Raw genomic sequence first — 132,812 nt, forward strand, 5'->3', positions numbered from 1 at the left:
TCAGGTGTCAGGCGCTGTTCTTGGCACGAGCTGGATGCGGGAAGGAGGTACTTTAGGAAAGCACCTGAATTCTGCAGTAATTTAGCTCCCAGCTGACATGCTGTGAATAGACATTCAGCGTGACCTTTTCCTTGCTCCAACTATGAAATCTTCCTGGATGCCTCAAATATGTGGCAGAATCTCCAGCTCCTCACAGCATTAGAAACTCCCATTCTCCTGGGCAGTTGCTTAGGAGGACAGGACATGGAGGTCATTATGGAAAAGGGCAAGAGACCTCCATGAATTCCAAACATCCCCACCAGAGCTGATGCCCCTGGAGCAGAGCCAGCTGTGGTGTAGGCTGGCAGAGCTGGGGAGCAGTGTGGGATTTTCAAGGATAGGAAGGGGGCAAGGAGGGAGAAGGAGGTGGTGTGTAGGGGTGCAGTCACATCGTGCAGGGGATATGTTCAGGGAGAAAGCAGACATCTGGAGGACGAGTGGGCTACGGAAGGGAACCCTGTGTGCTGTCTAGCTGCTTTGCATTGCTCTGGAAAAGCAAAGCCACTCTAAACCCAGAATAGCTGCTCCATATGCTTTGGCTGTTTTCTCCCGCAGCCAGCAGAGCTTTGTGGTAAATCTGGCCATGAAAGATAACAGTCTCCTAAAAATGCTGAGCTGGTGGGACTACTTCTCCACCATGGATGGCCGCAGAACAGTCCTTCCAGTCTGATTCACTGTGATTCTGCAACTGCTGAAGGTAAAACTCTGAGTTATGAAGAAAATCAAGGGGCTGAAATTCAAGGGGGAAAACCACACAACCTCAAATCTCTACTCCCATGTAGCCTGAAACAAAAAAAAAACTCAGTGAGCTTCAGCTGTAAAAATGTAGATGTGTTTGGGACAGGGCAGAGTGTTTGAGGCCCCTCTGTGCACTTCTGCACCATATTATGTTGAATTTAAGGCATAAACTGAAGAATTCACTTTGACATAACTCTTCCCCAGAATAGAAGCCTGTGACACATGGTTGCCTGGCAAATCTTGCCCATCTCTGATTGTGAGAGAAGTGAGGTCAATGGCTGACAGATGTGATCCAGCCTTCCTGTTAGCAGGGCTGGTTCTGCTGCTGGTACAGACTGCAGCCACTATTCCCTAGGGCCTTGGAGGGCACGGAGCAAATAGCAGGATTCAGCCATGTTTTCAGAGGAGATGACAAAGAGAAAAGTCCTCATGTCCCACAGCTTGTTTTGAGACAACAGAGTTCAATCCCATTCTCTCACAAGGGCCTGCACTGTGGTGTGTGCTTCACTTCAATAAAGATTCTTCTACTCACTGTTTTTTCCTGTTCCCTCTCACTTTCCAAAGTTGTCCCTCTCTGCTCAAAAAACCCCGTGTTGAGTGAGGATATGTCCCAGCCTATGCATGGGGGACACGGACAGCCACAGCAGCTGGGGGCTCTCAGACTGTCCACATGCTGTGATGTAGCAGCAGAGGGTTTAAGTCCAACCCCAGGAAATACAGCTGCCACCTGAGGTGGCCATCACTTGCATGATAGCAGGTCTCCCACTGACTAATTGCTGAATAAACCCTCTTTAGAGCTGGCAGAGTCATCCCTGGGGACCTCCTTATGCAGCTATTAGCAGGAGGCAATGCCTCTGGAAATGAAGCTTTACCAGCCTGCTGAAGCCCCAGAAGAGAGGCAGGCAGCAGGGTTAGGAGGAAATTATCAGTGAGCAGCTGTGTGAGCACCACTGAGACCTTCCCCAGTTGTGCTCAGTCCCTTGCGGGCTCAGAGGAGCAGTGGTGGGCTGCATCCCTGTCTTTGGGATCCTGTAGTCTCCTGCAGACCCTTTAGCATCCCTCTGCGCTCCCCTGGGCGCTTGTGCTCGATTTGTGAGCAGCTGAGGGCACCCTGCACTTCATGGCTGCAGTGGGGAGTGGACCTCGCACCAGGGCAGCCTCCTGCTGCAACCCCATGCACGCAGACCTGCAAATTTCTCGATTTCTCCTTGTTTCCTCATTTCTGGTATCCAATCTCTGAGAAACTGACTATGAACATATTAAGGAAATTCAACTTGTCGAACAGGAACAGAAGGACTTTGCCCCCCAAACCCTTAAAAAAGTATTGAAATTCACTCGAATAAGCAAAAAAACCGACTGAGCTGTCACACATGAGGCACATGAATCATCTTCAGGGAGGGAAGCAGTTCTGGCCATGTCTGGGCCTGAAGTAACTGTAGTTAACATTATAATGACTCATACCACATATGCGTCATATCGCTTCTCATTAAGAGCAGCATTTTGATGTCCTGTGACTAACTGGAAGCTGGAATTGTGCTCCCAAAGCCTTGGGATGGGAACTTGTCTTGCTCATAAGTCTTGTCTTACTGTTAAAGGCATTATCAGCTTCCAAATATTAAAATAATAATAATAACAACAATAATTCTCAGATCAAACACTTCATTCAAGTGACAAATTGAGATGGGCTTTGTAGCTGTCATCCTCAAGAGTGCCGTGATTTTAGTAGGGAGAAAATGGATAAATTGAGGGCAGGCACCTCCAGAGAGGCCATTCTTCTGCTCTCAGCTCATTAATGTCAAACCAGGCTCTTCAGCCCATTTCTGATCTTCAGACAAGGTCAAAATTTCCATTTTTGTCTCTCCACAGAAAGACCTTGGATTCTTTCTCTATAACCTTATGACCCCCTCAGCATCCTCCCAACAAATTTTTTGATGAGCAAATCCCTGCTAGCCAGGCATGGACATCAGCTCTGGCAGCCCAAGCTGCTCAGCCAACACTCAGCCCGTGTGTCACCGAGCCTCTGTTTGTCTGCACTTGCCAGGACCAGGGCTGGCACTGACCCCTCACCCTGCAAAACTGGGCTCTGAGGCTGCTGGGGTTTGGGGGGAGTCAGAGGTGAAGGGGAAATATTGCACAAGAGATGAGATACAAGGATGGATGAGTTGGGGGCCAATAATGCAGGGGACTGGGGGAAAGAACTAGTGGCAACTCATTGAGGACAACCTCAATTTTTTGAGAGCAGAAGCTGCACTTTTTGTGGGCTCAGCTCATTAGACTTGTCCAGGGGAAGTGTCATGGCTCTGGGATGATGTTAGCTCATAGATCAGACCAGTCCTCTCCACTATTTCAGCCTTGCTGTTGCCCCATGAGGTCGATCAGGCTGTTTTGGGGGCTGTTTGTGCTCTGTTGGGATGGGTTTGGAGGACAGTAAGCACACTCAAGGCAATGCTAATGAACCATTACCTCTGTTCTAATGCCAAAATACTGAAATTATATCAAAATTTTATGAGTGGTGGGAGAAAATTACCAGGCAATAGGAGGTAAAGGTGAGGAGATCCCCAGGAACAACCTGTCACAGGGGAAAATGGGAGAGATGTAGCTCTGGAATATGAGCCAAGGATGCACTGAGCTGCCAGGGCAGCAGTTTTGGGTGCCTACACCACAGATATGTTTTGATGGTAGCATAACTCCACTTCCCAGAGGGCTGCCATGGGTTTGAAGCACAGCTGATGTCACTTGTTGGCCACGGTTGCCTTGTTTGTGTGCTGGTGGAGCTCCAGCACCCACTCAGGATGGAGCCCTCTGTGGGGGATTACAATGAGCAGCCCTAAAGTGGCTGCTGGAGCCTGCAGCAGGGCCCAGGCTGGACACCACAAGAGGCTGTTCAGAAACCTCTGTGTAGCTGAGACCTTCCTGCTTCCCCTGCCTGGGACAGGGCTTTGAAGAGATGGGTGAGAGGCCCTGGTGCAGAGCAGCAGCAGATGTGCTAGATGGAGTTCCCATGGCTGCCTTTGGGGTCAGCCTCATGCTCTCAGGGCAGTGGCTCCTCCAGGCTCTGGGCCCTACTAAATATTGTGCTGTCAGCTTAAAACCACTTCCCATAACCTCCAGCATAATGAAAACATCGAATCTGAGTGTGAGCAGAGTAGCTGAGGGCTATGCTGGAGTTACTGTATCAAACTGCAGGAAGAGAAAAAACACAATCTGGAAGATACCTGCAGTGCTAAACACACATTACCCTGCTATCTGAACAAACAGATCAGCCAAAAAAATTATTATCAAACTTTACAAAATATACCACCTGTGGGCTGAAGGAAGCAAGAGAAAGTGCATCTCAAAGGGAAATATTTATAGAAAAAGTGATGAACTACAAGCAAGGGTTGCTTGCATTTGAAGCTCCCTCTCGATCACTGCAGCAGGACAAGGACAGTACTGTCCCTGCTGAAGAGCAAATGCTGTCATGTGTGGCACTGATGCACCATCTGAAATCCATAGCAGGCCAATAGTCATTTGCATCAGCTGCTGAAATACCTTTGAGAGGCTAGATTGGCAGGAGGAAGACTCTTACAAACCTTGGGAAGTGAGATTGCCTGGAGATGGAGACAAAAATACAATAGCAGTGGGGTCCAGAGGGAAACAGCAGCCATATAAATTGCCCATTCAGCTTTCCCTCTCTAACCCCAGCGCATCCATCCCCAAGCTGGACCTGTGAGAAGGCTGCAGCGTCTGCAGACCAGCTCCAAAGCACCTTCACAAGCAGACAGGCTGTGCTGGGGAGCTGGACTCCAAGAAGTGGCCAATATATTTGTTTTCTTGTGGATGCTTGGTTGTAAAAGCAAACAGTGCATGAAGTCCATACAGCCATTTGTTTTTTTATTTGGGTCCCTTCTCAGGGTTATAGATTTAGCTATATCATTAATTGTCTCAACCTCAGACTAGAGATCATTTATAAACAGGAAAGTATTTCAAGTGTTGAATGTGCCAGGCTATGACATAAATGGGTATAGTTTGGAGGGACTGTGCTATAATCAATTGTCTCAGGGTACTGTTATCTGTGAGACACAGATAGAATCTCATAAAAACAGTTCTAAAAGCTGAGAATACAAATAAAAATATTTTACAAGCCTCTCTCTCATTGATGCATTTTTAATACAGCATTTCTAGTACAGCATGTCAAACCCATCAGCACAAATGGCATCATTGCTGCCCTTTTCCTTCACCTCCCTCCCCCAGCTGGTGAGACCCACTGTGCAGCCCTGTGGGCTTGGGTCTCAGCTCTGGGCCTGAGCAGGACAGCCTGAGCACCAAAATGACTGTGTGGCTTCTGGGTTCAGGTGTCCCAGCCAGGGTCATCTCACAGCAGCACGAGATGACCTATTGCAGCATCTCTCAGGGGTCATTCCCTATTGCAGCATCTCTCAGTGGTCCAAAGGTCCCATGTTTTTAAAAATAAGCTTCTGATCTAGACTGATGGGCCAACTTTGCAAAGTTGCTCTGTTTCAGCTCTTCACAACGGAGTATCATTGCCCTGCACTGCACCCCATACCAGGGTACTTTCAAAGCTTCAGGGTCCTGGCTCTGGAAATGGGGAAGGTGGGGGACCAAAGTGCATTCTTTGTTTTGAGCCAGTAGTGCAATTTGCACAGGCTGTGCTCTGATTTACTGCACCCCCTGATGACCATGCAAGAGCAGTAAACACCTACATGGCCATTTGGCTCAATTATCGTAATTCCCTCTCCACAGGGCTTCTCCTTTGTGCCTTGCAGGTTGTTCTGGAAGCAGCAGCACACCGGCTTGCTGGCTGGAGCTTCATTATCATATCATCTTCCCTTCTGCCACCTGTAAAGCAGAGGATTGATCGCCTTGGTCTCACTAGTCCCTAAAGCCTTCATCGATGTTTATTGTAGATGTCTTAAAATCCCATTCTCCATCCACACAGGAACTGCCTGTCAAATCCTGTCAAACCTCTGTCCTCACCTTATCCCCCTCTGCTCTTTCGGCAGCGCTGCTATGGAGCAGGAAGGGTGGGGCCCTGAAGACACGGCACGATTGGTATTATTCTTGTTTCTCACCCAGCTGCAGTGTAATTTGTAATGGTAATTGCTGAAGTAATTACCATTTCCTAACACCCAGAAATGTCAGTGACAGGCAGTGTGCTGGCAGCAGGTATTGCTTGGACATGAAAAAGGGAAATGTAGAGGGCATATCTGGGATGCTGCACATAATAGCACACAGCCAGAAGTACACTCAGAATAGCACTCAGCAGAAGTGCCTTTGAGAGAGCTCAGAGCTAGAGTGGTCAGTGGACCAGGAAGAATGATCAGAAGCTAAAAAGAAAATAGAGGAAGGATAGAGTTAGGGAGTTGAGGATGAAGAGTTCAAACCTGATTCAAGAAGAAGCCAGCAGAGAGAAAGAAAAACCAGAAGCAGGTGCTATAGGGCACGGAATGAAGAAGGCAGAGATAAAAGAGCATGGTTGGGAGCTGCAAAGCTGAGGCTATCAAAGCCTGATTTTGACCAGCACCTGGTTAGAGCTAGAGCTGTCCATGCACTGGGGCAAGGCAGATTCTAGAAAGGCCAAGCACAACGGATTGGCACAACTTGGGTGTGGGTTGGGTGTGCATGGAGAGGGATGGAGGATGGGTGAAGTGCTCACTCCATCTTCAAGCTTCAGTTGCAGTGTGGGGAGCATCACCAGGAGAATGTCACCCCGCTGCTATGGTAGCATTTTAGCATTCTCCTTGCCACCCTCTTTTCCCCTCCTGTTCTGCACCATTTTCCTTTAATTTGCTCATTAAAGGGAGCTGGGTTATTACAAAAAATTGTGGCATTTTCTCTTTAAACCTGTGGAATAGCCAGAGCCCTGAAATTGCCCTGAACTGTAATGGGTGCAATCCTGGCTCTAATAAATTATTGGCAAGCTTCTCACCGGCTCTCGCGGAGCCAAGATTTCACCTCAGATGGACTCTATATTTCAATTTAAGGTATTACTCTTAATATTCATTAAAATTCTGTCTAATCCTAGCTTTGCAAGGGGCAAACCCTGAAATTCATTAAGATTTGTATAAAAACCAGAAAGGACCAGTCAGGAAAAGGGCCCTATTTGAGAGGCTAAGGAATGCCACCTTAAATTGACCTTAAATTGGCCAGGTCTGCAAAGTGGGACAACTTGGTGGTGGAGCCCACTGGGAACATGACATCCCTGGGTGTGAGTGGCTACGGAGCTGGTGGGAACTCCTCCAGCTCCCCATGGTTTTGTTCCTGTAGCTCCTCCATTTTCCAAGGGGGCCAGCGCTGAGGCAGAAGAGGGCAGGTGAAGGAGGCAGCATGGAGCTAACGATGCTAGGAAGTGCCCAGCTCATGCCTTTGCTTCACCTTTTCTTCATCCTTCAACCTCCCTCAGGTACCCCCCCGCACAGACACGATCTTGCTCACGGGTTCTTCCCCCAGCTGCCATGCCCAGCAGCTCAGCCCACAGCCGTACTGTGGGCACAGGGCAGTCTGGTCTGTGATCCTGCAGGCCCCACCTTTGCTATCCTGCACTGTGTCCATCTGCCATCCTCCAAATCCTCTCACAGAAAAACCTTGAAACAATGCAGCCATCAGTGGGGAGCAGCTGCTGCCTGTTCTGCAGGGGGAAGGCAACAGTGCTGCTCACCCAGGGCTCTGGTGGCGATCATCCACCCTTCACCACTCTTTGGGGCCAGGGATGCAAAAGACACTCTGTGCTCATGAGGGGACAGCCCAGAGCCCAGTCCTTACCAGATGGAGGGGCTGTCACAGCTGACCCTTCCAAGGGCCTCAGCTGCACTCCTGACTCTGGGATATCACAGCATCTACCCAGGGAGCTGTGCTGGTTCTCAGCTTCCCAAGACTTCTCCAGGCTGGAAGCATGCCAGACACTAGCTCCAGCTCACAGGCTGCCAGTAGACTTCCATGCCTGTGTGAAAGAAGGATAAGGGTGACGAGCAAACATGGGAACCATCCTGGCTGGCTGCTGCCCACCCTCCTGCAGCACGCTGCCTGCTGCTGGCTAAGCAGCCATGTGCAACTCCTTCCTCTTCATGGCACTTTGGCCTCTGCCTGTGGATCAGGAGGCCACCCAAGAAGCCCCAAGAAATCCAGGGGCCACCATATTCCTGAAGAAAACCAGCCCTGGTTTTGCACTTCTCTCAATGAGACCCTTCATCCCCACCACAGCCTGCACTTCATTGCACACCTGGGCAAAGCTTGTGGCTTACTGCTGGCACCTGAAGCTGCTCTGGCCTTCTAATCCAACACTCACCAAGCCATTGAGAGAGCACCCTAATAAGCTGCTCCAGGATTTGCTGTTAGCTGCCTGGAGAGGCAGCCCCCTCTGGCAGAGAGAGCCAGGGCACAGCCCTGACATCAGCTCTGGGATAAAACACCTACTGAAAGGAAAAAATACCTTGGAGGCTGGAAGAGGGAGAAATGAAATGGAAGAAACTGGCCAGGTGAACTCTGCAACGGTCTTTCTTCAGACCAAGGCTGGGATCAAGTCCCAGGATTAGAGACATTTGGCCAAAAAGCTAATGAGCCACCTCAGTCAGGAGCTGAAGCCCAGATATCTTAGTATTTTATGCCCCTCAGATGTGAACCAAAGTGCCTTGGGTCTATCCTTTGGTCACTTTATTTCAGTGTAGGCATCCTAGATTCTCTGCTTTTGTTTGTAGATGCTGTAATTTTGTATGTATTCTCATGAGGCTCACATAAATAAAAAATATTTCTTCATCAAATAACTATCAGTACATTATTCACAGGCTGCAGCTGTAGGTGGTTACTTGACGTCTTTGAGAAGCCCTGGTTTGCTACATGTTAGACAAACAAATTTTCACTGTCCCTCGTGTTTCTCTGCACCTCTTAATTCCTTTATTTTTATTTCTAAAGCTGTCCCATCAGGCTTAATGACTCCTAAATCCCTGTTCACTCTCTCTCTTTCTCTCTACATTCTGAAATCCAGGTTTAACCCTAGGAGTGCTAATGTTGTCTAAAGCCAGAAGGAAGGCTGCCCGCAGTCCCCACTCCCTCTTCTCCCAAACATCACCTGCTTTTCCCAGCCATGAAATATGCTGGGTGAAACACATTGGGTTCCCTTGGTCGATAATCCATCAGTACTCCTGAGCACCAGGGAAGCAGCCATCTCCTGCTTCTTCCAGCTAATTCCCTGAGAACTGTTCTCCTGTCTCCCCTGCTGCCCTGCCAGATTCTGTTTCTCTCTATCACTCCCTTGTCCCTGTCTTGCTTCCAAAGTCTGACACTGTTCCTCCTTCTGCTCCTTTCCTTAAACTGTGTCCATAATTCTCTTATTTCTCACTCTCTACCTCTTCTTGCTTTCCTCTTCTAGCCTCTCCACTCTGCTTTCTCCTTACTTCTATCTCTTAATAAATTGCATACTGTCATTTACAACTGTAATGATGATGAAAGACCAGAGATGTGGAAACATCAGGCATCAGTTTCCTACCTGTCCCTTCCCTCCTCCCCTCACACCCCAGGCATATTTCATTTTTCCAGGTCTCCTACAGCCAGAGCAGCAGAGATCCAGCCTGGCTGGGGAGCATCCACGTCGTGCCAGCAGATGCAAAATTGATGAAGGGTGTCAGAAAGGGTCATCTCCCCTGGCTAAGCCCCTTTGGGAAGCTGTGATATTCCAGCTGGAGCAAGGTGAGGGCTGGCTTCAGAGTGTTTTGCACCCAGCCATCGCCAAGTGCTCTGCAGTGATAGGCAAATTGCTTTATCTCTGTGACACAGATGGAGAAGTTGAAACAAATCATTGGGTTCTGTAATGAATGAGAGGGACACAGGCAGAGTGCTTTCCCTTTATGCTCTGATGAAAAACATCACTCAAGGGCCCTGGCCCCAGGGACCAGCCATAGCTGAGCTTGACTCTCCCAGTGGGAGCAGTAGCAAACTTTTCACTGCAAATCTGGAATCTGCAATGTGAAATTCAGCCTAAACTTCAACACCCTTCTGCCTCCAGCTTGCTGCTGAGGTGGCAGAGGGCTGACTCACTGGGAGCCCATGCCAAGGCTGGACCTTGGCTGCAGCTCAGTGCCTGCTGAAGAAAGCTGAGGGCAGCAGCCCTTCAGCAGGGAATCTGACAGAGCAAATGAACACAGCAATGGATATGACCCTGCCATAGCAAATGCCATGAAAGGCAGACATAGCTCACATAGCCTCACAGAAACTCTCACCTTCTCATTACCCAGACCCCAGGGAAGAGACAGATTTATTGGAAGTTGATCCCAGCAGTCCCTGGACAAACCCAGCCCATCATCTCACCTTGGATGTAGCTACAGGCCAGGCTCACGGAGCCACCAGCTCTGCCCCTGTTCATCCTGTTTTCCTTCAAAGAGGGGATTTTAGTCACCTCTCTTCTTCAAGTGCTTTTTGGCTGTCCCTCCTCTTGAAATACCTGCACCTGTCTTATATTGCGTGTGTCATTCTTGATGATCTCTGTAAATCAAGCAGGTAACCAACTGTTGGCTGAACATTAGCCGTGCTGGAGATGTTTTTCCAGTGGTATAAGCTGTTACAATAAGATAATGAGAAATTAGTCAAGCATTCATGAACAGATGCTCTTCCTTCTGAAGAACACAGGGCTCACTTCATTGTTTGAACAAATCTTTCTGCTAAGCCACTGCTAGCTGCTATGGTGCTGATTTGATGTGACGTGTACCATTTGTCTTCATAACAGTTTCCAAGTTGAGTGCCACAAACTGAAGCCTGCAGACACCCATGGGCTGTTTTGGCTGAGTCAGACATGCTGCAGCAAGCGCCTTCAGTAGATGGAAAGAAAACTTCTTGACCTGGTCCAGGAGGCCACCACATTGAAAGTGGTGGCCTCCTTATTTCAATGTCTCCCCACCACTCCTCTTGCAGCGCCACTGGGCACTGGGCCACTATGTGTGAGATCCACAAAGCCAGTGGTTGTTCTTGTGTTGGTCCTGAGGAGCACAGAGACCAGTCCTCTGTTTGCTTTCCTCTGTGGAAAGCATGCCCAGCTCTCCACAAGGGCACAGTGTGACATGAGGATGGAGGGTTGTCGTAGACATCTCTCTGTGAAAATCCTTTCTTAGGATTTTTTTCCCTTCTGAGAAGCTGAGGCCTCAGAAAAAAAATGTAAACAATGGTTATCTGCTGCTGTGGAATGCATCAGGTGGATTTTTGATTGGCCCATCTTGGATGTTTATAATTAATGGCCAATCAAGGCCGAGCTATCTCGGACAGAGTCCGAGAGAGCTGCCTTTTGTTATCATTCCTTTCTATTCCATTCTTAGCTAGCCTTCTGAGATGAACCTTTTCTTTCTATTTCTTTTTAGTATAGTTATAATATAATATATATGTATCATAAAATAATAAATCTAGCCTTCTGATCATGGAGTCAACATTTTTGTCTCTTCCCTCATCCAAGAACCCCTGTGACCACTGTCACAGAGGGTTACCTTCACAGTGGGTCATCCTCATGGCAGTGGCCCAAGGGTGTGGGTACCCAGTCAGGGACAGACACCTACATCCAATATTTCTGCCCATTTGCAATAATGAGTGAGAAATGTAATGTCTTCTCAAGAGGGCCAATTCAAAAAAGCAGGTCAGTGCTGGCTCAACCATGTGACACAAAGCCATGATAGCTTCACCTGATATTTGTAGGGAGAAATTTAAAAAAAAAAACACTTTTTTTTTTTTTTTTTTGTGTATCAGGAATCCCTGTGGGGGAAAAAAAAAAAAAAAAAAGAATGTATCCAAATAACTTGCACTTGCATTTCTGGAAAAAAAGAAAACATTGGAGTTCGGAGGCTCAGTGGCTACATTCACATAGATCAAACTCTCTATAAAAAGTTGATAAATTGATACTTCTGCTTGTAAATCCAAAAGCTACAGCTCTTCACACAGGGATTGCATGAAGCCAGGCTCTCAGGACCCTTATTTAGTATCTGTCAGGCTCTAGCCATTTATTCTTGTCCAGCCTCTCAAAGCTTTAAACATCAAGCACAGACCCATGCTGCTCACTCCATGGGGTCCTGTTTCTAGGCTTAGCACAGCTCTGTGCTGCTGAAATCCTTGCCACTTGCACCAATACATAAAAAAGAGGTAATTCTCCTGAATGTATGGGTCTTTCCATTGTTCTTACAGCTCTGAGGCTATCTTGTATTGCAGTTCTTTTATTGGGTACAAGCTATATTTATATGGTATGAAGCTATAACCCAGCCCATTCTTTTTCTTCAAGGTTGCACACCCAGTGCTCTAGTTTTTTCGCCCCACTTCTCTCCCTGGGATGCTACATTTATTCCTTGTTGTCTGATGTGAACTCAGTCAGGGCATCATGGAGCACAGGAAACAATTATAAGGAGCAGAAATAGCCCCTACACACAGTGCGAGCAGCTCTCTAATTCTGGGCCCTTATTATAGATCAGAGCCCATAAAATTCAAAGTCTGTATAGACCATAAGAGACTGTGTGGTTTCTGGATTTCCTCTGAAGCATGCTATGGCAAGTAGAAAAAGACACATCTGTCATGTAAAAAAAAAAAATCATTTAACCCTTGCCAGCCTGGGGTGGACCAGTGTAGTAGAAAGAGGGTTGTCTGAAGCAGGGGATAGGTTAAGGTGGGACACATTAGCCCAGATAATTTTACATCTGGTTTCTGCAGCAGCAACAGATGACTTGATTAGGATTGGTGCTGAATCTCCAGGGCTGGTTGGGCTAATTGTCTCTCTTGCCCTGAAAACACACTCTCATCTCTCAGAAAACTGCTTTCTGTGTCCATGGGCATCTTCTCACTCACTGAGATACCTTGTACTCTAGTGGGACTCTTAACAGGCAAAGGGGTCCAGCTGGTAGGACACAACTTACTCTGAGAGATGTTTCTAATCAAAGTCATTGCCTCTCCAAATCAGGATTACCCTGAATCCTTGGGAAGTCCCCAGTTTTGTGAAGATGTACATGACCAGGTTGTATTTCATGGCGCTGCTTCCCCTGTGGCTCTGTGGTGCAGGTGGCAGAGCAGGGATTTCTTCACCTGCTTTCCTGTTTCTATCTCTACCCCCAGTGCTGGCACCTGACACCACTTCCCTGGGGTGTGCGGAACATTACCTGGATCTGCTTTGCCAAGCAGCCTGCACCACACTTGGTGCTTCCTGATCACCCATCATGGCAACTGAAGATGCAGCCCCTCCTCAGTGCTGCCAGCAGAGGACACTGGTATTTGTTGTTTCCCCTCTGGTTTCTGCTGTCAGAGGTTCACACACCTCACAGCCCCAGCCCAGCAGCTCATCAGCGCCAGGGATGTTTGTGAGGCCCATCAGAGCTGGGGATTAGGGCCTTCACAAGACACCAGCTCTCGGCTGAAGGCGCCCCCAACTCCACTGACAAATCTGCAGCAGCAATGACCCAATTTCGTCTCTCTCCACCGCTCAACCTGAGACAGGAGCATGGGATTTATTATGCTGGGATTTGTGTTCCTAAGTGTGAGAATGTTGCTATTATCAGCAGTTGACAGGCCATCAAGAAAGCATTGCTGTCAAAGTGACAAGTCAGTGGTTAGCATTTCCCAAAACTCCCATTTGTTGGCAAACAGGAGAAGGAGTGCAGCTCCTGCCTGTGGACACACGTTCCTGGAGACCTGGGGGGGATCATCCCCCTGACCAGGATAGGATGTGGGTCTCAGCTCTCCAGCATCGCTGCTGGAGGATGAACCATTTCTGATCTGACTGCTGTGCCCTGCTGCTGGCAGGAGGAAGCCCTGGCTGCCTTGCCAAAGACTTTTTTGGTTGGTGAGAGATAATGACAGTCAGTGCGCTGGGGCTGTCCACCATGTCAGCATCCCATTTTTTGGAAGAATGTGTGTTAGGCTTGAATAGCCTCTAAGCACGGCAGGAGAGGTCTCAGCTGGGCATTAGGCCCACAGGCTTCCTCATCTGAGAATTTCCTAGGAATGGCTACTAGCCACATTCTTTTTCCATTTTTTTAATTAAAAAATTTTCTTGTTAAGCCTTCTTTTCAAAATTTAGGACCACAGTTCTCAGCATGCCATTTTCCCTGGTGATGAAGACACTCTCATGCTGTGTCCTCAATTCTTTCGGAGGAGGATGCCCTGCCAGCAGCATCAAGGGGCCATCACACACACAGCACTGCCAGGCTGGCAAAGAGGAGGTCACCTGCACATGCATTATTTAAAGCAGAGCCCAGACTGACTTCTCCCTGGAGTGCTCTTGAGCTGGACTGCTCTAAAATGCAATTGTTTGAAATGTCATGTCAGAAGGACCTTTACCAGCAAGTGCTGAAAAAGAGACACTTTGGAAGGATGTATGTGTTTTAGATCTTTTTAGGGGTTGGTGTCGCAGGGGAATGGGCTGTTTCCATCACTTTGTGCCTGTTTTCTCTGGGTCAAGGCAGTTCATAGCTGGTTGATTACTTTTCATAACAAATATGGGGTTTCTGTCTGAAACAAAGCCAGTGCACAGGATGTAAAATGCTCTTCCACAAGGGAAACTAGCCTAAGGTTTCAAGGTATTGAATTGCTCCCTTGTGTACATGGGTTTTCTTGCTTTAAAAATGTGTCACAAAGTAATGGAGACAAAAAAAAAAAAAGAAAGAGAGGAAAAATGTGATGAAGTCCATTTGTGATTCAAACAGCCACATCCAAATATTAAAGACAGATTTTAGCACTTATATCCTCCTTTTTAAAAATCCTTCATCCCTGTGAGGTGCTTCAGTGTAGTGCCCAGAGGTATTAAAAGATTGGGGATGATGCACAACCCTGGCTCTGAATGAGCACCCTTGACTGAAGTTTCATCACAGAAAATCAGGAGCCACCTATTCCCTAAAATTAGATTTTCTGCAGCCTTTTTTCATCCAGGCAGTGTCTGCAGCATTAGGTGGGACACAGAGTAAAAGCTCAGCTCTGCTGTTGGTGGGCAGGGGGTGAGCTGGAGCTGTCCTGTTTAATGGGAAAGGAAACCAAATTAATCCTGTTCAGACTCAAAGCCTACCATCAGAGGAAGGCTGAGAGGTCAGTGGAGAACTGCTCTACATAGCCACATTTTTGTTGTATTAATTCCCCTGCTGCTCAGTCAGAGAGTTCAAGAGCAAATCTACTTTACAACTAACATGTAAATAGAGAAAACGTTTTAGAAAATTGTGGGAATCAGTACCACCATGGTAAAAGTCTGCACCCAGCTTTGCTTTTCTCAGGAACAAGGCTACCTTTCCAGGGTGATCTCCTGGTACTTGTTCTCATGGTCCTTGAAAGCAACAGATACTAAACAGGGGTTTCACTGATGGGGCTGACTCAAACTCAGTGTTGAGCATTACACTGGAGATACTCTTCTGGGCAGAGTTGTTACCCTCTTGCCTTATTTCAGAGAGCAAAGATGGCAGGCTTTTCTCCCAAAACCTTTCCCACAATCTCAGTTGGAAAGAAAAGACTCCTTCTTTCACTCCAAGTCAGAAATTCAGAAAATTAGAGAAAAAAATAGTCAATTGCTATTTTTATCATTTAGATAGAACTCAACTTTCTCTGCCTTGAATGAACTTCTCTTGCTAATGCAGAAGCTTGCAGAACAGTTTGCCAATTAAGTAGGGATGGTATGCATGTTAACTGCTGAACTGCATTAAATTATTATGACTCTATATTGTCATTATTGGAAAGTTGGGGTAAAATTTAGCTGTCATCTCATGAAGCTGAGACTTGAATTCTACTTCCCCAGTGTTTTGGCTGCTCATCTTCACAGGCAACTGCCTGGACCTGGTGAAGCAGCACAGTGTGATGGCTTGGGAAGGGCAGCATGACTATCAGGAACTGTTTCCCTTATTCCATGTGAACATCCTTTTTCTGCTGCTGATGTGGAGGTCTGTCTGTAAAGGTGCTTGCCATAGGAACTACTGCTGCAGGGGATTTCCAGCGTTTCCAGCCCCTTGCAGCCTCCATCATCACTCTGTTAGGAAATACAGAGCTCACCAGCAAAAGCTGAGGCTGGTGCCTGCTCCCCCCTCCCAAAAGAGGGACTTTCGTTACTGTTTGAATTATTTGGGTCCAGCAAGGTCCTGTGAGGGATCCATGAGACTGCAGAGAGAACTAGCACCCTGATCCCATAAGGGCTAGAGGGGCTGGGGACAGAGCCCAGGACTGGCTTTGGCGCAGCCGCTGGGATGGGGGAGCGCCGGCTGGGGAAGGGGGAGCAGCAATGCAGAGAACTTGGGGAACAGGGAGGTGCCAGATAAATGTTACAGTGAGGTGCAAGATGAAGGGAAGCCAACCTGTCCAGAGCTGCTCTGAGCACCCAAGTCCAGGCTGTGGCTGACAGCGCTGTCCCTGACCCTGTCTTTAGCCTCACTGCTGCAGAGCCCAAGATCTGGGTACCCCTCCTGAGGGCTTGCTCAGCCTGCAGAGGAGTGCCAAAGAAGGGAGGCCTTACTGCCACCCAGCTAGTGCCTTGAGATGCAGGGACAGCTACAAGGGAAATGGCAGGAGGCTGCAGTCATTGCCACATCGAGTAAAGTGATGTTAGACCTGCTTCTCAACGTGACTGCAAGCAGGACAATGCAGGGGGGACTCTTCTGTGACAATTCCATTTTTCTCATTTTTATTTCCCTTTTGCTACCTTGCCTGGTCTTCTCCTACAAGACCTCTTTCTCTGACTCATCTCCCTTTTCTTCTTACTGCAGGACTCCTGCATCCCTTCTCCCACCTTCTGGTTGGCCTCATTTTTTTTCCTCCTTTTCTGACTTTTCCCTTTTCTCCGTGCCCACATCCCTGTCTGGAGTTTCCAGACGCCCACACATCAATGCTACATGTGACAAGGTCAGCTTTTCTGATCCTCCTTCACACCTAACCACATTTGCTGACTTCCAAGAGGCAAGAAAGAAAAGTTGCCCTCCTGGGAATGGAGAAATGCTTGAGCTGGGTGACCCAGGCATTGGATGCTATTGGAAAGGGTTCGGCTCTGATCCAGGATGGGAAAGCTGCTTCATTGTCATTGACTTTGCTGTCTCTGTTGGGCTGGCCTCCGTGCTCTCAGCTGAGTGCTCACTAGAGGTGATCCTCAGGCTCTGGGGCTGAGCACAGGCATCCTCTTGGAGATAGATGGTCTTCAGTGACAGTTTTTCTGGCCTTGAAGACAGACTGATATTTGACAGAGAGCCTGTTACCTCTGCTTTACAAGTGCCAAGCAGAGTGCCCACAGCCTGCAGTGCCCACTCTCCAGGCCAAAGGCAGAGACACCACGCTGTGGCCATGTGGTGGGGGATTCCTGGAAATGACCTTGGTGGGCAACAAGCTTCAAAGGACGTGCTCACCAGCCTGCCCCCACAACACCCCACCCCAGGCCCCTCCCTGGGTCACAGGACCCAGGAGAACATGTGTTTTGGGATGTTTTTAGCTGATCCTGTGCGGGCTGCTCCAGTTGAAGTGCCTGCCAAGGCAGGGCCCCTTCACTGCCAGCACACTGCTGACAGTACAAGTTCCCACAACTGGCCCTGCCAGCCCCCTCACTCACACTTATTGGAAAAAATAATTGGATGGATTGAAGTGCAGCACCGTTTTACTTAACAGATAAGAAATTTCATATCTGCCCTGATTAAAGGCTAGCAGATATGAGCTTGCTCCAGAGCCAGCAGCAGAGGCAATTTCATTTCACTTCTGCTGACAGAGAAAGAAGTTTGAGGGGTTAAGCACTGCTGCAGTTTGCTGCATTAATGTCACCACAGGAGGGACCTGCCTGCTCGCAGTGGGCATGGGGACACTGAGGAGCTCAGGGATGCTGAGGAGCTCAGCCAGGAAGGCATCATGCCAGCTGGCTGTCATCTGGCAGTGAACACAACATGAGGGCTTGGGGCAGTGTGAGATGCTCATCCTCCTGCTCAGCACCTGGAGGGCAGAGGGTTCCCAGGTCCTTGCTGCCTGTGCTGGTGGTACCTGGCACCTCATAGCCTCTGCTCTTTCATCCTAAGTGCAAAACACCCAGACTGGTAAAGAAAATCAAAGTCAGGCTGCAGCCATCATAGCACATGGGTGTGCTTAAGCTTGGTGTCACCCTGTGTCGGATGTGTAACACTTTTGTGATGTCTTTCACACCTCAGCATGACAAAACGTCTTTACTAGATGTATTGCCTAATTCTCTTGGAACTGAGGTCCCTGCTGCTTTCTGGCTGCCTTGCTGCAACAGACCATGTGAAATGGGCTGTGTCACAGCACAGTGAGCTCTGCACATGGGTCAGAACACAAATCATGTCACGGCAGGGGCACATGTGCTTGAGCATCTGTGTCCTCAGCAGTGGTCCAAGGTATGCAGCAAGTCCATGGTAGGCTGGATGTTCTTCATGACCCAGAGGGGCCAGCTGGCCAGGACCAAATTGCTCTCAGCAGTGCTGGCATCCAACTGGCATCCATCCTGGCATCCAACAGGGCAAAGCTCAAGTGGGGAAAATTTGGGCAGCTCTCCAACTCTGCAACCAAAGCTGGAGTAGGTGAGAGTGCAAGTATGAACAGGAGGCATGAAGAGAAGGACCTTTGCCTGTACTTGGAGTGAAACCAGTGAAGTTATTGGTTGCCATCAGCATGATGAGCTAGAGCAGGATGCTACACTGAGCTGGGGGAAGTGGCATCCGAGATTGAGGCAGCAAAGTCAGGAGGACATATAAATGACAGCAGGTGTGAAGTTGCTCCTCAAACACAGGGTCCTCTGAGTGGGGACAGAGGAGGAGGAGACATGTGGAGCACTGAGGACCAGGCCACTTGTTTCCTGATAGCACAAACGCTTGTCATGCAGACAGTGCTGCCAGTCTTCACGACATCATTCCTCAGGTCATGGAGTTTGACACCCTTCCTTTGAGGCCAGTGTCTACAGGCATATTTCTGTGAGCTGTAAATAAAACTTTTCATAGATTGTAATATTGTTCATATATTAAAAAAAAAAAAAAATCTAGCCTGCCACAGTGTAAGCTGGACTATGCAACTAGAAAACATTGGCAGTGTTGCATCCTGCATCAGGGGTAATCCTTATGAAGGAAGTAGGAGTGGTTTGGCTAAGGTGGCCTGTCCTTGGGATCCAGGAGCATCCAAAATGCTCCCAACACCAGGCAGCCAAGAGCAGCATGTTCACATGGTGCTGTTTTTTGGCCTCAAAATACACCAGTCCCTAGCTGATCCACAAAATGGAAGAGACCAAGCACCCTTCATATACTGAGAGGCTTTTGGGGAGTTGAGTGCTCTGTCACAAAACCCTGCACAAGGCATAGGGCAGAGACGAAACAGGGACAGAGGGCAGTGTGATAAATGTACTCCTGCTCTCAGCCAGGGCCAGGCACTGGTGTTCACAGATGGAAACCAGGAAGGTTTCAACTCTCTTACAAAACTGATGTTGAGCTTTTAAATCAATAGCTTCACCTTCTAAAATGTTCCAGAAGAACCTGTAACGATTTTTAATCTATTCTAAATGTCAGAACAACTGAATTCTCTTCTGAAAAGCTTGCAGGCAGTGGTGCTGGGAGCAGGCAGGCAGGGAGTGCAGCTCCATCTGTCTACTCTGGACTACACAGCTGCCACAGGGGCTGTCTTGTACTTCTCCATGGTCCTTGGCTGCTGCAAGGAGCCTTCGCCTTGGCTGCAGGCAGGAAACTGCTTTATTTCTTGAGCTATTTTTTTATTAAAGCAGGAATATATACATAGAAGACCTGTGACCCAAGACAAAACTTTATCACCATCTGTTGCTGCTATGTGTGGCCTAATTTGAAGGAATCGGGCTCCAGGGAATGTTTTAAGCCCCCCTGAGGGGAAGAATGTTAACCCTGAAACCTGCTCTGGCTTAAGGTAAATGTCTCTGGCAGCTGTCAGGGCTGAGAGGTCCTCAGGGCTCTGGTCTGGGAGTGCTAGTGTCAAGCCTGTTGCAGTGACACAAGGCATTCTCAGGAGTGAGCTGCTTCAGTGGAGATGCTGTCAGCAGTCCTCCAGTCCCTCTAGGGATTTGCAGGCAGCTCAAGTCACAACTGCTGCTTGCTTTTTTCTCTCTTACCTTTGCAGATGTATTTTCCTCACACTTCCTCCAGCAAGCCCTTCTTTTCCTCCTCCAGGCTGCAGGAGAAGGAGCAGCGAAGACAGGAAAATGCTGAATTCATGGAAATAGGTCAGAGACTCTCACGGTGTGCCAGAACAGGTTATAGTGACAGGCAAGCTTTAAGCTCTGTAAGCCATGAAATGAGGCAGAGGGTTCTGCCTGGCACTAGCTTTTGCCACTCTCCCAACTCAAGGATGTGTCTTGTAAAGGTCTGTGTTATTGAGCTCAAAATAAGCCCCAGACAGCCCAGCCCTGTCTGGCATGGGCAATTGTGAAGTCCCCTGCCCGACCTGTGCCCTTAGCCTCTCTAACCTGCTGAGGCCTGGGGTGGGAATTGGTGAGAAGTGTGTGGGCAGTCAAAGCTGTACCGCAGCCAGTGCCCGGCCCAGAGGTGCTGTGTGAGAGCAGAGGTCTCAGTGTGCACTGGTACACTGTGTTGTAAATGGTAATCTCCTCTTGACATCTAATCTTGCTGCTGAAAAGCACATAAATCTCTCAATAGGCTGCACAGGACACAGCATTCAGTGCCTGTGCCTGCTCCCCTCTCTCCAATCTATAAATCTTGTATTCAAGCTCTCCAAGGGTCCCCTTGATTATGAACATGATTATGCCAGAAACCTCTGTGTTTCTTTCCCCCTGCTGCATGAACAATTGAAGGATGGTTCTAGCTTATTTATAGTTCCTTTCCCCACTATCATAAGCTAAAAATAATCAGGCCCCCAATTTCACCCCGACAGCAGAGTTGAGGCTTGGGCCCAAGGCAGGAGCAGGCACATCACCCTGTGAGTACCTGTGCCATGCTTCCTGCGGCAGGCACAGAAGTGCTGGTGGGAGTTGGGGCAGGGGGAAACCATCAGGCAGCCACATGGAGCTGCCCTGGGCACAAATGGAACCTGCCCAAATTGTGTCAAGCAGCTCTGCCCCCTGTGCAGCTCTCTGGGGTTTGCCTAGCACTGCTGTGCTTCAGATGCCTGGGTTGTGCCCAGGAACATGTGAAACGAAGCTTGCCTCAAAATGCAGTTTGCAGGATGCCCAAATTTTCAAACACGTTTGTGGCAAGATTTTTCTGAAAAAGTATAGAATATTTTTTTCCTGAAAATGTCAAAACATTATGTTTGGACATTTAACAAATGAAGTAGCTTGGCTTGCTTTCAACATGACAGTTGTATCTCAAAACCAACCTACCTTTTAATCATTTTTTAAAGCCAAATAAATATGAAATATTTGGGGTTCAAATTGACATTTTAGTTTTATTTTTTGCGAGTAACCCCTCAAGTTTTCCATTTGGTTTGAATGGACAGGTCTCCCCATTCCTCCTATCTGTGTATGGAGGAATAGGGATGGGTTAGCAGATGATGAAATTTAGTCTCCCCATGGAGCCAAGAGTACAGGGAGCTTACCCAAGATGCTCCTTGTCTTTGTGCTGAAGCACTGTCTTGAATACCTGTATTCCCCACCCTGTTCTCCCTTCCTGAGGTTTTACTCTCCTGCCCTGTTGCTCCATCCTGGAAATAAAAACAGCTGCTGTCAAGGCTGCCTGTGCCCACTCTCCCTGTCTCCCTCCAAAGTGTTTTCCATTAAAGCTAAAGATTAATTTCTGACCTCACTGATTGACAATGTGCCAAGGGTGAAAAAATGGTGCAGGCTGAGAAGTGAAAGACATGAAGGCTATGGAAGAAGACAAAAAATCAGGGGTGGCATCAGTTCCATGTCAGTAGCTTTCTAGCAAAGCAGGGTGTGTGGCGATTGCTCTGGGGTGCATGCAGTCCCCCAAAACCTGCCCTGCAGAGCCCTGGGACCTGTGCATCCCCACCACATTCTTGTCCCTAGCCTGGCTGGGGGTGAACTGGGGCAGCCTGGGTGTTGCTACCTGCATCAGAACCATTGGGGTGGTCCTGTTCTCCCAGCCTTCAGCTGGCCCAGGACAGGATGAAGCCTCATTTCCCTCCATTGACTTTCCCGCACAGCTGCCACCAGCGATTGCTATGGAAACCCGGGAGGATGTGAGGCAGGGGAAAGCTGCCTGGCTGGGAGGCTCCCGCAGTGGGAAGGGGTCCCGCAGGAGGAGGCTGGATGGGCAGGCTGGGTGCTGCTGTGGGGTGAGCCCAGGGCAAGCCCCTGCAAGAACGGAGAAGATGAGCACTGGCTCAGCCTCCCCATCCCACTGACACCCTGGGGGAGGGGGGCTTTGAGGTGCTAGTTATTGCCTACAGAGGATTCTGTGCTTTTCCTCTCTCTGCATCAGTCATGACAGGAGCTTGCAGCAGAAAAGCACCTCCCTCACCAGCTGGGAACTGTTGCCAGATTTCAGCTTCACCAGCCTTTCTTCCCCTACCAATATACAGAGGTTTTCTTATGTGCAGCTCAAAGGCTCTTCTGTTTGACTTTCTTGTGACGACTATCAAAGTGCTCACAGAATTTTTTTCTTTCTCATTTTTTTAATGTTAAGCAGCTTTTAAGAGGGGTCTCAGCACGGGTGAGAGGCTCTCATCAGGCACAGGTTCTGCCTTCCCCTTTGAGCAGCAGAAAGGCAGCAGAGAGAGAATGCCTCTTAATTAGTGAGCCAGTGCCTCCCTTTCTTTCTCTCCCTGTCCAAGCCCCAGCAAAAGGTCATGAACATCCATCTGGGGCACCAAAATCAGCTTCTGATGACAGTGCCCTTGGTTGGACACCCATGTGTCCTGGCAGCCCTGTGAAACTCTGAGGAAAACATGTAACAACTTTCTTTGTCAAAGACCCCAAACCAGCTTTATCTACCCTAGGCATGTTCTCAGTTCTTTCCTTTTAGTATCTCTTAGCTGTTAAAGCAGTCTCCTGCTGATACTCTTATCTCAGCATTACAGTTCATGAGGTGACATGAGCAAAGGTCATGTTGGCAAAGTTAAGACAAGCTATCTGTGTAGGCAGTCTCTGAATAGCATGGCCTGCACTGGAATCATCAGCCAAAACCATATCAGAGAGGCACACACATAGGAATTTTTAGGTTTTTAAGAATGTCCAGGTTATGTCTCCTCCCTCTCTTCCCCTAGGGTAAATTCATACAGAGAAAATCCTTTGCAGTGCTGCTGGCTCTGCCAGCAATGCACCCATGAAGATGTCTGGGACCCAGCTCCCCAGCTCTACAGTGACTCTGCTAATAAAATGTATTCTTGGGAAACCTGCTGTCCCAAGGAACAGGCCTGCCTGCACAGAATTGAGCTGGAGAGAGAAAGCAGGTGTTTAGATCAGACCTGAGAGACTTTAGTAAGGTAGCAGCTGAATCACCATGCTGCCTGAGGCAGCGAAGAAGTGTGACCAAGCCCAAGGGATAGACAAATGCTGTCTGCAGCCCTTGTTGAGGAATGGTGCAGTGCCCCTCACACCAGTTTGTGAGAAGAGGGAGCCAGAAAGAGAGCTGCTCCTTGGCACCCAACATCCCTTTTTTATGTAAAAAGGTGGGTGTTGTTTTCAGTCGTTCCTGAATCCTGACTTTGATGTGACAACTTGTGCAGGAAGGTACAAAAGAAAGCAGGGAGATCTGGAAAATGCTTCTTGCCTGAGCTGAGGTTTAGTTAGACTCCTATAATTAACGACTGCAGCTCTCCTAAGAAAGATCCCAGCTGCTTTCCTCTGCAGCTTGCTCTATAAATTTTTCTCTCATGCAACTGACACGCACCAAAACTCATTCCTGTGAGGAAGGAACGAGCATGTATAAATCAAATGTATCTGAAAAACAGGAACAAGAAGAGAGGGGACAAAAGGAGCACAGACTCCAAAAGAAGTTACATAAATCAGCTTCCTTGGGAGGAGGCAATCAGGTCCCTCTGGGCAAGAGGTAGCTTGCAGGCTCGTGTGTAGCAAGCCCTTCACATCTGATCAGTAAATGAGGAGCTCAGGCAGTAATTGAGACCTCTCTGTGCCCAGCATCGAACATGCTGTGCAAAGTGTGCCCTCCTTTTGACTTAGGATAAACAATTCTTTCAATAAGCTGTTCTGCTGAAGTACTTGGAGCATCTCCAGGAGAGCTAGGACCTCCTTGTCCATCTCCAGGGCTCAGTCTTCACAAAGTCTCCCAAACTGAGTAGTCTCATCTGCCATGTAAAATTATCTCATCCAGCCCAGATCAAAAGGACATCAACCCACAAAGCCCAGGATACTGCAGAAGTAGGCATTCTCAAGCAACAGAAGTCTGTTCCTCAAATCCTTACAACAGGAGTCTTGACTGCTTTTGAGAACTAGCCCTTGCTCCTAAGCATATAAAACAATCACCAAGGCTCTGTGCACCCTTGCTTTTCAGATCTGCCACCTTTTCTCCAGGCCAGTGGGGCCCAGTTCTTGAAAAGCAGGCAATGTTCCAGTCCTTTGGCAGGTTTTCACTCTGAGACTTTGGCAGTTTCAGTTTGCTGATGGTCCTTCTGCACAGACTGCTGCCATTCAAAGTTCAGCCAGCGCAGAGAAGAGCAGGTTGGATGCTTCATGGATCTGGTACCCCCAACAGCTGTATCTTGGGTTGACAGGTGCCCATGATACAGCTGTTGGGGGTGCATGTGCATGGGCACATGCTCTCCTCAGGCCTTTCATTCCCGTGGTCCACCTGCCTATTCTTTGTTCCTCCATCCCCTTCATTTTTGTCTATTTGAACTATACACCTACCCTTCACCAGTTCTTGTCTTCTCAGGGTCTCATGGGTCTTACCAGGTTCTTTTGCCTCTTACAATACCTGGCCAGCTCTCAGTGCCCTCCCACTTTCTGAGAGGTTCATCCACCCACCAAACTGTGTTTCCATAGCAGAGCTGGGGGAGTCTCAGCATATACCTCCTGTTGCCTTACACCCCTAAGCATCTCTCTGGGCTATTCCTCCTTCTGCCAAACCATCCTGTTTTGCCTTTGCTCTCTCACAATGCTTTGAGCTCTATTTGATTTGCAGACACAATTTTCTTTCACGCAATTCAGCTCTGCCCTGTGAATCGGCTCTTCACTGATACATTTTTGCTTAGCTTGAAGAGGATTAAGTAAATTCTTTCACCATGGCAGTCCTATTTCTGCCTGTGCCTGTTATCAGGGAACATAGGACAGTGGCAGCAGGGGGAAGCATTTTATTAAGAGGCCAGGGTATCTGCCACATGGTCCTACTGCTTTCCTGCTCCCCACTAAGCTTTTGCAGACATTGGTAGATAAAGTTGTGCTAACAATAGCATTACCCCATTACTTCTGCCTTTGCCACCAAAGGCAGTTACTGATTTTTTTTTCCCAAAATGCTTTAGCTCTTCCCTCTAAAGTTTCTATATTAATGTAAATCTTCCATGTCTGAAGTTTGTGGCAATCATGCATGGACAGGCAGGGAGGTGAAGGGAAGCCTGCCACACAGCCTGTCCAGCCTGCTCACCTGGACACAGCACAGGATGCCAAGGAGAAGCTGAACAGGGGGTCCTGCCACTCCCTCACTCAGTGCCTGCTTGAGAGGAGGGGAAGCACCTCAAGCCACCCTGGCTTGTGGCTCTGAGCCACAGCTGCGGGGCTAGGACTGAGCCAGCACAGAAACCTCCTGAGGGTCCTAGCCCACAGCACAAACTCACCAGCCCTCAGCAGGAGGAGGCTGTATCTGCTCTCAGGCTGTTGCACAGCAGGCTGTTGCACAGCAGACAGAGCACGTACAGCAAAACCTCCTCTGTACCCTCTACCTTGACACCTCATGGGGCCAAGCCAGCCTGGTCCAGCAGCACATCCTCCAGCAAGCTGCTGTCCATGCAAACCACACAGAGTTTGTCCAGTGCTCAGCACCACAGCTTAGAGAACATTCTCAGTGCTTTCAAGAAATAGCTCCCAGCCAAACACTGGCAATGTGAACAGGCAGTAATCTTGCTGAAATCCTGCAAGGTCAGCAATGTAGAAGACTCACTGGTCTTTGTTCTTCCCTTGATCAAACAGCACAAACACAGGCTGACTGTGACAGCTCTTTGTCATGTATGATCTGTTACAGAAAGGAAAACTGTGCTTGAGCAGTGCCTGTCTTAACTGGCAGACCTGTTGTGAAGATCACCTCTGTCTCCATGCTGACTTCTGAGTGCACAGAGCTCTATCACCTTCTGCTTCAGCATGTGGTAAAGACTAGTGGGGCAGATGTAGGAGAGCTCTACCACATCCTCTCCCCAGATAACTATTGCATCAGGCTAGAACTGTGCAAAACAAGCTTTTTCCCTCAGTAACCAAGATTAGACCATGAATATAGGAATTAGCTAAAGGTCAAGCCAGCTAGAACAAGAATAATGAAAGCGGGCTTAAGGAACAGCTGTGTGCAATTGCTCAAAGTACAGCAGATTTTGTCCTTTTCCTGACTCAGTGTCTGGGGGAGGCAGAAATTTTAGCAGTGGCCAAAAGCACTTCTGGGTAGTGGACTGTTAGATGCATCATAAGCATATACCTGTTTTCTTTGCCCTGTATCTCCTGAGTCACACACAAAACAGATAAGCATTGCCTTTCATCCCTTACTGTCTGATGGGTGCTGCCTCCTGCACAGTCAAAGCTGCCCCCCTTGCAAGAACATCCCTCACTCCTGAGGTTAATGTGATGTGCCCTGGTGCCTCCAGTCACAGCAGACAAAAGCTTCTTCTCCTTGGAGTCTTAGACCCTGTAATTAACCCTTGGCCCTTTGGAGCAAAAGAAGCTGGGACACTTTGACCTTTGGAACCTGTTGGAAAGTTCAATTAACTTCAAGGGCCTTTGCTAGGAACATTTGTTGAGGAAACAAAGAATTCAGAGAAGTGCTGAAACATTGTCATCAAATTGTTCTGAATGTATCTATTTTTAGAAGGTGAAGAAGAGAAGGAGCTGAATAGAATACCTTGGAGCCTTGGTGCATGGCATGGTGGCAGCAGTTATGGGTCTCTCTCAGCCCCAAGCCTCAGTCAGAGGAGGAAAGGGGGTGGTGATGATGGTGTTGGGTAGCATCTTTCTTTATTTTTTAAATTTTTTTAAGAGATGAAGTTCCATTTTCACCACCCCACCCCCATGGTCAGAAAATGAGACCCACAGATAGAGCTGAAGATAATGGCAGGTTGCCATGGAAATGTGCATTTAGTCTCACTGTTTCCATGGCAACTGAAAGACATACCATTCTGTTCCTCTGAAGGATGCCAAAGGTAAATGAGCACTGATTAAAACAGGGGCACAAACTTGGGTTCTAATCAACAACAAAGACTAGGACCATAAACTCTTATTGCTCAAGCAGGAGATATTAAGAGCCATACAAATTCTGGGAAGGCCAGTGGCAAGAAGCACTGCACACAAACTGCTCCCCATGGGCTGCAGAATCACAGCCTTGGTGTAATGGCCCATCTCACTGTCATGAACAGCTTCAGCTGACTCACATGGTATTTCTGTCCACAGCTGGATACTAAACCAACCCAAAGTTCATGATCTACTCAGCTGCTTCCTGGGCAGGTATCTGCACAGATCAAAGCCAGTTGCAGCCTAATCCTGGAAACCATGCAGAGCAAACATATTCCTTAGAACCCAGCAGGATCTGAACTGCACCATTAAGACTCTACCTAGCCTCTAATGGCATTTGGTTCGAGGATCCATCCTCTAAAAAAAAAAAAATGAACCAAAAGAAACAAAAAGAAGAAGATTTGAAAAGAGAAGAAAAAAAATAAAAAAAAGAAAAAAAAAGAGAAGAAAAAAGAAAAAAAAAGGAAAAGGAAAAAAAGGAAAAATAGATATAAGGAAAAAAAAAAAGAAAAAAAAGAAAAAAGACAAAGGAAAAAAAAAACACAAAAAAGAAGCCAATAAAGAGCTTCCCAAATAGAAGTCTGATACAATACAGGTGGCTGGACTGTATTCTAGCCAATGGTCTGTGTCCTTGAATGGTGGTTCTTTATCCAGGCTGGCTGATAGTTGTAGCAAACACACCATTACACAAGGCTATCCCTTCCTCTACTGCCAGTCTCTCTGGCAGATATGGCCCATTCCAGAGAAGCATGGTCAGAGCTTTGGCCGGTGTGCATGAAAACAGGCAAAGAAAAGGGACTATCAAAACACTGCACATGCTGTCATGATCTCTGCCAATGAGTTTGATGGTGGTGTTTGCTTGTGGAGGCAATGTTTGGTTCAGTCCTTAAGCATATATTGTAGCAGCTCATCAGGAAATACAGCACACTTGCTCTGAACTTTTGTTTGAACTCCCAAGAGCAATCCCATGGAAAGGGACTGGGGGGCCTGGTCAATGGCAAGTTGACCCTGAGCCAGCAGTGCCCTGGCAGCCAGGAGGGCCAGCCCTGCCCTGGGTGCATCAGGCACAGCAGCACCAGCCAGGCAAGGGAGGGGATTGTCCTGCTCTGCTCTGCTCTGGGGCAGCCTCACCTCCAGGGCTCGGGGCAGTTCTGGGTGCTACAATATAAGAAGGATACAAAGCTATTAGAGAGTGTCCAAAGGAGGGCAATGAAGATGGTGAGGGCCTTGAGAAGAAGCTGTATGAGGAGTGGCTGAGGTCACTGTTCAGCCTGGAGCAGACTGAGGGGAGACCTTACTGCAGTTACAACTTCCTTGTGAGGAGGAGTGGTAGACACTGATCTCCTTTGTGATCAGTGATAGGACCCAAGGAAATGGCATGAAGTTGTGTCAGGGGAGGTTTAGGTTAGATATTAGGAAGAGATTCTTCATCCAGAGGGTGACTGAGACTGGATTAGGCTCCATGGGGAAATGATTACAGGACCAAGCCTGCCAGAGTTCAAGAAGCATTTGGACAATGCTCTCAGGTACATGTGACTCTTGGGGCTATCCTGTGTGGGGCCAGGAGTAGGACTCAATGATCCTTGGGGGTCCCTTCCAACTCAGGACATCCTATAATACAATAAACTCCGCTGACCACTCAGTCCCAGCTTACAGCGTGAACAGTGGAACTGTTCACAGCATAAAAACTCAATTTTAAAAACTCTGATTTTTACTTGCAGCTGCCACCAGATGTTTGAAATGTTTGTAAGGTTGAAGGCAGTCTTAGTACAAAGCATGTGCCTCCCCAGCGTGGGAAACAGACAAGAGAAGCCTTCTTTCATGCATTTCTCCCTTCCCATTACTGCCTCCTCCACTGTTCAATGATTCCTCCCCCAGGTGCTGGATTCAGACAAGCCCTTAAAGTGGCAAGAAATGACACTACTGTGTGGGAGAAGCAGAAGTCCCAGTGGGTGTCATCCATAGGGTACTGGTTCCACAACCTTAGCTGTGCTCCTGACAGCTCTATACAGATGAATAATGACACAAGAGAAAGGTCTGACATTAGTGAAATTTTACAGATGAAAATCTGTGGGTGAGATGGACTGCTATTCCCTTAACACTCACCCTAGGTTGGCCATTGCTCCTATTGTAGCTAATCACCTCAAAATGCTCCTTGTAGTAAATGATACCACACAGGGGCCCACCAACACAAGCACAGCACACATGCATATCCCTAAACCACAAAAAAAAAGAGGATAACGAAGATCTCCTATTTCCCTACCACTGCCTGGCTTGAGGCTTTGAAATGGGACCTTCAGTAAAGACAGACAGACAGACAGATAGATACTAAATCTGAAGAACAGAGCCAGTCACAGGCTGAGAATATGCTGGTCATCTACTAACAAGTCTCTACAGAGCTCCCAGAAGCTCCCACCAAAGGGAAAATTTCTATTCCATCTTTTTCTACCTTCTTGTCAGTGACACTGAGGATTGTGCCCTTTTCCCTTGAAGTTTCATCTTAAGGTTTCCATAAATATCTTTGTTGATCATTCACTCCTTGTCAGGTGGGTGAACTGAGAGAATCCTCCTTCTTTATGTGGGAGCAGAGAAAGGTTTTCCACTGCAGTTTCTCATTTGGCATGAAGGCAGCACCTCCAGCTCCTTCAGCTTTTTCTCAGTGGTTCAGTACCAGGGCTCCCAACTATTCCCACACTGCAGATCTCCTGCAGACAGGCCTTGCCAGCCCCTCATGGTCCAGGCAGCATCAAATTCCCTGTCTAATCTTCTGTGTCCTTCTCTTGGCACCACAAATCTTGCCCCACAGGCTACAGTGTGGTGCCATCTTTGTCACCTATTCAGTGCACAAAACTTGGCAGGTTAGGCTTTTTCAGTAGGAACCAAGACCTAGCCTTTCTGCCTACACAGCCAAAATGCACCAAGATCACCTTTGTACCCCTGTGTCAACAAGAGCCCCTTTGCTGACTTCCCAACATTGACAGAAGTTCTGATGTACTGACACACTTCTAAAGAGGCAGGACAACTCTGGAGGTGACAGACAGCCATTTACATCCATTCCCTAATGGGAACTGGAAAACCAGTAGCTTTTGCCAATAGGTTACACCTTCTCCCAAGAAGCAGGTCTAGGAAGCCAAGGGCAACATGGTGTATGGGCTGGAATCTCTCTGCCTCCTAGCAGTTTCTCTGATCTAAAGACCACACTGCAGCAATACCAGCCTGCCTCCAAAACACACAGCTGCAAAGAAACTTTTGTTCTTGCTCAGGTCCTGCGTGGAGCAGATCCAGCCTCACACCAGAATGCCTGTGTCTGTCCAGTGCAGTGAGTCCCAAGGAGAAAGGGGTCCACCTAGTGCAGTCAGAGCAGTACTGCCAGAACCGCGGGCAGAGCACTCACTCACGCCAGCTGCACAGCAACGCTGCGGGTGACACGGGTGGGCAGCGAAGCCTGGTGCTCTGCTCTGCCCCTGGAGCGAGAGGCACAGCCTCTGCAAGGGGCAGCACCCACGTGGACAACACCTGCTCCACCTACTGCATCAGCACAGAGCAAGTGTAGGCACCTGGCTAGGCTGAACAGACACGGCACATTTACATTCAGCAAGAACAGCAATCCAAGATGAAGCCTGTGTGTTTACAGGGGCTGAAGGCTGGCTTTAGGCCAGGGAAGAAAAGCTTTGGTAGCTGCTGGCTTGCTACCTCTCCAGCACTACTGCTGCACTTTTATTTCCCATAAAAGATCTCAAGAGACTTGACCTAGGTCAGTCTGTGTGAAATGGATCAAGAATGGATCTTCCTGGTTCAGAAAGCAACTCCTCTGGCCTATTTGTAGCTATCCCAGCTGAAAGAAATTGAGTTTATCTAATGTATTCTACCTACACAAGCTTTAAGGTCTTACACTTTTCAAAGGCAGTTCTGGCTGATGCCACCTTCAAGATCTGGGAGCATAAAGACAGGGTTAAAATACCTTGAAGGGGTTTAGACAAATCTTTTAACCACATTCTTTTAGTCCCTTTTACAAAATGTGACAGCTGTCTCTGACACCAACATAACTAGGCAGATGTTGCCTACAGGAAATGGAAAGGGCTAAACTGCTCCACATCCTATCCATGTGCATCCCCATGTGACAAAGTTAGAGCAGATCATATATGAGCTCCTGTAACATCTGCGGATGAAACTGAAACTAGCTGGCTATCAGCTCTGAGCACTAGAAATAAACAGGCAAAACAGAGCTGAACATAGGCACTACTAAATAGTTTAAAAAGGCTTTGAGGAACCTTAATAAAAAATGGCTGTGGCATGGTCTAGAAAAGCTCATTGTTTGCCACAGGCAATTCCCTCGAGACCAAAGTCATGCAGTGCTCCCACACTCACGTGAAAGACTCGAGTCTTAAACAATTTGGTTATGATCAGATAAAACACAAAAGAGGGAACAAAAATAGCTTCCCCATCTCTCCTTTCATCCAGAAGCAGGTGAATCACTGACTTAAAAGACATCTAGTGGCAGATAAAAAACTATAGAAAATGACTAATTGAAAGAATGTTATTCTGGAAACTTCCAGACTTCCCATTCCATGGAGTCTTAGAAAGGAGTGGAGTTCCAGTCTTTCATTAAACCATGAATGTTAGACAGAGACTAAATGATAAACCAAGTTATGGAAAAGCTTCCCAGACAACTGTAAGTCAAAAGGACTTGTGAAGCCTTAGGCAGTACTCCTGCTCTCCTCTATCACCTAAACCTCCCTTCCTGCTGGCAAGAGCAGGCAGCAACCACACTGTGAAACCTGAGAGCCTGTACAACCTAAAATTTCAAGTCAGGCTTAAACAGCACTGAAGCATAGAGAGCTGTGTACTTTATATATATAAAAATCTTTATATATATATAAAGAGATATATATACAAATTCTTTATGTATATATATATATATATACAAAGATTTTTCTTCTTTTCATAGATAAAAGACACAAGATATTAATTCTTCTGACCTCAATGTTTTTGGTTTCACTTACTCTGAACAAGTAAAAACCATGATCCCAGGAACTTACAGCAAAGCCACCACAGGTTCCTGGGACCAAGAGAATCCTGTTCAGCAAGAAAAAAGAAAAGCATCTGGAAAAGCCCACTGTAAGCTGGGCAGTGGAGAGTCAGCAGTACATGTAAGAAAGACTCCAAGTCCCATTTGCTTGGAAGGTAAGGAATAAGCAACACTAGCCTGAAAGAACCCAGATTCCACCCACATGTAAATGCACAAGCAATACCAATCAACCTCACAGACTTTTTTTAGTAAGACCTTTCAATAAACACACACACACACATATATATACAGCCTTCTCTTGCAGAGACAGTTAAGTAGTTCCACAATCAGGACAGGGCTGGCCAGTCAGCACCACCTGGCCAGTGGTTCACAAGGTGCTGAAGATGCTCCTGTGTGCGTGCTCATGGTTACTGCATTGTTTCTGAAGGGAAGGCCAATAAGTCTTGGAGACAGGCTCGGTGCAAAACACACACACAGCTGCAGTATTCTGTAACAGCTGTGTCACAGGGTAAGGGAGATGAGAGGGAGCAGCAGAGAAAAGAACAAACATAAAGCCTCTGCCAAAAGTGTCTGCAAACAGTGTCCATCCATGGTAAGTCCAGTCAGATTTTGATAGAGAAGGAAGTTCCACATGAGCAACCCTTCTCTGCCTGGGGGTTGCTCACCACCTGGAAGGAGCTTCGGATCAGCTCTTGGCTGAAATCCACCATGGATCCTTTCACAAAGGCCAGGCTGTCCACATCCACAACCACACGGGCACCACCTTGTTCAAACACCCTGCAAAAAAAAGCAGCATATTGAACCACTAACTGTGCCAAAGACCTTACAGAAAAGCACAACCTCAGCATGCTCCTTATCTCACACAGGCTTCTTCCCTTCAATGCAAGACACTATCATCTCACACATACCCTTCCTGCCGTTTTTGCCAAGAACAGTAACACCTGACCACCAAAATGTCCCTTTGTCCTTGCCTGTCATCGGGATTGATAACTGTGTCCAAGGAAAACTTGTACTGGAAGCCAGAGCAGCCACCTCCTTCAACCTGCAGCCTGAGAAACTCTGATCCTTCTGCAATCTCCAGCAGCCTCTGCAGATAAATAAAAGGAAGAGGACTAAAAGGCCTGCTGAACAAACTAGTGAACACACAAACGCCTCCTCTGCGTGACGGCAGGGCAGGGAGGGTGGAAACCATCCCAGAGACACCAGGCCGCTCCGAGTCCCCACCTTCACGCAGCTCTCGCTGAGGAAGATCTGTCCTTCGCTGGGGCCGCTCTCCGTCGGGCCCGGCTCGGAGAAGGACGACGCCCAGCGCAGCAGGGAGCCAGCGGGGCGGGCAGGGCCGCCCGGGGGCCTCGGCAGCGCTCGGCCTGGGCACGGTGGAGCGGAGCAGCGGCTGCCTCGGGAAGAAGGGAGAGGGGGCGCCTCAGAGGGGTCCGCGCCGCCGGAGCAGGCGGCGGCGGGCCCGGCCCCTGCAGCCACCAACCCCTGCGGCGCAGCGGGGACGTTCTGTACCCCCGAGGGAGGGTCCGAGGGGCCGAGTGTCCAAGGGAACGGTACCTCGTCCGGCCGCCCAGCGCCAACATCCACCACCGCCGCAGCGCCGCCGGCGCCGCCATGCCGGCCCAGCCCCGCCCCGCCGCCATGGCGGAAGTGCGGCCGCGGCGGGCGGGAGCGGCCGCGCCCACGGCGGGGCGGCACCGGGGCGGCCGTGGCGGTGCCGGTGCCCGTGCCTGTGCCCGTGCCCCTGCGCGGACAATGCTTGGCGTCAGCTTCGGTGAACGCGTTACAGGTGCTCAAAGGCACGAAGCTGCTGTTCGCCTTTGGGGGTGTTTACAGCCATGAAGTAGTGAAGAGTAATAACATAAGCAGCGAGCGCTGTCTGTCCGCGCATGCTTGTCCCGGGATTAGCCGTAGGGTTATCCTGAGCAGAACCCAGAGAAGGATTAAGGTGCCGCTTCAGGGCAGTTGGGTAGGCTGAAGAGCAAACACGGGGATTTTAGGGTTTCTCCCTGATTCCGGCTTTTCTGCTTTGCTCTCCTTTATCAGCTGGAGGCCAGTCGTCCCCAGTTGGAGCGCTTGCCCGGCGCTCTCACACCCACACCGTCCCTCGCCTCCCACCGCAGCGAGGGCGGGAGGAGGCCCCGGCCCCGGAGAGCCCCCCCGACTCCGGGCAGGCCCCTGCAGCCACCCGGGGCTCGCTGCCCTCCCACGGTGGTTTCAGCTCCTCCTGATCGTTTGCCGTCTGACAGTGGCCTAGCCGGTCGATCACGAAGCGCTTGTGGTTAAAAGAATGTTTTATCTCTTTGTTCCTCATGTGCTTCTGGGGGAGGAATCCTGTTCCTCAGCCCTAGCCAGGCCCGTGGAGAGTCATACAGTGACTGTGTGAAAAACTGATGGAAGAAAACCTGTCATCCCAGCAGGAGGGGGTGATTTACCGTCAGAGGACTTCAGGACCTTGTCACAGTTAGCTTTCTCACCATCCTGCTCCAAGCAAAGTGATTCTTCTGTAACCACGGGGTTTTGCTTTTTGTTCCACCCTGAGCATGTAAATAAAGACTGGTTTGAGCTGTTTAATTTTGCCTACTCTTGGGTTAGCTCTGATGATGCCAGGGTAAAGCCAGGAAAGTACCACAGACAAGGTCCCAGCAGGAATCGTACTAATGCAGGCACTTGCAATAGTTGATGAATCCTCATCAGGAATATTGGAACACTGAATGTTTAAATAAAAACATATTGGGGTATTTCTCGACTATTATGAGTGTGGCGTCCCAAAAGCTGACAACTTTGGAGGAGGGAATGAAAACCTCGTTGGAGAAAAGACTCAGAGGGATCATGCCTGATTTCTTTCTCTATTGCATTAGCTTTCATTCTCACTCCTGTTGGGTATATTAGATTGATCTTGCTGCATTTCTCCATGTTGTGGCTGTATTCACTGTGAACACCTTTTGGAGAATGGATGTAACCCCAAAAAACAGACACTTTGGAGCTGCCTTCATTTTTACTGTGTTAACGTGACAGAAATGTGGTGTGCAGCTTCAAGGGTCTTTGGGACATTGCTGAAATGATTACTGCAGACTGAAAGAATGAGGAAAAGGGCAACTATCATCACTCACAGTTAATATAATTAATGATCTGCTGTGCTGAGAGACTCATGGTCTGGGGACAACTTTTTGGTGTGACAAGGGGAGGTGGGGGTAACTCAGGAGAACAGCTATTCCCTTGCATCTCATCACTGGCCATTTTTCCTTCAATCAGCTATGTGGTACAGGGATGGTTAGTCACTTTTTTTTTTCATGGAGTTACAATCTAGTTTTTCTTCCTTCCTGGATTCTTATAATTTTTTGGTCATATTGTTTCTGATAGGTAGACACAATCTGTTTTTAAGTTTGTGTTTTGATTTTCTGTTCTTATTCTGGTTTGTGGTGTCCTGGTTTGGGTAGTTCCTTTAGCTCTCTTTAAGCGCACTCTATTGAAAAGATTTATCTGAAAGTTGAATTTTCTAGCTATTTTGCTCATTTCTCCTCTGCAATATGATGCTAAAATCATTTTTTATCTATTCTGAAGGGAAACGAAATTTTTTTCAGTGCTTCAGAAACTGGTGATAATAAAACCTCAGGCATGGTGTTGAATACAAGAGTGGATGTGATGAATTTAAATGTGAGTTCTGACGATCTGTAGCAAAAGGAACATGTTCTGGCTGAAAGAAGAGTTAAATTGATTAGTGTCTGTATGTGGATTTTCTTGAGAACCTGTCTGCTGTGTTCACTGCCACTGTGGAGCCTGCAAGCACATTTGTTTACTGAGCTGCAAGTGCTGTGCTGTTGGAGGGATTTGGATTAATCAGGTGTAGATGGCTGATGAAGTGGAACTTCAGGCTTTATCCTCGTGTAATAGAGTTGAGTTGGTTGAACTACAAAAATTAACAAGTCCATTTTCAGTCTTACTGGAGAGAAGTTGTCTGCAAGCTTTCTTAGCCTTTTCCACTGGTGTTTCTGCAGTGCAGCATAAGCTCCCTGTGATGTTGGTAATCTGAAAGGACCTCCATCTGCAAAATAATGAGATCCGCCTGAAGTTGATTTGAATCTTTCTTAAGCAGTTTTTGGCTCCAAGGGAACCTGGAGGCTTATGCCTGTTATCAGATGTCACAGGGGGCATGTGCCTAAAAGCAAAGTCTGTTTGGCCCAAGATGCTTATGCTGCCCTGGGGAATTTAAGCTTTAGTAATGTTATTGCAAAACTGACACCATAGTAATGTATGCTATCAGCTAAAAACCTTGGGCAGAAGGTTTCTGCTTCTTTCCTCTGTAAAGGCCTTGGCTGTAGATTTACAGACATACACTTATTAGGCTTTTCACTACTCCATTTTGGGGTGCAGGGAGGGCAGCATTTTCTGTGAAAATGTTAAGCTGGATCCTAGATGCAATGATTTTTATTTCAAAGCCTTTGAAATATGTGTTAACTTGTATATACATAGTCACTGCCATTGTGTAAAGGCATCTGTGAAGCAAAGATACCTGGTGAGTTGTTTCACAGGGAGGCATCCTGATTTAATGGACTGTGGAATTTGCTCCCAAGCAAATTCCAAGCACTGCTTATCCTGTGAATGTGTGACGGCACTTTATGGTGTTGCTCTGAGTTGACAGCAGTTCTGTTACCAGCAGTCAGATAGGCAACTTTCTTTATCATCTGTAAGACTTGAAGGATGTGGATAAGGGAAGCCTTTTGAAGGGCATGCTTTCCATGTGCAAGGAAAATCCTTTATCTGGGTCAGTTATAAAGTGTACTAGGTAGTGTTAAATACATGGCTTAGTCTCAGCAGGGGTTTTTTGAGGGTGGTGTTTTGTTTTTTGGGGGTTTTTATTTGTTTGTTTGTTTAGTTTGGTTTGTTGTTTGTTGTTTTTTTTTCAATAGAGCTTTGGTAAGTATCCTGCTATGCATGTGTCTTGAAACTGAATGCTTAGTTGACGTCTAAAAAAACACCCATTAAAAAGCCCCACAGCCCTTTCTGATGTGACACCCTTTGCAGAGGGCCTGAGCAAAGCGTGGGGTGCCACCTCTGAGTCACTGGGCTGTGCAGCTGCAGCTGAGCAGGCAGACACCTCACTGGGACAAAGGTCTGAAGGGGGACGCTGTGTCAGCTCTGCCACGTTCCTACCAAATCAGCACTCACGTGCCTCTCTACTGTGTTCTGACATGATCCCAAAAAGGCTAAAATTTGCTGCCATGTGAAATTGGCGAAAAGTTGTAAACGTCAGTTTGGGTCAAATGCTTTCTGAAGCGTCATCTGGTTTGCCTTGGCATCCCCAGCACAAAGCAGGGTGTCTCTAGCAATTCACGAGTTTGAGAACCAGAACTGGCGTGTGTGTGCTCTGTGAAAGGCGGCAGACACGCCAGGTACTCAGCAGATGTAACTCTTGGCACTCGTGCTGCGCAAACAGCTTTCAACATGCAGAACAGGAGGTATGGGATATGTACGAACAAGGCCACGGACGAGTCTACCACAGCAGCTTTGTGGGCGTTGTTTTATCCCCTTTCAGCGGGGGCAGCAAAAGAGCTTCCCGGCCCATGACACTGTATCTGAGCCTGTCCTCCGGCTGCTGCCTTTGACACTGACGGTCCCAGGACAGCCCGGGAGTGGGCATGGCCAGTGGCAGCGCTTTTGGAGACGGTGTCAGTCCGTCTGTCCAAGGGCTGTAGTTCCAGCACACCACCACCACTCCCGGGCTGTCCTGTCGTCCCCTGTCACGACGGGGGCTGTCGTGAGGCTCTCCCACCGCCCTTTTCGCGGCTGCAGCCTTGCCCTCGGCCACGGGGGCGGGCGGTTCCTCCCCCCGGCCCTCCCGGGGACCGCTCGGTGGCTCCGGCCCGGCCCCGGGGCGGGGCCCGCCCAAGCTGACCGGCGGGCGGGGCCGCCGCACTCATGTGACACCGCGGAGCCGCCGCCGCCGCCGCCGTGCCCGCCGCCGTGCCCGCCGCCGCCGCCATGGTGCCCTCTCCGCTCGCCCTGCTCCTGGCGCTGGGCGCCGCCGCCACCGCCCTGGCCGAGCCCCTCCGCTTCGTTGACTGCGGTGAGTGGCTCCGGCCCGCGGGGCAGCGGGAGGAGAGCAGCAGGCGGAGACGGCCCGGTAATCCCGGCTCTTCCTTGCAGGTTCCATAGACGGCAGCATCCAGGAGGTGAACGTGAGCCCCTGCCCCACTCAGCCTTGCCTGCTCCACAAGGGGACATCTTACAGCATCAACGTCACCTTCGCCAGCAGTAAGGAGCACATCCCCAGCGGGAGTGGGCAGGGGCAGGTGATCCCTTCTGCTGGGAGGGGAGAAGGGCGGCTGGAGAGGGATCTGGGTGGAGGGAGAGTGTCCCTTAGTTGTGTTCTTGCAGCCTCTGGGGTGTGTGAAGGGCACGTGTGGTATATGTGTGTTCTCCGTGTTTTGCAGAGATCGAGAGCCAGGGCAGTAAAGCAAGGGTGTATGGGGAGATGCTGCACGTGGACATACCCTTCCCTATTCCTGAGCCTGATGGATGCAAGTCTGGGATCCAGTGCCCCATTCAGAAGGGCCATTCCTACAGCTACCTGAATAAACTGCCTGTGAAGAGCGAGTACCCCAGTGTAAGTATGCAGGCAGCTGGTCAGCTTCTCAGCTACCACCTATACTGGAGTAGTCTCACCACCTGCCTTTAAGGGAAGACACCTGTTCTGTTCTGGTGAGACAGAGTAGACTCCATACGCAGCCTGGTGTTCTTTTTGCTGTATGACCCTAGTTTCAAGTTCCCACTTTGGGATAGGCCCAGCAAAGGAAGCAGCCCAGCTCCAGCTGAGAAGTGGCTTCAGCTGCTCCAGTATCTTCCTGCTCTGTGCTTCCTGCACCATGCTTCCCACCAGAGCCTGCTGCCTGCAGCTGAATGTTCCCAGACTGGGTGCACTTGACTCTGGCGTGCAGTTCAGCTAGGGATGCTGCAGGGTGCTTCCACTCTACTTTTGCAGGGAGTGGGAATTCAAGTGTGTGGAGGTCTCCTGTGTCGTGTAACTGGGTGCACTCCAACCACAGATGGTGCTCCAGGAATCAGTGCATGAGCGTGGCCCACCTACTGCACACAAGGGCAAGGCCCCAGCTCTGTCCTCTTTGTGCAGAGCTCCCAGGACCTCTTTGTTCCACACAAGTGATAACTTTTCTCCTGATGCCCTTGCCTTAAGATTTCCTGAATGTTCTTATTTCCCTCTAATTCTCTCTCTTTCAGATTAAACTGATTGTGAAGTGGGAGCTGGTAGATGACCAGGACCAGATGTTGTTCTGCTGGAAGATACCAGTGCAGATTACCAGCTGAGGAGCTCTGCCATTAGTAGGGTTTGGGGAGGGGAAAACTGGAAACAACACAGGCCAAATTCTTTTATATAATAAACATTTCTTACTGCTTCCTTCAGAGCTCTGCAGCCTCTGAGCAGCCAGCACTGTGTTCCTTGCAAGATCAGCCGCTGGCAGAGTGCTCTTACTGTGTTTAGGTGACACCCCTGGGGTGTTTTCCTAGCAGCTCAAAGGGCAGCAGTGTCTGCTGCAGGAGTGACTGAGCATCATCCTCCAGCCGCTCTGCGGAGGCAGGCGCTTTATCTGTTAGACATGGAGCTGTCTGTCCTCACAAAGGAATTTCTCAGTGATGAACCTGGCTATTGTCTGAGCTACCTGATAACCCTTCAGTGCCTCTTCTAGAATGCCAGCTGCATCCACCTTCCTGTGTTTCTCCTGCTCTGTTGTGATTGGGATGCCCCCAGGACCTGCATTTGCTATCCATGCAGTGAAGCAGAGGGAGGGAGAGGAGTCTTTCCCTGAGCTGACAGCCTGCTATGTCCTGGGCTTCTGCTCAAGCCAGCAGGACTCTAGCTGGGAAAACTTCTGTTTTGTGGATGCGAAGCCAAATGGTGTTCAATGTCTCTGCAGGGATGATTCTTTCTCTAACCAATGTTTTGCACTACTACTAACTTGGAGCTGCTGTGAGCTCCTGAATCTCTTTTTATAACTTTCCTTTTAATAAAGGCTAGACAAAATCTGCTTGTGTTGTATTCTGTGAGTGAAGAGGATCAGGAGGAAAAGCGGGTGTCTGGGCATCTTCTAGTTGGGATTCAGCTGGTCTTCTTAGCTGAAGGCATGAATAAAGGTGGTATGCTGGCCTAAGTGTGGGTAACCTGGAAGCAGCCAAGCATCTCTGTTGCTGGTATCCAGCTGGCAATGTCTGGCTGTGCTCCTGCTTTGCTATTCCTATGCAGGCTTGAAATTGTGCAAAGGCTCCCTGAAGAGGTGGTGGCATAGAACATAGCCTTGCTTGCTGCAGCATAGGTAAAGGTCTTCATACTGAGGGCTCCAGGGCTGGAAAAACAACTGCCAGAGAGCCCTTACCAACTGCAGTAAGCTATACTTTCTCACGTGGGAGCTGCTGCTTCCTTGTGTGAGAACAAGGCAGGGTGTGAACAGCTACAACTTCCGTGCTGTCTGCAGGGACTGGTGTTGGCTCCTGGTGCTGGGCTGGGGATTTGGCCTGGCAAAGCTCCCTACTCCAGTTTGGGAGCAGGAGGAGGCCATGTGCCCGCTGAGAGGGCCAAGAATTGGCTTACAAGTGGGATGGCTGTGCCCTTGGCAGAGGCAAGACAAGCATAGTTCTGACAAGCCCCAGTGTCTTGAGCCACAGGGGCCCAAAATAAATGTTTTATTTAACAACATGAGAGAAGTTTCCAGCAGACTCAGTTAAAAAAAATAACCACCAACAACTTTACAGAAAGGAAGCTGGACCTGCTTCCCCTCCCCCTGCCCAGCTAGCATGGGGCACAAAGTACAGGGCTAAAGGCCACAGGGAGAGCTGCCCCTGGGGCCCCTCAGGCCTCTTTCCCATGCCCCAAGGTTAGGCAGCAGCTCTAGAAAGCTGGGGTAGAACCCCCATCTTAAGCTCTGGCCTGGACGCTTCACAAGGAGTGGGGCCAGCACCTGCGGTGTGGGTAAGGCTTGTCACTAGGTCAGTGCAGCAGTGGCAGGGAGGTGAACCCCCTTTCTTGCAGGGTGAGGGGGACAGGCAGGGGCTGTGTGGCAAGGGAAGGTGTCCTGTGAGCCTCCATGACACCGGGCAATGTGACAGGTGCTGAGGGCTGGGGTGGGCTCTGCTGCAGGAAGAGCAGGGGCTGGCAGGGCCAAGAGGGGTGCAGAGGCTGGGAGCTCAGCCCTGACCTATAGAGAGAGGTGGTGGGGAAGCTGTGCACTTCGAAGGCGAAGGAACAAAGAGCCTCGAAGCACCCACAGCCGTGGGAGGCCTTTCTGTGTGCTCCCAGGTCCCAGAGCCATGTGCAGGGGAGCAGCCTCACCCCTGCTCTCCTAGAGCTACGCAGCTGCTGGGTTCTGGGCTGTCTGGGGCACGCAGTGGTGTGACCGGGCCAGGGCCACGTAGCCCGGCAGGCACCGGCAGCGGTAGGAGCCCTCTGTGTTCTCGCAGGTGCCACCTCGGCACAGGGGCTCAGGGTTGCCCACTTCCTCACACTCGTTGATATCTGCAAGGATAAGGATTGGGCTGAGCTGGTGGCACAGTGAGTAGTCCCAGCCCACAGCCACCTCCTTGTGCCCCTGCCGTCCCCGCTAGCCCTCCCACACACGTTCTGTCTGCCCTGTCTCCCAACCAGTACCTTCAGGATGTCCACAGTGACCCCAGCAGCCTCCCATGCCCTCAGCATATCTGCAGAGCATCTGCAGTATCCAAGGTTGGCATCCCCAGTGTCCTTCAGCACAGTACTGAACCCTGCCCCATGTACACCAGACAAGAGCCCCTCCATGCTCTGCAGCTGGTGACACCCCCGGCTAGCAGCTTTAGGCTAACAAGTTATAATAGCCTAAGATCTGGGGAAAAGGCCACTTCTAGCCTTGGAAAATGTTCTTTTCTGATCCAACAAGGTCAACCAGGCAAATGATGGTGGCCCTGAGAAGCCAGTTATCACCTCCAGGACCAAAACACAGAGGGACTTCGTGCTGCACAAACAACAGCTTATTTCATTAACCTGAAAACTGTGCCAAAGGGCTCAGTTGTCAGCTTGTCAGGCTGGAGTGTGCACGTGAGCCCTACAGCAGCCGCCCTCCTGTGACAGGTCTGCTCTGCTACTTGTACTCACCCAAACACTCTGCCTGAGATACACCCACTTGTGGTGAGGCCATGAGCAGGACAGAGCACCCATGTACAACCCCAGAACCATTGTTTACACCCACAGGTGCAAACAGAGCCCAAATCCTCACCTACCAAGGCAGGCCCAACCCCTCTGACCACAAACTCCAGACTCAACCCCCACTGATCAGCAGGGAGTGGGGAGCAGCTGATGGGTTCAGCTGGCCACCCAAGGGAGAAAGAAGGCCCCAGCAGTAGCCAATGGACCCTGGGAGGACCAAAGTGCTCTGCCACCCCAGGGACCTTGGATTATCTCTAGCATAGGTGGAGGGGGCCATCTGACAAAGAAAGAGAAGTGCAACCCCAGGGAGAGATGCTGGAAGCAAAATTTTAAGGGAGGTAAGAAAAAGCACAGCAGTCACAGGAGGAAGATGGAGAGGGGAAACATGAGAAGAGAGAGCTTGAGGAACAAGGCAGACTTCACACACAGCCAAACCAATTGCTGAACTGACACTGTGGACTCACACTAAACCTCAGGATCAGACATTGCCATGAACAGGATGGCTTGCTGGGAAGCCCAAGGAGAAGTCAGGCACATCAAGGGAGGGAGATGTGCTTTGCAGCCTCAGAAGCAAGGGAAAGTAAAAGCTGAAAGAGCAGACAGGCTGCAGTCTGGCCACCAAATTGAGAGGAGAAATGAAACAAGGACACTTTAGCCCAGAGAGACCCAAAAGCAACAGCGTAGTGTTGCTAACAGTCTGCACCAAGTCCTGCAGTTTGCCCACATGGGCAGGGGTGGGGACACAACACAGCCCACTTTCAGGGCATGGCTAAGCTGCTGCCATAGGGAAGTGAGAGGGGAAGTGCTGCAGCAGCTGCAGGAATATTCTAAAGGCCTGAAGTCAGCAAGGTAAAAACATGGTGATGACTAAGAATCAAGCAAGAGAAGTGAAAGGAAAAAACCAGGTTGCAGTGTAAAATGAGGGCTAGTTAGTTCAGGATAGAAAAGGCAACAAGCAAAGGCTCCATAAATATGTTGGCAGGAAACAATGGGGAATTTCAGTCTATTTCTTATCAACAGAGAAAACAACAGCCAGCTGAGCTGGCTGGAGCAGCTAACACGGGTTTTGTTCCAGCCATCATAAAAACATTAGTGGTGATCAGACAGGGCACAGACCATGTTTGAAGTGTTTAAACAAGGGTGCAGGAGCACAGGGAGAGAAAGGTCACACTGATGGAGAGGTTCAACAGTCAGAAATAAAGCAGTTACATCCATAAAGTTTTGTGGCAACACAAATTCATGTGCTAATGCTGCCTGCAGCCCCTTAAAAGTTGACAGTTCTTTCTGAGGTGGTAGCATAAAGGAGGCCTCAGAAAAGCAACAAAAGATAAATCTCATAACCATCTTCAAAAACAGAGAAGGGAAAATCCAGAATTATAGTCTGCTCACCCGTAAGCAGTTCAGGTTTGTGAGTGATTAGGTCATAACCCTCTAAAGAATAACAAGATCATTAAATAGCTGGTGCAGATCAGTTAAGGCCTGATTACGTTAAGCCAATCTGGTTCTCTTCCCTGACCTGATAACTGGCCTGTCAGATAAGAGAGAAGTGGTGGATATGATGTGCCTTGGCCATGGTGAGGATTTCAACACACTCTCACATGACACACTCAAACAGATTGAGAAAATACTCTCTAGATTAAACTGTGGCAATTGCACAATGGACCACACAGCTGCACTTCAAAGACAATTAGAAATACCTGGCTGTTACAACAAAAACCCTTTAAAGCACAGGCTGCAGTGGTCTGTCCTTAGCCCTACTCCAAGCAAATATTGTCATTAAGGTAGACAAAGGAAGAATCCCCAAGCTTATAAAATATATGTGTGTGACACCAGGCTGCAAGCACTTTGCAGGGTTCAGACTTACTCTGATATAGTAGCAGTCCAAATTCAACCAGACAAAATTCATTGAAGGCAAATGCAAAACATTATGGCCGATGAAAGGAAAACGGTGCACAAATGCAGAAGAGGGAGTAACATCTCAGGCTGCCATTTTGCACAGCTGCCTTTGGGATGGTATAGACCATGGGTTCTGTATGAAGAAGCTGCACCATTGTTTTGTACAGTAAGAATACCCTGAGTTGGAGTAAGTGCTGTGCCTAAGGAAAAAGAGAGTGTCTTCATCTGCTCTGATGAGTGCCTGAGGTCTCAGCTGGCTTGGAGACATATAATGAAAAGGATGGAGACATGGCATAGGGATTTAGAGGAAATGCAGAGAGAAAATTTAGAAACCATGTCTCATAGGGCAGTGTGGAAAGTGAGGAATTTCACCAGGGCAGTGGCAAATGCAGAGGACATTAATCACAGTAACAATGGCTTGTGATGTACAAGAGTGGTATGAGAAGACAAGAGACATCAGCCGCTCTCGGTGATGCCCCAAGCCGCTCTTACCTAGCTGCCAGCAGAAAGCGGCCGGCGGAACTTCCACGAGGGCCCTCCCAGCCGTATGGGAAGGAATCGGAAGAGCGGGAGCGCTCCTGCTGCCGTCCCGGCCGGCACCGGCAGGGAGCAGCCGCGGCCAGGGGACGCGGGGCCTCACTCACCCACGCAGGCCATGCGGGTCATGTCCAGCTGGAAGCCGTCGAAGCAGTCGCAGGTGTATCCCTCCGGGACGCGCACGCAGCGCCCGTTCTCGCAGCCGTTGAGGATCCCGCACTCCTCCGCCTGCAGCCCCTCGAAGCCCTCGTAGAGACCTGGAGGGCGGCAAGGCGGAGTCAGAGCAGGGTGAGCCTCAGCCCAGTCACACAGGGAATATCGGGCATGCAGCAAGACAGTGACTGACCGGGACTGACTCAGGCCTGACTCAGAACGGCCAGGAACAGAGCTTGCTCCTGGCAGCCCGGCCAGGGTGGGAACCAGGAGGCAGTCAGTCCCCACGGACACAGTCTGGGTGGGGAGGCACTGCTGTGTCTCCAGTACTCACCAGTTTGGCCGGGCAGGTAGCGGGGTGGAGACCGCGCCGGGCCATGGTGGAGAGGGCTGCCACGAAACTCACTGCTGGGTACCCTCCGAGGGAAACTGGCCTCGGGGCTTCCGTACTCAGACTCCAGGTAGTTGTAGTAGGGGCTGGGAAGGCCATAGTGAGGGTCTTCCAAGCCCGGTCCGTACTCATACCTAGGTCTTTCTCGGAGCTCACCCCCTCGCTCACTGTCTTCACTGGCCCCATTACACAGGAAAGCAAAATCAGCTGCAGGTAGTGAGGAAAAGGAAGGGTCAGTGCAGCCTGGCTCAAAGTCCACTATATGGCCAGAGGGTGTGCATCCACACTGGGTCAGCTGAGCCAGACCTGCCTTCAGTGCCCTCCAAAGCTGCAGCTCTGTAGTTTGTTGATTGTCAAGAAGACTAGCTCCTGTCTGGGGCCAGCAGGTTCTTGAGCAGCAAGAACCCCAATTCCCAGGGTGCTCCCATCCCCAGCTACCACTGCCTCCTAACGTGTGCAGAAGCAGTGGGATGCACAGGGCAAGTCTCCCCTCAAATACATTGCACTTGCTGCAAACCAGTTTCAGGCACATTCTACCCACTGGTGCAGCTCAGCCCTATTGAAGTGTGTGTGGGGTTACCTACTCCTTGAGCTGGCTCCAACAGTGCAGAGATCTTATGCATGACATGACAAGTGGCAGCCCAGCCCATTCCCACCTCTGCTGAGAGATGCTTGCCCATGCCACCCAACTTACCAGAGGACCTGTGGGGACAAAGTGCACAGTTCTGGCCCCAGGCTTCGCCGAGCCGGCAGCAGCACTCGGTGTACGTGGTCTGCTGGCCATGCAGCAGGTCTTGGCAGATGTAGTCAGCAACGGTCTGCCAGCAGACGTCCAGGTGGATTTCATACTCCTCCAAGGTATCTGTGAGTGACACAAGCAAAGGATGCCATGGAAATCATCCAGAAGAGTGCCTGTCCATCTTGTCCCAAGATACATGACCATGTGCACCAGCTTCTGCCCCCTCCTTGCCCTGGCTGCGCCCTGTACTGGTGCTGACACACCTCAGCCAGGCACCAAGTCCCCACCCACTGCTCCTCTTGGAGGACCCAGACATGAGGCAGGATGTGTGGGGCAAAGGTGTGCTGCAGTGGGGGATCAGGCTCACCTGCCCTGCTGGAGAAATTCACACACCGATTGCCAGTGGCATCCAGCACAAGAGGGAGGCTGCAGAAACAGTGGTAGGAACCTTCTGTGTTCAGACACTCGCCATTGATGCAGTACACTTCATTCTGACACTCATCCTGATCTGCCCACACACAAGGACAGGGCAATGTTTCAGGCTGGCAGACATGAGCAATGTGACCCTTTCCCTCCCCAAATGGGGACCTCATGGCCCTCAGGCCCTCCTCTCTTGTTCCCCAGGAGGGTCCCAGGAAGCCTGTTACCTAGACCTGGCCCAGCAGGGACAAGTCTGGGTGTAGCAGCACAGCTGTCCCCCTGTGTGCAGTGGGGTGCCCACTGCTCTTTGAGGCCACCTTACCAACACACTCAAGCCTGCTGGAGTCATAGAAGTATCCTGTACGGCAGAAGCACTTGTAGCCGGGCACCGTGTTCAAACACTGTCCATTGCGGCAGAACTCAGAGCCAAATATCTCACACTCATCCATGTCTGAAAGAGGGATGGAGGGAGGGCAAGTGTCTCAGGAAGCAGAGCCTTGGAAGCAAGGTGTGCTGGGTGCTATACCTGCAGAAAGCTGTCACAGCACCTTGCCTGGATCGCTGACAAGTCCCTGAGTGAGCCCCCCACCTCTCCCACAGGCCCCATGCTTGGGAGCAGAGGGAGAAGCACCCCCAGGCAGAGCAGGAGGAGGGATGGTGTGAGCAGGACACTCACAAATTCATGTGTATCTTAAGCACACAATTCCCATGGAGGCAAAGTGCCAAAGACTAAGCAAGCTGGCCACTGGGAGTAACTGGAAGAGCTGTGTCTTAATGGTCCCCATCCCTGGCTCATAATGGGAGACTTGAACCAAGAAAGAATGACTGCCAGCAACAAGGCAGGACTGGAGGCAGGGGCACTTCCAGCTCAACAATACTGGCAGTCTGGGATTTCTCTGAAATGGGGAAGGCAGCAGCAGGATGTTAGCATCCCCCACGATAGGCCTGGGGAGATAGCTTTGTCAATGCATTTTCATGCAGGGTTTTACATACTGCTCTCCCTCTTCCCCCTGGAAGAAATGAAAGAAAATGGTGCTAGTACCTGTGAAAGAAACTTTTCCTGAGAGTAGATCTTCCTGGGGAATATAGCCCTTCCCAAGAGGGCAGATCTCTTGGTACTCCACTGATCAAGATACAGATGCCAAGAGGAGATGGAAAGAAAATAAGCAGTTCGTTAGTGCAATCAAGGTGGAACTGGCAGGCAGAGCACTGGCCCTGCCTGGTGAGGTGGGATCACAGACCTACCTGTGCCTGGGATGGGGCAGGGGTAAGTCTCACAGTTGTCACCCCAGGCTGCCCCCACCGTACAGCAGCACTCCTCCTTGGTGATGTTCTTGGCCAGGACGCTGTCACACAGGCGCACGTCACTGATGTGGTAGTAGCACTGCTTGCGCTCTGCGCTGTCAGAGACGTGGGCTGCACGTGTGTCGGAGCTCTCTAGAAAATGGCAGAGCAGGGACGGGATGGGGTCCTTGGTGCCCCAACGCAGCATCCCACACCTAGGAGGTCCCAGAGCACACCCCTCACCAGCAGTGTGGCCTTCCCAAGTCCTCACTTTCAGGCTCCTGAGCTCTCCCCAGACTAACACTTGCCCATTATCTGTGCAGGCTTGTACAGCCCTGTCAGCCCCTCATCTTTATCTCACCCCAGCCAGGGCTACCACGCTCCTGCTCTAGCTGCCACCCATGCTGTGTCACAGTTGCCTACTCACCCACGGCAGCTCGGGGCTTGCACTGCCCTGCCTCTGTGTCGTACTCCTCGTGGTCACTGGGGCAGAGGCACAGGAAGGATCCCTCCACATTCTCACAAAGCGCAGTTCCGCACACGGCCACCATCAGCTCACACTCATTCACATCTGCAAAGCAAAGAGCAGCAGTGGGCAGCAGGAGCCCTGCCTCTGCATGGGCAGCCTGTGCATGGTCTGCAGCATGAAGCTACCCTGCAGTAGGGAGATGAAAGCTGCTAGGGACGAGCTGAGGACTACATTCACACTGTGGCTTGACACAAGTCTGGCAGGAGCCTCATGCCCTGCTCTTAGTGGATCCAGAGCCTGAACTCCAGCTTGCTGAAATCCAGTGTGTTGCTGGATCACAGAGTGGTCTAGGTTTGGAGGACTCCAGTCCAACCCCCCTACTCAGTTACAAGACCCACCAGGCTGCTCAGAGTTTTTTTTCTTGGGTCTTTAAAATCTCCAAGGATGGCAACTGAACAAACATCACAGGCAACACTTCCACTACCTGAAAATTTTCCAACGAAAACTTTCTTCCTTGTAATACACCCTGCCTGATCTCTACAGGGACCCATTAAAGTACCTTTGTAGCACCTTCACTGTCTCCATCCCCCAAGGACCTCCTTTCCACCTGGACAGAATATGGCTCCATGTTCACAATTAAACACTTACTTTTTCAGAGCCTGGTCCTTTGCAATCCCAAAGATCTGCTGTGATAAGGGAAGGGGTTTTGACTCCATGAGCTGCCCTGTCCACGTGTGTGATTCTCAATGCGTGAGAGCAGTCCCTGTCTGTGGTCTGGGAGCCATCACCCAGCAGGGATGGCTCTCCTTTGCTGACTGCAGACTCACCAATGCAGTAGTGCCCGGAAGGTGAGCTCTCATAGCCACGGTCACAGAGGCAGCGGAAGGAGCCATCCGAGTTCTCGCAGAAGCCGTGGCTCCCGCACAGCGTCTCATTGGCACATTCATCAATGTCTGCAGCAAAGCCAGAAACAAGAACTGTCCTAGTCGCCACTTCTCCCAGTGGACACCCCTACTCAGGTCTTTTGGCTCTGACCCCAAGATCTGGGACTAGGACAGGCATTTCCTTGATGTGAGGGACTGGGTCTGGCTGCTCCAATTACCTATGAGTATGCGTGTTAAGAGAAGCTTCTTGCAACGCTGAGAGCCACAAAGAAGCCATGTGAAAAGAGCAATAGGGGCAGGGCGGGAATGGGAAATTGATGGGAAGTATGGGAGGTGACTGGCAGGTGTGGCTGAGGGTAGCAGTTTCCTGCAGAGATGTAAAGGGACACAGAGCCTACAGGCTCCAGCTGCTGCATGGAAACTTTCTTGGAGCAGTCAGAACAGCTGTGTGTCCACAACCCAAGATTCCCAAGGCCAGGGGCAGCTCCACGTGCTAAGGCTGAGTATTAGTGCAGCCCAGAGCCCAGTGGCTGGCAGCAGCTCCTCCCTGCTGCAACCTTCCCTGAGCCGGGGGGAGCCTCAAAAAATGCAAAAACCTCTTTGCTGGAGCCTAGGCTTGAAACCCAGTCTGACTAGTCTAGCATGCTCTGGTACCAGCAATCTTTCCACTCACCCAGGCCTGCCAGGCAGGTGACTGGCAGTGGCCCCAGCAAGCACAGCTTACAGGGAGCTGTGGTCCAGCCCCAAGCCTGGAATGGCTGTAACCTGCCCAGGACTCTCCCCAAGCGGAAAGCAGCACAATGCAGTGTCTGTTCCAGATGCCAGGAAGAGAGAAGTCTAGACGCAAGCAGGCAGCGCAGCCAAGAAAACAAATTCTCAGCATTATCTGCCTCTCCACCAGCCACACATTTCCTCCTCCTCCTTCTCCCTTGCGCCTCTGGCAGAGATGTCCCTGTTCCTGCCAAGGTGAGGGGCAGGGAGAGCCAGGGCTGGACTCACCAATGCAGTCACCCAAGGGGGTCCAGTGGAAGCCAGGCTGGCAGCCCATGATACAACGGTAGGAGCCCAGGCTGTTCTGGCACCGCCATGTGCCGCAGATGGCATCCCCATATTCTTTACACTCATCCACATCTGCAGGAAGGAGAGCAAGGGATGAAGATGGTCAGATGGGGACCCTGTTTGTTCAATGCAGCACCTGGGTCTGCTTCAGCTGGCCAGAGGTCTTGAACCAGTGCTAGTCCTCCTTACAAGTCACCAGCATCTTTGAGTGCTGGGAGCAGAACTGCCCTCCCCCTGCACTGGCTTCAATCGTCCCCTCAAATTCTGGGAGGCTGATTGTCCCAGCAATGAGCTCTCACCCACGCAATCATCAGTCTCTGGGGAGTGTTTGAATCCATTTTCACACAGGCATCTGTAGGAGCCTTCTGTGTTCAGACACTGGCCTTGTGAGCACAGGGACTTGTCTGCACATTCATCCACATCTGTGAAATCAAGACAAAAACATCAGCCTGGATCTCAAAGCAGGGCAGGAAGCAGAGGGCAGGACCTAAGGTTTGTTCCTGCCACCCTTCAACTCACCTTGGCAGCTGACTCCACCAGCCACATTTGAGAAGCCAGTAGCACAAATGCAGAAGTAGGATCCTTGACTGTTAAGACATTCTCCATTGGGACTACAGATCTCACTGTTCAGGCACTCATTCACATCTGCAGAGGAAGCAGAACCGTGCACCCAGCCCTGGGGTTCATCCTTCACCAAAGCCACATGGATTCCCTGTTCCCAGTCTCGTACAGGCAGCCTTCAAAGGGCTCCTGGCCCCTTATTTTCTCATCATGGAAACAGAGATCTTCCCTGTCCATGGTGAGCCCAAATTTGACAACAGCCTTATGGATGTGCCATGCATGGTGGCATCACTTGCCTTGGCACCAGCAGCCTCCCTGCTGAAAAAGAAGGGGGATCCAGTATGTCCTGGACCCAGAGGGCTGCATGGATGGGGTCCATACCTTTGCATATGGTGCCATTGATGAGCTCAAAGCCAGTCTGGCAGTGGCACTCATAGGAGCCCGGTGTGTTCCTGCACTCTCCCCCCAGGCACTGGACAGCAGGGTCCTCACACTCATCCAGATCTGCCAAGAGGAAGGGCACAGCACAGAGTAAGGCCCCAGCTCTTGCCACCACTGGAGAAGATCCCCATCCACAGAAGCATCACCCAGCTCTTGGCCTGCAAAGTGGGTTTGAGCTGTCCTCCCAGACCATCCCATCACAGTGAGAAGAGGGTAGAGACTCCCTGTTACTGGGGTGTGCAGATTCAGCCCAGACTCTTCACTCCCTTCCATCATAGGGACCAGCAAAACACTGTCCCAGCACCAAGTCAATGGTGCCCAGTGACAGGACCAAAGGCAAGGGGCACAAACTGAAATACAGGAGGTCCTGCCTGAACACTCTTTCTGTGACAGTGGCAAAGCACTGGCCTAGGTTGCCCAAAGACATTGTGGAGTCTCCATTCTTGGAGATACTGAAAAACTATCTGGATGTAGTCCTGGGCAGGCAACAGTTGGTGGCTCTGCCTGAGCAGTGTGTTGATGAGATGAACTCCAGAGGTCCCCTCCAGCCTTAGACATTCTGTGGCACTGTGAGCACAGGGGTACTGCTAAACCCAGTGTCTGTCTCCAGCAGAACTCTGCTCTGCATACAACAACCACCAAGAGGCCAATGCAGAGTCACAGTTGTTGACAAATCCTCCCTTCAGCCGACTGCACAAGAGCAAACATCAGCAGAGCACCGCAGCACCAGCCCTACCTTCCAAGGCTCTGCTTTCTCACTTGCCAGACTTGTTTACAATGTCCTTCTCGTGGAAGAGCTGTCCAGGTGTCTACAACAACTCTTACCCAACTGCAGAGCTCTCCACAAACCCTCTCTCACCCAACTCTCCCAGGCCTTGGCCGGAATCTGCTGTCACTCTGAGGATTTTGCTCACAGCAGAGGAGAGAGGGATACCTTCCCTCACACAGAGGGCTGCAAGATGCCAGCAGACTGCCTGCAGCCCTTGAGGTAGGGGCAAGCACGGGAGAACACAGCACTGACAGGAGGTAAAGCCCTGAGACTGGCAGCTCCTGAAGATAGGGAGGAACACCTTCCCCTTTGCAGAGCACTGAGCATGCCACAGGCACAAAGAGCATCGATCCCTACCACCTCAGGCAGGATTCCCAGCTTTTCACTCTCAAAGGGTTGCAAGAAGCAGTATTATTGAATCCTTCTGGACAGGAACCAAAATCTAGTTTATTTACCAAAAAACTATCACAAAACCCTTATCATGTTTCAAATATGAAACCTAAATCCACAGACAAGGCCACCAGCCAAGGCAGGGAGGAACATACCATCCTGCCATCAGGTCAGTGTGACCCAAACAATATCAAACCCTGATAAGATGTCCTCGTGAAATGGCTGGGGCAAGGTGGCTGAGCTGGGGCAGCTCATGTGGAGTCTTGGGAAAAGGGGAGGGCAGATGTAAGGCATCAAACCACGGCTCTTCCATCACACCCAAAAATCAAATGCAAAATTAGTTCATTTCACACTGGCTTTCTCAGACATCAAAACAGAGAGAATTAAGGGAGGAAAACTTCCCTCTACTCCCCTCCTGGAGGCCCCCTTACAGGGGGATCCTTCTGAGAGTCACATCAAAGGCAAGATCTTACATTTGCCAGCTACGTGCAGGCTGCAGAGCTCTGTAGTGCTCCAGAGATAAATTCTCAGCACGTGGCCATTCTTTAAACAAATACCTTTGCCAGCTCTGCCCTTTCCCTTCCTTGCTCCAAACAGGGAATTTGCATCAAGCCATTTCAAGCCCAGGATATCCCCCCCCAGTCAGCCATCAGAGATGGAGTTTTCCTGCTTGTGCTGGGGCAGTTGTGCTGTAAAGCTGGGACTGAGCACTCTCATGTCTCAGCACTGCAACCAACACAAATCAGTGCTGCTGTTAAGTCTCCGCCAGCATACCTGGCACAGCAGAGACCTTGTTCTAAGCTTTTCCTTTTAAACATGTCCAAGTTATATTAGGGACTGGATAAAAATTATGAAACCTGGGTGCTCACGGTCTCTCCATGGGCTGTGGACCCAAGGTTTCTCCTTCTGTTGAAGGCCTACATTTGATGTATATGTACACAGTTCTGAACTAAAAGACACACAACTCTGCCAATGTTTCCAGGCCCCCTGTACTCCTCTGGCCTTTGTCATGATCTTCTAGATCATCATTGGTCCATGAATCCTTCCTCCCATCCCCTCCTGTGTGAGCAAAATCACCTTCCTGCTGCTCCAAGTGACATATGCTCGCAACCTTCCATGCTCTCTGCTGAACAGGAAGCTAAAGAGCTGGAAAAGGATCCTGAGGCTAAAGAAGCCCTCCTGCCCCACCAGTAACCCAGCTATGGCAATGTCTCTTCCTTCATTTCCTCCAGCACCCCCTGCTCTGTTCCTGGGGAAGGGATACCTTCACACATGCTGCCATCTCTGGAGACAGCATAGCCGGTGTCACAAGACATGCAGGAATAGGAGCCCTCAGTATTGAGGCAGAGTCCAGAGGGACAGGGAGCCCGAGCTGTGCATTCATCAATGTCTGCATAAACACATGAGGGAGAGAGGGATAAGAGGAAAAAATGCAGAGCAACCATGACTAAGGGGCACATGTGCTGGGGGAACTAGCCAGCATGATGGCCAGGACTCAGGCAGAGCCAAGTGCTTAGGGAGAGCCTAGGGAACCCTCTGGACTGAGTATGTGACACTTCAGAGTGTCTGGACACATGGCTCCTTAGTACCTTGGCAGCTCTTCCCATCAGGTGCCAGCTCGTAGCCGCGGTAGCAGGAGCAGCGGAAGGAGCCATCCAGGTTGACACACTGCCCGTGAGCACAAGTCCCCTCCACAAGACACTCATCCACATCTGTGTGACACAGAAGGCAACATGGCATGGGAGGGTGCTCACGGCAGTCCCTCCACACAAGCTATGAGTGCAATATGCTCTGGCCAAACAGGCTGGCTGACTGACTGCAGGAGAAGGATGCTGCCTGTGCCCCTGCTCCTTTTGAGGCTTACAGGGAGCGCTGCCGTGGGGGCAGGGGTGCTGCCCAGAGGCAGCCCAAATTTCTCACCAATACATCTTCCGTTCCTGGGCCGGTAGCCAGCCCCACAGCTGACACACTGGTAGGATCCTAGTGTATTGACACATCTCCCACTGGGGCAAGAGCTGGGATCCACGCACTCGTTGACATCTGCCAAGAAACACAGTTCTTTCAGGCTCCCAAAGGTAAACAGTGCAGCAGTCTCCAATGTCCTTTCCAGCCGGATCCTCAGAGTTTCCCTCCAGGGCACAGTGACACCCAATAGGAGTTGAGATGAGTTTGCTGGGGCTTAAACAAAATCTCTTTTGGCCCCACCTATCCCTCAGGATCCTACACCCACATCTGAGAGCTGACATAAGTCAGCAGCTAAACTCACTGCTGCAGGGTGTTGCCAAGGCCAGGAATGTGCATGGGCAGAGAAAGGGATCAGAGAACATCTGTGCAGGGCCATCTCATCCGGGAGTTTCGTAACTATGATTAGGAAGCAACCTCCAGCTCAGTTGTCCTTAAGGCAAGTGCTTTCTGGAGGCTGTGTCAGGGGAAGCAGCATTCTGTGCATGCCCTGTTTCCTGTACTGCCTCCTAAAATAGCCTCCACTCTGTGATGGAGATGAGCTACTGAGAAGGGGGAGTCTTTGATCAAGCACAACATACATTGACAAGAGTGAAAGCTTTGAAGGGCCCAGGTCTTGACATGTGAATGGGATGCAATGGGGATGGGTGGCCTGAGTCTCTGCAGCCTGCTCTCCCTGCAGTCCCCCTGCCAGCATGACAATTTTGTGACAAACCAAGGTGGCATGAAAATATATAGGCATGTCCTTCGATAATGGGAAGCTGGAATGGGCTGGTCATTGGGGAACTCCATGGAGAGATGGGAGAGAATCTTGGGAGAACTCCATTCCCTCTGCCCAGGAAAGACTGTTCCTCCTGCAGTCAAAGGAGAGGACAGGCAGTCCTTGGGGAGGGCACAGGGCAGACAAATGTGGGAGTGTCCTACCTCCCTTAATGGAGGAGACACAGAGTGATGAGAAAAGGAAGTGTTCAGCCATGTACAGGGTAGGTTGGAGGGGCAGGGGTTGCTGGGAGCAGCAAGCTTTACCTTCACACTGTCCTCTGGGGCCCATGGCAAAGCCCTCCTTGCACTGGCAGTGGTAGGAGCCAGGTGTGTTGATACACTGCTGTCCTCGGCAGATAGAAGGCTGCTCACATTCGTCTCGGTCTGGCAACACACAGGGGAGACAGCCCTGAGTCTTCCTCCACCAGTGCCAGGAAGGCTGGGTGCAGGAGAGCACATGCTCCCCCTGCAGCTGGCTCTACCCAAAGGATCTGTGCTGGGGCTCTCCTCTATCCCCACCTGCCCCAGCATCCTCCTAGCCCTGAAGCAGTGATCAGGGCTGGCATTACAGACTCCTGCCTGGACCATCATGGGCAAGGTCCTATCCCCAAGCAAGCAGGAGAAAGTGATTGCCATGATCAAGCTGTCTATGGCAGGCCTGTGGGAAGGGAGGATGTGCAGGTGTGCATGTGTGTGTGCACACTGATGAGAGAGTGTGAGGTTGAGAGAACAAAGAGGCTCTGGAGAGATGGCAGTTCTGTGCCAGGTGAACACTACTTACCCTCACAGCTTTGCTTGCCCGCCAAAACAGCCAGGGTGTAACCAGAGTAGCAGAGGCAGAAATAGGAGCCCACACTGTTGATGCAGCGACCTTTTCCAGCACAAGGGTCTTTCAGACACTCATCTTCATCTACCACCAGGCAGGGAAGGAAGACCAGCAGTCACCACCTTCTGCTTGCAGCCCCTGCCAGCCCCGCAGAGCAGCAGTGGGCAGGGCCTCAGCACAGCTGCCAGAAGACCTTCCCCAGAAGGACTGAATGGGCTGCTGAGGCCCAGAAGGCAGAGCAGTCAGACCATCAATTGCCAACCTACCAATGCAGTGGAGGCGGCTGGGGTCCAAGGTGTAACCAGGGTGGCACAAGCAGCTATAGCCCTCTGGGGTCAGAACACAAGCACCAGCTCCACAGGAAAGGGGTGAGGAGGCACAGCCACTGACCCCTGCAAAGAGAGAGCGCAGGGTTGGGAGCAGCACCAATAGGATGCATGGAATCTGGTGCCTGCTTTGTGTCCCCAGCACCATACCAGGAGGCTGCTTTTTCCCTTCTTGGAGAGTGATGCTGAGCCTGCTCCTCTCCTACAGAGAGCCTGCACCCACGGGACAGCAGGGAGGACACAGCAGAGCCTGTCACCTCCTGGGGCTCCTGTGGCCTGAGCTGGCATGCCCCAGTGCCATATATTCTCACCTGCACTGCAGCCCTATGCCTTAAACTAGACCTGGCAGCAGAGCCTGACACCTGTGATGGCGTTCCTTGTGGGGTGACGGCAGGGCCCCCCGCCTCGCACCACCCTGCTAAGCCGAGCACAGGCAGCAGTGAAGGGGCAGCAGGGCACCACACACCCCTCGGCATAAAGCCAGCGGGGGGAGTGAGGGGCAGCCCAACCCAAACAAAAGGCTATTGAGGAGACGAATTCCTCAGCAAGGTGCCTCCGCCAGGCCCGCTCCCCAAGGTGCTCCAGCCCCCGGCGCAGGGCAGGGACCACACTCCCAGACACTTGAGCAAGCCTGGAACAACAGCGGCCTTGTTTCCGGCGCAGTAAACAAGCCGCCCCGGGGCCACATGGCTGCCCTGCTCCCCCTGCCCGATGAGTCAGCGCACGGCTCGGCCGGGGCACGAGGCCAGAGCCACCGAGCGGGTGTGGGATTGTCCTGCTCGGCAGCCACCGCTGTGCCGGCCAGGGCAGCTGCAGGCGGGGAAGGACCCGGAGATACAAACACTTTGCTCCCCATACAGCTTCGCTCTTGTGACTCCCCGCAGCCGGCAGCAGCTGGGCCCAGGCTGCGACAAAAGTGGCAGGTCAGGGACTTTTCTTTGGGAAATCAAGGAGGCATGTGGGCAGATAAACAGACTGTTTAAAGGAGAGAGCCCCTGGGCAGAACTTAGGACATAATTTCACTGTAGTACCAGGCACAGAGGGGCTGTGGCAGGAAATCCCCATGACCAGTGGACACACACTCACCTGCTGGCACCTGTGTTGGAGCAGCAGCATCCCAGGTGGGAGTGGGGCCAGGCTGGCGAGGACCATGCCAGAACTCCTCTTCCTCTGCTGTGGAAGAAGAAAAGAGGAAGGTCAAGCTACCTGATCCCAGGCAGAGATGCTAACCCAAGATTTACCTGCGCTGGCTGTCCTGGCAACCACAGCACCAAAAAAGAACATAGGAAGAAGCTGCAGGGTGGTTGCAACTCTATCATCTTATTATTTAACACAGCCTCCTTCACTTGCTGGATATTCATCACCTCCCCACATTCCAATAGCCCCACATCAGCCACCCAGTGTGATGGGGTCCTCTGTGCTGCCCACAGCCAGCCCAGCCAGGAGCCTGTCCTGCCCAGCACTGGGGGCTGCCATGAAGAGAGGGGTGGCCCTCGGGGCATGGCATGAGCTCCCAGTCTCCCCACTTTCTTCACTGCCCCATTCTCTTCCCCACACGTGCCTTGCCCTCCCACCAGCCTGGCACTCACCTCTGCGCACAGCAGGCTCTGCAGTGGCATCAGCAGTTCCCTGAGGGACAGAAACATAGCATTCTTGTGCATGGAACTGGGATGCAGCACCCCTGTGACATTTTCCCATCCACCTCCTGGCTCCTTTTTCTCCCCAGGATCGCCATCCTAGGAGGAGAAGCTGTCGCAGCTGGGTGCATTTGGCAGGGCTGCTCTGTTGTCATCTTGGGCAGAATAGCTTCAGGCCATGCCCCGAGGGCCACCCACAGAGGGGCTGTGGCAGCACACTGTGCAGGTGAGACCAGGGCACTGCTGCCAGGCAGGCATCTCCTCAAGGTGGCCAGGAAGGTCATCAAGGCACGGTAAATATTGCCACTGTCACCAGCAGCTCTGGAGGGCTGAAGACAGCTGCTGCTTTGACCAGCCTCAACAGTGCTCCCTTACCAGAAGGGTGTTTTGTGCTAGAAGCTCTTTCTCAGCATCCCCTCCAGGCAAACCTATGGCTGCCAAAGGAAATGCTGGAGCACAACCTGAGTCCCAAGTCCCTGCTGTGTGGAGCTTTCAACAATGGATGAAGAAAACAGGTAAGGTAACTGAACAATGTAAGTTGTAGACTTCACATTTGGAAGCTTTGGTTCAAATTTCTGCCCTGTCTTGAGATTTCTCACATGTACTTGAGCCAAGTCACTTCATGTTTATGAAGCAGTGTCAATGGCAGTGCTGTCCCTTCCCTCAGAGATGCTGCATGTGTCTGAGGGATGAGCTGATATAGCAAGAGAGCACAGAGAGATATGCTCAGGAGGGATATGGCCAAACCTCTGCTGACAGCATGGATCAAGAGGCACACATTTTTCAAGTGAGACTCAAATGAAGTCACACAGCCCTAGGAGAGCCTAGCAGAAAATCAGTCCCCAGGCTGCTTCCATCAGACAGGGTGAATTCACACAGCCAGTGTTGGAGACTCCTGCCCTGACTGCTCCAGTGGTGTTCCTGCTGCACTCACCTCAACACAGGGTGAGCTGGGCTTGAGCAGGACACTGGGCTCCATGAGAGAAGCATGCCTAAAGCTGACTACAGCAGTTCCCCTTATCCTGCTGCCCATCAGCCCGACAGCCAGCCAGTCTGACACTGAGTGTCCACAACTCAGCTGTGTAAGTACAGCTGATATTAACTAAAGTCAGTGAAAGCAGAGCAAACTTGAATATGCAGCATAGAACAGAATGTCAAACCAAAATTCTTCATGATGTCCTTTTATAGTGGGATAGATCCTTGCTGTAATTCGCCCTTTTGCTCTTTAAGACTGAGTTCATCACAGATAATCCCTCCCATCTAGAGCTTCAGTCCCTGAGAGATGCAGTGTAGACATGGCTGGAGCCACAACTCCCATACCTGCCTGGATGAACAGTAAAAGAGTGTAAGCAGGAATAGAATCATAGAATGTTTTGGGTTGGAAAGGACCTTAAAGATTATCTAGTTCACCCTGCCATAGGAAGGGATACCTTCTACTAGACTAGGTTGCTCAGAGCCCTATCCAATTTGATCTTGAAAACTTTCTGGGCTGGGGCATCCACAACTTTTCTGGGCAACCTGTTCCAGTGTCTCACCACCCTCACAGTAAAGACCTTCTTCCTAATATCTAATCTAAATCTCCACTATTTTAGTTAATTTGTGTGACATCCCACTTCCAGCCAGACAAACCTTACCTGCACAACAGGAGAAATTTCACCTGGAAAAGGAAACAGTGCATGATGAGTAGAGAGAAGAAAGATAGGCATCCTCCTCAAACCCGGACTGCCCTAACTTCACCTCACCTCTAAGACACTGCCATTCGGTCCCTCACATTTGTCTGCAAGAGCTTGTTCCCAAAGCCAGCACACCTGGACTCCTGGCACTGTGCAGACCCCAGGAACAACTGCTCCAGCAAATACTGGCACAAGCACTTGGTCACACTGCCCTCCAGCTGGGCTGGACAGAAGCCCAAGGACTGGAGTCCTAGGCTCGCCACGCAGGCCTGAGGTCCTGGTGGAGGCAGCCTGGCCAGTCAGCACCAACTGCAAAGATGCAGTTGCAGAAGCCTGAAACACTCAACCTTCTTTCCAAAGACCTGAAGACCTAGTGCCTCATGCCTCAGGAACACTACAGTCATACAGATGTAGGGAGCCCTTTGCAGCCAGAGATCCATCCATGGTATATGACAGGACCTGAGAAGTTTTCCACCCTTGCTAGGGGCCCAGATGCAGCAGCTTTAAGCAGTAGAACCCCACATTACTCTGTCTTGCTGAGGTGCCAGGGTAGAGGAATGCCTCCTGGATGCTGCCACGCAGGCTGTCCTGCAGTTGCTGTCTCCTCGCTGTCCAGTCCAGAGTCCAGTTGCTGTTCTCCCTTTGCTCTTCTAAGCTGAGGGGCAGCTCCTCTGTCTCTGCTTTCCTCATTGACAGTCGGATATCAGAGCTGGAGTAGGTGTAGCCATGTCCTGCTGGGCAAATTTCCTTGAAGGCCTCTGCCAAGGAAAATCAAATCAAAACTCTAGAAAGCAGAGGTTGTAGACTGGTGGAGGGATCACTTGGGTTACCATACCCAGACATGATAGTGGGATAGTGGAATAAAGGAGTGAAGATGGGCAGGCATGTATGTGAGTGCAGGTGCCAGTTTCCCCAATCCTATAATTTTCTGTAATTTCTAAGAGTTAAATTCTTAAAGAAACACATCTCAATTGCAGTGGGTGGAAGCTTCAAGCATGAGGAATGTGCTCACAGAGCAGGGTGGGTTTCTCACAGGCATTCCCAGACCCCAGAAATGAAATCCCTTCCCATGGTCAGTACTGCTAGAAAGAGATCATGCCAGAGGAAGGTCCAAGCTGACCAAGGGAGCAGATAAAAGCAAACCTGGAGTACCTCAGCAATGAGCACTCTGCACACCACTCAAGATACTCTGCACAAACCACCTGAACATTTTTCTGGTCCCTGAGGGTTTTTGTGCTTTTCCTTCCACTCAATCCCATGCTGAGATACTCAAACTCATCCTCACCTGCCTTTCTTCCCAGCAAAAGATGTAGGACAGAAAAGGGCTGTTGAATAAAGCCAGGCACACACATGGCTGTGTCCTCCCTCTGGTACAGAGTGGTTTCCCATTACGGACTTCTTCATCTTCCCAGTATTATCCAGATCTGCTTCCTGGATTCTGTACCCATCTCCCAGGACAGCATTTGAGCTGCTCAGCTCTGGGCCCTGCAGCTGTCTGTGTCCAGGCAAGCCCCAGCCCCAGTCTGTGTCCAGGCAAGCCCCAAGCCCAGTGTAAGCAGAGCAGAGCCGAGGCAGGCCCATCTCACCTGAGCCGGGCGCGGGGCACTCCTGGCAGCTGTCGCCCCAGCCCTTGCCGACGCGGCTGCAGCAGCAGATCTGCTGGGTGATGCGGTGCGGGAGGGGCAGGGTGCACACGCCTCCGGCGGCCGAGCGGTAGCACAGCCCCTGCTCCATGGACACCGCCTTGTCCGCTGAAACAAACAGCGTGTCAGGGCCGGAGGTGCCCGAGCTCTCAAAGAGACACAACGGGGACGCACAGCTCTCCCCCTGGGCTCTTTCTCTGCTTGTGCCTCCCAGCCTGCCCGAGGGCTGCCCTGTCTTCTCTCCAGGACACACCCTGGCCATCAACCATTGGGCCTTTACCCCAACAGTGTCATCCCCAAAAAATCCAGCTCGTGTGGGAGTTCTCTCATCCCAGGGGGCTGTGTTCTCTGCTGCCACACCACATGCACATTCTCTTCAGCCTCTTCAGGGACCATGCAATGTCCACAGAGAATGATAATGCATGGCTGGAACCCATTGTGCACAAAAGTGCAGAACAACCCAGCTCAGATACACTCAAAGGAGATGTGAAGCAGGCTGTGTGTTCCACTCAGCCATGGGGTCCTCCTCAGGGCCCTCCCCAGACCGAGGGGTGCCCTGGAGCACTTACAGATGCAATGGCTGCGGGACGGGTCTAGCATGCTTCCAGGCTTGCAGGTACACCGGAAGCTGCCACGGGTGTTCATACACTCGGCATCTTTGCAGAGGCCCTGCATCAAGCACTCATTGATATCTGTGGAGAGAAGAGAACCTTGTGAGATGTGAAGAAGCTGAGGGTAGAGCTAAACTCCCTACACAGTGCCTCCCATTCAGGTGCTGTGAACCAAAGGGGTCCCAGCTGGGCTGGTGTCCGAGGCAGCCTCTACACCAAGCAGCACAGAGGGGACCTCTGTGGTGACAGTAGTCCCACATCTGCAGAGCTTGCTTGCTGCAGCTGCAGGATGGCTTGTAGATGACTGCTCTGCTTTTTGGTCCTTGTGGGAAACAGATGTGGTCCCTACGGTGAGCCACTCTGTCAGGGTCACTATTATCATGGCTGTTTGCAAGCCAGGAATGGCGAGTCCTGTCCTTTCTCCTGATTCTTGGTACTGCTTCCACAGAGCTATCACCCACAGAGGATCCTTGTTGAGAAACTTGGCGCCAGAATGCAGGAAGGGCATTGACAGATCCCATCCAGAGGCAGAAGGGTCATGGGCCACCTGTGGCTCACTGTGCCTTCTTCTAAGAACAGGGTGAGCAAGTGTGAAGTCATCACATTCAAGCCCTGCCTCAAGTTCTGCCTCTGCCCCTGACTCAGCACTCATCAGACACAGTCTTTGGGAAGAAAGCTGGATTTATCCTAGGGAAACACCATTGGGATCATCCATTTGACCTGCAGTAAAGGCTCTCCTGCAGCAGCATGTACGAATGTATGAGCTAAGCCAGAGAAGACAGGAATTGGCAAAAAGTGCATTAAGGGGAGCTGAGGGCACTTTTCAGTTAGAGAGTAAGAAGGAAGGTGGAATTCCATGTCCTCATGGAATAATGTAGCCTTCTATCTTCACTAAAGAGCTTGGTCCAAAAAAGTCAGAATGCTGATGAAATGTGCAGTGTCAGGAGGCACAAGCAGTGCAGGAAGAGCTGGATGAGACACAGAGCAGTAGGACTGGGAGTAACCTCAGCACAACCCTAAGACAAACCACAGGAACATATACTGCAAGCTAAGAGGTGAAAGCCATCAGTGAGAGGGTTCAGGGCCCACTCACTGCTCACAGGACAGCTCTGAGCTGCCAAGACCAAGAAATGCCAACGTGATGCTAGGCCAAAGACACAGGGCAGTCCCAGGGCCAGTGTACATGGCCCTGGTGAGACCTCAAGTGCCCTCAGAGCACCCAGTGGTGCTCTAGGAACTGTTTCAAGATGGATGGGGTGGAAGACTCAGGAACAGCTTTCACAGCACTGCCTTATTCCTCAGAGCCAAAGCACCACTGCTTGGTGGAGGGGGCTGTCTTGTGAGTCACACAGCCAGCAATGACAGCTGAAGTTCAGACTTAATGACCTAGAGGTCCTCCCCAGTCCTGTGCTCTAAAACTCCTCCATTCATTCCACCAGCTGCTCCATACACAGGTGAGACACACAGGGCCATGAAGACCAGGCCAGAAGTTAAGTCAGTCAGGGGTACCAATGCTACAGGGATCTGCAGAAGGAAGGAGGAGTAGGATTTCGCTGCACAACGTAGTGCAGCCAAATCCTCCAGTGCCTTCCTCTGCTGGAAGGCACTAGAGAAACCCCTTCTGTCCATACTGAACAGAGCAAAGTGGGCTTCTGCCAGGGTCCTCCTCCAGTCACAGTTTTTTAACAATAGCCCACAAAGCCAGGTAGTCTCCCCTGCTACCTGGGCTGGCAAAAGAAGACCCCATGTAGCCTCTCCTACATCTGTCCACCAAATTGCTCAGTCTAGGCTCTAAAGTGAGGGGCTAAGGCTTCCTGACACATGTTCTGCTGCAGCAGTAGAAATGGGAATAGCACCTTGAAGCAGTAGTGTTCGAAGAACAGAACTTCTCCAGTCCAGCTTACAAAGGAGTATCCAGAGGCACAAATCTCTGGTTCATGCTTTTTCCTGTGCAAAAACATCTTCCTAGCCAAATCCACACTGTCATCTCCCTCTGCTCCTCCTTGATCCACAGGGGACAGAAATCCAGAGCAGGCACTGCAGATCTCTGCTTTCTGACATGAGTCCCTGCAGCTGCTTTGTTCCCCCAACTTGTATTTTATGTCTCTGGGTAGCTCCTCATAATCACAGCACTGTCTGTGGCCACATAAGGGATGAGATCTGAGCACCAAGCTGAATAGTTGTTGTGTTGTTAAAAGTACTCCCTCAGGACAATGTGGGCAGGTTGAATCATTAATTAAGTAAGCATGGTGGAAAGTCCCATCTGAAAGAGATGAGTCATTGGACTGCCAGCCCTGGGTTTGCTCCCTGATGCATGTGAGATGACACCTCTCAGCTTTTCGGGGATCACGAGAAGGGAACAATAAAATTCCTCTTTAGTCAGAGGACAGAAAAACACAGTGTGGGTCCAAGAAATGCCAAATAAACATGAACAAGAGAGAAAAGTGGAGAGATTGGTGCCTTCCTCATATGGAACTAAGGGACCACAGAAGTGAGAAATGGATCGATCCTGGCAGCCTGGGGCAGGCAGGGGAGCCTAGCAGCATGAACAAGTGACACAGTCAGAACAGAAGGCATCACTTTTATGGCCTCTCCCACTTGTAAATGTTCAAATTGGCACTATCCTACTTGTAAAAGAACAAATGAACAAGCTGATAACCTTCACAAATATTTTTAGGAAACGGAATTTCTGTTGTTTCAGACCATGGAAGAAGTGTTTTTACACTCCCATTTAACAGAGCATAAACACAGGTCCTTATTGGGTCAGTAGGACTTAACAGGGGAGTTTCCTTGTACTGGCCCAACTGTGTGCTCACTGTGCTTGTCAGCAGAGTCACACAGTCCTGTGTTACCTGGTTTTCTTTTATTCTTGATAAGAACATGGAGGTTTTTATAAGTCACATTCTTTGAGGACCAAAACCAGGGATTTAGATAAATGTATTTTGTGTAGATAATTTCAGCTCTAACAGAGAATGTGAGAAGGAGAAAAACAGATGAAAGCAGCATCCTTACCTTGGCAGTGGCTCCGGTTCAGCCTCTTGTATCCCTGGGGACACTCCACCTGCCCATTCTCAATCACAGGATGTGCTGGGGAAAAAAGCAAACAGTGTGGGACACTGGCACTAGAGCCAGCCACCGGTGCCCTCCCTTCTCTGCCTTCCTTCCAGAGGGGAAAGTGTCCCTAGGCCTGCCTTGGGTGGGCTCCTGATGACTCCCACGGCAGAGGGAAAGGTAAGAGCAGCCATGTTATTCATGCAGTGTCTTCTGCTTCTTGGCAAGTGCCAAACTGGTGACCCAGAGGTGCTGCCTGTGCCTCATATCTACCACTATGTCACTTTGTCTCCTTCTAGGTCAGTTTGGATAGCCAGGTGGCACATGACAAGGGAGACAAGAGTGAAAGGAATGGCTGAGGTTCTTGACAAGCTGCTGAAGTAACAACTCAGGCCCTGTTTATTACATTTCTTTTTATACTGCATGTGATTTCCTGCCCCAATCCCTCTCATCAAAGAAAAATTCAGATTTCTGCTTTAAATAGTTTTGTGGGTTTCAAAATGTTCTGTAACACGCACAATTAAACCTCTCCAAATTTTTTAAAGGCAAGTAAAATGTGGTCCATAAATTCCTAGGAAGTCAAATTTAGGCACTGAATTTTGGAGCAAGGAACAGGGAATCTGAGTGGATGGGTTGGGAAGTGAGTAAGAATGGGGTGGGGGGTAGGAAGAAGGGTACTTTGCCTAAGGTTGGGATTTTCCCAGGGTGCGGTTTCTTTTACAATTTCTGGATCTTTTGCTTGGGAACAAGGAGTGCATGCAACAGCTAAGAGACTGCCCAGGCATATTCCAACCCCTCTTAATTTCTCCTGCCTGGCATCAGTAGCTCACTCCTTGGTGTCATATGTAGAAAGCCCTCCATGGCAATAGTCATATCAAGGATCTGGCAGATTCTTTACACATTCCAACTCCAAGAACCAGGGACAAACTGAGACCATCCTTACAGCAGGAGATGCTTGACAAGAGCCTGCAAAGTTTAAGACCACAAGGAAAGCCCGCAAAGTTTAAGAACACATTCTGGGGCCAGAGAGCAGGCATGTCCATAACTCTTTCTCCTGAACACTTGAACTCTATAAAGCAATTTAAAGCCATTCTAGGACAGTTCTTCTAAGGCAAAAGTTAGAGACCAGCCTCCTAAGATAAAGGTGCTTAGGAAATAAAAGACAGGAGAACACATCATTACCAGCCTGTACCAGGAAGGAGAACAGAAAACCTGGTTTTCTCAGGTATATTAAATGAAGCTACAAGGTTTTCCATGTGTACATTGATCCTCAGCAGCTGAGTGAATGACAAAGACAAAAAACTTCTACAGTTTAGTCATGAATTGTAGGCAGCAGGTGCTAACAAATATCTGGATTTAGGGATGAGGGAGTTCCTGGTGATACTGGGAATCCCAGGGTACCTTTCCAACCTTCTGGGAAGGTAAAAAACCCTCTGGCTTATGGGCTCCAGGCTGAGTGGCCCAGTGGGATTTCAGGTCCTCCCACACCATAGCTTGTGGGCTCGGGGCTGCCGACAGGCATTAACTGTGCTTGGAAGCATCTGTCAACCTCAGCACAATGTGATAACAGACACTCAAATGAAGCACCATTGTTATGTGCAAGCCCTCTCAGCAGAAGCCAAGCGTGCTGGAGATCAAACAGTGATGATGTGTGAGAGCCATGCTCCCCCTCTGGAAAGTTTGCAGAGAAACAGATTGTGTAGCATCCCTCCAACAGATGCTGCTGGGGAGAGGGCAAGGCAGAAAATGCCAGTGGTGGGCAGATAAATTGCAGGTCTGTGCCACCTTAGCACTTACCAAACTCCAGTTTGGAGAAACCTCTCTACTTCAGCAAATCACTTGTGAAGCTATGGACAAACGTCTTAACTCTGCAAAGAAACCCATGTTCCCTGGAAAGAATAATTGTAATGTAATGTAAGCAGATCTCTCTGTACCAAGAGGGAACCAAGAAAGTTTTGAAGTATTGGTTGGAGGCTGCCAAGATCTATCCACAAGGGAAGACAGTGTGTGGCTGCAGGAGGATATAAGCTATTAACTCTCAGCTTTGTGCTTGGTTTCTTGAGTAGAGGACTATTTCCTTCCACACACTCAGACGTGGCCAAACAACAACAGAGATGGTCAAAACCTCCTGAAAAAAACCACCCTAGGACACCTAGGTGTCCTGCAAAGGTGATCAGCATCCAACCTTCCCTCATGCAGCTGTTGGGAGGCTATTCCTCTGGAACCCACCAAAAGGAAAAAGCTAATCAGATGATCAGAGAGGGCAGAAATCTGTTGCATCCAGAGCTGAAGGGGGCCCAGTCTCCTGTGTCTGTCTACACTCTCTCCAAGAAGGGTTCTCCCAGAGCCTGAGGCTAGGGATGGAGCAGCTGAGTTGCATCTGTCAGGCAGACAGATTTCAGGCTTGCTGAGGGCAGAGAGCCTGGTTCCTCATTCAAGGCTGTGATTTCAGAACCTTGCCTCCTGGGCATTTCAGCCCTGAGGACACCGTGCCAAACCAATGTGGTCACCCGGAAGCTGCACATTAGGAGTCCCTCTTGGCTCTCATTGCTTCCTCTATCTCTCTGCAAGCTCTGCAGGCACCAGGCATCCCTGTCAGGGCTGGGCTCATACAAAGGAGCATGCATGCAATAGGCTCACAGGCTCAGAAAGGAGGTGAGTGTGAAGCAGACACAGCCCAGGACTCCCATCAGCATCTTTGTCCCCAGCTAGAAAAATACTCAAGTAGATCATAATATGAAAGGAAATGAATAAACGGAAATTGGGCAGAGGGATTTTGTCACCTAGCGGGGCAGTCTTTAAGCAACTAGGCTAATTTTTCATCACTTCCTAGGAGAAGAGATTTTACCCAACAGCTCTGGCTGCCCAAACATTGTCTGGAGAAGCTCAGGGTGATGGTGAAGTGGAAAACTTCTTCTAGCGGTGGTAGGCAAAAGGGTGTGAAGTGAGACAATGTTTGTTGGATAAGATATTACATTACATTAGTCCATACAATACCACTCTGTTAAAAGGGGAAGAAGCAAGCCTGTGGTCAGATGAGAAATGCCCATTTCCTGAAAGCTAGCCCATTTATTTTGAGTCTTTCCATCTACCATACTAAAGATATCAACTCACTGAGAAACCTTGAGGGTGGCTGTGGTGCCTCTGCTAGTCCTGGGAGGTGAAAGGAGCCGGAGTGAATGGTCTCATGACACCTGGAGAAATGGGGGTGGTGGACTCAGTTAAGCCACAGCCTGTTTTAGTGTGAAGCAGAGAAGATCAGCCTCCATTGCACAGAGGACATGAGCTGCTGAGCTCACTGGCAGAAGATCAGAGCAGTTTGGGCCCCACAGCAGCCTCCGGAGGTGTATTAGAGGTGCCACGGCAAGAAGTTAGGCTGTGGCTGTGGGCATCAGCTGAGTTCTAATGCAGAATGGACAGAGGGAAAGAGACAAATCCTTCTGTCCAGGTCTGTCGTGACTGCTCTCTGCATGGGCTGTTGTAAGGAGGCTCCAGCAAGACTTTGTCCAATGCCTCAACAAGGGTTATGATAGTCGTGGTGGGGAGGGCATGCACCAGTGCTACATGTGCGATACAAAATGCAGTCCTCTGGCTCTACTCATGATCAGTCTTGAAGGTGCAAAAGATGCTTGAAGGAAAAAGACTCTGATATTTCCTTTTTGCCATTTACTGTTTCAACAGAAAGATCCTTATTCTGCTCCCAAGGTGGCTTCCAACTCCAAGAAGATGCTTTGTACCTAAAAACCCCTAGTTTTGTAACACTGTGCTGCTGCGTGCTGCTACAACAATGCTGTACATGAATGATGAGCAAAACAAGCACGGTGCAGAACAAAGCACTCCTGAAAATGCTGTGCTTTCCCAGGTTAAGTATTGCTTTCTGTAGTACTGGCACGACCTTGCAGAGGTTTCAGCTTCTTTCCCACCTCCAGCCTTTCTTTACTGTTCTGCACAGACTCCCTGTGGCACATGGTAACAGTGGCCTCTCTAGCCTCCTTCCCATATATCCAGGGATTTTTTCCCTGTATCCTACCCCTTCTGCTCCCAGGAGCAGAGCAGGGGTTTGATTTCCAAGGGGCTGCCTGTGGCTGTTTCAATGCCTGCAGGCACAGCACAGGGGAGGCCTGCAGAGCCACTTGGCGTTTCTGACATGACGGCTCCATGGGTGAGCTGCCACCCCTCTCACAGTGGGAGGTCTGTTAGGGGAGTGCTGCGGGTGCCAAGCCAGACATTACAGGATCCAACTTTCCAGTGAAATTCAGACTTTTCTCTAGGACAAAAAACTTGAAAAAACACGTGGAATGGGAATAAAAACAAAACAATGGCCTTCAAAGACTTGTTTCTTAATGCAGTTAAAACCCATAGGAGGAGAGAAAGCAGCCCAGGAAGATCTGCAGTGACCACAATGAGTGGGTGCACAACCTAGTCCATGCTCAGGCTGACTGCAGCTGGAAATAAGGGACAGGGGGCACTGAAAAATCAGGATCTAGAAAATGCAGGTTTACTCCTGCACCCAGAAAGTCTGTCATTTGCACAGAAGGATGAGACTTGTAGCTTCTGGCAGTACTGCAGATGGTGTCCACTGATATGGGTGTTTTCCTGGAATTCTGCTGGTTCCAGAGGTGTGTGGTCTCATGGAAAGGGAGGAGGTAGAAGAGCAGGGCTGTGATACCCTCTGGACAGAATTCTCTGCTACCAGTTTCCTTTATCCCCATGTGCCTGAGAAGGGCCAAGGCTTTGGGAAAACCAGTATCCAAATCCACAACTGCCATGGGGTATGTGTTGACCGGTAGCTCCAGTCTCATTTGGTTTAATTTCTACAGACCATCTCTTAATATTGTTCAAACACGTTCTTTCCACAGACCACTGTATCCCCCAAAATGACACATGGTCTGGCAGGTAAGCAGGAGCAGCTCTGCCCAGCAGTGTACCTGCTCCTAGCCACACCTCCTGAGCTTGCCACCGCACAGGACATTGCTTCAGGGCAGGCTCCTCACCAGCCCCGCTCAACTACTGTGCTTGTTCCTGAACTCCCTTTCAGTCACATCCTAGTGTGGCTACTTCAGCTGCTTCATCAGCCTCTAATGCTCTTTTCCTACTATCAGTCTTCTCCAGGTTTTACTTTCCAGCTCCTGTTTGCCCCTACCCTTCTGTTCTAGCCTTCCAGTGTGTGCTCCATTGCTTTCTCCAAGTACTAAAGAACCAGGAAGGTCACTGAATGTCTCCACCTGATTTATCCTATCTTGCAACACAACACATTTCATCCACCAAATTCTGGCCAGAGCTGAAGGACTGCAGCTGCATGGCAACATGCAGATGTCCTGCCACCCGCCAGGGCCCTGTCTCTGGCTCATCTCTTTCTCTCATGGACCAGGCAACAACCAGCCTTTGCTCCAACAGCTCATGGAGCAAGCCCTTGGCCCTTCCCCTTCTCCCAGGGCTGATTCTGACATGTCATGGGGGTCCTATCTTTAGTTCTCACTTGCTTGAGCTCCCAGGAACTTCTACTATAGCCTGCTGGAACACCCAACCCACCTCTGTGCCCACTTCTCTGAAGATACTTAACAATGTACAGCCCCCCAGCAGCAAACCACACAGCCTGAGCATGGCCTAAGGAAATAGCTAAGACTAAAGTAACTCTCACTACAGAGACAATCCTGGCTAGGTCAACTCTTAATTTTGAACTCAGCTTTTAACATGGTCTCGTTAGGAAGCAGACAAAGCATTTGAGTGCCTTGGCTTTTCTGATGCTGAGCAAAACATAAAAAAATAGCAAGGATTGGTCATGGTAAGTTTGCTCGGACAGATGCCTGCCTCCTATTCATCTGCTCTGATGTCTTTCTGCACACAAACACGTACCAAACATGAAAGCTGCAGACGATGGAGACATCCGGACGTATCCAGACTCTACTAACAATCAGTGTCTCGGGCAGACAGTCAATCCAAACAAGTTCCCCATTTGTCTAGCTCTTGCCTGGCTGCACTTCTGTACGTTTGTAAGTGTTTACACTGAACTAGCTTCTGCCATTTCTGTCTCTAGTTGCTGGAGTTAAATTCCCAATGCTGTCAAGTCTGCTCTGCTGCGTGCTTCCCTGGCACTCATGAGAGCAAGAAGTTGTCTCTGAAGATCACAATGCTAAGAAGAAAGCTGGAAACAGACACTGGACACGTTATCTCTGTGCACGAGACACCAGGTCACTGAACTACAGCCCAGTGACTTTGAGTGAGCACAATACAGGCCAGCAAGACCAGAAGGCAGAAGGAATGTGAGTGTGGGATGTGGTCTACAGGCAGGAAGTACATGGAACAATGCCTTCACACTGGCATGGAACTGGAAACCCTGGCAGACAAGGCACAAGGCAATGACAGGTCACAGTGCTTGGTGGCGCTGTTAAAGAAGTAAGGTCACTGAGAAAGATCTGTTCTGCTGACTCCACTCTGGGGTCAGCTATCTTGTGTATGAAGACAACATGCCAGAGAAAGGCATGCCATCTACCTGGGCTTCTCACTCCACAATCCCGGGCTCTCTTAAGCTGCCTCCATCATGTGTCTGCCTTACAGCTCCTTACACCAGAGGCGGCCAAAGCAGCAAGACACTTGCATACCATAGAACGGGATGAAAATGGCTCCTTCAACTAGCCTGAATTCCTGCCAAAATTACAAGAGCCATTAAGTCTCCAAGGAGGAATTTTATCACCCAAAGCCAGAGGGAATTTCTTGTGGCACAGGAATACAAAAGACCCACATACATTCTTCATAGCACCCTGGAATTAGACTGAAAACAAAGCCAGACAGGCATCTGTCCACTCAGTGAAAACCAGCAGTGACAACTTGCCTTGAGTTGCAACTGCTCCTGGGACACAGAGCATGCATTGAGCTATGAGCTGTGGAGCCTGCTGGCAGCTCGAGTCAAGCATTTGGTTGGCTGACTGCAAGGAGCACATGGGAGTATTTTGTGTCTGTTTTCACATCTTAGAAGTCTGTAATTAGACACATTGTGAAGCACTAAGTCCAGCAGAGCAAATCACTGCTGCAGCTCTGGCTGCATTCTCTGCAAGCACCTTGCATCCTGGCATGGAGAAGAAGAAAGGAGGTGCAGAGTTTTTGCAGCAGTCTGCAGCACAACTGAAGTATTAAGCAGCCCCCTGCTTTCTAATGGAGGGGTCACAGAAAGATGGGTGAGAAACAGGGAGACTGCTGTAGGATGGGGAAGAGAAAGCCATGACTGGTGTTAAGAAGGCGAGGGACAAAGAAGAGGGGCTAAGGCCTGTGTGGGGCATTTCCTTGTTTGTACTGAACCTGCAGACCCCAGGGTCACCCCCACACCACAAATGCCCAAGACTTTTTTGGGGCTGGCGCATGGGCCACAGCACAGCCATGCAGCTTGGGAAGATGACAGCAATCAGAGCTCCTAAGATCTGGACTGGGTTCCAGGATGCTGACAACCTCGTCTGTGATTGCAAGGAATTTGGCTCCAGTCAGCCCTACCCCTGGCTGAGTAGGAATCGAATTGAGGGAGGATAATGAGACACAAATTCAGCTCTTGGGAATGTGTGTGTAAGCAAGCAGGAAAAACTCTGAGCAGAGCTAGAAGTCACCAGCACCACACTTGCTTGCAAAACCTGCTACCTTGGATACCTACACTGTACTTCAGGAGTCCAAAGTCTCCTGAACCATGGGGTCTGTTTTCTTTAGTTCTTTGATCCAGTGAAGGGATGTGATTGAGCAGGCAGGCAGCAATGAAAGGGGGCAGGCAGGCAGACAGGCAGGGAAGAGGTGAGCAGCTCCCTGCCCACATTCCACCAGGTGAGTGCACCTTGCCCTGCACCACAGCCAGTCAGCACTGGATGCTGGAGCCATTGTGCCCTGGGGACTGCCTCCTCTCCAGACAGGAGCCCTCCTGTATGGCTTCTCCACCACAACATAGGATGTGACCGTGGTCAAGGGGCCATGCTCGTCATGAAGCTCCCCGAGCAGAGCAGATGAGGAATCCCCATCTCCTGCTAGATCAGTCTGTCCAGCTCCCAAGTGCAGCAGAAACAGAGCTGGACGCCCATGCCCCTGGAATGGACCCCGGGTGTGCTCCTGCCAATTGTTTGATGTAGTGTTATTTCCAGAGCCCCTGCCAAACCCGTGTTGGGCCCAGAGCAAGCCCGTAACTCTATAGGGCCAAGTCTGCAGCCTCCTTCTCCAACCTAGAACTGCACCTCCTAAAACCACGGCTGCTTTTTTCCTGTTTCTCCCTCTGAATGGGGTTAGCGTGGTGGGAACCACTGGCCACACGAGCCTGGGCCCAGCACCCAACCCAGAGCACTGTTCCTGGTGGGCTGGGGCAGCAGCTGGCATGACCCTGCACTCACCTGGGACATGCTGCCCATCCCCAAGGGCCAAGGAGAGCCATGTATCAAGACCCACAGCTCTGCTCCTTGCCTCAGCTATATGCGGCAGCCCTTTTTCTTAGCTCAGTGAGGGTGCAGGCTGTCCCTCACACTGTCCCAGCTCCTGGCCAGTAGCAGTACTCACCTGGCCGGGGGGGACAGGCCAGGCACTGGTCCATGCCCCAGAAGAGGCCCACACTGCCACAGCAATCCTCCAGCTTGGTAAGCCCTGGCAGGGGGTTGGTGCACTGTGGAGAGAAGAGCAGATCAGGCTTCTGTGGGATGCAGAGGAATCATGTGCCCAGCTGGTAGAGCAGCAGCAGAGCCAGCAGAGGGAACAGCTGTCTGGGGTCAGAGGCTGGCACGGCCCTCTTGGCACAGCTCCCCACTGGGACACAGCGGGACCAGGGATATGGATTAAGATAGTAAAAAGTTGTGCAGACAGAACCTCCCTTGACTGCACCCTTCAGAGGGGAAGGGGCCATCAAACAGAGCAGAGATGAACCAGAGATGATATCACCTGGCAAAGCCCCAGAATCAGCCCCTTGCCTGGCTGATTAGCCTGTGAAATGGGCGCACCACTCCAGCCCGGCAGGGAGCTTGTTGTCAGGCACTTTCCTCTGCTGAATGAGTCTCTCTTTCCCCCCAGTGTCGGCAAGGCCCTCTGGATTACAGGCTCCCCCATCGGAGCGGAGCCGCTGGGCCGCGGGCTGGGGCTGGCGCCCGTCCAGGCACGCGTGGCCGCCTGCCCAGCGCTGCATACCGAGCGCTCGGCTGCGGCAGGCGGGCGGGAGAGGCAGGCACTCCCCGCCCCGCTCCTCACCCCCTCCCGGGCACGGCATCACCCAGCTGGGTGAGCTGTGAGCACAGCAAGGGTACCCCCTGCCGCCCCTACAGCATCTCCTACAGCCTCTCCAGGCATCCGTAAGCATCTCTGTGCGTCATCATGCTCTGCTCCTAAGGTCGCAGCACTGCCATTCCCCCACAGAGAAGCAGGGCTTTTCCAGCCCCAGGTTCTGAGCTCCTCTCTTTTTGCACTAGAGAATGGCTAAGAATATTTCCCGCTAGAAACGACTTGGATGGGAGTGACTGAAGGGTGGGATGGGAACTGGGAGCAGTCCCCCCAAAAAGGCTGGGGAGCAGTGGGGAGGGAGCTGAGTCCCAGACTGGCAGGCTGGGGGTCTCTCTGAGCACGAACTGCTCTGGGGGAGCTCACAGGTGTTCCTGTGGGTGCCAAAAACCTCCAATGCTTTTCCAGTGACGCAAGAGAAACATATGGGGAAAGACAAAATAAGAAATTACGATGACTGTGGGACAGGGGTGAGAAAGTCCCTCACGTGCATTTGCTTCCCAAGCCCCAGCTGAGCTCTCCAGGAAGGCATGGTTCCATGGAAATCAGACTTCCATTTATCGTCTGAGAGGGAAAGGAATTTTCCTATGTTTTATACGTTTCCTATAATAATCGCAGAGCGTGGCTGTAAATGTTGCTATAAATAGGGCACCCTTTTAAAACCAGACTGTGTGTGAAAGCCATCAAGTCTGGGCTGTGCTGCCCCAGGGCACAGCCTGGTCAGGGCAAGGCAGTGAGGTCTCTCTGTTGGATCAAAGCAAGGAAATTTTTTCTTCCCAAGTAGTAACACATTGCTGCCTGTGCCCATGGCACCTGCATGATGCCCATGCTGATGCTGAACAGCTTCACAGAATAAAGCCACCCCCTATACCCCAAAAGCCAAGGCTCCCCTACCCCAGAAGAAGAAATACACCAACACTTGAAGATGTCCTCTTACCTGCCCATGGAGAGCCTCCCGAAAGCACCTCCCCAGCAGCCCTGGGGCTCTCTGCTGTTGCTGTCTGCTCTCAGTGGCAATGCTGTTCCCATTCCCATGGGAATAGGTGTACCAGGGCACAGCAGCCAGCTGAGGCACCAGGACTGCCTCCACACTGTTCTCCTCCGACGCCTCTGCATCCCCCCGCACCCTGGCCACCTGGTGAATTTGCACAATGGCTTCTGGAGGGTGGTTGATGTGGACGTTCACCAGGGAAGGGTTTAGGGAAGCTGGAAGATGAGTTTACACCACATTTGTGACAATCTGGCAACAATTTGGCACCCAAAGAGTATCATCATGAACAAAGTCAAATGGGAGGAGAGGTAGACTGAGCCCACCAGGAAATCTAGAGAAACACTGCATCTAAGAGAAAATATTTCTCTGGCCTAAAAAGAGGACAAACCTACCAAAATCTCCACAAGAAACTAGGGAAACCTCCTGTCTAACAACCTGGCCTGAAACCACAGGCATAAGGAGGTAGTGGCTTCCTCAGCCTTGTTAGAAAAGATCTGAGGAGCACACAAGTAGGAGAAAAATGGAGCCATTGACCATGCTCACCAAGCTGGTTGGACAAGGGCAGGGTGTATGTGGAGTGCCTCATGGAGCTGTCAGCTGGGGTCTTTGGGCCTCTTCCTCCTTGCTTCTTTTCCAAAGAGGGAGCTGGCAGGTGGCAAAACTTCCCCGTGGAGTTGGAGGGGCACCAGCATTCATCGCGGCCCACACAGCGCCCTCCATTCAGGCAGGGGATCTGACAGAAGTCTGCAAGGCAAAGAGAAGGTCTGCTTAGAGGAGAAACTGAGACACTGGCTCTAGCCAAGGGCAGCTGGGGGACACCAGGCAGCTGCACCTGGACAGCACTAACCCCATGATGTCCCAAGGACCAGGCCCAGCACTGGGCTGGGGTCAGCACTTGCAGCCTGGAGGCAGGCTCAGGTCCCTGCTGGGCAACACCATCTTCCCCAAGCTCTGCTCACAACTGGAGGCATGGCTTGAAGAAGATGAACCCTCCCTTGGGCTCTGGGGCCACAGCCAGGCTGGGGCACCCATGTCCTGGGGAGCTGCCAAGGTGGTGTTGCTGACACAGCAGGATCTCTTGGAGTGGGTCAGGGGCCATGGCAGCCATATGTAGCCAAGTCTGCCCAATTTCTTCCCTTCTGCATCGCCCCCTCCCCACTTGGCAGGGTTTTTACTCCTAGCCTAGAAGGGAACTCAGCAGGATGGGAGAGGCAGACAGAACAGGCAGAGAGCCACATCCTCAGAGCCTGTCTCACATCCAGTCCTGGCCCTGCCAGCAGTTCATGTGGGAGAAGTGTGGAGTGGGACAAAATAATCAGGAGCAATTCATCAGCACAGGCTCAGAAAAAGCATTCACAGATGAAACCAAAGTCATGTCCTTTCTGACCTCATCATGCTTGGAGCAACCCAGAGCAGTTCTTAATGTGAACTAAACTCAAGTATCACATGGGATGCCTTGACAGATTATCCTGACTCATTTCAGTATGAGATGAGACACTGCTGCTCCACATTCCTGGATGGCTTGTCAGGTTCATCCCAGGGGATGAACACCCATCCTGTTTCAAGCTCATATGCTCAAGCCCAGCACCCTGTTTAAGGGGAGGAGACACATGTTTGAACTGGGACCTAGGCAGAAATTTCTGTGAACACAATCTTCCATCAGTGTCCACAACAGCAAGACTTTTCATTTTCTCAGTAGAAGAATTTGAGTGATACAGAGGCACTCAAAGGACAAGTCCCAACAAGTCCAGCACGTTTCTCCCACCATCTTGCTCCAAGACAATGTGACCAACCCACAGCTGGATATCCCAGTGACTTGATGAGCAATCCCAGTGGCTCTGAAGGGTGAGCAGTGGTTTCAGCAAGCCCTGTTTATAAGAACAGTTTGCAACCTGCAGCCAGCTCTCCTGGCTGCCATGTGAGTGAAAGGAGAGAACAGGAGGAAATTAGGTGATGAAAGTCAGCCCCAAGACTGGATGCCAACTAAAGCAGTGAGCTGGCTCTGAGAAGAAGGAGGTGGTGAGGCTTGGCTGCAGGCCTGACTCAAACACATACATCCCCTCTACCCAGGGTGAGATGGAAACAGGATCTGCTTGCCCAGGAAAGAGAGCAATGAGGCAAAGTCTCTCTTCCTCCCCCAGAGAGAGAGTAAGCTCCAAACACCCCAGAAAACACCTTCAAATGCACTGAGAGTAGCCATTGCTTCTTCTCCCTACAGCAGCCCAAGCCCTTAGTCTGTAGAGTCAGGAAAAGCAGGAAGATAGAGTGGGGAGACAGGCAAGAAAATAGGTGGAGGAAATGGGGGTGCTCACAGATGCGGAAGCCAGATTTGGGATCGTGGTCCTGCCCCCCTTGGCTGTAGAGAGTGGTGGTGTCTCCTTTCTCGCAGCTGTTGTAGCAGCGCCCACTCTGGCACGTCTGTTTGCAGATGGTGGGTGTGAAGACAATTTTTATCTTCCTAATCTTCTCTGTCAGGTTGGCCCCTATGAAAGAAAAAGAGTGCTAAGTGGAAACAGCATCTCTAGGCCAGGGGAGCTGCTATTTGCAGCTCAAGCTGTCATTCGCAGCTCAAGCTCCAAAGCATTCCCAATGCAAAGAGGGATTTATGTCCCTCCCCAAGGTGTTAGAGTCACCATCCCTGGAGGTGTTTAAGAAAAGACTGGATGTGGCACTAGTGCCATGGCCTAGCTGACAGGGTAGTGTTACATCATTGATTTGACCTGATGATCTTAAAGATCTTTTCCAACCTAGCTGACTCAGCAGTTCTGTGATTCTGCCTCTCCTTGCCCCTGCTCACTCCACCCTGTTTTCTGCTCCAGCAGCTGTAAGAGTTGGTCAACACATGAACAATGGCACTTTAAGACCTCTTGCAGCTATCTATGGTCCTCTTCTGGTCCCTCACCATCCTCCCATATGATGGGAAATCACACTCAGAGCTCTTTGGGACTTGTGGAAAATGGTCAACAGACAGAACTGTTGTTTAACCAGCTGGCTTGACACCAGAGCCTTCCATCCCACCCCAATGGGCCAGTCATGTGCTGTCCTTGCTGTGCTCACCCCACTCCCTGTTTCAATCCCCACTTTCAGATTACAGCTTCAGCAGGGTTCATGGCCCTATTCATAGGGGCTGAGGTGCCTCCTTGGGGAACCATGGCTTCAGGAGGGAACCAAGCTGCAGAAGACAACTGGCATCTGTCCTAGCTGGGAAACCATTGGGCTCAGCATCTGCATGTCCCAGCAGCCTGGCCTAATCCCTGATCATGTCAGAAGGCATCAAGGCAGCAGCCAAAGGGAAGAAATAGATGGTGGTTGCACAATCTGACCTTGAGAGCTGCTCAGACCGAGGAGTAAGCTGGGAGACACCATTCCTACACACTGAGGCAATTCCCCTTCGGGGCTGGGGTGATGTTCAACATCTCTGAGATGCAATTGTCAAAACCCCTGGCTCCTGTCTCAAGCCATCAGCATTTTGCTTCCCTGATGTGTCCTCCTTCAGTAGAACCCCTTTCTTTGCCAAGCCCAGCAATGCCTATGCTGACCTTCCCTTTTCATTCCACTGAGCAGCACAGTCCTGGGAATCCATGGTTTCTTGGGAATCCCCAGTTAAACTGTTGTCCTTTCCCATGACCCCAACAAGAAGACCCAAAAGAGTGACAGCCCTACAGACCTTACCTTTGGCAGACAAGGTGTGCTCCTGGGAAGCAGTGTGTGGGCCAGGTCTGCTCTGCTCATGTCCATTCCCGTTGGGGAGTGCATTAGAGGTGAGCTGGCCATTGCTGGCTGGGTAGCGCCGCACAGTCCTCGAGGACCCTGTGTGCTGAGGGGAGACAGGAGAGCCAATTCTGCTCTGAATCCTGTGGAAGAGAAAAAATGGACCAATATGCCTCACAGGTGACTGCACTAACCCACAGTGCCTGTCCACCAATGTAACAGCAACCTCCACTGCCAAGCTGCCAAGCTGCCACCTGGACACAGAGATTCATCCACCTGTGCAGGATCCCAACTCCTCCCCTACTTTCAGTCGTCACCATGGCACACTGTTCCCCTCTAGGAACCATGCCCCATGACCTGAGCCTGGCAGGACATGGCATTCACCAAGACACCCCCTCTGTACTATCACATCAGGCTGTCCTTCCACAGGGATGCTTTGGCTGCCTTGAAGAACCTCTACCTGCCCATCACACTCAAGGTCTGTTCCTTGACCATAGCAAATGTAAGCAGCTCCAAATAGACATGTTCTTATGGTGGAAGTTTTCTCAGGACCTGCCTTCCCAGCCCCAGACAAGCACTAAAAACAGTAAGACAGTCAGAGAAGAGGCCAGACCAAGCAAATACACAAAACTTGGCCCCTGAGAGTCACAAACAAGAGAGAATTACCAAGAAGTCTGTAAGAGCAGTTACAACTTTCTGCACTAACTGCATTGTCGGCTTTTGGTACTCTCGGGGGACTAAGCACAGAGAAGCCACCCAGCTCTCAAGGTCAATCTCATACACACTCATTTATAAAGCCATGTAGGCCACAAGGCAGAGCTCTTTGTGTTAAAGATCTTGATCTACTGCATTTGCTCCCATTTCCTTATACTGACTGCAGCACTAAGCCTCCAAGAGGGTACTCTGCTTTCCAACAAAAGCATCTCACTCTCACCTGCACTACCTGCAAGGAAAAAGGCTTGGTACAGCCAATGGCCAAAACAAGTTGGCTGCCCACATGCTCCTTGGGTTTCTTTGAAAGTTCCAGCCTTGGATGCCTCTGTAACTGAACTTCAGTACTGACAACTATTCTGCATACCCTGTCCAACACCTCCATCTCTGACAAAGTGGCTGAGGCAAAGAGTGGCACTTCCCACTGAAGTGCCCAGAGAGGCCTATCCCATTCTGTGGTTTTTACCATCTTCCCTGTCACAGTCAGCACAGGAGATGTGTTACAGTGTCTACAGGAAAGGCAAATTTCTAAACCAAACAGGTCTGGGTGATTCAATGAGAATTGGCTGACAGCAGCTCTGCCATGCAGACATTCCTTGGATAGCTTGGAATAACAATAAGATCTGGGGAGATGGAAAGGGAGCTCATGCTGTGCTGGTATTCAAGCAGGTCAAGAACAACACACAAGGTAACTGTCAGCCAGCAAGCCCGAAATCAGCCCCGAACAATGAAAAAGATGACACACAGGTCAATTATCTGGGAACTAAACAAAAGGAATACAAACTGACGTCGAGTCAAGGAGGTCTGTGAAGAACCACTCTTGTCAAAGGAGTCCATTTTCATAATTTGATAGAATTAGACACATGCACACCAACCATCTGAGAGCCTATGCTATTTCCATAAAAAAATAAACAGGCAGTACGATGTCAATCAGGCACATGCAAAATTAATAACAAACTGGCTGTGAAACAGAACATAAGAAGTAGTTGTCACTGGGGAGGGAATTAGATGGGTTCCAGGGTGATCAGTATGAGGCCTGGCATGATTCAAGAATTTCATCTGGAAATAAATATTTTTATTTCTAAATAAACATACAATCCACATTGATAATGTGTGCTGCTGACACAAAAATTTGCAATGTGGTGTATTGTGATGAGAACAGAGCAATCACACAGAGCAGTTTGGATCTCTGTGGAGGGTAAATACATCCAAGCAACATGGGATTTTAATAGAGCCAAATGCAGGATTACACTTCTAGGAAGAAGGAATGCAGGCAGCAGCTGCAGATAGTTGGAGATGATCCTGGAAAACAGCAATTCAGAGAAGATTTCAGGGCTAATGACAAGCAATTAAATATGAACTGTCAGTTCAATGCTCTGACATTAGGACATTGAAACACTGCAGGAACAGGGAGGTATTTTTGCCTCCCTACACGTCCTCATCACAGGAGGGTGTATACATGCTATAATATCACCCTAGCTGTGATGTAAAATATGTCACATCTTCTAAGAGATGTCAAAAATATGGAGAGAATACAGGAAAAAACATGACGGAAATAATTGGGTGACTAGTGAAAATGCCTTTCTGTAAGAAACACAAAGTATTCAATCTCTTCAATTTAGGATAAAGAAGAGGTGTTCTCATTAGAGGGCACAGGTTTATCCACAGGAACAAAATACCAGGTGTAAAGAGCTGACAACATCTGCAAACTGAAGCCAAATGATTGCTTACTAGAAAGCAGGCCTACATACAGCAGTATAGATCTCTTCCTTCTGCAAAAACCTCAGTGGTGGATTCCCAAACTCCCAATACATCCCTTCAGCAGAGGAGAGTGTGCTGACAAAAATATTTCTTGTCTTGCTAAAATCAAGATTTAAACTGAGATGAGGACAGTAAATAGCACTTGTTTCTCAATAATCAGCAAGGCTAGCCAGAATAATTAAAGAGAAGTGAACCTTATTTCCGTTCTGCCTCAGTCCCTTTCAGAAGCTCCCCTGAGATTCTGCAGAGTACCACCTACCCCAGATGGCCAGGGCAGCCAGGCATGGCCTGCCCACACATTTCTGAGCTACTAATTCAGCCCTGCAGCCAGAAAAGGAATTTCTGATGTACTGCTTTGTCACCTGGTGTGCTACTGCTAGTTTTGTTAGTGACAAAGGAAAAGCCATATGGAACTCTAGGGAGGCTAGGGAGGAGCTACCAGACCTTGGAAGCTCAGGCACATTTGTTCTCTGATTTCCAGTAAGAGATCACAAGCACAGTCCTATGGGTGAACATGGCCGGGATTCCAAGGTCTTTTCCTGCAGAGATGGAAGCACCCTGAGGAAAAGAAGTGCATTGCCCCAAACACAGTGACTGTCCTAGTGCCGGCCCTGGCATCTGAAGAGTCACTGGGTGAAGGTGACAGGTAGCATAACAGAGGAAAATATCAGCTCTTCTGCTTGAAAACCCTCATATCACATCTACCCTTGAGAAAAGGGAGCATGCTGTGTGCAAGTAGCAGAGCTTGGCTGGGCTCTACGCACTGTCTGCCTGAAGGAACTTCACCCTTTGTCTTTAGGAACGTCTCTTGTCATTCCCAGGATTACCAAATTTTGTAACAAAACCCACAAAACCCCATAACAACAACATGTGAAAAGTTTTAAATAAAATAATCATTAGCATTTCAGTTCCAAAGAAAGAGGGATTACATGACCTTACTACAAGGGGCAGTGCCAACTTCACAAAGGAAAAACAGAGTAGGAACATTATGGTTTGCAACACTTGAGGAAAAGTCATCCTACTGAGATCTCATTGGCAAAGCATTCCAGTGTGAGTTGAAGCAGGGAGGAGGTGTGGGGGGGTCAGATTTGCTTTGAATTAATTTGTTTATTTGGTTCTATTCTAGGCGGATGAGCTCTGGGATTTGTGGACTGAGTTGAGTAATACCATTCAAGCCTGGGCTACAGAAGTCAATGGCAAAAGGCATCCTTCCATCTCAATTTGTCATGCTGAGCAGCTGGCTCATGGTCAGGGAAAACAAAACAGAGTTTTTCCCTCCCAACCTTCAACAGTCCATGCTGGGCAGACAGGGACTGGCTTGCTTGAAGTGTCTCAGGAAATACACCTGAGCTCACCACAGCAGTACAGATCTGATCAGAAGCCATTAGCAATCCCTATCCACTTCATGGATCCTAATAAACATAGGGTCAGAGCTTGGCCAGTTCCCAGGGATCTGCACTGCCACAGGTTCTCTCAGTAGTGTGGCTGTCCTAGGGGGAAGGGTGAGGATGGGAAACAGATGGGGTAGCATAAAAACAGCAGCATGGAGCTTGTGTTACCATGCTCTATGCCTTGAGAAGAGGCAATGAACAGGCAGAGGAGTTTGACACTTCAAGCACTATGTTCCAGTCACTAAAAGTCCCAGGACCTCATACTCATTCAGTCTTACAGCCTCCCCCAGCATGGTATCACTCACTTCCACTCCTTCAGCCAGGCACGTGGCCAGCACACATCTCTGCAAAGAGGCAGTGGTCCCTTCTTTTACAGACAACTGCCTGCTCTTCTTCCATCAGAGCTGCTGACAACTTTCTCTGTGTCAGGGACAGCCTGTAGGGCAAAATCAGCAAGCAGACTCCAAGGACCCCTCTCCTTCTGGGCTGTCCTGTAGCACCCACCTCTGGAGATCACGGTGGCAGTGATCCAGGACAGAACATGGGGCAAGGAGGGAAGGCAGAGGGAGCAGAGTTCTCCTTCCAGGAGCATGGGTGTGAGCACTCCTGCTGATTTCTACCAGCTGAAAGGTCCAGCTGAGAGACCTCAATCACCTTTCCATGGAAACACCTATAGGTATTGGGTGCTTATCAAAATTAAGAGATTTGGGATGGGAGGGAGCTGTGCAGACAGATTGACCCCCATCTGCAACAGTTCTAAACTATCCAACAAGCACTTTTAGCTGCCCTATTCTGAGATGCAGGTCAATGGCCTGGGTTCTCTGTAAGCCTGAGGACACATGGCAGAAGTCAAGAGAACTAAGAGAGATCTGGTCCCCTACATTCTTGTGCTACATATCCCTGCAGGACCCAAATAACACTTGCATTCCATTCAGCAAGCGATCCCACACATCACCACAGCATTTTTGTGTGTAAACACTTTATTTTCAATGAATTTTGGTACCACTTGCACCCTGCTCTATATTTACTTCAGTCTTAGCAGGGTAGAGAAGGTACAAAAATATTGTATGCTCTGGATATCATGGCTCTGCTGCCAGTCCCAGATGAACCTACAAGGTGCCCTTTCTCTGAACAGAGCAGGTGAGTGATTTCCTGTCACTCCACTGAGGGCTGAGCTGGCAGACTCCCAGAAACTGCACAGATGGATAGGAGGACTTCTGTTTTCTGAATCAACAACAGGGTTTTTTTTAAAGCCTGCAATTTCAAGATTAGATACGCAGAGTCACAATAAGCAAGTCTAAATCACTGAGACTGAGGTATCTGGAAAACAATATTATTTTCCTAACCCACTGTATATAGAAACTATTTGCAAATCTCTGATCACTCCTGGTGATCATGGTTCTCTGGGTAAGCAAAAGCCAGAAGGAGTACAGGTGGGCAAACTGTTCTCTTAGTGACTTAACACCAGGCATCCTCCTTGGAGCTGGAGGCAAAGGTGGCAAACTCTTCAAAGCACTTCCCTCTCCCCAGCAGCAACACCTCAGTCTTTCCTGGATTTAGCTTCTATCGGCTGCTCTTCATCCAGCTGTTGACTTTGGCCAGAGTGCTAGTGAGCTGGGAAATGGTGGGGCTTTTTTCTATTTGTGTAAAAGAAATGCAGAGCCAAGTACCACAAGAGTATTACTGGTTTTTCATCCAGCCTGCCTCACCCTCTCCCCAGCCAAAGCTTGACAGTCCACAGCAGGGTGGATGGCTTGAGGCACTGTGGAGAGAGTGAGTCCTGGGCAGTGTGGTCAGCAGGGAGGGGCACTAACCCCAGACAAGGAAAGGACAGAGGAGATGAGGATTGGAAATTTACTCTTCCAGCTGGAAACAAATCTTCTCATGTTCATGCTGAAGATCAGGGAAAGATGACAGAGACTATTGAGACCTAAGGAGCAATTCTCAGAAGGGCAACAATAGCACTGGCCAAAATAAATCTGAAGATAAGCAGCTCAGAGAAGAAAATATCTTCCCAGGGTCCAGAAAACCCCATATCTGGGCCCAACAAGCTCCATCTCTCCAAATATAACCAGCTTGCTGCTTGGGATGCAGTTGCTGCCTCCAGGTACCCAGAAAGAAGACGTGCTGCCCGTGGGCTGGGAGCAGAGTCCATGGTAAGTGCCCCCCAGCTACTCCAGACTGCAGCCTGCATGTGCATCTCCACATGAGTGGGCTCAGCCAGGACAGGGACTGAGTCGTGCTCAACCCCTGATAACCTGCCAGGGCAACAGGCAGGTTCTCTCCTGGATTTTAAATGCTGAACAATATACTTGGTGTCTGTCTTGTCCATCTGCCTGTCCCTCTGGCAAGATGCCCTCCCTGCTTGGGGCCACAGGGACCAAAATCAGTGATTCACTTCCCCCTTTGTAATGCTCAGCAGTTGCTGATTTTCCACTAAAGCATAACAGAAGAATGGGCAGCCTTAACACCAGCATCTGTGTCTATGGGGGAAAGAGAAGCAGCCAGCCTTGGAAAGCAGTAAATTGACTGCAAACCAGAAACTTCCCCTTTCTTGGATTCCAAATAGGTTCCTCAGAAGGCAGAAAGGATTCAGGGCTCAGGCACAGGAGAGGCACTGCTTAGAGAGCACTCCAGTTTATTATCAATTAGCTCACAAACATGACAAGGAAGACAGCTCTGTTAAGACTCGGGAGGAGGGGGAAAACCACACCATACAAGGTACCTGATTTCACCCATATTAGGTCCATAAATCCTGGCTCAGTTTATTATCTCCAGGGGCAGCAGAAATACCACTGAAACCTGCCTGCTGTCCCTCCTGCTGGTGTCTTCAGCTCTGGTACCTACCATTGAAATGAGGAGTCCCTGAAGTCTGAAGCCCATGCTCCCCAGCATTTGATGGAAGGCAAGGGAAGTTTTCCTGCCCAGGAGAAGCAGTTGCCAGCCTCCACAGGAATAAGACCTTCCTGGGAGAGCCAAGCAGAATCTATGTACCATGAAGGCCACAAGAATGACTGCTTGGTGCCTTTGGGCCAGGTCCACAGACATCTACAGCCAGATGCCCTGCAAAACAGGACACGAGACACTGGCACCTGGACCATCGCAGGGACATGAAGGTGCAAGTCATTCAAATCTTTCTTCCCCTCCAAGACCTCTAGAGCTGCTGTTGGCAGAGTGTCACTGATGACACCCTTTGTGTGGGAGGGCACAAACAGCACTCACAAAGTGGGGCTGCAGGGCCAGGAACATGTGTCAGGCTCCCTGATGCACATTACACTCTGTCACTGGCACATGCAAAGAGTCATGTCAATCCAGCACCCAGGTGCCAGCCCTATACCACAGTGACGAAGAAGCTCTCAGAGAGCCCACATGGCTCTTATTTTGGGCTCTCACCTGTGCCACGTTGCAGGGGTAACTCCAGCTGCTTGCTCGACTTGACATATGTGCCAGTGGCTGGCCAAGATTTCTCTGAATCTCTCACTACAAACTGTAGCAGCAGATGTGCAAGTCCATGGGGCAGCAGAGTCACCAGCTGTCTGCTTCATGCCACCAAGCTCAGACTCCACCACCACCACCTTGGCATCTTCCTTCTTCTGGCCCCCAAAGCAGTGCCAGTGCTGCAGAGCCATCCTAGCTGGCTCCCAGCCTGCCATGTACTGTGTGAGAACAGAGAGACAGAGGACTGTGAACTCTAATTTTATCTGTTCAGGAGTTGCCAGACACCACATACGTAACTGAACCCCTCTAAGCCCACAGACAACTAACAAGTCCTTTTTAACCAGTTTCTTGGGATCCAATTTTCTCCTTAGCCAAAGTGGCTGCTCACACGCCTCCACACATCTCTTTGCTGACATTAAATGCCCTTCCTTTTCCACATGTGCCACACATGCCACCTGCCACTCTGTTGAATGCTCTTCTTCGCTCTCATGTATTAGGCAGTGAGCAACTGACTCCCTGGAAGAAGTCCAACTCTCCAAGCATGGGAACAGCACCTGCCTGGCCCAGCGAGGCTGCAGAAACATGCCCTGCTCAAGGACATGGCATCAGGTGGTCACCAGGAGCTGCAGACTGTGCATCCATCAGACCTTAGTGCTGATCCATTAAACGGCCAGAATAATGATTTCCAAATGCCAAATGTGATAAAGAGCTGTCTGCAATCTGCTTGTCTCCAGAGCTGAAGTGCAGGCCAAAGCCAAAAATAAAAATGCAGCCTGCAACTGCTCTGAGCTCCAAGTGGAGCCAACAGAGGAACCATGCCAGGTTACTTGATTACAAATGCCACATTTGGGCCATATCTTGAACACTCCATAGACTAAAACCGGGATTTCAGTGGAGAGGGAGACCAGGCATGGAACCACCTCTCTGTCAGAACTGCCCAGGATGGCCTGTGGTGCTCAGCTGCGCACTCCTTTGGGCTGGAACAGTGACAAAACTGCCTCAGTTGGCTTCCCTGCTGCATGGAGGGGCTGGTGCTGAGCAGCACAATCAACAGGCACAGCACTGCTGCCAAATGCAGTCACACAGGCAGTCTCACACCTTAGTGATTAGAGACACATGCAGAAGCATCCTAACAGCTGCCATCACACGCAGGTCTCCATCAGTGCCTATTGGAATACGAATCCCAATATTACCAGGTAGATTGTGCCTGGGCCAGTCTGACCCTTGCTGCTAGGCCAAAGGCAGCAACTGTGGTGTATCACCCCAGAGATACCTTTAGCTTGCTGGAGATTGCAGCTGGGCACTGAAACAAGTCCAGGCTTGGTAGGAACTCCGTTTACCTTAGGAGGGAAGGCTTCAGGCGATGGTGAGGAGGAAAAGGAGACAGATTCTGCCGGAGGGTTATATGCAGAGCTTTATTCCATGGTCACAGAGGTCTGAACGTAGGCAACAGCTCCAACAGAATCCCAAGTACATGGTCTCATTACCTTTTTAAGCTCCCGGGGGAGGGGGAGGGAAGGGGCAGGGTCTCAGGGGAGGATGACACCTAGACAGGCCAATGACCTCTGGGCATAGGGGCATCTTTTGAACTTGACCAACCACACCACGCCTTGCTGGAATGTTAAGCTTGATTGACAGGACTCACTCAGCAAGGGGGCGAGGGGGAAGGGAGAGAGGGATAGGCACACCTGGGAAGGGACCCGGAAGTCTAAAACAGGACATTACAGCACAACGCAACAGTGCCACCATCTCACTGCAGCCATCACACCATGGCCGCACCCTGTGCTCCACCACAAACCCCGGCACAAGCTGCTGGCACAGCCAGAGCTGGGCTGTCAGTCAGCAATGGGCTGTCAGTCACACAGTGGGCTGTCAGTCACACAGTGGGCAGTCAGTCACACAATGGGCTGTCAGTCACACAGTGGGCTGTCAGTCACACAGTGGGCAGTCAGTCACACAGTGGGCTGTCAGTCACATAGTGGGCTGTCAGTCACACAGTGGGCAGTCAGTCAGCAATGGGCTGTCAGTCACACAATGGGCTGTCAGTCACACAGTGGGCAGTCAGTCACACAGTGGGCAGTCAGTCACACAATGGGCTGTCAGTCACACAGTGGGCTGTCAGTCAGCAGTGGGCTGTCAGTCACACAATGGGCTGTCAGTCACACAACGGGCTGTCAGTCAGCAATGGGCTGTCAGTCAGCAATGGGCTGTCAGTCACACAGTGGGCTGTCAGTCACACAGTGAGCTGTCAGTCAGCAATGGGCTGTCAGTCACACAGTGGGCTGTCAGTCACATAGTGGGCTGTCAGTCAGCAATGGTCTGTCAGTCACACAGTGGGCTGTCAGTCACACAATGAGCTGTCAGTCACACACTGTGACCACCCCACCAAGGTTCAAGTCCCCACCAACCACAGCAATGCCTCCTCTGCCCCTCTCCTGCTCCCCACACTCCCCCGTACAGGGTCCTACCTGGCAGGGAAGGATCTGTGCTTAGGGCAGTGGCGTACAAGAGGAGAGGACAACACATCAACCTGTGCTTGTACACACAGAGCATGGATCTCCATCTCAAAGGGCCCTCTGTTTCCACAAGACACAACAGCTGCAAGCTGAGGGCCTGGCTGCCATCTAATGAAACCTGCTGGAGAGGCATCAGGCAGAGAAAAGCTCAACTCTGGCTGCAGGGAGGTCACTCATCTCCCCCCTAACACAGTGAGAAAACAAGCACATTTGAGTTTCATTTCCATCTTGTTGACTAGCAACACCCACCCCCTTCACTAGGCTGCCAGCTTCAAAGCCCTGAGAAAACACTTTAGCCTATTCATCCTTGCACCCACATGCACCCCTGGGAGTGGGGGGAGCCAGCTGCCTGCCCACTGCTCTACACAGGACACAGAGAGGGCTGGAAATGCCTCTCTCATCCCAGGCATGTGAGGGGGGGTGAGGAGTTTGTGGATGAACACACACACACAGCGTGAGAGCAACAACGTGAAGAGATGTGTGTAGTGCTCTCATCTGAAGAAGTGAAGGCTTTTCATCTACAGCAGGTGGTCTCCCACTCATCCTGGGAACACTGTAGATCTAAGACATATTTTAAGCTAAAATCATGGTTAAACACCCAGCAGGATGTCCTGGCCTTTGGATCTATTACCTCAGTGTTGTTAGGTCTTCTCACATTGCTCCATCCCCAGCCACACACAGGATTCCTGCACCTGCAGCACTCAATCCATGAGAGCTGAGCTGGGATGTAACCTTTGCTATCGACTCTTGAAGTCCCATTCCAGCTGAGGATCAGGGAATGAGCATCCCGGTGATTTTTAGTCTGTACTGTTCTGCACCGGCTCCGTCCCTCCACGTGCTCACTAGCCAAATGCCTAGTGGGTGTCTGGGAAGCAGGAACACTCCTGGCTACGTCAGCATGTGCCTGATGGCAAAGCCAGTGACTTCAGGAGTACCATGACCGTCAGTCTGCTCTAGACCTCTCTCACGTAGCCCTCAGCACCCACACCAAGGACTACAAGGGAGGAACACGTTTCCCAGACTCCTCATTGAGAAGGGATGTGGAGCCCTGCACCTGCTTTGGCAGTGCCTGGACTCCAGTTCAGCAACAACAGAGCTCCAAAGTCATGGAGAAGGCAAAGCTCCAGTGTCATTATCAACCTGTCATTGCATCCCTGGAATAGTTTGGCACATTGCTTTTTAGAAAGCCATACCATTGAAATATTATCACGACCACCCTGCCAAGGCTACAGGCAACCTAATACACTCTGCCCCATCCTGATAGCCTCAGCCTCCAAGTATGTTCCTCATCCTCCAAGGCCAACACTTGGCTCAGTTTTGCAGATGTGGGTCTGTTAACCATTCCACTCAGCTCCCTCCCTCCCTCAGAATTCTTTCCAATTTGTCAAGATCTTTTCTGGCAATAAAGAATACCTTGACTCAGAGCAGGAGCCCAGGGTGTACAGGGAAAAAAACTCATCTGACTTGGGTCCTAAGCACTGTCAGTCTCTGGTATGCACCACATGAATTACCCTCCATTGACTAATTTGCTTTTCACTTCTACCCTGAAAAATCCTAGCCTTTGCTTCCAGATTTCTTCCTTGCATAGAGGATATTTTTCCTTCAGCAGCAATAGATAGATAAGATTTTTCCAGCCTGAATGTCTTCTTAATTCCTGTCTAGATGTTTAGTTTCTGCTTAAATGAGAGCTTTCACACAGGTGGAAAAAAAATGAGGTGGTGTGGAGAGCAAGGTACCAATCCCACCAATCACCAAGAACTCAGGGCAGCATTTCTCAGGATGCTTCTGAAGAAAGCAAAAGAGAACAAGTAAATTTTATATGAAGACTTTTAGATCTTCATTTCAACCTCTTCTTGTATCAAATCAACTTCAATTAATCCCTTGTTTCCTGCTAGCACCGGTGATTTATGTGAAACATTCTCAACTAAAGAGAGCAGCTTTGATTTTAGTGAGGTACCAGTTTAAACCAAAAAAGGCAACACACAGTCAGGTATGAGAAACTGCAGCAATCCACAGGCACAAGGGAGCTGAAAGCAAGATAGATGGCAATCCAAATTCAGGCATTAGGAAAACTCTTCCCAGCATTTGATCATGTGGCCTTAGTGCTCTTCTAACCACTTTCTTTTTTATACAACTGCTATATAAATTGTATTGTCATAAATGTCCTAAATGATATATGTATAGTATATAAAATAGGCTATAAACTGGATTTTCTGTACTACCTTACCTACCACATGTACAATGTATTTGCCCTGCACCCTGCTCTCTTGCATGGAGTCTCAGATTGAGCTGACAGTAGCAGCACTCTCAGTTAGAAGGAAAAGTGCATTTGAACTGCCTAAAGGCTGCATTAAGCTACAGGAATGGCTCCCAAGGAGGTGCAGAAAAACCAGGTCTAATGTAAAGACCATATTTGGAGTTTTGAAAAGGGGCCTGAAAGCCAGCTATTCTCCTGCTGCTCTGAAGGGTATGCAACCCCCCAGAAAGTAAATACATAAAACATATAAACCAGAAGGGTGCTGACAACTTTAAAACACTAGAAAATAAAGCAACCGAATCTGGTGCCAGATTAGAGAAGGTATATCATGTAATTTAAAAATAGGAGGGGTTTTTTAATATAAGAAAAATGGCATTTACACTCCTCTTGAGTAGCTTGAGTTTTTCCTTTGGGCTTCTCATCCAGCTTGCCAAGGACTTTTGACTATGTCAAAGCAGGAAAGGGGCCTAGATCTGGAGCTTATGGAGATCTCATTGTCCTGAGTGACATATTTTCCTTTTCACATATTCTCACCCCGAGTGGCACTGGCTTTTTAGCTCCAATTTTTTAACAATGTCTCAGATATCTACTCAAAGTTGGCTTTGGATCAAGGAATGTAAATGTTTGGCTACCTTGTAAAAACCATACTACCAAAGGGAAGCACCTTAGAAAGCTGCAGTTAGGGCTTATCTGCACTGAGAAAATATGCCATTCAAGTGACAAGCACAGACATTGTAGTGGCACAAGGCTGGCACCGGTGTTCTACCCCGGGAATTCAACATTGTGTACTATGGATCTCCTGGGCTGGTCCCATACCAAATGAAGTGGGAAAGCTGCCACAGCCTATGCCACAGGAATGCACTTAAACAGGGGGATGCTTCTCATCAAGGTCTGCCTTTTTTTTTTCTCTGATATTTGGATATTAATAAATTGCAACACTCATAAATGTGGACTGAGTGACAATCATAAGTAGCAGAAGAGCAAAGATGCATTCAATAAGTATGTAGCTAGTACAGACCTCCTGCTGGTGCTAGACATATGATGGATAAACAGTCCTGGACACTCGTCAGCAACCCAAGTAAGGCAGTAAGCAAGTTCCCCTTTTTCTCATGAATGTGGAAAGTTCAAAGCTGGCAAGACAGGAGGCTCCAGATCCTGCTTTAACAATTAAGACAAATCTGCCTCTGTTTGGAGCAGCATCTTTAAAAAGCAAGTGACCTTGCGGTGAACTTTTTGTTCTATCTGCTAGTCCTCAATGACAACAAGCTCATCAAGCTGATTTTGCCAAGCCACAGTTCTCAATGTCGTGGTTTAAGTGGTGACCCCAGGGCAGACAGCTCTGTATCCATCCATGGGCTCCACTCCCCTTTGCAAAGGATCATGCTTGACATTTGACTACCACCAGGACAGGATTTTCAAATGAAAGAGAACAATTTTCAAATGGGGGGAAATACACTTTCTCCATCCAGCAACCTCTGCCACCTACCCAAGATCCTCCCATCTGTTTGCTCCCTGCTGTTCTAATCCTTTGCTTCCAGGAGAGAGAACAGAGATTTTGGCAGAGCCTGCCTGCTGGCATGAGGTTCCCAGTGTTCCCAGGCCAGGAGCGCTTGCCACAATTCCTCAAGGGCTGCATACAGCACTTCCTCTCATCAGGAAGGGAGGAGATGTCTCCTCCAGGGTGCTGCAGAGAGTCTGGGATCAGAAATCAGTGGGCCAGGCATGTTGCAACTCAGCCTTCTTCCTTTTCCACCCTGAAAACACCAGGCAACTCCCAACAACTGCCTTGCCTAAACAGAACCCTCTCAGAGCAGGAAGCTCCCTGCCCTCAAGAGCTTAGCTGCATTAAGCTGTCTGCACAGTGTCTCAGCACCTGACACCATAGCTATGTCCTTTTTCCCTTGCCTGCATCACTGGGGGAATGCTTTGCAGGTCCCAGACATCTCTGCTTCTCTTCCCAGACAAATGCCCATCACCCAGCACACCCCTCCCATCCAGGCAGCACAGCTCCCTTGCACACATGCTGGCTACAGATTTATATATCCCTGGCAGAAGGGACCTTCTGAGGTGGCAGCAACAGGACCCTCCACACACACTGCCACAGTCAAAGGCATCTGGTCAGCCATCCTGAGGGTAAGGGGCAAGGGAACAAACCCTTTCCACTCCCTGCTAAATAAACATGAATTCTGCTGATACTCCAGCCTTAGGAAAACAAAGCTGTTTCCATTTAGCTCAGCTTCTGGGCTGAGGTGCAACTCCACCCGCACAATCATCCATCAGGGCTTTGCTTCTCCAGGCAGAGATTCAGGCTGAGATCAAGAAGAGGGAGGGTTTGCAGCTAGTCCATGCTGGGAGGGCCTCTAACACCCCCAGGATTTTGCTCTCCAGAGCACTTGCTGTTCCACCCAGCACAGAATGGGGCCCTCTCAGCTTCTGCAGCAGCTAACAAGTCTCCACAGGCTCTCTTGGACACATGACTCCAAATCTGCACTGAGCCACAGACTGCTGAAGGGACTTGGGAAGTGGTACTCACTGCTTAGCCTATATTTCCAGGGATGACAGCTGGAGCATCACGAGCTCTGGTATCAGCAAAGTAGACTCAGATCTGCCTTTCTCCTAGCCTTGTCCTTCCCTGGGCAAGGGCTGAGCTCAAGTAAGACTGAATACATCTTCTTCTTCTTTAGGCCCAGGAGGAAGAGAGAATGCACACCATAGAGGCCAGCCCAGGATGGAGTGGTTCTTACCCAGTACCTCTCCAGACAGAAACACTGAGGGCTACAAGTAACTCGGCAGCACTGATGCCTGTGCTCAGCACAACATTCAAGCTGACCTTCAATCCACATTTTTCCAAGACTGCTAGCACACCCAGAAAAGGATCTATGACAGCTACAGTGGGAATGCCCACAGGTCCATTCACTAGCCCTCACATCTGGCAGGTGAAAATGCCAACCAAGCAGTACAACGAGTGCCATATGACTGGTACAGCCCTGTTGCTCAAGGAGCTGCCACTTCTCACCAAGGGTGAGGAGGTACCTGAGGGTAGAGGACTGACAGTAACACCTCTGCTGTCCCAGCTGTGCTTCCTGGGCTCTCCTGGCAGGGAAGCCACAGAAAGGCTACTGTGGTTCTGAAGCAGAACCAGAAGCATGTGCATACCAGAAGCAGAACCATGAAAACAGGCAGCTGTCTGGTCATGCTCTTCACCAACACTTTATGGGCTCCTACAGACTCCCAAAAATTTCCTACCTCCAGACCAAGTTAGTCCCCACAATTAAGGTACAGTCATGGTAAGCAGCAAGTCCGACTCGATGAGGACAAGAAATAATTTTAAAGCAGTCCCATCACTCAGGTAAGTGGGGAATATTTTGGTCCAGGCAGTTCCTAACTAATTCAGCTGGCTGCTCTCTTAACTCTCTCTCTGAAGACTCACTTCAAAACACATTGAAACCAATAGCAACCCAATTACTTCTTAGAGACCAGGTCTCTGTGGTGGATTCATGGGTTTTGTTGCATGTTTATAGGGAATCTAATATAGTACTGTTCTAGTGTATAGCTTCAGAGCTTCTGATACTTAGCTCTGTAGAAGCAAACACAAATAAAGGCAATATAGATGCAAATAAACAAAAATAGAATGCAAATTCACTCATGTGAGGATTGATTTCCTGTTTTGAAATAGCAACACAAGGCTAAGATGTCTATAAGCTCCTACTCTTGTTCAACTCCTGCTTGTAAGCAATGCCAATGTACAGGGAAGCTGGGGACTGGGTATTTGTCCTGGAACTCAGAGCCTTCTCACAACACTGACCTAGAATCACCAGTGTCCTCCATCCACAGAACCATTCAAGAACTTCTTCTACCTCTTCCTTATTGACAAATCAGACGAGTAAGCCAGCTCCTGTGAAATCATGCCAGGCTGACTAGAAAAAATCAGTGTCCACCAGCACAACCCGCCCTATCCTGGAGCAGACCATGGACCTGACAACCCAAGCTGTTCCTCTCACACTTTACAGTGAACTGAACTCCACTGAATGCAGCTCTGAGTTTGCAGCGCCTAAAACCCAATCCTCATACCTGCAAACATGAACAACCACTACCTAGCTCTTTTAAGACAAACTTCTTGCTTTTGCTGCTACAAAACTGTATGAAGAGAGCTTCATGCAAAAGCACAGAATGTACTTCAGTGGAAAGAGATGATGTTGTCACTGCAAGTTCAGACGAGTCTAAGAGTGTGGTTTCATGATACAAATAACCAACCTAGAGAAGTGACTTCCCCACCCCTCCTTTCCTCCCCTTCACTGCTAGACTTGCAGTTCTGTCCAATTATTTTGGTCTCATGATCTTCCAATAAGCCAATTTAGTCCACTGAAGTGGCAGAAAATTATCTTTGATTTTGCTGCGTTCATTTTTTTGCTGGTTTACTGAACTGAGCCCACTCACCCAGAGACCAGATGGGGACCAACAAGTGAAGCAATGGGAGGGCATGGCCAAGACCATGCCTTTGGCTGCAGATGCTCACTCTTACAGTAGGCTCTGCAGCTAGCTCAGAAGTTGGCATGCTGAAAGGGACATGCAAAAACTTTTGGGAAATTACTCTTCTAACAGCAACAAGGCTTTTAAGTTATGCAGTACCACATCATGTTATAAATTCCACAGAACACAGAAAAAATCCAAGTGACTGAGTTGTATAGAAGAGCACCCAGGGGCTGAAGAGAGGCATTTCAATGCAGACCAGTGGCAGGGTGCAGGCAGCCCTCCACCTGCCTGCAGAGCAGGGCTGGCAAACATTGCCTGGGCAGTGCAGCACTCAGAGGGGGGTGACAACTCCCTCTTGGAGAGACACACAGCAGCCTCAGTGAATCCTTCAGGATTCTCCAGCAGGCAGTCAGTGGTGGACATGTCCTGGTGTCCTACCTGTGGCCATTGCAAAGGGCAATAGTCAAATTCTCTCGCTGAAGCATGGGATGAAGGTGTCATCCTATGGCCTTCATGGACAGAGAAGGAGGAACAGCAGAGCACGGTCCTTAATGGAGTCCTGTTTCCTTGGGATAGTGCCAGGGGATTTAAGGTACGTTGGGCAGCTGGGCATTCAGCAATCCCAGCTCAGTGATCACTAGCTGCTATGTCTGACTGACTGCGCAAGAATGCTCTGCCAGTGCCTGCACAGCGCTCCGTCCTCTGTGCGGAGCCTGAGGTCATGTTCCCTACAGGGAAAGCCTTCAACAGGTGCTGTATCTCCAAGGACACTGCTCTCCCTCCCCTCCAGCCCCTCCTCACAGAGTGGTAGCACAGAGGGGTAGGAGGAGGTCATCACCATAGGGAAACTCATCAGCAATGCCCAGGGTTACAGGCACATGAGAGGGCTGTGTGCTCACGTGGGCAGCAAGCCTCTCTTAGAGCAGCAATGACAGGGGCTTGGTCACCTCTCCCTGCCAGCATCACCTCTGCCTTTGCTCGGTTTGGTTTCTATCAGATAGTCTCCCATTTGGGCACAAGATAAGTCAGTTTCAGTGAACTACTCGGTGCCAGTAAAATCTTAGCCAGTCATTTGAGCCTCTCCAAAACTGTTGACAGCCAAGGGTCTAGAATTGTCTCCAGCCCGTGCATTGCCTCTGTTTCAAAAGAGACAGAAAGGCAGTAGCTACTGTAGGGCCAATGGGCATGTTGGAAACAACCTGCAGGAAAATAGAAAAGCAAAGGCCAAATTGCACTCTCAGGCAGCTCAAAGTGATGTTGACAGAGAAAGCCAAAAGTTCAGAGAAGATGAAGGAAAAACTGAAGTTACATCCCAGTTAAACACCTGTAATTTGCTGTAATGTCTTCCTGATTGTGACAGAGGAGCTCCTCCTGGAAGCAATGAGAAAATTCTCTGCTTTAGTGGCTACCAACAAAACCAGTCTTTCTGGCCCAGCAATTGACTGAACAGCTCCAAGAAACACAGGGGCCTTTAGGGGTGATGCAGTCTAACAATTTGCTCCCACATTCATGGACTCTTATAGAGAAGTGGAGATGGTCTAAAAAAACCCAAACAAGTAATATGTGTGGGTTATTGTAGCAGGCACTACTCTCAATGCTCCATCCCCAAAAAGATGTTGGCACAGTAGTAGTGCTTATTAGGGAAAGACACCTCTCCCATCTTTACTGCCTCATTCAGTAAAAACAGCTCCAGCTCCAGCAGGGTGTCGCAAAACACAAAGTTTTGTGAAGCAGTGGTAGCTCAGGTACAGGAGCATCTCAGCACTGATCTGAGGCAGGTGCACTGAAGCCGTAGGTCCTTCCTCTCAGAAAAGACTAGACGATGCCACAGTTGTCATTCTGAGCTTAACACACTCCTCACACTCCCCCCTGCATGGACCTCTGAGCTCCAGCAGCTCCACCTTTGCTTCTGTACCCAATATGCAGGCATCTGCCTGAGTGCCAAAATGACCTAAACCAAAGCAAAATTACTCAGAAATACAGAACAAATGGTTCAATAATTGCTAGAGTCTGCCAGGAGACATCTGTGAGTGTCGTTGTTTTGCTAATACCAGCACTTACAAGCACACCTCAGGTGTTCTCTTCTGTCGGTACTACCTGGATATATTGCTCTAAACATATCCTCTTGGGAAAGAGATTTACCTACCACTCGTCTGTCCACCCTGCTGCTACCATGAAGGCTATTCACCAGCAGGACAAGGGCAAACTGATGACATTCACAGTTCTCCTCCCTCATGGGATCATCATTAGCCCATCCCATTCCTGTGTAGCCAGGGGACTGTGACAAAGTGCTGGAAACAAACTGAGTCCCTTGAAGGGACATCAGGACCTGACCCCCTTATGTCAGCTACTACAGCCTATGGAGGAGTGCTCATCAAGAGCCAGGTTGCCTGGTCTCATGAAGCAGAGGCCGTGGCCCAGCTGACCAAGGTGTTACCTGCCTGAGGGATGGGCACAGCATGACGCCAGGACTCAGTTTGACTTACACAGCTGGGACGTGCCGTGGGATGGGCGCCTGAGCCCCGTGCGGGGAGGCATCCCGCCCCACTGTGCTGGTCCTCCTCCGGAGGGAGCCTGCGGGGGGCTGGAAGGCAGCGGCACCAGGCGGGTGGTACTCCTGCTCAGGAACAACTTCTTCACAGCGGGAGCCCTGGAAGCCTGAGCGGCAGGTACAGACCTGGGGGCGGCTGCAGGAGCCCTTGTTCTGGCACGGCGGGTCGCAGACAGCTGAGGAGACACAGAAAGGCAGTTAGTGCACACAGGACTTGAGCCCCATGGTGACACCCAGCTGGGGCAGCACAACTGGGACAGTCCCATCTCATCTCTACAGGCAGGTGACCCTCACAGCTTTGGTGTTACAATACTGTCAGCCCCTAACACAAGGTCACCTCTGTTCTCCACACTGGTCTCTGCAGAGCTCTTTTCCAGCAAGGCTCATTTCAGAAAGTTCAGAAATGAGCAGCCTGGCCTGCAGAGAGCACATGGCTGCCAGCATTGCCCAGAGTGCTCTGGACAGGAATAGCTCCTAATTCACAAAGCAAAGGATTGCATGTTACCTTTAGTCAGTTTTGGGGTCTGATTTGCACATTGCCCCTGGCCTGTCCCCTTCAGTGCTCTCCAGCTTTCCTTCCACGGCTGATTTTGGAGTCACTCAAATTCCTCCACTGCTATGGGGACTTACAGTTCATTAACCTTATGCCTAAATCAACCTCTGAGCCTGTGTGTTCCTAATTACAGCACATCAGCTTCAGTTTGCACCCCGGGAGGAAAGTGCTATTAATTATACACAGGACCCTAACACTTCCCAAGTCAACAGATGCCAAATTGGGTTTATGACCCAGGCAGTGGCAGCCAGGAATCCACAGATTGCTCCAGTAGGACTGGGTTCATTGTTCTGTGCAAGGGTAATTGAAAAGGCACTGGAAAACAGTGTTGTCCTTCAAAGAAACAAGGTGCCAGCTGGTCAAAGGGTAATAAAACCTGGTTGGACAACACAAGGTTGACACCAACCTCCAGCCACATGGAAACCCTGTGAATGGGTTTCAACCTATGAAGCCACTGCTTCTGCTGAAATCCCCTCTCCCAGGACTGCCCTAGGGAGACTGCAGGGGCATCTCACCACCTTTACACACAGCTGCAGGGCTTTCAAGAGCATGTCCCTCCCCTTCTGGCTGGGCTCTCCACTCCTGTGAGATACAAGCATGCCTGTGAGAAACACTGCTTCTGGACAACAAACATACAGACAGCTCGTTCCTCATGTGCCATCCACACATCATCCTGCTGTCATCAAGTGAGAGAAGTCCTTATGCAGACACTTGAATTCTTTTCCCTGCAGCATAGCCCCCACAACCCTTCCCTCATCCCAAAACTAGCCTGCTATCAACTTTTCCTAACTAGATCAAGGATATGCTCACTGCAATGCTTCATGTGACATTTATTACCATGTTAACACTCAGGAAGAGAGGGAGATCTCAAGGAAAAGGAGACCCCAAGTCACGTAAGGCTGTATAGGTTAAAGCCAGAGGTTTTGATGAAATCTCCCAGTAAAATAAATCAGCCAACACTGCAGTCCCTGGAACAGGGACAAGGTCCTAGTCAGGCAGGAATTAAGCGTCTCTGGGAAGTCTGGCACTCCAGAAGTTGGTGTAATTTATAATACAAAACTCAGCTGTGATTTAAATAGGCTGCCAGTCCCTACTGTTATCTCCCAATAAATGCCTGTTTTTTAACAAAGGCCACCAGCTCAGGAAGCCTGCCATTGAAAACAACTACTTCACAGGCTGAAATACTGCAGAGCCACGATGCTGGGACCTGGAACCACAGCAGTTCTCACAACCTCTCCCACCAACAGAGTCACCTTGGACTGTACCCTTCAGCAGGAAAGTGCTGATAAGTGACCAGGCACTCTAAAAAGCCCCTAAGGCAGTTTACATAGAGAAGAGGAAGAAGGGAATGAGATTAGTCTTCTGGTCTCTTCAAGAAGGATGAATGGGGAGCTGCCCTAGCTGAAATATTTCAGCTCTAGGATTAATCCCCTTCCTAGTTGCTTTTACAGACTCGGGGGAAACTTGAAAGAGCTTTAAAATTTGCTGGCTTCCACTCAGTTCAGCTATGCAATACAAAGAGAGCAGATCAGTCAGTGGCAGCACTGCCAGTGACAAGTGTGTGAAATCATCAGTCAGGCCCCCCAAACCATAACATTAGCTGAAGAAACAAGATGGTTAAAATACACATATATATTTGAAATCTTTCTCTTTGCTTTCTGTTTTCTGACCTCAGGGGTTACTTTGAGGTGCTGCTCCCCAGCTCGGGGTACTATAAACAGTTTCTGTTAAGATGACAGGCACTCATTTCTTCTCACTGAAGCCTCATGCAATCACCTCTTCCAGGAGCTGGGAATTAGGGGAAACAAAAATAGCCATCCCAAAACTCTTAATAAAAGAATAAGACTTGGAACACTGCTGAAGTATCACTAACAGAAAATGTAGTTTGTTCAAGACCATCTAGCAGTGCCCTCACGGGTCAAGTCTAGTCTTTAGTGCATGAGGTAAGTCCTCCCAGCAAGGTCACACAGCAGGGATGACTGTGGCATGACTCTGACCACCCAGCCAGGCCTGTCAGAGGGGAATGCCACCAAGTTCAGCCCAGCTTTGCTTTGCAGGCACACCTGGCCCAGGGTTGAGCAATGACATGCAAGGTAACAATTCAATTACTGAGTCCCTGAAGCTCTGCTCATGCTCTTCATCTAGGAGAGTGATGCAGATCTTCACTGCAAGCAGCTCCTGTGCAGTTCCACTTAAAATGCAGAGGAACCTGTCCATCAGCCAAGGCCTGATAGGAAAACTGAGAAGGTGCTGACGGACTTGTACCACTGGGGTTATTGAGTCCACTTTCTCATGGAAAAGTTCTAACTTGGAACTTCTCAGTTCTAACTTATGGCTCTGACTGTGGGAGCACTCCCAGAAGGGATGGACAGTTTACCACAAGTGAGATCTGTGCAGAGTGACAGGGAGGTGGATCAACAGAAATGCAAGAATAACAGAGAGAAAACAGAACTTCAGTGAAAAACAGCCAGGGTTCAAAAAACCCTATAGCCACTGTTCAGAAGAAAGACAAATGAAGAGGCATGTGAATGTCATTTTGCAGATGTGGAAAAGCCCCAGGGATGCTAATGGGACTGTCTGAAGTCACGCTGTGAGGCCACAGCAGAGCCAGAGACTCAGCCTGGAATCCCTGTACCTTTATTCACCATCTTAACTGCAAGACCATCTGTATAAGATTGGAAAGTGCATTAGTTTATTTAGTCCTTCCTGACACACTGATTAAAAATGTTTCTTTTAAATTTTAAAATATTCCAGTCAGGAAAAAAGCTCATGCTGCATTCCCAGCCCAGGTTACTATCTCTGGAAGCAGCAAAGAACTATCATGAGTAATGCTGATGAAAGTGGAGGCTGATAAACTAACATGGGGAGGCTGAGCATGATGAGCTAATAGGCAGCAGCTAAATTACTGACAAGTGTACGCTGCAGCCACTGCAGCCCCGAAAATGTGGGCAGTGCAAGGGGGCATCTGGCTCCTTGTGTATACAGGTTTCTTCTCCACCAAAATAAGAACATAATGGCCAGAGTCTCACTCCAGAACAAAGTTAAGCAGGCAGGAGGTTGAGCCCTTCAGGCCTACATTCAGATGCAGCTCCCTATCCCTAAAGGCCCCTTCTGTGAGAGGACTCTGGAGCCTCACGACGCACAGTCCCTGTTTGCAGCTCAATGGCATCACCTGGCAGCCTGGGAGCAGAGGTCACAGGGATCTCTGCAAATAGCCATGGTCTTCCTCCTAAACTCCCTTAGCTCATTTCCGTCTTCCCAGGAGATGTTGTTGCTCCAGGGAAAGATATTTCTCTGTTTATCTTCCCAGTCACAGACTGTCTGAAAATTCCACAAGTCCTCACTGCAACTTTGGTCCTCAAATCTGAAACATACTGACAGACACTTTTCTAAGGCTGGAGTTAGGTCATATGCAGGGATATTGAAAGAATAAAGTGCCTACAAAAGCATGGGTGAAGGAAGAAACCACCACCCTTGGTAGGTGAGAGGAAGTAGATTATGGCAACAATTTGACATGTTCTCTGTCCTGTACCTCAAGGCTCAAATCCTTGAAAACCAAGTATCTGTACAACACCTGAATACTAATTCTTTCATGTTTCATCACTCTTAAGAGGTTCTCTCTGGCTGCATTTCTACCCCACTGACTTCCTTGATATGCCACATATCAAAGACCATGGGAACAGATATTAAACAGCATTACACTGCAGAAACTTAATGGGGATGGGCTGTCCAGCTTGCCTTGGCAGCTTTAAAAACAGCTGTATGTCTCCAGCAGCTTGAGTTCCAGCAGAAAAGCTCAGGGAAGGAGGTAGCTGGGAATTAAATTATGTTTACACATCACCAGTCTCCACCGAAGTCCTGGCTGAGCTTTACCGTCCCCGGTCAGGGGGACACTGTCAGGCCTGATCATGTTGACACTGTCCTTTTAATGAATCCTTGGGAACAAGGGCTCAGCACCTGAGCAATCACCAGGCAGCCCGCGTGGCTGCGAGCCCAGATCCACTGCTCCTACCAAAATCCCTAATGAGAGAAAGATGCTGCCATGGCTGGCCCGCGCTGTGTTTACAGACACTGTCTGGCAGCACAGCACGCTCTCTACCGTTTGGCTTCTGCCGGAGGGGGGAGAGGGAGAAGGGAGGTGAGTCAGCCCTTGGCCCCCTGCTCCCAAACAGGATCGCGAATGCAATCACCCCGGCACGGCCAGAGCGCCGTGAGATCCCGCGGCAAACAAAGCTGAGCCTCACATCTGGGCAGCTGCTGCTGCCGCCCCAGCAGAGGCAGATGCTGTCGCTGTTGTGGGCCGGGCGTTCCCCCCGGCCGTGCTCCAGCCCCCAGAGCTGACAGAGAGCCACAGGCAGCCGCGCACCTCCCTGGCACCAGGCAGGTGCACGGGGCCAGCAGGGCCTCCAAAGGCCACGGATGGGCTGCTGGGGCAGCCCTGCTGTTCAGGGACAGGGGCCACACAGGGGCTGCTCAGAGCTGAGGAGCTACTGAGGATGGAGGTGGCAGCTCACTTGTCTCTGGTATGCACTGTCTCTGGTTGCACTGGTGCCTACCCGAACATCTCTCCAGGGCTGTGTCAGGGAGCCCACAGTGACCACAGCCCACAGGGCCGTACCAGCGCTGCCTGGGTGAGCAGAGCACCTCATGCTTCCTCTGTGGGTAGGCAGGAGGGTCCTGGCCAGGCAGTTTGCACTGCAGGAGCGCCCTGTGCCTCACTGCCATCTTAGGCACCTCATGCTCCAGCCCCACCCATCCCAGCCCTTGTGCCAAACCCATTAATTGCTTTTGTTAATAGCACTCAGATAATTTGCAGCCCTGATTCCCCACTCAGCATCAGCAGCGCTCACCCACATGAGCACAGCCCCAGTGTGCTGGTTCCCAGCTGCTGGGACTCTCACAGACCCGTCTTTGCTCCAAGCAGGACAGGTGAGAGCCCAAGGCTCAAAACTCACACACAAACTGGCCACTGCAATACTCTGCCCCAACAAGATCCTGCCATGGATAGACACTAGTAACAATAATGAAATAAAACCATAATTATTCTACTCCAACTTTGCTGGCAGACAGGAAGAGCTGACCTATAGCCTGGCAGTCCCACAGCAAGGCTTTGGCACTGCCTCCACAGACCCCAGGATTTATCTCCTGCCCTGGCACAGTGCATGGGCAGTGTGTGGGGTCACAGAAGTATTCAAGCACTTTTTAGAGGTGCATCCTGAGACTTGCACTGGCTGAGACTCTCATACTCACGTTTGATGCAGCGGTTTGTGCCTGGAGCTGTGGTCCATCCTGGGCAACACTGTCTGCCACAGACATTTGGCCTAAGCAGAGAGACAAAGCAGTGTGGTTAGGAGAGGGGGAAGCTGAGGTCTTGCTGCAGCCATCACCTCTGAGTCACCCACAAAATTATTTCCTGCAGCATCTGATATTTCCTTCCAGATGGACCGGCAGCTGAGATCAAAACCGATGGGACAAGGGCTGAGTTGTTTAAGTGTTTGGAAAAGAAACCCCCAAGGACTGTGAATGCTGCAGTGTGAGCGATCCCTGAGAGAGGAGCTCCCTTTTGAACTGGCATTATGCTGGATTCCTGGCACAGCACTCAGAGGAACCATTTTCCTCCTGAGAGCAATTGGAGGCCAGCAGCCAGAGATCATTAAAGATCTCATGGTTCTCCGTGGTATTGGGGTGTAAATTGGGCCCAATTTCAACTTTGGTCATAGTATCTTGCCCCTGCCAATGTCCTGAGCTGCTCCAGCTGAGAACAACACTCCATTCTCCACCTAACTGCTGCTGCCTGCTGCTGTTCACTGCCCAGCCCTGCCCTGGCGGGGATGGCACATCAGAAGCCACACTCTGGGATGCTCCCCAGCTTGCTCTCCCTTTGCAAGCACCCCAGTCCTGCCTTTGTGATCTGTCTCTAGTGCAGTGACCCAGGGCGCTGAGGACTCTCTGGTGCTATGAAATTTGTGTCTACCTGATGTGCACAGAGCTACACTAATTCCAAGATGCTGAAATCATTTCCACGAGTGTTGGGTCCAGGATTTAGCTGCAGTTACTTTTTGACTGCCCTTACATAAATGATATCATCCCCTCCTCTCCTTTCTTGTCTCTTTTCAGGTAGGGATGACTGATACAACTATCACAGACAGTGCTGGGCATCTAAGGGGTGCTCTGCAATGCCCAAGCAGGCAGCTAATGCTGCTTCCTCTGGTCACATCATATTTAAGTGTCCATAATGAGAAGGAATAACAAGTTGCAGGGTGCTCTCCAAGAGTATTAATCATCATGGAGGGAAGATTTTAGAAATAGGTAACCTTTGCATGTCAAGGTAGATGAGAAAGAACAGTTGTCAAAAGATAGAAACTTAGAAATAGCCAGAAAGCTCTGGAAATCCTCTGGAAAAGAAGTGGAAAGTATGGTTTATTTCTAATGCTGGACAAGGCAGTCAGAGCTGCTGACAGAATTTACAGGAACCACAGAAACATGCACATTTGTCTTCTGGGTTGACTTTAACATGAACACAGCAGGGTCAGAGGAAGATCCTGCTCTAAACTGGCATCCTCCAGACTCCTGCATCCACATGGCCCGAGATGGGACTCCAGAAGTGCCAGGGCTCAAGCTGTGGGGCTCTCTTTAGGAGAGTCAAGGACAGTGGGTGGCAGGAGAGCCAAGGATAGTGGGTGGCACCACAGCCAAGGATTGTTCTGGTGCTCACAAATGAAGCTGCCTGCAGAGGTACAATTGCTACATGTGGGAAAGGGAAGTGGTCTGAGAAGACACATCATTTAAAAGTGTTACCTAGTCCTTCAGGATCAATATTGTATTAATCTAGGTAAATTTTTATAGGGAGAAAGCATTTAAATTCCCTTGGTGCAACTTCTGCATGCAGAACAAGTCAAAGTAATTCTAGCACGCACTTGTATCTGCTCTGGCTGGGTAAAATCACCAATTTCCAGCATTTTGTCTGTCAACTCAAAGAGATGTATGAGTCTCTTCCTTAAGACATCCTCAGAATGCATCCATTAAAAAAAAAAACAAAAAGCCTTCCTTTATTTACTGCATAAGAGCTCACAAGGTCTTAAACACTTTCAAGGTGTCCTGATCAGTAAAAAGAGAAAACTATTGAGCTGGAGCAGGTCTTTGGATAATTAAGGTCCTGAGAGGGATTCTGCTCCAAGCAGCAGCATAAGCAGCTTTGCTTAGACTGTCACAGCTCCCATTCTTCCTTTGGCACAGGTGAAACACATCTCATAAGTCATATTCAGTCTCTTCAGTGAGCAAAGCCCTTGCCCTTTCCCACCTCAACTTATGCAAAAAATCATGTTTCTTGTGGGCAAAATAGCTGCTCTCAATGCCACCACCAAGCCAGCAGTCATAGGAGAAAAGATCCAAGGCTCAAATAGACAGGCGCCCAAGCCTGAGCAGACCAGGCCACTCCTGGAGTCATGAAACCCCTGTTGGGCTCAGCACAGCTCCCTCCTCAATAGAGCCCCTCTGTGTCACTGCCAGCCCCAGACATGAGCTGCCAGCCCCAGGGGAAGGGCTGGTGTTGATGCCAGCACCAACCAGAGCGATGCTCCTGGAGGGAGGACAGCCTGGCAGGGCTGCCCTCAGGGGCAGGGGCAGAAGGAATACCTGGATAGGAATGTTCCTTCCTACCATAAGGTCCTGGATGAGAGAATGGGAACAGATGGAGGCAGGGAGGACCTCCTAGACTGGAAATAAGCAGCTGGAAGGAACAACATGTAGGTAGTGTTGGAGGGTAGAGAAGAACCACAACAGTTTCCTGATGAAAGCCCAGTGAGCAGGGCCTCACAGAGCATGAGGCACAGGCGAGCAAGAGTATCAGCTGCAAGAAAATAGCTATGGGAACTTTGCTGCATGGGACCCATTCCTGAGCACTTCTGGTTCTACTTCAAGTATTTTGTTGTCATTTGCCTGATTTGAATGCCATGGGGTTTGTACTGCCTTGCAAAGAATTCAGAATGAATCCAAGGAAATTTAAGGAGCGTGGCATGTTTACAGCATTGTGGGATGGTGCTTGAGAGAGAGTGGTGGCTTCCACATCCATTTGTCCTGTTGCACATGACACCACAGACACTTTAGGCAGAGATGTGGCTCAAGCACGAGGCCCCTGTGGGGCAAGCCCAGCCCTTGGCCTCCCATCCAGGGCTGCTTCTGGAGAACAAACAAGTGGCAGGGTCCCCCCACATCTGGTGTCACCACAATGGGGATGCCTCCTGAGGAGCTACCTGCAGACACTGAGCAGCCCCTGGTCACCCCTCATGGCACAGGGAACAAGGACTGCCAAGGCATCGGGCAGAACATCCCGGCAAGAGGAGCTGCTGGGTGCCGTGAGTGACACACCGAGCCCCTGGAGACCCAACAATGGCACAGGCCAGAGCCACGATCGCAACTTTGAAGCATTCAGCAGCTGCCTGAGCAGGTTTTCTCCTGCTTAGCCACTCCTTGGAACAGGAAGCAGAGCAGAAAGGAAATGGGAGCATGACTCACCCTCATCCAGGGCAGCCTGGGCTGCAGGGGGACCAGAGGATGAATGGGCATGTGGAGGGGTCAGCAGCTCTCCCAGCTGGAGAGAAACTCAACAGTCAAAGCAGAAGGGAGGACATGTCCTCACGTGGGCCTTGCAAACTGAAGTTCCACTGAACCTCATATTGGTCACGTTCCATGGGATGCCCTCATCCCAGCCCTAACGCTGATGCCAAAACAAGCCTTCAGCAAACAATCAGCATTTCCTATCTCTGTCTCCATACCAGTGGAAGATTTTAATAATGTATTAGCCTTCCTAAGGGTCAGGTCAACTAGCACATATCCTGTGAAATGAAACATTGCTGAGAGCATTCAAAGGCACTGAACTTGATTGCTTGTAACACTGTGCTGCTTCAGGGCTCATGGGCTACTTAGCACCTTCCAAAATAGTTCCCAGCCCAGCTCAGACCAAAGCAGACAGAGACCATTTCCAGCAGCCAGTTCCCCCTTTTTGAAGAGAAAGGGCACTGAATAGCTCAGGCAGCTAAATAGCCACAGTACCAGAGAAAACCCTAAGGCAGAACTCAGTACTTCTCTGGGAAAATGCAGAGTGGGGCACTGGATCCACATCTCAGCCTCTGCCTCAAGTACCAGGTACACCCTGAGGTCTCCAAAGAGCACAGGCAGCAGCCAGCAACTGCAAACCAAGCTTTTTCTTCATTCTGTGGCTAGCGTGCACCATGCCCAGGTATAATCCCTGGCATGGTGAGCTTGGTGCACAGGAGCTCCCAGGCACTATTCACTGACCTGCTCCTTTTCTGGGACAGACAGCTCCTTGAAACTCCCCACAGAGCTGAAGCCAGTGCCATGAAGTCTCCCTGCACCCCAAAGAACCTTTCATAGCCCTGACTGATGCACTGGCACAACCTTGGACGTGAGCAAAGGAGCTGCTGCAAGCCTCTCCCTCATCCTCTCCTCTGCTGCTGCAGCCAGAGGCCACCAACAGGATCAGACTCAGGTGGGCTGAGGTACCCAGGATGAGAACAGCCTGCAAGATCTTGCAGTGTTATCTTAAACAAGACCAAGCAACCATAACAGGCACCAGGGGGAAGGAAAACAAGAAAACAGTAGTAAGATCATGGCTTTTACAGCAATGATCACATGCTGTTTCTGAAGAATTCAGTAGAACCCTTTTTTCCACCACTTATTTTAATAGCAATCTATGCATCATCTTTCAGCTTCACACAGAACTCTGTCCTGCCAGATATGCTGACTCCACTCACACCATGTACAGCATCCTCACAGGAGGCCAGAGGGACCATTAGATCATCAGGTCTGCCTTTCTACTGCAGGAAAGCGAACTTCATCCAAATGCATATGAAATATTTGCAGTCAGCCCCAGTGAAGAACATTAGCAAAAGGCTGTTGGCATCGATGAGTCACTGAAAACCCTCTGCCAAGTCCACACCAGCACTTAACTGCCTCCACTCCTGAGCAATCCTGTAAACACATTGCAGTGAGAACCTATATGCCACAAAGCCTGGGTAAAGCAGGATTACACAGCCACAGATGGTGTCTACAACAGCAATAAAACGTGAACCAGGGTGTAGAATGCCCCAAAAGAAAATGGGAGGGGAAAGAATGAGTCTGGGACTCTCTGCCTGCTACCTGGGAAGCCTCACATGCCCCTTGAAAGTGTCCAGGCAGGTACCAGAAGTAGAGGCTTCCCCAGATTACTCTCCCATCACCCATCTTCCTCATCACTGTGACCCACCCTCCCAGCCTCGGGGCAGAAGAACAAGAGGGGACACATGCCAGGGGACACTGATGTAGAGGAAGATGCCCACAGTGTCCTCGCAGCAGGACTGGCCACCCCAAATTCGGGATGCATCCAGCACACAAGTACAGTCATATCTGGCATGTGTCACAGCTACCCTACCCCACAACACTCAAGAGGAAAATCCTTCTAGTCAGGGGAGCTGGAGAAACAGAGATGTTAAGCTGAGCAGAGCAAGGCAGTGATGTTTTCAGGGCTGGATTGTTTTGTTCACTCAGAGTCAGAAGTCAGTAATTTTCTGTGATGTTTGTGGGGATATCAAAAGTCACCTCACAGTGAGGGGAGGGGAGTGTTTCTGGGGAAAACACTAAAACCCAGCTCTTGCAAGTCTTGAAGCTGGATGCATTCATGAAATTGTTCGTACAAGTCTCACCTGCAAAAAGGTCAGAGAGAGACTGAGCAGGATGGCATCCAAAGAGTCCCCAGGAAAGAAACTCAATCTTGGGTATGCAGCTATCAGACAAGGTGAGAAAATAATTATCTAGAAAAACATAGAGTGCCAATAAAAGGGGATTTTTCAACCACAGAACTCTGCAGGGCCCCTGAAGGTACCAGCAGAGAGCTCTCACTGGGGAATCTGAAAAGGCAACACATGCAGGAGTTGTGCTTTTTAGCCAAAATAATTGTATAAATAGTACTGGGGTTTAGTGTGCCTGAAAAGTTACCTGAGTAAGGGAAAATGAAGGTTGTCATACCAGAGACTTGCAGGAGTTCGGTGTAAATAGCAGAACAGAAAATATCTCACCTGGCAAAAAAATGAAACATCACAAACTGAAGTTTTTTAGGGGCCCTGAGTTTCTTGGATGAAAATGTGTCTGGGGCAGCAAGGGGTGTAAGAAGATGGGTGAGGTGGAAGGACAGAGGCCCCCAGAGTGGCTGGAGGCAGCAGCAGCTAGCTTTCCATGAGGAGCAGCACCATGTGGTTACTCATGGGCACTTGTTGCAGCTAGGCTTCCTCTTAAGCTCCAAAGACAGTGAGTTATAGAGAAGCTTCAAAGTGATCTTTGGAGTCCAGAACAGACAGAAAGCCATTAGAGACACTTTGCAGAACTCAGGCTCTTGGGGACTGCAGAAAGCTTTGTATCCCCAGCCTTGATCTTCCAGGTCAGAGCAGAGGCAGAAAGTGCAGCAGAGCCTGCATGAGAAGCACAGCGTAGGACACAGCTCTTCCTTGCTTTGAGCTTGGAGGCAGTGGCACTCTCAGATATTGATAATAACAGGTAAACTGTGTAAGTGCTGGACCAGCCATCCCTGTTTGCACCCTGGATTAAGGGATGAGAGCTGCTTGCAAAAAGGTTCAGGGCTCTTCCGAGCACAGTGTGAACCTTGGGGCTGCCCTCACGCTCCTGACAGCAGCACAGGCCAGCTGTTGTCACCAGAGGCAGCTGCAGTCTGAAAACAAACATGCTGGGTATCAGATGACTCCAATTCAACCAAACTGCTACATGATCCCAAAGCAACACTGTCAACATTCCAACTGCAGAAAGGGTAAAATCTTTCTGAGCCCAAAAACGTCCAAACCTGACTGAGCAGGAGTGAATCTTCCCAAGACTCCCTCTCTGGGTGGCTGACAAGCCAAGATAATGAGCTGGGTAAGCTCAGAACCTATAGTAGTGATACTTTATGTATCAAACATAATAGAAGTAGAGTGAACTTGGTGTTTCTGTGGATGTGTTGAAGGAAAGCACACAGAGCGGCACAGAAAACATTTCTGTCTCCAAACTTTACAAGGAGATGAGTAAGGGAGAGAGAAAACCCAGAGACAGACCTTTTGTGTTCTAGTGAAGCTCTCCACCAGATGTTAGAAGACATTTCTGCCCATTTCAGAGGGCTGTAACCCAGAGCCTGCTCCCACAGTCCCCCTAGCAAGGCCCACACGAGAGCAGACACACACACAGTGCCACACGGGCTGATCAAGCTCCTGCGCGATGGTTTTGGCAGCCCTGCCCAAGTGGCAAAGGAGCTGATTTCCAAGGGCATCAGCCACGAGATGTGGGGGAACTGCCGAGGAAGGGGCCTCGGGCTGAGGAGCCCATCAGCCCTGCACAGGCGGCAGGCTCCCCTCACGATGGAGCAGCTGGCCCCGCCATACGATATCCCCTCCACCTCCTCAGGGCTGCAGCCAGAGGCTGGAGCTGGAAGCAGCCCTGCCAGGCAAGTCATAGGAAGCCTCCTTCGGCTGAGCCAACTCAAGCCATGGGAAGCTGCAGCGCGGAGTGCTTACAAGGGGCCCATTACGGGAGGAAGGAGCCAAGAGGCCAGGTACCTGCAGCAAGGGCGGCAGCAGACACCCTCCGTCCCGCAGAGCCAAGCAAGCCCCTCCAGCTGCTCCACACCTCAATCATACTGGATCCCCCTCGGGAGTCCCCCACGCTGCAGCCTCCCAGGGCGGCTCCGGAGGGCAGCGGAGACAGCAGCTCTCTGCCGCCCGGGGCCCCGACCCGCCACAGGGCACCGCATCCCACCACGCCTGAAGCACGCAGCCCCTCGCCCGGCAGACGGCGGCCCACGCACACTCGGGAACGCGCCCCGCCTGCGTGCACACCGACACACGCACAGGCACCACGAGTGGCTGCAGCGGCGCGGCCGCGGTGCGGGACAGAGGCGCCGCAGGACAGCGAGCATCCGGCGGGGTCCCCTGCGCCGCTCCGGACCCGGTCCCGGGGAACACTGCTCGCCATCCCGCGGGGGACGTGGCAGCGCCGGGAGCCCCGTGGGATGGAAGAGGGGATGCACACGGGGCTCGGGATGGGACCCTGCCCCTCCGTCCGGGGCTCCCAGCGCCGGGACCACCGGAGCTCACGCTGCGCGCCCCCGGCAGGATCCCCGCGGCCGCAGCACTTACCCCGCCATCCTCCCTCTGCCGCTTGGCTCCTTCGCCCGGGGCACCACTCGCGCCTTCAGCCCGCCGCCCTGCCGCTGGCGGGAGGAGTCCTGCCGGTTCCTCTGCCCCGCGCCGGGACCGAGCCCGGCATCTCCCGCCTGGCCCCGGGGCGCGGGCAGCCCGCGGTCGGGACGCTGCCTGCGGCCGTCGGCACCGCTCGGGCTCCCCGCGGCGGCCGCGAAGCCGCGATCCACGTGGAGGGCTGCGGGGAGGGGCCGTGACGGCGGAGGGGACCGGGACGCTGGGGACAGGCCGTCGGCCGTGCCCGCCGCCCCCAGGGCAGCCCCGCGGCTCCGCAGCCGCGCCGCGCCCCCGGCCCCCGGCTCCAGCCGGGCCGCCGAGTCCGGCCGGCAGCGGGCAAAGCCCAGGAGGACGGCGAAGGTGAGCGGGAGGAGGCTGGCGGCAGCGCCCCGCATGGTGTCAGCCGGTGGCGAGGGGAGACGGGCGGCGCGGAGCGCTCAGAGCCCGGCTGGCATCCCCGGCGGGCGCGGGGCAGCGGGGACCGCCGGCTCTCCGCCCCCGCTCACCGCCCCATCCCGTTCCGGGACTCCGACGGGACCTGCCGCCCACCGGGGCCGGGGGCGCAGAGAGCGGTGCCGAGCCGGGGAGAGGGCTGCTGGGCGGCCCCCGCAGGAGGAGGAAGAGGAGAAGGGCGGCCGGCCCCGCTCTCCGGGCTGCCAGCGAGATCCCGCGCTCCGCAGGCAGCTCCAAGCACCTTCGCGCCTGCCTCTGGCACTGGCAGCGCCTGGAGGGGATGGAGGGTTTTATTTTTGGAAACCTCCCCCTTTGTGTCTTTTTGATGCTGACATCCCCCCTCTCCAGAGGACACGGCTCGGCCCCCCTTCTTGGGAGAGGAGACATTCCAGCAACACCCACTTTGGCAAAGGGAAACAAACTACAACAGAGAAGCCTTAACCCCTGCCTGGCCAGGGAGCCCCGGCCGCGGCCGGCCCGGCAGTCGGTGTGCAGCCCCCGCAGCCCGCCCCGCCGCCCGGCCCGCAGCGACCGCCGCAGCTGGGAGCGCTCGGGAAAGGGGGAGCGACCCCGGCTTTGAGGGCACGGAGCAGAACACATGGATGCCAGAAGAACACACCGCTGCCCCTCAGCATCTGGGCACTTCTGGAGCTGCATCAGCACTGCTGGCCCTCTCGCTGCTCCGGATCGCATCTACCAGGAGAAAGGCACGGCAATGGGAAGAGCCTTGTTGGCTATCCCACGCTGGCTCCAGAGCTCTTGGATCCTCTCAACCCCATTCAGGGTTTTGTAATCTTCCTTGTATAAGTTCAGGCTAGAAAAAGACCTACTCAGAAGCTCCAGGTCCTTCAACCTGAGAGATCTTTCTGGAGACATATTCCAGGAGCTTAGAGCAGATGCCCATCCTTCCCCCTCTGTCTGCCTCTGCTTGAGTACCAAGAGGTTGAGGGAGGACTTAAAATGACTGCTTTGCTTTATATGTGCTGAGGAAGACTGAGAGAACAGTAGGAGGAGGGAGAACAGGGGCACAAATCCCCTTTCAGCCACACACATCAGTTTAACCTCGTGCTCTGCCACATCTCTACAGATTCTGCAGCTCTTGGCCATCTTGGGCAAGGAGCAAATCCTCCCACTGGAGTGCAGACACTGTCCTTTATTTGGGGTGGGCTCATTCCAACCCACAGAAGCACTGGTTACCGTAGTGGGTGACTAAAGGCCTTTTGATGTATCTCGACATGCAAAGAGACATGCTAGGGCACTGGAAATGCTCACAGGAAGGAGATACACTGGATTATGTGCCTGCAGTGGGTCCTGTGGTGGCCCTGAGTGCAACACCTGGATGTCTGCAGGAGAGCACAAGGAACTCTGTGTGTGCAGAGCGATCCTTCAGGGGCATCTTTACATCTTCCAGCAGCGTGCAGGGTAGGGGCTCCTTCAGCCAGCTGCTGCAGCTCAGCCACTGGGTTTAAAAGGCAAATTGTCATATCAGTCCATGATTTTATCTGATTTCTTTTGTTCCTTTTGATCTATGGGGTGACCGCAACATAGGACTGCTGGCTCCTCTTCTGTGCCCACTGCTCCCCCAGCCCATTACAGCCCCATCCCAGTGATGCTCCTCTCCCTTCAGCCTCCTACTAGAGGTGCTGCCCTCCCTGGTCCTCACCAAGCTGTCTGCTTTCCAACAGCTTTGTGGCAGAGGGGTCTGTCCAGCTCACTCAGTTCTGTCTCTCCAGCCTCCAGCAGTTGTGCTCCTAAAGCCTCTCCTATTTGAAACCAGCGGTTCCATCTCTCTTCTCATTGCCCCTTGCCTTTTACACTCTCTCACACCACAGCCACCTCCTTCTTGGGATAGGAGCACTGCTGCCTACCCTCCAGCGTGCAGAGGAGCTGGGAAAGGAGCAAAAGCACAGGGAGTGAATCCCCCTGAAAGCATGCTGGCTCTGGCGTGGAGCGGGACCTCAGCACATTCCTTCTGGCCAGGGATGGCAAGCGGGGGAGATGGGAGGCAACCACAGGTGAGCAAGTGTGACCAGAATAATGGGCAGAGTGGGTTCAGGCTTTACCTTGGTGCTGGCAGCTGAAGGGCAGGCAGAAATTTCAGAGGGTGTTTTGGCATCTGGGATGCAATCAGTTTACCTCCCTGTCCTGTCAGGGCAGGGACAGTCACTTGGGCAGGGGTTTGCATGGCAGTGGATGTCATAAGCGATGCCCACGAACAGCCGTGGCTTGTTTCTTTGTTCTGAGGAAGAAGAATGTCCTTTCCATCCTCACCTAATTACTTTCTTATGCAGCAGTGGAAAGAATGCTTGTGCCTAAACCTGACATGAGAAAATTATCAATACCATAAACAAAGCCATAAACAAAGCCATAAACAAAGCAGCCAAGAGCCAGGGTAGGCTCAAAGTCAGAACAGGAGACCCCAGAACAGGGGGCACAAGTGGATTCCTGCTTCCCAGAGGTCACCCCAGAGAAGAAGACTTCAGCATCCCCAGGGAACAACATGTGCACAGGAGTCTGCACTTGGGGCACCAGTGGTAGGGGGTTCCAGGGGCTTGCGCCCCCTGATGGGGCTGAGCAATGACATGTGCAAAGAGAGCCATCAACAGCCCCCTGGCACCTCTTGCAGCTGCCCCTGGCTGCGGTGGAGCCTGGCCCAGGGAGCTGGCATCCCTCCTCAAATCAGCTTAGCTCCGTGTTTACAGGGACCCCCTGGAGCTGGACACTGAGCTCCTTGCTGCCTCTCACAGGCAAACACTCCTCAGCTTTTCAGGGATGTGCTGCTGCCATTTGATCCCACGGGAGTGCTGCAGCAGAGCAGAGGCCAGCTGAGGGCAGTGCCCACAGTCCCCCCACCTGAGGCTGTCTGGCACAAGGAGCTGATGGCACAGGAGTTATTTGCAGATGGCTGATATTTGGCCATTCGCAAAACAAAACCCATTAGAAAAGGGGAAGGACAGGGGTGCAGTGCAGGTTGGGCTTTAGCATGCGGCACAGTGGGGGCTCAGCAGTCAAACATGAAATACCTCATTGCTCAGGAACTCACCCAGGCAAAGTGTGCATGGTTGGGCTGCTTGCTTCTGAGGTCAAGCCCGCACTTGGGAAGAGAAATCAGCAGCAGCAGAGTGAGGATGGGGCAATAAGCTGGCAAGCAGGATGTGACAGCCCAGCCCCCAGCAGCAGGGAGCACAGGGCACCTCTGGGGACATGACTTTCTGACGGGCAGTTCAAAGTGCTTTTGGCTGCCTTCATTCCCTTAATTCACCATGTGACCTTCCAGGTGACAGAAATGGCACCAGGGGAGGGTCTGAGGGCAGACACAGTTGCAGCACCCCTACAAGCCCATGCTTTCCAGGACCAGGGCCCTGAGCTGAATGAGGCAGCCAGTTCAGAAAGCAAGGGCTCATCAGACCCTGCAGAGAAGAGGAGCATGTGTGGCCTGCATTGATGACATTGATGACACTTCTCACCTGCTCGGTCTGTGGCAGGCTGGGTGGGGCTCTTGGGCAGCTGAGGATCAAAGCCACAGGGCCAGAGGTGACAGCAGGCTGTGACCCGGAGGGACACGCATGTCACATCATCTTGAGCCCTCTCAAAGGACAGGGAGAAGGGACTATTCCAGACTGTGCTGATGGGGGCCCCTCTGTGCTAGGCCCCCTCACACCTCCATTACCCCACCCATGAGATGCCATTGGGTCCACAGCAGCTCTGCACAATTCCCTGGGGGTGCTAACACCTGGGAGCCATGCTTCCAGGGCCAGTTGGCCCCCAGATGTGGCTCCTGGCACTGTATCCCTTCGATTAATTAGCCCCTTTTCTTCCTCTTCAGAAGGGTTCACAGCCCACATGTGCCTCTTCCTCTGCTGAGAGCACACCCGTAACACACTGCAGATGGGACACATTCCATGGATTCAGAAGCCGCCTGCAGCTCCCACAGAGGAAGAAGGAGTGCTCCCATTGCTCAGGGCTCAAGGGCAGGGGAAGGTTGGCCAGGCTCACTGGCTTAAAAATGGGGGTGTGGAGCCAGCCTTGTAGAGGCAGAACGCACAGATTCTCTGAAGAAAGCCATCTCACACCAGGAGGGAGAACATGGCAGCTGTGGGGAGCTGGATAGAGAAACAATTTCAAGGCAGCAATATAGAGAGATCTCTGGAGAGGATCTGTGTAACCATGGGTATCAGAGAGGCAGGAAAAGCAGCTTCTGAATTTGCACACACAGCCAGCACACCCTCCATGGACAGCACTTGCACCCATTGCCTTTGCCATGAGACACACACAGCCCAGCACACCCATATTTCTGGGCACCCAGGGAAGTAGACATCCCCACCCAACAGACAAGGCACCACAGCCAGACACACAGCCCGGCCCTTCAGCCACCTCCACGCACTCCTGGTGCATCCCTCAGAGCCTTGGGCACATCTTGGCTTCTCCCTGGGAGGAGGCCGCCAGCAGGCAGCTGAGAGCTGTGTGAGCAGTGGTTTGTTGTCAGAAAACAGAAGAGAAATTCCAGTTCCTCGTCTAAAGCCAAGACTTGCTGGTTTTATTGTTCCTTCTGCTTTCATCTCAGGAGGGCAATCTCTGAGATGGAGGCCCAGACCAGGCAGCTGGTGTCCTACACCTGGATGTGCTGCTCATGCTGCTGTCTAAGCAAGTGTCCATGCATTGCCAAGGGCTGAGACCACGTGCTGAGAAACAGGTTACAAAAGAACACAAAGACATGCCACCAGGAAAATGAAACCTGGAGAGAATGATCAGGTGGCAAACCCCAAGGGATGGGAGTGCAGAGTGAGGCAGAGAGGAGATTGCTGTGGGCTACTGCTGTAGAAATGCCCTGGTTGGGCTGGCTGCGGAGCACAGCTGGTTCCTTATTTATCCATCACACTGTTTAGAGCCCGTTTGGCAACTCCTCTGGAGGAAAAAAAGAATGCTCAGTTCGAATGTGACTCATGCAGAGCTACAGCAGCTCAAGGGGGTCTGTTCATTTATAATTAATGAAGGCCTGTTTGAAATGATCTGACTGCAATCTTCCCTCTTCCCAAGAGGCTGGTCTGGCCTCTCTGCTTCTTCAATACCTGTGGCTGGAACTGCACGTGGCAGTGAGCAGGGCCTGAAAATCAGGAAAGCCTGATCATGCCCTAAGAGCACAGAGGCTGCCCTGACCAGGAAATCCATCCCATCACATGTTCCCTGTAGAACAAGCCTGCTCAGGACATCAGCCAGATGGGGCACTTCAGCTGCTCCACTCATTTGTCAGCTGTCCTCACTGAGGAAGGAAAGGGAAAGGGAAAGGGAAAGGGAAAGGGAAAGGGAAAGGGAAGAAGGAAGCAGAACATCTTCCCATTTTTATGGGTTGTGACCCTCTTCTTGGGAGGCCAGGGCACTGCTGAAAACAGTGGAAAGGGCCCTGATAGTGAATGACCGTAACCTTCTTTTCCCCTTTTCCCTGGGGTCTCAATGCCAGGAGGCTGTTCCTGTGGCAGCTATTGAACATCAGATGTCACGGACTGGAAGGGAACAGGGAAGCAGGAACTGCAGCTTGAGGGGATGCAGAGAGCCTGAGGTGCTCTCCTAAGGGAAAAGTCTCCCTTCCTGGTGTCTGGTACAACTGCACAGGCAGCACCTCTGAACAAAACCACAACCTGTAGAAAATATAAGAGATGCAAACCAGCTGATCCAGCAGTGAGGACAGAAGAAACCAGGCAATGCCCAGATTGTGATGAAGAAGCTCTTCCTGAGAAATTCCTCCCATGCTGAACTTCTTAACAACAAAGAGATCAGAAAAAACAAACCTGAATCAAACTTTGAACTCTACAGTGTTTGTGATTAAAGTGGCTTCATTCCTACTTCTGATTCCAAAGCAATCTTCCTAAAAAGCAATTAGTTTCTTTCGGGTTGCTGTTCCTTCCCTAAGAACCTCATTGTGGCTGCCCAGGGCATGGGGACCTTGGACTTCAAGCTCTTCAGCTTTGCATTGCAGAGTAAAACTGATGATGGTAGATCCTGAAATAAGAATGATTGGTGGGAGTGATGTTATATCTGCATATTAGTTTGATTACTCTGTCATCCTGAGATTGTGGGCTCACACCCATCACAGGATTTTAGGTGCTTTCCTACCAGTTTGGGCACTGCAATCACTGTGTGAGCTGTGATCTCAGCTCATTACAATGCAATGATTTAAAGGGGATGTTTAATAGCTTATTAATAAGTGAATCTTAGGGAACTGAAAAAAGTGGCAATTATTAGGTGGCATGTGTTGGAGCTTAAATAGTCATCATGCAGGAGACTAATGCATTGACACTTTACAGTCCCATTGGGTAATCATTGGGATTAGGCTGAGTACCCAATTTCCCAGCTATGACTTCACAGGCTGGGAATCCAAATCTCTGGTGACATCACAGCTCCACGAGTCTCCCTCACGAGCTGCCATGCTGACTACTGTCAGGTGGTGACTACATGGAGGTGGCACAGAGCCTTAAGCAAGGACCCACACTCTTACAGGAAGTAAGAATAATGATGACTGGGAGTCTAACAAAGAGATAAATGCAGGTCATCTGCAGAGAAGATGAGCAAAGTCTTCTTTCTTACCACACCACATCAGGTCATAATCTTCTGAGAAATGGAAGGAGCTTGAGATGGGGAAGCATCCGCTTCCCACCCAGACAGGGGCCATGCCAGGCACAGCAGTCCATAACATGATTAAAGGGATGGCATTCATGGTTCTCCTACCTCCCCCAGAGGAGTTTGGAGCTAAAGACAAAAGCAGGGACAGTGTTCTCTGATGATGGTGATTACCCCTGTGCTCAGCTCTGGCCTGCATTTTCAGGCTGTGCCTCTGCCTTCCCACCCTCTCACTTTCCCCATTTCAGCCCCTCTGAGCAGGCTAGGAAGAGCTGCACAGCTCAAGCCAAGGCAGTGCCAAGAGCCCAGGGGCCTTCTGCTTTGTCTCCAGGCTGGCAGGCCCTGACAGCAGAGGTGGCACCTGAGGAAGGCAGGAGGGAGAGACCCTCTCCTTCTCCCTGCCACAGCCAGGCCCCTGCACCCCTGAGCCAGGGGAAGCTCCTGGAGGGCGGCAGGACTGAAGGAGCTGGGGAGCTCCTGATATTTCTGGGGCACATCCCTGCATCAACAGCATCAGGTCGGAACTGCCTGCTTTGAGGCAGCGCAAGCTGGGCTGCTCTCTGGGCAGCTCCTGCTGCAGAGGATCAGGAGGAAGGAAGGCAGGCAGGGCTACAGGGCAGGAAAGTTCTTCCCCAGCCAGGAGTGCAATCTGGGAGCAGATGAAAATGAAGCAACAGCACTAGCCAGCCTTATGCCCACTGTAAGGGACATTGGGATGCTGGATGCTCCTGGCTGGGCACAGAGCATGGCCAGGGCCACCCCAGGTGGCAGGAGAAGTGCTGTCTCTGGGGATCCCTCTCAATGCCACTTTGGTTTCTTGTTCCACAAGGAGATGGGACCCATATGGCCCCTGGCGTGAGTCATGCCAACCTTGCTGCCCGCTGTCAGCAAAGGCAGCTGCTCCTATGGCAGGTTGCTCTCAGTCAGGCTCTGCTTCCCTGCAGGTTTGGCTGGATCTGTGGGAGCTATGCAGGGTATGAACATCACTGACAAAAGCTTTAGGCTACACAAATCACCAAGAGGTAACAGGGGAGCTAAAATCCCATGTGAGAGCAAGTTTGGGGACCTGGGGAGAAGAAAAATAGGCTGTGAGCACAGACCTCGTGTCTGAGTTCACAGGCACCATGTGTAACTGAGTGATTTGGTATCAGCACCTTGTGCCCTGCCTCCCCCTGTCAGCCTGCACCTCGGGCTGGCTGTCCTTCCCACCCCAGAGAACTGGTGCCCCTCTTTGTAGCCCACTGCTGCCACCAGCCCTTCCACTGGGACTGTGCTTCTCCTCAGCACAGCTGGCAGAAACCAGATCCAGGCCCAGCAAGACACCTTTCCCAGCCCAGAAGGAACACAGGCTTTTCAGGACAAAGGTGCATGCGGAGTTTGGCCCAAGGAAGCAGCTGCCCCACTTATTTCAGTTCCCATGGCAATGCCAGCAGGCAGGGGCTCTGACCTGCAGTGCCTCCCGGACCACAGACCTCCTGGGGATGTCAAGAGAAATCACAGAGGCTGGTGGCCAGCTCCAGCCCTGTGCCTCCTCACCAGGACAGATCCAAGCAAGGCCAATGCACCCCAGGAATGCATATAAGCAGGGCAGCCTCTTCAGTGACAGCTCTAGTGCTGCTGAGCAGAGCCTGGGGGCTGAGGGATATTCTGGCTTGTCCCTTTCTTCCCTCACAGTCTGACTCTGAGTTGCTGTGAACTACAGCTGACCTACAGCTCCCTGCCTCACCTGTCCCTGCCCTAGTATCCATATCCTATATGGCATCAGCCCCTTGGCCCCTGCTCAGTTCAAGCCTCCAGCTGGCTTTAGAGCCACTGCTAGAAACATTATAGCACACCTGTTCGTCAGATGAGGGTTTACAGCCAAGACCAGCACATCTGGATTGTAAAATAGACATTTGGAAGTTTATCAACATGTTTCCAAACAGTCTGAGTATGGCAGAAACTCCGTCTGGTCGCTTTAGTGGAGGAAGCATCTGGGCTACAAGGATGGTTTGGTGCCCTTCTCACAGCTCATGCAGGTTGGGCTGAGCCTCTCCTCCCTCCCACCTTCCTCTAGAAACTGAACTGCCCCTTCATGACACTAGTGGTCCAGGAAGCTGTGTCAGCAAGGCTCTAGGAAGGAAACAGGGAAGTGAAATCCAGTGCCCTTCCCACCCCAGAACCCGCTGACGCAGCTGCACAAAGCCTAGACCTCAGCCAAATGTCTCCCAGAAACTCCACGTGCTCAGAAAATTGATTGTGAATCTGCGCCATATGGGTTGGGAGGGGTAACTGGCTCCACCAGCCTGGTCCTGTGCAAAGCTCAGCTGCCAACAGGCTCCAGGGCTGCTTCTCCCAGCAAAGTCCTGCTCAGCAGCAGCACCAAGCTGCCACTAATGGGTTTGTCAGCACCAAGCAGATCTAAAGGAGGAGCAGGCCCCACTGCCCTGAGTGTTTCATGTGTGCAGCCCCTCTCATCATATTTGTTTCTCAGATGTGCAGCACTCACACTGGTGCTAACAACAGACCTCCCACATCAGTGTTCAGTAACACACTCCACAGATTTTGGTCTCTTTCCAGTCATCCCACACCAACAGAAACACAGCTGATACTTTGGGATGTGTGGGTGACAGAGGCAAGAGACACACACAACCTGTAAAGCTGAGAGGGCAGGAGGTAGCTGCAGCCCCAGCACGCAGGAGAGGTTTGGTAGTGTGGTGGCTGTTTCCCACAAGATCTTCAAATCAGTGACTGATTAACAATCCTCTCATCTCCTTCCAGTTTGACAGTCCACCTGCAGGTGAAGGCAACATTCCTGTCCTGCAGTGCTGACTACCACTCAATGCTCCCATCACCCCTGACAGAAACCACTCTGCCAACACAGTGGCTGAGCACTGTTGGAGACCATTGAGCCATTTGGAGACTGGGGCAAACATAGATTCTTCCATCAGCTCCACCCCAGGGAATATCTTCCCTACCAAACTCATATGCTCTCAGTAATATTGAACTACCTCTTTAGAGTCACTAATTCAAAGTGGTTCCAAATTCAAGAGGATTTAATGGAGGAGCCTGGAGATAGAGAAAGGTGTGAAGGTCAGGGGTAACCCCAAACCTTCAAACAGTGTACCTGTAGTGATGAAGATACAAATACATTTCTATGGTGCTTTGCACTCAGTCAATTTCTATGTCTTTACTTGTTTTAAAAACTTGAGGGAAAAGTGGAAAAGAGATCGCCCCACACACCAACTCTGTGTTTGCCCACATACCTTGCTAGGCCCTCTGGTCTAGAGCGAGCCACACTGCATAGAACAAAGGGCAGGAGAAAACACCTGAATGAGTGTGAGAGCTGTACACAGGTCACTGCTTAGGGGGAAGCACCTTGTTTAGCTGCTCCTTCCACTGAGCACATATAAAATTGTCTGCAGTCCATGCCAGGGCCCAGTTCTACTGCTGGGTTCTTCTTCCATGGGACTTGAGAACCTACAAAGTTGCTAGAAGGAATTCAGGTTAAGAGGCACTGCAAGACATAACAGAGAAGAACAGGTTGGAAAATAAGGGAATGGGATTCAAAATATCATTCGGATCTTGCCAAGCAAAATTCCCTTTTGCTTTTGCATGTGCCAGTGGGCCCATCTGCCCAGACCATTCCAGATGGTGTATTTTTACTGAGAGAGGAGGCAGCGTAACTTCTCATTTCTCATTAAATTGAGCTGGTCACCTCTAAGCTTACAGGTCAATGGGTGTGTTGTCTCCTCCTCCCCCCTGGACTATAACTGTGACCCCCAGCCCAGGCCGGCCCTCCCTGAGGCAGCAGGTCCTGCTCATGACAGCCAGTGCTTTGTTTAGCAGCTGAGCCAACACTTCCTCCCAAGGGAGAGCATAACCCTCTAGAGGCAAAGGTCAAGTGTGCTCTTCCCGAAGCTGAGGATCTGCCTTTGCCACTTAATCCAGCCTGAGATCTCTCAGCCAACACAGAGCTTCTCTCCAGCCTGGGAACACTCTGTGGGCAGAGGGAGGCACACACCTGAGGCACAGGTGTAAGTGCAAACATCTGTCCTTCACCACAGGCCTTCAGGGCACCAGGAGGGAGCCAGCTAGGAAAACAAACCCCCTGCAGATACTTCATCACTATTCTGTGAAATAAGCCTGCCCTCACCCTCAACAGCTCAGGCCTAATGCCAAAGACAGCCAGATGGTGCCCAACTTGCACAGCAGCTTTACAGCCCTGCCTCCCCCTGGGAGCGTGGAACCAAGTCAGTTTTACACCTTGGGGCCCAGCTGAGATGGCTTCCAAAAGCACTCTGCTGTGCCCTGGAGTGCCCTGCAAGGACTGGCACAGGTAAGGGAGAGGTGAAGGACTCCATCACTCTGGTTTCACAGTGCAGGTAAGGAGAAAAAAGTTCCTACTGTCCTTGCCTCAGCCAGCTGTGAACCTCTCAGCCACAGCCAAGCAAGAGGTTGTCCTGGCAGTGGAGATCATTCCCTGGTGCTCTCCCACACCCTCACAGGCTGGCTGAGGTGGGATGTGACCTCTAGAGAAGGGCCCAGTCCCCTGCTCAGGCCAGGATGCTGGAGTCACATTCGATTGAGTTTTTGAACCCTTCTAAGGATGGAGGCTCCACACCCCCCTGGGCAACTTGCTCCAGCATTGTTAACTCTTTTCTGACCTCTAACACAGGTGCTCATGCACCAATTTTGCTGTAATGGGTTTGGTCACCATCAGAGGATGTGGAGGTGCCCATCTTGGGGCTGTGACACTGGACCCACACATGCTTTTAGCTGCACTTGCTGGCTCCAGTGCCAAGGGGCTCCCTCAGCCCCTATGCTGGCCCAGAGGCTAAGCCTGGGGCCTGAGAATGTCTCCCTGGCCATGCAAACATGGTGACAGCAGACCCAGCCCTTGCTGTTTCCCTTGTTTCTTGCTTTCTGTTCAAGACAACTGAAGAAGCAGGGATGAGGAGCAGGAGACATCACTTGGGAGAAGGACTTTCTTCTTTCAGAGTTGATTGCCTCTAAGATTTAGGAGGATTAACTCTTCAGCCCCTCCATAAACACCAGACTACCCAACAGCCACTGTCCCTTCCAGCCCTTGCAGCCAGCACAGAGCCACGATGATCCCTGGTTTCACAGGTCTGTGCCATTTCACCTCCTGCTGTTCTCTGGTTCTCATTATCCCTGCAGAGCTGATGACACTTATAGCATTTTATCTCCCTGGAGGCTTTGGAACTTTAAGTCTGACTTATGCAACATGTCCTGGTGTCCTGTTCACCCAAGCTCACCTCTGGCTGGTTAACACCCTGGCTGGCCAAGGACCCTTCCCTGCCTGCCAGCAGACCTGAACCAGGCTGAACCTCTGCACTCACTGGAGTTACAGCTTTGGCAGCTTTCTCCTCCTACCCCTTATCCTCCTATCCACCAATGGTCATTTATCACAGCAGCCTCCTCCCACAGAGGTCCCATGTCCACAGACCCAGACCTGCCCACGCAGCTGCCAAGGAAACCCCAGGGGCAGGCACTGAACAAGGGCAAACCCAATTAGCAGCTGTCAGGTAACGCTTCCAGTGACCTTAGAGTGGTTATTAACCCCAGCTGCTGGGGGGCACCACCAGCTTAGCATCCCTTCCCCAACCATAGGGCTGTGCTGGTGGGGAGCTCAGCCTCTTCCCAGCTTTGTGCCTTCTGCTCTTGTTAGAAACCAGTCCAGAAACACAAGAGTTTGGGAACCAAACAGCTCTTATCACTTATCACTGCCTGCCCCCAGAGACAAGTCTTATTCCAAACTACAGTTACAGCACATGTATATCTGTTTGCAACACCTCATTGGAGGAATTAAAAAGCAATGATGATACTGTACTCGGGACATGATGACAACTGCTTCATCCAGCCAAACAAGACTGAGGCCAAGGCTGGTCCAGCCTGCTAAATGGTGCTAGAGCTTCAGGCTGGGCATGGTACCAAACCCTACAGTGGAGCCCCTCTATACGGCCCCTGGACATATTTGTACTTGCAGGCCTGGAGACCTTTCCAAGCTTTTCTCCATTATCCTGCTATTTCTTTTCAGTCTGTTTCTTGCTCCTTGTCCACACTGCTGGCACAAGCTATTTTGCAGGAAGAAGGGTCATCTCTCATGAGCTGTGTGTACTGATGTGAGGTGGGGTGAACAGCCTCTGCAGAGCAAACCTTCCACCTCTGTGTTGTACTTGGATCAACACCGCTGGTGTTATGGGAAGGGCCTGTCCTCTGTCCAAGCCCGCCACTGCCACCACACAGAGAGAAGGGTGACAGTGCTACAGCCTGGATGCCCCACACATTCCCTCCAGGACCTTTGCAGTGCTCACATCCAGCCAGGCCCACCAGGGAGGCAGATTGAGTGAGGGCAGCTGGACAGGAGCCCCGCAAACCAACCAAGGCTCCACATACCGGCCACTGGATTTGCATCTGAAGCCACTAACAAAGGAGGTGAAGGAAAAGTCTGGAACAGTGACCAAGCCTGGGTTTGAGTCCTGACTCCAGAGCAGCTGGTGCAGTCTGGCAGGCAATACTCGACTCAGCTGTCCCCAGCACCCTTGCTGAGCTGGAACTTCCTCCACTGCTCCCACAGGCCAAGTGTCCCCTTTCACCTCCTCGAACTCCTGCAGTCCCCACAACTGCAGATAGAGAAAGGACCCTCTGCCCCACTCCCAAAGCAGATTTTATGCTTTCAGGGTACAAGAGGGGGTAGTCAAGACCAGCTGCTCAAAGTGGCTTGCAGAGATTCACCACAGCTGAACACCCTCAGCCCCAAATCATAAACCCTGAGACCCCAAAGGGACATCACCTAGAGCACATCAGATCTCTTCATGCTGTGAGCTTCCCTCATAACACGGCCGCCCCTTCCCACCCTGCTTGCAGAGCTAGGACAGGCTTTCTTCCAACTGGATGCCATCCAGAGCCTCCACTGAGGTTCAGAGAAGGGATCAGGAGGTGCTCCAAGGGGGTGGGAGAAGGGACACAGAGGGGGTTAAGGTGGCACTGCAAGAACCCAGTACCTGTGGGTGGTGGGATAAGAGGTATCACAAGGTCAGACTTTTCTGTTGCTAAATCTTCAGAGATTTCTCTTCCCATCTGCCTTCCCACCATCTGCTGAGGCGGCTGCAAGGGAGAGGAGGTTTGCAAGGGTCACTCCTGGGCCAAGGCAGATGGAAAGGACCTGCTGTGAGTATTTTACTAGACATGGGCCAGACAGCTGCAGTGTGCCCCCCAGCCCTGCTGACAGCTCACTGGATCCCCCAGTGCACAGAGTACCACGGTGAAGGAGCTGGCTCACAACTGCACACGCTGCCTGGAGGCTTGCTTGCAATGATGAAGGGTCTGCAGCTGTACAAAGCAGTGAATTAACAAGCTGTTTAAGGCCTTCATTGGAGGCTGAAGAAACAGATGCTGCCAGGAGCTGGTCTCTCCCCCTCCTGGGGACCATCCTTCAGGTCAGAGATGTTTTTTCTTGGTGCTCTCTGAGGGGAAAAACCAGCAGAACCTTTGCTACCCAGAGCTCCAGGGCCTTCTCCTCCCCCTGAGCCTTTGAACCCTTTCCAAATTTCTCAGCTCTGCAGGCTTCCAGACCTCGCCTGCTGCAGACCTAATTAACTCTCTTGTTCATTTATGGTCTTTTGTCACTAAAGCAAGTAATTGGTGCACACAAGCAGCAGATCCTCGTGTGCTCACATGGGCCTGACTGCTCCCTTTGGGCTGCTGGGGAAGCCCTCTCCTGCTCACCAAGGGTGCCTGCAGCCCCTCTCTGTGGCCAGACACCTCAGGATCATCTATGCCTCCATTTCCAGCAAGCTCTCTCAGTGCTTTTGCAATCAGAAGACACAGATTGTCTCAGGACATGACACCTTTGAACTCAAGCAAGTCTAGACCATGGACTGCACCTTCCCCTTCTGCCTTGCTAGCACCAAGAAACCCCTTGGGGTTTCTCATCATGTGCTGTTGTTTGCTCGGTGCTCATGCACACACACACTCTCAGAAGCCTCCAGTTCAGTGGGATGGGCAGACACCAGCCTGGCAGAGATGCTGCTGCCACAATAGTTTCTCCCTGCATTGGTACTCACTCGAGTTTGCCTACAGCCAGATGCATGTAGGAACATGACCCACTGCTCTTTTACCACCACCCTGTGTGTTCCCTCTTACTTCTGGCACCACAAGGATGGAGAACAGCAGAGAGAGGCAGGGCCCTCTCACAGGAGTGGGCAAGATTATCCCAAGGCTCCTGGACCAGACAGCTCCTCAGCCTTTGGAAACCTCCCTTGCCTTTGTTCCTTGGCCCTGTAGGGTTGGGGGAAGGGATCCCAATGAACATGTTTGTGCTGTTCTTCTTAATAGGGTGTTGTGTAACACAGAGGGAAGTGACTACACTGGGGACCCCAGCTGAGAACAGAGACTTTAATCTTGCTGCCCAGGAAAAACTTGGAAAAAATACCTACATCTGTTCTGTTGCATTAGACTCATGGCTCAGAGGCTGACAGCTGACCCTGGCTGCTCATGATGCCAAGGTACAGCCCCTGCCAAAGAGTGCCAGGGTAAATGACCATGACTGATTAGAAAGGCAAAAGGCAGAGAAGGCTGGGGAGAGTGCTCTCCCTGGGCAGATGGGAGAAGGCCAAGCCAGAGTTCATCAGGGTACTTCGTCTTCTCCACTGCCATATTGGCAAATAGAGTGGAAGGAGCAATAGTGGAAGGGAAAAAGGCAGAGGATGAGATGCAGGGAGAGGCACGGAGGTGAGGAGGCAGAGAAGAACTACAGCTGCATCCACCTCTCCATGGGGCTCACCAGGGATGAGCTTCAGGAGACAACCCTCCTTCTCCTCACACCTGTGCTGGGCTGAGGGCACAGAGCACAAAAGGTACTCTTTCATCTGCAAGCAGGCTTCACAGCTCAAGAAGGGCATGGGGCAGGTGCTGGCCTCATGGAGCAGTGCACACTCCCTGCCATGAATCTGCCAGCTCCAGGACATGTAAGAGCACAGTGTGGGGCCCCCTGATGCAGTGCCACAGCACAGCTCTCTTCCAGGCTCAGGCTCTGTCATCACCCCACACCCATACAACAATTCAGAGAGTGAAAAGGAAATAAGCTATCCAGCAAACAGAGCAACAATACTGAAATTTGACTAACAGCAGACTCCTAGACACTCTGGAAACATGTCAAAGACTTCTCACCATATTTGGTGATACATCCACTAGGAACATGGTGAGTGCTGCACTGGGGCCACAAGGCAGGAGGAAGAGCCAGTTCTCCATTAAGTCCCTCTTAGAGACACAGCAGGATGCTGAGGGTGGCCCTCCACTAGATTGGAGGGGATTTTCTGGAAAGACATTAACACCCAGTTTTGTGAAGGATATGCCTTAGGATATATCCTTACTCCTGTATTAAATTGGCTCAAGCCTAACTAGCACAATATATATGACAGGATTAAAGCAGATTCTACCTTCTTCCTGCCTGGGGCCACCAGCTACCAAACACTCCTCCTGGTCAGCATCCAGCACAGGACAGTGGACAGCTTCAAGAAAAGCAGAAAAAAACCCTCCTTTCTGACTTCTGTCTGTCAGAGACAGGCTTTGGCCCTGAAGCAGGAATGTTTATTTGCTTTAAATCTTATTTAGACATGGATGTTTTCATTATCCACATGCATGTCACACTCTTTTATCTGCCCTTAGGAGGATAGGCAGGAAAACTCATGCTTTCCTCAGTCCATATGTGGAGCAGACAGTTTTGATTAGCCACGTGCTTTTTGCCTTTCAATCCCTGCTGGCTGTCACTTTGACCTTGTTCAACAAGACAAAGGCATGAGAAGTGGTGTGTTTCCTTCAGTCTCTTATAAACTTCAACACCACAACCTCATATCAAACTCTGCTCCTCTCCCCATCTCCATGGACTACCTGCTCATGCAATTCTAAACCTCCAGCACTAAACTGAGCACTTAGGAATCAGGGATCCTGCTGAGAAATGCAGTTAGAAGGTCCAGGTACCTTCTGGCCCAGAAGCATTTCTGCACTAGAATCCAAAGATCCCTTTTGAGTCCAGCATGACCAGTGCCATGACTCTTTACCACCTTCCAGCCCTGTGCTGTTGTTGACCTGGTGCCTTTCCCTCTGCTCCTTGCACTGCTGGGAGCAGCCCTGTCCAGGGCAGGGCTTCAGGCCTGAATTGGCTCCACAGCATCAAGCGCCTTACACCTCAGTAATGTCTTTGTTACACAGCTCCTCTGACACTCTGCCCCTTCACACCTGAATCAAAGCTCAGCCCTGCCCAGGAGGAGGAACCATGGGAGATGAGCACAGCAGAGCCACCTCTTAGAAAGACATTCTTGGAGCACTTTCCAAAGGCACTGCCAACAGGCTACTGACACCACTGACTGCTGAGTGTAAGGTCAGCTGGCCCAAGCCACCTCTACCCAAAAACAACCTGATGCAAAGAGTATCCAAGGAAGGCACTGGCCTGTGCAGTGGCCACTTCAGGACAGTTGCCCCCCGAGGGTGGCAGCAAGGTCCTTTTTCCCTCCTGTCCCTGGAGCTATTGTTCCAGTCACTTGCTGCAACTCATCCAAACTCACGTCAGCTTCCACTCTCCCAGGTTCTCTGGAAAGGCTAGAGGTGCCTGCAGTTAATTTTAAAAAGTCCATTATGCTATAATGAGTCCTAAAAAGAGAATATCAGCTCTTTCTGTGCACCAGCTCAATTCTGCTTTCCTGATCCACACATTAAAACTCCCTCTGTCCTCATATACTGATGACTAACCTGTGTCTCAAAGCCTGAGGGAGCACATCTAATCTGGTTAGTGTTACTGCTGTTGTTTATTCATATTAAGCACATTACTCTTACTAAGCTATTTGTACTGAGTCTCCTGAGAGAATGTTGCAGGTTAATAATACATATGTAATTCCAGCTTCATTTCATGCATTTTTAACGTGTTGCCTGTTGGAAAACAAAAGGCCAAGGGGGATGGTGCAACAGGGACATGTGCAGAACCAGCAGATGCTCTCTAGATGCTCACTTCCCACACACCCCAGTTTGGGGATTAGAAGCACAGCAAGAGACTCTACCAGCCAACTTGTTTGCTAGATTAAGAGGTCTGCTGAACAAAAAAAAAAAAAAAAAAAAAAAAAGATAAAACCAAAACAACAAACCCAGACAAGTGTGAGACAAACTGCATGGTTTCAAGAGAGCTGGAGTTGGCCACTGTCAAAGGGAGCTGCCGGTCCCCCTCTGGTGGCCGTGAGCCGTAGTCGGGCTCTGCCGGGACACCGGAGTTGCCGCAGGTGACTATCTCGCACCGAGGGGGCACCCGAGCATCCCAGGGCCGGGCAGCACGGCTCGGCAGGAAAACTGCCGGGCAGCAAGGCTTCAGAGCACGGGGCTGAAGGAGCGGCACACCAGCATGGCATGGGAGCCTTCTAAATCTGAAAAGATTCATTGGAAGAACAGCCAGGAGCTGCCCAGTCCCGCCACCCTGACAGCCCTGTCTGTAAGTAAGCCCTTGGTTTTTAACAGCAATTCTGTGTAGCACCAGGAGCTCCCATCTTGAAACAGGGCCCCATTGTGCATGGGGCTATGCAGCATAGACACAGAGAGTCTATAGGCTCTTTAGGATGGGGAATAAGATGGAGAGAAAGAACAGAAGATGGACAGGAAATGAGAGAGCAGAAGGAAATAGGACAGCAGTGGTCAGCACAGAAGACAGCAGTCAGAGATGCTCTCAATGGGTGAGCACAAAGGCAACCATTCAATGTCTTACTAGAAGATACCAGGGCAACATTTTTGGCCTGTAATTTTCAGTTTCAACTATGTAGACAATTGCTACCAATGTATTGAGTGTTGTTCCCTATATAAAAGGGCCTAGGAGAAGGCTGAATATCCCTGCTGACTGCTCTAGTCACAGACAAGAAGAGGTTGCCAATTTTCCTTTAGTGATGGTCTGAGTCTTTTCCACACCAGCAATAAAGTCCTCTGCAAATCTGAGCTAGCTTCTATTCAGCAAGCCACTTCAGACAAACCTGAAACCCCCATAGCTACTTTCATCCTCCTCCAAGAGGACGGCAGGGAATTTTATATCCTTGCATTTCTTCACCCACTGCTGTAAAAGCAGCACTATCTTATCTCAAGGCAACCTCACACTTCAGCTACTGGAGCACAAGAAAGCCCCAAACAGCTGTTCCTTCTGGTAAGAGATGAGATTTCTAAAATTACTCAGAAAATTGCATGGGTTTACAGGCCTTCAGTATTATGTTATCACAAATCCCCAAAATAAGGGGCTGGTATGGGCCAACATACGGCTTAGCAGAAAATTGCCTCAAGAGGATGAGAAGAATTTGGTTTTGGCCATGCAGTCCACTCCCCGCAAAACCACCTAAACTCACTCTGGCCTTCATGTGCCTCAGAGAAAACTCTGGAACAATCTTAGGCCAATTCCAGTTTCTCCATTCTAGTTTCTCCACACATTGCAAGAGCTCCACTTCCTTTGCCTGTACTCATTGCAGCTTTGTACCAAGGTGGAGAGGCTTGGCGCTCAGCCTCACTCCCCATTTCCAACCTTGTGTGCAACTGCCCACGCCTCAACACACTTTGTAGCACTCCATTCCTGCAGAAGGGTAGCTGGAAATGGCTCATCGGGAATTTTGGGTGAACTTCAGCTACAGCTGTTTTGTTTTACTGCAAAGAAGTTACAGTAAAATATGTCTAAAAATGAACATGTTCATGCAGTAACACCTCCTCTCCTACAATCAAGTTTCATGCTCTGGAAAGCAGAGATTAGTGTCTCTCACACATTCAATGTGAAAACCAAAGAGTTTAAGAGGAAGATTCTAAATCTTAGATTCTGCACAGTACAACTGATGCCAAGACAAGCTGAGGTTCTGATCATCTTAGCTGTTTTCCATAAGTGTTTCCCTTTTAGAGGTCCTCTAATCAAACATTCAAACTCTTTCTGTGCTCATGTGCCAGGTCAGCCAGACACAAGATGGTAGCAGAACAGCTCAAACCATACAAAATGTAGTAAATCACTATGGGAACCAGGAATTACAGCTTGGTTCAACTGACCAACTCAGCCATTACACTGTGAAAGGAAGAACAGATCTTATCCAAATCAAGCATCATTTCCCCATTTTCTTATTTAGGTATCTGAAGAAATTCATTTTTTGTAGTTCCACAACTGAAGCAAAGAAAGTTGAACAGAGGAACCGAATGTACAAAAATGCATTTTTCCAAGCAGCACATCATGATACACCTCAGGGCAGGTGGCTGTGTATGGAATCAAGGATCCAAAGACATCAACTCCTTGCTATTGCTGAATATACAAGCTGGGGCATGTAGGATTCCAGCATGAAGTGCATGGGCATGATTTCTCTCAGAGCCCAAACTCCATGCCAAGTGCCAGGATAAATGGAGGCTGTGGAGTCAGCAACAGGGCACTGTCACCAGTCCAAGAAACCACAAGAAACTGGAGATCAGGATGGACAATGTGAGCAGCCAGATGATATCATGCATCCTGTAAAGAGAAGCTGAAACTTTAGAACTTACTTCATGCTGAAGTAATCCAGCATGCTGGGCTCTCTCCTTCACACCCAAACAGACAGTTTCTGAAAACTCCAGGCTCAACTTGGCCCTCTTCTTATCAATTGCACTGGTCATGGCATGTAAAGGCATGTCCACATGGCTTGCTGTATATCAATTTGCTGGCAAAGTCACCCACCTTTTAATACCCTGGCCCCAATTCCAGCAGCTCCACTAACAACCTCTGCAATTTTCAGGGCACACTGGAACTTCAGTTTCTGTATTTGTAATGCCAGCACTGTCCTATGAAACCTCCCTCATTTGAGTGCAGCATTAGACAATTCTGTTGCCACAGGAGCTTTTAAGTAATACCATGGCCCAACACAGTGTTAGAGGCAATCCCTAAGGATTGCATGCACCACTCTCTCTTCTTTAGCCAGGGCTTGTGGCCTGAAAGCCAGAATCAGCACTAGATGCTGGTTTCACATGTGAGAACATCCACCTAATTACGTGGTGGAACACACACAGCCAGCCAGTGCTCTGCTGGCTGAGGACAGGCTAAATCGTGTACAGCCCAGGAAATAGTGTTTCATCATTTCATAGGCAGAAATCCTAATAGACACAGAATCATCTTGCAGAATCATCTCAAGTTTTAAAGCTATGATTTTAATCCTTAAGGT

At 50.6% G+C, this 132,812-nt stretch overlaps 3 protein-coding genes across 3 annotated transcripts; 1 reads left to right on the forward strand and 2 right to left on the reverse strand.

Moving 5' to 3' along the window:
- Positions 1-32,017: 32,017 nt before the first annotated feature.
- On the reverse strand, positions 32,018-33,724 carry ISCA2 (iron-sulfur cluster assembly 2). Its single transcript, XM_054276033.1, has 4 exons — positions 33,639-33,724; positions 33,306-33,474; positions 33,053-33,168; positions 32,018-32,858 (listed from the first exon to the last, which is right to left on the reverse strand). The coding sequence occupies exons 1-4, from the start codon at positions 33,722-33,724 to the stop codon at positions 32,684-32,686; spliced, it is 546 nt and encodes a 181-aa protein (XP_054132008.1). The 3' UTR covers positions 32,018-32,683.
- A 4,324-nt stretch (positions 33,725-38,048) lies between these two features.
- Positions 38,049-40,107, forward strand: NPC2 (NPC intracellular cholesterol transporter 2). The gene is made up of 4 exons (XM_054276028.1): positions 38,049-38,148; positions 38,229-38,336; positions 38,516-38,688; positions 39,318-40,107. Exons 1-4 carry the CDS (start codon positions 38,064-38,066, stop codon positions 39,402-39,404), a joined length of 453 nt encoding a protein of 150 aa, XP_054132003.1. The 5' UTR covers positions 38,049-38,063; the 3' UTR covers positions 39,405-40,107.
- A 699-nt stretch (positions 40,108-40,806) lies between these two features.
- Positions 40,807-111,956, reverse strand: LTBP2 (latent transforming growth factor beta binding protein 2). Its single transcript, XM_054275182.1, has 35 exons — positions 111,502-111,956; positions 103,580-103,650; positions 97,712-97,952; positions 78,640-78,821; positions 77,280-77,450; positions 75,511-75,711; positions 74,914-75,182; positions 73,272-73,374; positions 64,713-64,787; positions 61,659-61,781; positions 61,033-61,197; positions 59,974-60,204; positions 59,408-59,430; positions 57,726-57,765; positions 57,223-57,309; positions 56,077-56,202; positions 55,766-55,894; positions 55,249-55,368; positions 54,181-54,300; positions 53,850-53,972; positions 53,525-53,650; positions 51,042-51,164; positions 50,619-50,744; positions 50,399-50,521; positions 50,040-50,171; positions 48,984-49,109; positions 48,115-48,258; positions 47,649-47,840; positions 47,446-47,526; positions 46,726-46,854; positions 46,351-46,491; positions 45,939-46,106; positions 45,188-45,451; positions 44,808-44,957; positions 40,807-41,604 (listed from the first exon to the last, which is right to left on the reverse strand). The coding sequence occupies exons 1-35, from the start codon at positions 111,954-111,956 to the stop codon at positions 41,438-41,440; spliced, it is 5,247 nt and encodes a 1,748-aa protein (XP_054131157.1). The 3' UTR covers positions 40,807-41,437.
- Positions 111,957-132,812: the final 20,856 nt, after the last annotated feature.

The sequence above is a fragment of the Melozone crissalis genome, unplaced genomic scaffold (genome assembly GCF_028551555.1).
Source record: "Melozone crissalis strain CALT ecotype California unplaced genomic scaffold, PUWL_Pcris_2 ptg000018l_1, whole genome shotgun sequence".
NCBI lineage: Eukaryota > Metazoa > Chordata > Aves > Passeriformes > Passerellidae > Melozone > Melozone crissalis.

Bases quoted from the DNA above. Each gene is read 5' to 3' on its own strand.
- ISCA2 (XM_054276033.1), bottom strand. From the start codon at position 33,724: ATGGCGGCGGGGCGGGGCTGGGCCGGCATGGCGGCGCCGGCGGCGCTG. The intron at 33,169-33,305 runs GTGGGGACTCGG...ATTTATCTGCAG, and splicing joins TCAGCGAGAGCTGCGTGAAG to AGGCTGCTGGAGATTGCAGA. The intron at 32,859-33,052 runs GCAAGGACAAAG...TTTTTTTTGCAG, and splicing joins GTTATCAATCCCGATGACAG to GGTGTTTGAACAAGGTGGTG.
- NPC2 (XM_054276028.1), top strand. From the start codon at position 38,064: ATGGTGCCCTCTCCGCTCGCCCTGCTCCTGGCGCTGGGCGCCGCCGCC. The intron at 38,149-38,228 runs GTGAGTGGCTCC...TCTTCCTTGCAG, and splicing joins CCTCCGCTTCGTTGACTGCG to GTTCCATAGACGGCAGCATC. The intron at 38,337-38,515 runs GTAAGGAGCACA...CGTGTTTTGCAG, and splicing joins CAACGTCACCTTCGCCAGCA to AGATCGAGAGCCAGGGCAGT.
- LTBP2 (XM_054275182.1), bottom strand. From the start codon at position 111,956: ATGCGGGGCGCTGCCGCCAGCCTCCTCCCGCTCACCTTCGCCGTCCTC. The intron at 56,203-57,222 runs GTGAGTGTGTGT...CTCTCTTTGCAG, and splicing joins TCCAACACAGGTGCCAGCAG to GGGTCAGTGGCTGTGCCTCC. The intron at 46,855-47,445 runs GTACTAGCACCA...TCCCTCTTTCAG, and splicing joins AGGAAAAGTTTCTTTCACAG to ACATGGATGAGTGTGAGATA.